Source organism: Mytilus californianus, unplaced genomic scaffold (assembly GCF_021869535.1).
Source record: "Mytilus californianus isolate M0D057914Y unplaced genomic scaffold, xbMytCali1.0.p SCAF_1, whole genome shotgun sequence".
Classification (NCBI taxonomy): Eukaryota; Metazoa; Mollusca; class Bivalvia; order Mytilida; family Mytilidae; genus Mytilus; species Mytilus californianus.
Genome location: NW_026262581.1, coordinates 124,709,783 through 124,853,961, shown reverse-complemented (window position 1 = coordinate 124,853,961; position 144,179 = coordinate 124,709,783). Strand labels below are relative to the sequence as shown.

The window sequence follows — 144,179 nt, the reverse complement described above, 5'->3', positions numbered from 1 at the left end:
GTTGTATTTTATACGGAGATACAATATGATATTTGAGTGCCTCGGATAGCGCGTGCGGTCATAGCTGTTGTATTTTATACGGAGATACAATATGATATTGGAGTGCCTCACGATTGTTGTCAGCAAATCATAATTACGGTTTCTAATGAAACATACATGTAATGTAATTATATGAGCATATATCATGACACGCAAGAAATATTCAATTCTAATAGGAAAATTCTAAACTTTTTTTGTTCGAAGCGGACCTATAATACACGTTCGCAAAGCATTCATTTTGATTTAACGAAGCAAAATAAGTTCTGGAAAAAAAAACTATTTATAATAAAGGAGTGTACAAATACGAACAGATTTTATTTAAATTTTTAAAGAGCCAATTAAGGACTGTACAAATACAAACAGACTTTATGTAAATTCGTAAAGAGCCACTCCGGTATAAACACACCCTATCAGTACGGTAGATGAAATAGGTTCTGTGACCCCGATTGCTATATTAAAACAATTGTTTTGGCTATTGTGTACAGCAAATTTTTGTCTGCGTTCCGATTGCCATTGCAATACAATGGATTTTGCCTATCTAAAAATACTTATTTTTATTTCAAAAATATAATGTTTTTTTTCGGTGTTCATTTGCCTTTGTAACTATTTTTTTAATTTTAATTCAATAAATTTTTATTATCATATAAATTAAATTCAAATATAACCGTTCTGCGTTTTATTTACGCTAACAAACCCACATTCATTACATTCCATTGCGTAATTCAAGTTTATCTAATTTTGGTTTTCGTTTTGAGCTTTTCTGTGGTAATTGAATTTCCTCGAAAGATAACATATTTCTTCTAAAATAATTATATTTCAAATATTTTTTTAACTCGCATAGTTACGAAAATGTAAATTCAGTCAATCCTACTCTTATGATTTATGCAAATCTTTACAACATTTTGTTATATTAGTTATAGATGCACAGTATAAAATAATGAGACCCCTACAAACGAGTCCAAATGAAGATGATTTAGGCAACCATAAGACACCGTACAGCCTACAACAATTTGAAAACCCCTTACAGTATAGTCAGCTGTAAAAGGCCCCGAAATTACAAAATGTTAAACAATTCAAACGAGAGAAGAAAAAAAAAACACACACACACTACGGCCTGATTTACGACAACACAATGAACGAAAAACAAATATGACAGCCAATAACCAACGACAACCATTGAACTAAATTCTCCTGACTTGGGACAGGCACATATTTAATGTGGCGAGGTTAAACATGTTTGTGAGCGTTCAACCCTCGCCTGACTTTGGGCAGTAATATGTCAGCACAACATAAGAACAAACTGTAACAAATAAGTTGGAAATGGCTGAACTCATAAGAAATTTGAGAAAATTCTGGAAAGAACAGTTTATTTTGTTTATGATTTCGAAACGTCTTATGAAAAATTACTGGAAAAATCAAAATTTCTGTCACTCGAAACATTATAAATAGTAACTATTACTTTCATTTAAAATAAGCAAAGCCAAGTACTTTTATAAGTTTTAATTGTCTTATAAAATAATTCATATACTTTTAGATACTTTGAATATGCCGATACACTAAGGGAAAGAACTACACAGTATTGTAAGAACTTGTTAATATATGACGTTGAAACTCAATGCCAAATATAGGGCCAGCAATATGGCTTTATTTGACGAGTTTAAAAGTTACATAGCTAGTTGGTGTGATGGACAAGAATGTAATCAAAGTGCATGTAAATACCAAATAGTGATGTCTCATGTATATTCCTGCTTTTTTATTTGCTATCCTATTTAATTTTTTGCTACCTGCTTATTAGATATGTTACGTATACTAGTGCTTTCTGCTTACACTATGACTGTTTAATTTGTTGTTACCTCAATGTTTGTTTCAAATCATCATTTCTAGTCTAATATGACATTTTAAAATTAGTTTGATCCATGCACTTTTTATTTGATACTTGTTTTTGCCTAATTCATTCGAAATTATTTGTTTGATGGTTATGTCAGCTAAATTTTTTTTATTGGTTATGTCTGCTTATTTGAATTAGTTGAATCTTTGCTTATTGTTTTGTATTTATGTTGCAGTCTGTTGTAATAGCTTTCTTAAACTCATGCTTATTGTCAATTGTACATTTGAGCCGACTCTAAAAATTTACGTGCTTACTTATATAACTAGTTTCAGATTTCAGTGTATTTATATGCATATAAATTTTGTTTTTTCTCATGTTTTTCATAATTGCCAACAAGGTGAGTTATGTTCCTCTCGTTTTAACAGATTGCCTTTTGTTTTTGCGGTTACACCCTTAAGCGAATTAAGTGGGTGGGTGGGGGCGTTAGCGCACGAAAAAAGTTGAACACATAAACTCAATATGCCTGTCTGAAGGCATCACGATGTCAAATGGTTGCATTTGCATTTGTGTTATATAATTCTTTTGTAATTAACTGTAAAATTTATTTTAGAATTTTCAAATTTGGTATTCCGTGGACTTTTTATAGCTTAGCACAAAATGGTAGAAGTTATCTAGCAGTAAATAACAAAAATGTAAAGCTACAATCATCATCAGTAACGTTATTTATGAATGAATAAGACGATCATTACCCGAAATAAAATGTAATGCAGCGTGCAGACTGAATGATTATTAAGAATTATAGACAACTCGCTAAACACTTTTAAATAATAAATAGATTCAGCAATGGTATACGACTAATTCCAAAAAATTTAACAGTGTCTAGACAATATAACTGATCTACTCCACAAATAGAACTACGAAAGCCCAAATGGGTTATCTGAGATCGCAAAATCAAAATTCGACGTTAACTGTCTAAAGATAAAAAAATGTGACTGAGATACTTAGCTTATAGATAATTATTTATAAATGTTGATATATCTAGTAGATTAATTTTAACAATTAAAATATTTCTGAAAAAGAATTGATGAACTTTGTAGTTGTATTCTGGTGGGATCTTTTGGAATACACTTCAGCATATTATCTCGGAAAATTTGGAGAGTAGATTACGTATACCCGGAGAAAATCAATAAAATTTGTATCAATTTAATAGAATAAACTAATTATATGAAATTCTAATTTTTTCTTCATTTTTGTTTTCTTAAACATCTCATATAGTCGAATTCCACGTTTTCGTCCAAAATATTTTTAATCGTATAAATGAACGACATAAATAAGACCAAACGCTCATTTTACTAGGTTTAGCAACCATAAATTAATTTCTTCCAAAAAAAAAAGAACAACATGCCGGATCCATCACCGTCTTGGATATATTCTTTGAGTTACGCAATGCTCAGTGAGTCATCGACTTAAATATTGGGTACCATTTCTTATAAGTTAATTTTTATTTAGATAATTTCCGCACAACTAAAAAAAAAAAGTAAAAATAAAAACAAAAAATTGGACACGTTTGAGCGAAGTAAATAATCGGCCACGTTTGGGGGAAAGAAATTGGACATGTTTTACGCGAAATGGACAGTTATAGTATGTTCTTATGTTGTTCTGTTACACCACTGTCCCAGGTTAGGGGGAGGATTGGGATCCCGCTAACATGTTTAACCCCGCCACATTCTGTATGTATGTGCCTGTCTCAAGTCAGGAGCCTGTAATTCAGTGGTTGTCGTTTGTTTATGTGTTACATATTTGTTATTCGTTCATTTTTTGTACACAAATTAGGCCGTTAGTTTTCTCGTTTGAATTGTTTTACATTGTCATTTCGGGGCCTTTTATAGCTGACTGTGCGGTATGGGTTTTGCTCATTGTTGAAGGCCGTACGGTGACCTATAGTTGTTAATTTCTGTGTCATTTGGTCTCTTGTGGAGAGTTGTCTCATTGGCAATCATACCACATCTTCTTTTTTATTTTTACGTTTGGGGGATTGGACACGTGTGTGGGGATGGACAAGTTTGAGACTGTTATCTATATATTGAAAGCATTTCATTGGCCCCAGCAATTTGCAACTTAATACTTTTCCTCTAACTTTAAATTTTTGATTTACGAATCTCGAATTGACTATATTGAATTTAAAATATCATATTTTGAATTTTGAAATAAAAATTATCCCTAAATACCTTCTTATACTTGCTCTTGATACGTTGTCTAGCAATGCAAACGTTAATATTTATTCTAATAATCTGGACAGTCAAAACAAAATTTTGCTATTTAGTGAAGAAATTGTTGATTTACTTCAAATAATATGTATTTCTACTTATTCATAAGATTACTAAATATACATATTTTTAAAAGTTTTTTTTTCTATATTCTTGTATTTAAAAGTCACGCAAGTACTTGTTCTTTCAAAAAACGAAATGGTATAGATGTATATATATTTTGATAGCTATTTTCTTTTTCTATTCCTTTAAATGAAAAATGTTCATATATCCCAAAGGCCACCTAGTGTCAACTATACATTCAAATGACCTACTCTGTATTTTGCTTGCTGTGACACGGAAGGACTGTTAACATGCTAAACCTTCTAGGCTAGACACTTTCATATATTTGAATATCGTTTATCTAATTATACATATATGTTTTTATTTTCATATGTAATTTTAAAAATCGTTTTGCATTTGCGCCAATCTGCACTTCATTTGCGCCAAATTTAAAAAATATATCAGCCACACTGGCATTGTGTATTATACAATATTGAGCTATTTAGATATTTACTTAAGGGCTTAAAAAATATCACTTGTTTTTATTGAATTTTATTTCAATGCTATAATCTCGAACTAGTGATGTTATTGTCATGTCAAATGTTTATAGATATAGGAAGATGTGGTATGAGTGCCAATAAGACAACTTATGCCTTTGTATGTCCCTTATTGGAAAATAAAACCTTCTTCTTCTTGCATTCTAGTTTCACATGCATAGTACCATAATACGTTATTCGCAAATCATATCATAAAATTCAAATAATGTTATTTGAGATGTTATACTGTCAAAATTAATTTGTACCAAAACAAGGAAAAACAAATATAAAGGACATGGACTTTCTCAACTTCCCATTGCATACATTCTGCTGTCATAACATACCGTATCTGACATTTTGAAAATACTCTTTTGTTTTCCTTGATTTTCATACATATCTTGGTATTAAATCGTTTTTAAATCTCTGTAAGCACTTAACCTGAAAGGTTGACAAGGAAAATTGAAATATTGAAACTCTATGGGACAATACAAGACCGGACAATGAAAAAAAAAAAGATTATGTGCATTGAAGCTATGAAATTTACTGGTAATACTTTGACAACTAATAATCATTTCACCAGAATTAATATCATCGTTGGAATTTTATATACCAGCAATAAAAAGATGTCAGCATAAAAAGGGGATTATCAAAATCCTTAGTCGACAATGAGCAGACGACACAAGAGGAATGTTGACAATCACATTTTTAAAATATATATGGATAACTTCTGAAGGCTTAGATAGCCTTAACAGATTCATTAGTTTATTTAAAAAGTCTCACCACATACAAAAAACATTTAAAACAAGAAACATCGATTATTAGCAATCATATGTAAAAGAAGTAAAACATATGTATGTGCCATTCTCAAAAGAAATATGGGAGACTATATAAACACATCTCTCTTATTCTTAACCGATGTATCCTCTTCCGTACCTGTTGATCTTCATATAATCTGGGACATAATATGTTGACTATAGTCCCAGATATAATTGACATTTTAAAATTACATGTTTTTCATCTTCTAAAATATTACAATTAAATGAAACTCTGTCACGTAAATCTTTCCTTTCAAAGCGGTCAGTTATATTTTTAATGGTGCTACACCACATTTAAACCTTACAAAAAACAAGACTGTGACGTAATGACATATTCTGTTACAAATATTGCTCATTGTTATAGATATATTAAAAAGTATGTATGTTCTCAATATATTACAGGAAATTCCTGTACCAAGTCAGGAATATGACAGTTGTTTTCGGGTCCGACGACTTACAGAAAAGAGCGACGACTTACAGAAAAGAACAGAAGAAGACCGAAAAGGACCAAAAAGAACCGAAAAGGAAATCGATTTGGCCGTTTTTTGTAATCGAAGGAGACTAGCAAATTGCAAATCATTAAAGACTATAAATGAAAAGATAGTTTCCACAAAAGTTTCTTATTAGGTTTTGAAACCTTATACTGGACAGGACTAACTTACATGCGAAAAATTACAGGTAGGGACGGATGCTTATCTTATATACTACAGGTAGGCTATTCAAATGAATTTTGAAAAAGCTCATACATTAATTTATGTGTTGTATTTATTTAAATATTTATCAATATCGACTGCATCTTTCATCCTCTTTCTCTCCCCTTTCCCAATCTGGTAGATTTAATCAATTTTCAATCTCCGTGTGCATTTCCTCACTTTTTCATTCTCCTAAGATCTCTTGTTTATTTCTATTTCTACTTCATGCGTCTTACTATCTGACACCCTTTCTCATTCAACTTATCAATATATAGACGAACTATTTACATATATATACATATAATTACATTGAATTACGCACATTTGTTTTTAGTTAATAATGAACTTCAGAAGAAATTTTAATGACGACATTATATTGCAAAAAAACTAAGTTCTCCTAAGGTCCTTGTAAAACAATATCATTTAGGATACAGTCAAATCTAAATGAAGTACTTACTTATAAATTCTTATTTTGATAAAAGTTTATATGACCTCGTTGATTTCTTTAACAATAAAGTTAGTTAACAGTATGTATTCGCAATATACAAGTATTCTTTGTTGTTGTTTTACTTTTCGCGTTGCCGTTTTACAGTATTTGTCCTATCAGACAGCTTCCTTTTCCTCTGACCTTTCTTCTTTCCTCTGGTCCTAGCTTCGTTGACCACTCGTCTACCATCTGTTGACTGAACCAATTTGGTCTTACTGCGGTATCGGCGGAACCTTGCAAAATATTTGTATCGTTCCATTAAAGTCTTGTTTGCCCATACATGTCTGGCAATCTTAAAATGTTCGTGTGTCCTCGCAAGCATATAATGTCCTCTTCCTATTATTGCTCTCCGCAGATCTTTATAGTTAGCCTCAACCAATTCTGTCATCTTCATTACGAAGTCAACTAATGACTGAGGCTTCCAATCGACAGTTATCTTAGGAACATGGTTGTAAGATTCACTATTGTTGTTAGTCCACTCTCTTTCAGTTCTTCCCGCATTTTGCGGCTCATATATTTTTCCTCTGAATACTGGCTTCAAAACCGTTGAAAAGTAGCCTTTCAATGATGGAAATTTCTCTTTACAGAATTCCTCAACTTCTTCACACTTTTCTACAAAAACGGCACTATTGTCGGCATTAGATATGCCATTTCTTCCAAATATGCGTTGCTCGATGTCTATACGGTCCTTCCTCTGCACCCCAACTCCATTTTTCATCTTTTCGGAAAGGTTTAATTTTAAGTGCCAGGAACATAATACGTGAGTTGCCTCTGGATTTTTTTTTTACAATGGGTTTTACCAAAGATCCTTCTTGATCGGAACCTTTGACTAAGTCCGAGGTGTCTACATCCGCGAGTTTGGTCTTAAGGTGCGAGAAAAAATACTATATGTATCAAAATGGGAACAGTCATGTAAAACATGGGTCCGACAAACAAAGGTTCTCCTGTTTCAACCTTCGTGACAGAAAGTTGTTTGAATACAGATGGTGTCACATGAATGTCACAAATGTTAAATGTTTTGTCGAAACCCAAAAGAGTTTGTCCACTACAGCACAAGTTCACGACATCAGTCAACATTTCTTCAGTATACAGGATAACGCACGGTGTTTTACCAGGAGAATGAGCCACATGCTAAATTAAACTGTGTCCTTTCTGCATCATATTTTCGATTGTTTGGATGTTATCTGCTGTTTCCCCGGTTTCCCGTTACACCACTTATAGTCCGAATTTCTTTCTTATATTTTTTTGTCACGTATCTGCCTTGGTGCCGAAGGCCCGGTTGCTTCGTCTGTACAGTTTATTAGCAGTTTATTGTATGCATTTTTTTAACGCATGGTCTTTACAAGTTCTCCCATTTGTTCTAATAATAGTGCTGGTGTGCGAACGAATTCGTTTCCGTTCTTAGAATTGCCGTGGTGTTTGCCTTTGTATTCCACCACAGCTGCATTGAAGTTGATCTCAAATGAAGGAGGTGCTTTTCCGACCCGTTTTACTCTCTTCTTTTATGACAAATGTTGCTTAAGAGTGGAGTAGCTACGACTGATTTCTATGATTTGTTCGTCGGTGGGCCGAGGCTCCACTGGAATGAATTCTTTCTTCTTGTTTATTTGTTTTTCGATACAAAATTTACCCTGTCTACATACAACAGCTTTTAGCTTACCGTCATCTTGAACATCATAATATGTCTTTGGTGTTGAGCCAGAGGAACTAATCAAGACCCCACAGTCATCGGAAAATTCACTACGTAAGTTATTTAGTCGTCTTTCAATATTTCTAGATTTGTCAATCGTAAAACATACGTTGTCTTTCCTTCCTTCAGGGATATAATGTCTAACATCTTTTGATGATTTAAGTTTATGTAAAAGTTCCTCTAAATTTAAAAACTCTCCGTATCTTAATTGTTCTTCGGGTTGAAAAATACCAGAGTTTGACATTTCTTCGACAGAATCGTCGTTTTCGACGTCATCTGAACTGTCATTGTCCCCATTCTCAAAGCTGTCGTTTGCATCATCTGACCCATTGCTTCTTTGGTTATGAATGAAGCTTACATTGTCTGACGAAACTGATTCATCAAATGAACTGTTATCTGACCCATTATGTGTATAGCTACCGCTTTCATCTGGATCACTTTCACCAAATATATCGGCAAGGTTTTTCTTCAGATTCATCAGTTTGGTCTGTAGTCTTAGGTTTTATGCTGTAGAGATTACATGTCTTAATAAGAGAATTATGAACCAATATTACAAAGTGCCATAAAAATGTGGACACGATCAAGGCTTTTACGAGCATATAAAATTACAAAAATGCAAATAATTATTATAACTACAATTTATAATACAACCATGAAATTACGAGTTATAAGAAATTTTTCGTTTGTTTTACTTTGCATTGTTGTGACGTTGTCATGAGAAGCAAAAATGTGCTGTCATGAATGTTGAATTTTATTGAGAATTTCAATTTGATATTGGAATGCCAGTTATCATATTGAGTAAGTATTATATATCATACTAACTGCGCCCCTTTAATAGCAGATTTATTCCTGTATTGATATGAATCTCAGTTTATGACCATCATGAGACACATCATTGTTACATTTGGTTGATACATACAACAATACCTACCGTTATCTGGATGATATTTTTTCGTTAAATAATCCAGAGTTCTCTAAATATAATACCGAAATTAACCCAAAAGAACTTACTTTAACTAAATCTAACATAAACAGCAGCAGTTGTCCTTTTCTAGATTTAGACATTTCAATTTCTAAAGGGAAACTCCATACTAAAATTTTCGACAAAAGAGACGATTTTTCATTCCCTATTGTTAATTTTCCTTTTTTAGACGGCGATGTGCCTTTGGCTCCATCATACGGTGTTTATATATCCAAACTCGTTCGGTATGTCCGTGTGTGTAGCGATGTCATAGATTTTAACGAACGTAATCAATGCATCACTGGTAAATTATAAAGTCAGGGATTTCGTTACCATAAATTACTTAGAACTTTTACTAAACTGTTTCATAGATACAAAGATTTGATTAGTAAATTTGGCTGTACCTGTAGAAAACTTATTAAAAATGGTATTTCACATCCTAAATTTTATGGTAATATTGTACTTAAAGCGCGGAAATCATTATGTGATCCGAGTAAACTCATCGAACCTTTAAACAAACTTATAAGTAAGGGTTATCGTACCAATGTTGTAATTAGATCTCTGAATATAGTTTACATTGGCAGTAATATCGATTTTGTCATTAGTAAATTAAAACATAACTAAATTTGTATATTCTTTTCAAACGGGATGTATAGAGACACACACACTTTCATTTTTATCTATAAAGAAGTCACTCCTAACTATCCTACTACCTTTATACATTTATTTTTGGCATTGCTCAAGTCATGTCTTCTTAGACTGTTCATGACGTTAAAATACAAAATCCCTGGGATGTGTTTTAGTTGATTTTAGTCTCTGATGCATGTTTTTTTATTATTAATTGTTTTGGCTTTTAACTAGCTGTCAGTAACTGCGAGTACTCTCAAATCGTACTTTCTTTTTAATTTGACCTGTTGATACTATTTGTAATACTTTTTTGTTATTTAATGTTAACATGGATCTTGTCTATATACCAGCTTTGGTTATCTGATATTACTACAAATTTTCACTTCTGCGTACTATAAACATCAAAATTATTTCATTTTTCCTTAGATGCTGTTCTTGGACCTGTACAGGAAGTTTTATCTAGCACTAATTGTATAGTTTTATTGTTGATATTAACCCCATATGTACCAAGTGTTAGATTAGTTTTATTGATATTAAAGAAATTTCTTGGTATTCCTAAACGGAAGATTTTATACACACAGAAGAAGAAGTATACTTAACAACAAAATTATTTTCATTTACCTGTGTATAATATGACGCAGGTTTGTTCAAAAGTGATGATTTTCTAAAATTTAATTGACATTTCACAGTGATATCATACTTTAACTTTGTTTAAACCTGTTTATTTACTTTTGACTTTAATTATTTATCCCTTGTAATTTTTATTAACTGTGTATTTGCATTCAGATGTCACAGGTCAAATTTATTCGTTCATTGTGTGTTAATTTACGTTTTTTGATTGAGTTAAGCCTTCCAATTGATATTTCATAGTGTGTTTTTCTATGTTGTGATGTTATACTATTGTTTCGGAAAAGGGAGAAGGTTTGGTACCATTTAAACGTTTAATCCCGCTGCAAATGTTTGCACCTGTCCTAAGTCAGGAATTTGACTACAGTAGTTGTCGACTGTTTATGTAGTTCATACGTGTTTCTCGTTTCTCGTTTTTATATAGATTAGACCGTTGGTTTTTCCTATTGAATGGTTTTACACTAGTAATTTTTTGGGGCCCTTTATAGCTTGCTGTTCGGTGTGAGCCAATGCTCCGTGTTGAAGGCCGTACCTTGACCTATAATGGTTTACTTTTATAAATTGTAACTTGGATGGAGAGTTGTCTCATTGGCACTCATACCACATCTTCCTATATCTACTTTCATTGTTGTATGTAGCATCATTGCTGTCAACATTATCATTGTTTTTGTTGTGCTGTTGGATGTGGAATTTTCTCGCTGTGTTGAAGACCCATTGATGGCCTTCATCTGTTTTCTGCTCTTTGGTCTCTTTGACACATTCCCCATTTCCATTCTCCATTTTATGCATAAATCAACACATTCTGGTCACAACATCTATTTCAGCTTCCTCAGCACCACATAGTTCAAGAAGATAATACAACAATATGGTCGTCCACAGGGTTTCATTACATTTTTCATGAACCTTTAAAACTTGTGACTATTCCAGTTTCTAACAACTATTAGAATGAATTTCATAACAGCGTGGACATGGACACATAGTAATTAAATGTTATCGTGTGTATCACTGGCTGACGACAACAAAGACTTCACGCAATTACAGTATGCCAGGGGCCTCTCAATGGGGATATACATAATTACTATCTTTACACATGTCCATTTATAAAATAGAAGTTTTTGCATGAAAGTTTATAGGAATTTGATTTGAATATATTTATATACTCACAACTTCTTATTACCAACAAAAATAATATAAGTATGAAAGTTGATCGTAGATTACTCTACATCAACTCGTACGAATGAATGTTTTTCTTATTTTTTTTAAGGAGTCACAGAACGTTTGTGCAAGAAAAAACATTACGTTTTTTTTCTCTCTCGATTACTTGGTGATATCACCTCTGAATATTCTCATTCTTTCTAAAGAAACATTTTGCTGTCAGTATATAAATATATTCAAAACAAATTCCTATAAACTTTCATGCCAAAAAAAACATTTTATGAATGGACATCTGTAAAATAGTAATTATGTTTATCCCCATTGAGAGGCACCTGACATATTGTAATTGCGTGAAGTCTTTGTTTTCGACAGCCAGTGACTGAGACGATATCATTGAAATATCAGGTGTCCATGTCCACACTGTTATGAAATTCGTTCTATCAATTCATTCTGGAAAAAAAGCATTTATCATATATTACAGACATTTAGTGAAGTATTATGCAGTCACCTACGACTAGAATTAGGCGTTGAACCCTGGTATTAAACAACCGTAGACATGAAACATGATTTTGTTATGCATTTTAAGAACTCTACAAATCACTTATAGAAAAGTAAATGTTTTGGAAATATACCTGAATTAAGTTCATAAAACAGAAATTAATTAGATTCACATCAAGAAAGTCCACACTGAAATGTCCATCGTCTTTAATAGTTTTAAACATGTTCATCCAAAACTGAACACTTTTTTCTCGTAAAATATTCCACCAACTTTCAATTACATTTGATTACATTTACTTGTACAATAAAGAAATGCGTTAGGTTCCTGTCCATCACAGTCTCGTAAAGCAACCTGCAGTTCCAAAACGATTCCATATTCAGTTCCAAAGTCTGCTCTGATCCATCGAGGGCAACCACCTACCTCACGTACGGTATCAATATGATACCCTGCAATTACACGAGGGTTTTTGTTCGTTTTGTAAGCTTCTAACCACACGATGTTACGTGACAATCCATCAATGCATCCATGAACGCACATTCCATAGTTTTTAAGCTGGTCATACCCGTCCTTGTGCCATATGTAGTTAGTATAAATAAATAAGAAGATGTGATGAGTGCCAATGAGACAGCTCTCCATCCAAGTCATTATGTATAAAAAGTTAACAATTATAGGTCAAAGTACGGCCTTCAACACGGAGCCTGGGACAAAATGGCGTTAAATAAAACAACGTACAAAGGTTAATTTAGATATAATAATTTTGTTGTTAGGAGTACGGAATTTTTTTTTACAAAATTAATAAATGTGTTGTTCAGAGTACGAGTACGGAAGTGAAAACTTATCGTCATACTAAATAGTTATCAAAGGTGGAACATATTAAACATAGTGAGACGAGATATAACACAAAATAAGTAAACAATGAATTACAGAAATGCATTACAAATTGTGTCAACAGGTCAACTTAACACGAAAGTACGATTTGAGCGTACTCGCAGTTACTGAAAGCTAGTTAAAAGCCAAAAACAATTAACAATAAAAAAATCATGCATCAGAGACTAAAATCAATTAAAACACATCCCAGGTATTTAGTTTGTAGGACCGTTATTTATATATTTTCGTCTAGTCAATTTTCTTGCATTTCGACATTTCACACCATGTGGGTCAAGACATTTGATTATGAGTCTGACAGATTCTTTGTCTATATCAAGGCCTCTCTCTAAACATTTAGTGTGCATCCATCGGTACCCATGCAATTGTCCAGATTCCTTTAGCTTTTTAGATATAAATATAGCAACATCAAATAAGTTACTTGGAGATTTTCGTCTGTATAATCCTAGTAATGCAGCAATTCGTTTCAACGTCTTGTAGAAAAAAATTCCTTATGTTTTTTTTTATCAAAATAAAGTTGATTTCGTCGAAAGTAAGGCGTAGAGTATAGAACATTCAATCAAATTGTTCCTGCGTTCTATTTCTTCCAATACAATAACTAATCCACTTGCTTTCTTCGAGTCTATCGCAAAAATGCACTTGAGAAGACTATTGTTAGAGAAGTTCACATTTTGTTACATCAAATTAGTTATTTGTAATATCAAATTAGCAATTTGTAATATCAAATTCATGAATTCTTATATCAAATTGTCATAATTTGTTATATCAAATTGATAATTTGTAAAATCAAATTATCAAATTGATAATTTGTAAAATCGAGTTATCAAATTGATAATTTGTTATATCAAATTATTAATCTGTTATATCAAATTATTATTTAGTTATATCAAATTGGAAAAGTAAATTAGCATGACCCTAAAAGGCTTCCGTACAATCTAAGTTTGAATTATGCGTTCATTTATTACGAGGAATTGTTAACAATTTCAAAATTTCGTGTATATATACATTGTATATAAAATAAATATATGTATGCTCTTTTCGGTTCTTTTCTGTTCTTTTTTGTCCTTTTCTGTTCTTTTCTGTAAATCGTCGCTCTTTTCTGTAAATCGTTGGACCGGTTGTTTTCCATTCGTTTGATGTTATGAGCTTTTGATTTTGTCATTTGATAAGGGACTTTCCGTTTTGAATTTTCCTTGGAGTTCTGTATTTTTGTTATTTTACTTGGAGTTCGGTATTTTTGTTATTTTACTTTTTACCATTACTATATGATACAATTCTTGTCTCACCAATCATTTTTATATTTGATAAACATTTTCTTTTCTAAATGAGATATAATACAACTAGCAAGTAAATTATCACATAAATTACAATTTCTTTCAAAATCAGAAGCACAAGGTGCTAAAGTAAGGATCTCTGGGATCTATAGTTGAACATCGGCTATCGGAGTAAAAATACCTTTAACTCACATATTTGGAATTTTACCAAATTTAAAACAAACATTAAACAACTTTGGTAAGGTAAAATTTACCATATGATTTGTGACATCATCTTGCAACACCTCATTTTAAATTTGTCAAAACATGCCATGCTGCCATTTAGTTTTAAAGTTAATCTTAATCATACACCATTACTTATCCACCGTTGTATAGTCTTCTACGTTTTTCTGTTAATGATGATATAAAAATGTTCCTTATATAGAACTGGGGTAATTGATAAGTAGGTCCCCCAACACCTTGCGTTCTCGTGTACTTTCTCCTCGTTGTATAAAACACCTATTTAAAGTTCAATAATCTCAACAGTACAACTAATTCAAGGACAATATAAAGATGTTTACCATTTTTTTTTTTTAATTTTTCTTTGAAGTTTGTATTGGAATTATGCTGTAAACCATTTGTGTAGTTTCTTGATTATGTAGGTTCAAATATAGTTCAGGACATTTCCTGTAATTTCTTGGACTACAATTTTGTGAACTTAAATCAATAGCATCAGCATAAAAAAAGTAAGCAATAAGTATATTACTTTGATATTTTTTGGCAGTTACTGAAAGCAACTTTTAAAAACTTATCTTAAACCATGCCTACCCACATTTATCATGAATACTCTTATCATAAGCTGTATTTTTTTTTTTTTTGGCAAAGTCGAGTCAGAGTAGGTCATTTTCCTACTTGTCAAATTTAAAGGAGATGTGTGGGTATGCACAATGAGACAGCAACCAAGCGACAATACTAACGAGGTACATTTAGAGGGTAACACACAGTCTAAGCAACAGGCACCTATGTGTGTATACCATGTGCCAAGAGGAAAATCGTCCAGAGTCTATACAGGTTGTGATCAGGTACCAACAACATAATCCTCTCCAAATTACTAGAAACGTTAAGACATGTATAAGACAACCACATACAAAGATGATATTGGACAGACCAATACATATGCTGCTGGGTTAGACTAGGTTGTCGAGATGTCAAGTGGTCAACCCTCATATTCTTTAATCTCGACTAACAAAACGTTAAAAAATAAACATATATTTTTCGAGATGTAATCTGGGGCCATTTTCACAAAGCTGTTTTTGATGGTCGTAGGATAGTCATAAGTTAAGACATCGTTATGATGTCCTAACATGAGTTGTAAACAAATATAGCTGCTGTAGTTTAAATGCACCTCAGACGACGACAACAAAATATACGCAGAAATAGCTCTGATTCGGTGAAATTGGGACTCCTTTTCCTGCTCATAACTAAATCTTTATAGGTTGACGGATTATCAAAATGATTTATCGACAATGAACATTCGATGTATTTATAGCAAGAATGCACGGTTTTATTTTTTAATTGGATTCAACTCACTTATACAAAAAAAATTGTCATCATTAATTTTTTTTCTCTATTTTGTATTTGAATTTTCATATGTATTTTGGTGTATTATTTTATTAATATATTATTTATATAAATTACACTTATTTTTATATTAATTTTGCAAATTATCTAATTATAGAATATTAATCAATACGTTTAGTAATCTATGAGAAACACATGCTACATTTACATGAATTTTTCCATAAATCCAGGTTAATATTTAAAAAAATTTAAGAACTTGCGACAGGTTTATGATATCTTTGCTAAGATCATAATAAGACAGCTACGAGGCGAGGTCTGAGATATGTCCTAAGATAGTCATAAGAGGACCATAAGACATGTTATAAGATATATCTCATGATAGGTCTTAGGATAGCTTCGTGAAACCGACCCCTAATATTTCTTTTATTCCATTTTTGGTTCCGTAATAAGGCAGTTTAAACACACTTTCTATCTGTGAAAAAAATAACCAACATATAGTTAAAGGGCAGCAAACAGTCTCAACAACAGACACTTTGGTGTCTATACAATATGTATTAAAGGGCAGCATACAGTCTCACAACAACAGACAGCTTGGTGTCTATACAATATGTATTAAAGGGCAGCATACAGTCTCACAACAACAGACAGCTTGGTGTCTATACAATATGTATTCAAGGCCGGGCATACAGTCTCAACAACAGACAGCTTGGTGTCTATACAATATGTATTAAAGGGCAGCATACAGTCTCAACAACAGACAGCTTGGTGTCTATACAATATGTAAAGCTCTAAATCGTTATGAGTTTATGATAAGGGATAGATTAAACAGAATAAATCAAGTATGTTGCTAGGTTAAACTAGTTTGTTGAGATGTCAAGCAGTAAACCATCCTCTTTTTTCATCTCAACTAACAAAACGTACATAATAGAACATGCATTTCTTTCGAGATGTAATCTGATTTGTCTTTTATTTAATTTCTTGTTCCGTAATAAGGCATTTTAAAGATACTTTCTATTTGCCAAAAAAAAAAACAGACACATTTTAGACGTTCAAGTCAGATTTGAAATAAATTACACATTAAGATGATATACTTAATCCCGAAAGTAGTGAAATTATTGAGATTTATAAGTAGCAGAGAGTTTTTCAATTCTTAAAACTGTAACAAGATTTTATTAATGAAAATAGAGATCATATCTTACTCCAGCTCTCGTTAATAAAACAACATAAAAATAAGTGGTATGATTGCCGATAAGACAACTATCCATCAGAGTTCAAATGACGAAGATAAAATCAATTATAGATCACCGTATGATACGGCCTTCAACAATGAGAAAAACCCATACCGTATAGTCAGCTATAAAAGGCCCAAAAATGTAAAATGTGAAGCAAAAGCTTGTTGTTCATAATTCAGTAAACCTTTAACTGCATACATAATATATTATCAATTAGGAGTGTTTACCTTCTACATCTGTCACAAATAGATATAGGAAGATGTGGAATGAGTGCCAATGAGACAACTCTCCATCCAAGTTACAATTTATAAAAGTAAACCATTATAGGTCAAGGTACGGCCTTCAACACGGAGCATTTGCTCACACCGAACAGCAAGCTATAAAGGGCCCCAAAAAATTACTAGTGTAAAACCATTCAAACGGAAAAACCAACGGTCTAATCTATATAAAAACGAGAAACGAGAAACACGTATGAACTACATAAACAGACGACAACTACTGTAATCAGATTCCTGACTTAGACAGGTGCAAACATTGGCAGCGGGATTAAACGTTTTAATGGTACCAAACCTTCTCCCTTTTCTGAAACAATAGTATAACATCACAACATAGAAAAACATACTATAAAATATCAATTGGAAGGCTTAACTCAATCAAAAAACGTAAATTAACACACAATGAACGAATAAATTTGACCTGTGACACCTGAATGCAAATACACAGTTAATAAAAATTACAAGGGATAAATAATTAAAGTCAAAAGTAAATAAACAGGTTTAAACAAAGTTAAAGTATAATATCACTGTGAAATTTCAAACAATTTATACAAAATCATCACTTTTGAAGAAACCTGCGTCATATTATACACAGGTAAATGAAAATAATTTTGTTGTTAAGTATACTTCTTCTTCTGTGTGTATAAAATCTTCCGTTTAGGAATAGCATCTTTTTGCCAGTATCTCTTCTGGACTTTACGTATTCTAATTATCTATTGATAAACGTTACCTAAAGGCTATTGAAGCAGGAAGTACATTACGTAAACAATGTTTTGATTCCTTTATACGGTTAGTTGATTTTATCATGGTATTTCAAAAACCAAAATTAAAAGTTTGTTTAGAGGAGCTTTTGTATAAGTTGGTAAGCTATAAAAGGTCCCTGTATGAAAAATGTAAATCAATTCAAAATGGAAAACCAACGGTCTGATTTATGCCAAAAACGATAGATGAAAAGCAAATGAAAAGAATTGAACCAGAACTACTGCATCATAGGCTCCTCACTTGGGACTGGAACGTAAGGGGAGGCAGTAAACCGGGTTATAAGCTGTCAATCCTCCCCTTACTTGGGGCAGTCATGAAACAGCACTGCATAATAACAAAATGTTATAGGATTATATAGGGGAAAAAATACATGTGAATGGAAAGAACACTGAAAAGCAGTATTTTGAAATAAAATACAATTTAAAAAAAGATAACTTGAAATGAAAGCATCCCAAAAGTAAACGATTCTAATAAACAAAATCTTCGTGTTTTTTCCCTACTAAATGTAACAGTTAACAAAGAGTACAATCAATCAAAAAGCTAAAATATCTGAATTATCTCCCCTCATTTTATTTTCAGATATTTGCACATTTTAAATAAGATTTATGCGAATACTTATTAAGTCTCGTTCATTTTATTAAAAATCTGTTTTCGTCATATGCGATCTAACTATATACAACGTATAGCTGCTTTCAGCGAGCAAAGTATAATTCATGATGGATCATGATGCAGTTAATTCGTATTTTTTTTAATCAAAGTAATATTATCATAAGCATGATTACTTTATAGAAAGGAAGAACGGGGTCAAATGGGTAACTAAATTTTGGAATGGTGACAAGGGGACAATTGAATTTTTATTCACGCACACATAGATAGGGAATATGATTTGTCCCTTTTTCAATTAAAATTTCACCAAATCAGTAATGCAGTTTAAATTCCAAGAGTCTCGCATCTCTCTTCTGCTGCCAATGATTTTTGTCCTTCTTATTAATTTCTAAGCTTTGCTTCAAAGAAAAAAAATCCACTTCATTTTGGAGCGCCCATGCAATTTGCATACTTAAATAGTAATTGGTATATTCCCTTAAATATGATACATTAGAAAACAGTTTAACAAATGCGTTTCTTTAAAAAAAAAAGAAATGGATGTTATAAGAACCGAAACAGTTGAAGAGCTTTACGACCAAAAAGGAACTAAAATAGCCAAATCCATCTAAGGTCAACTTTGCCTGAGGGAGTTGAAACCTTAGTTTCTGAATAATTTCAAAATTTATAAACAGACAATTTAAAAAAGGTTTGTTATATATCATGTCAGCACCGAGGTACGGACTACTGTGCTGATGATGAGGAGAAAAAGATTTAACTACGTCATATTATGTCCGGACTATGTACGGAGACAAACTTTTTTTATATAGTGGAGCTTAATAACGTGATAAAATACTTTACTTTTTTCCTGCGTGACGAATAGAAAAAGTTTGACCTAAATGAATATGTATAAACTGTATTTTTAATGGCTTATATTTAGTTCATCGTGCAATAAATCCTTGCCTACGTACCATTACAAGTCCCAAGCCAGACAAAACGAGTTAACATTATCATAAAAGGAAAGAAAAGTGAAATGTAAATTGAATGAATACCACATTATCCTACAATTTCTTTTCAAATACATCATGATGATGTAATTTAGTTTGTAATTTTTCTGTTTAGATCAGCAGACATTCCAATAAGGTCCACCATAATTCAAACATTGACGTTCTCTGTGTAGGTTTTCAGTGTGCATGTTAAAGGTGTCTATAAACAGATCGATTTTCCGTCTTAGATCATTTCTAGAAAAGTAATGATAACCTAGGACAACGTCCATGGAACCGATTCAATAACGAATTTTCCCCTTCACTACTTTATTTTGATTATAACAAAGTTCTTATTCTACGTCTATCAATATAGTTTTATTACTGTCTAAGAAGAAACAACGTCCAATAAAAGAATATCCATCAACTAACATGGCAAGTGGTTTCCATGGAAACAAAATTTGATCAGCAATCACTGAGTTCTATCATTACTCAAAATAAACGTCTAAAGATAATTGAATTTTTGCCGGAATTTTGGTGTCAGACCGTGAAGATTTTAGGAAAGTGTTGGTTATCCGATCGATACAGCTACCAAATAATGTGTTAAAAATTGAGCATTGTAATTATCGACAAATCCTTTCAGTAAAAATGGTTCCAGCACTCCAGAAAACTTTGAAACTTGCATCAGAATTTAAATATCTTTTATTGAAAATTAGAACTAGTTTTATATGAGGCTGTATTGATCACATCATTAATGTTGGAATTGCAGTGATATGTCACTTGTAAAACACTTAAAACTTCAATTTATTTCAGTAATAAAGTTCCGCTTAATGTTAAGTTTTTCTTCGTGCTCATTTAAAGGTCGCGTTTGATGTAAAAAGCAACGGATACAGTCATGATAAAACTCTTGTCAAATAGGATGTTATTCAAATACACTGTCATGTTGTCTATCTGAATAGACATTCAAATACACTATCATGTTGTCTATCTGAATAGACATTCAAATACAATCTAAACATATGAGCTTCAAAACGATTGATAACTCTGGCGTTTGGACGCTTCTTTGTACTTTCTGTTCTGATAATACTTACGTCAAGCAAAAAATGTTTTTTGCCTACTTATCTTTAACGGTGTGCATCATTACGACAACATCTGAGGATTCGGAAAAGGTCTTTAAAACAAAAAGTAAAATACAACGTTGTCACATCCTTGTAATAAAGCGAAGCGTACACACAGGATTTGTATGTTAATCAGATTGGGAAAATTACTTCATCTAGTTATTTTCTCAGTTTCGCCTTCAAACGTTTTTTAATCATGGTAGTTCAGCTAAGGTGATTATGTTGTGTCTTAAAATTTTTGCTCATTAGGATATACAAGGATCAAATGTATTTAAAGTACGAAGAACTAATAATTTCTTACGGTTCTTTTGTATTTGTCCTAGGATGAAACCAGCTTCACACCAATAACTATCACTATGTTAACTAAAAGAACTGTTTTTTAACTTGTCGATCGAATTGAAACAATCATTTGACTATTAAAAACATCTATTTCTTTCTTCTCGTAATTTTTTTTGAACCGTTTTGCCTTTGAAAAAATAAACTTTTACCTTAATTAAAACAAAAACTAAATATCTTCTTAAATCTCGGTGGTGTCGTACTCGCCTTGAGTGTGGGAGACCAAACTAAAGACTTGAATATTGACATTTAGGAGTAAGAACAAAAACTGGTAGTCCCGGAGTCAGAATACTGTGTATTTGTATGGTGACATGTCTTCCTAAGGTTTTAATCATCAACATCGTTATCGTCATCATCGTAGTCGTCGTCGTCGTCCTCATCTTCATCCTCCTCATCATAACCATCTTTAGAATGTTACATATGTATAAATACAAGTAGGAATCAAGTATTGAGATGTCTAAAGTTTGAATACTTTAGTAGAAAGCGAGGTAACTATATAAACTCTGATACCAAATCACATGTTTTTTCATCCACATCCGATTCAAATCACTTCTCGCATTAATTGTCTCGCAATGGTTTTTGATTTTTTTTCTATAACTTGTTTTTTTTTGAAGTTTGAAAGAGGCTGGGAGGAATATTTGGCAGAAACTGCCATGAAAAAACCTCTATTTTTCATACTTCAATTTTCTGTACAAAGAACTAAATAACTATATATTGAGATAGGATACTTCTTCAGATAGTGTTTTCTGTACTAATAACTAAATAACTATATATTGAGATAGGATACTTCTTCAGATAGTTTTTTCTGTACTAATAACTAAATAACTATATATTGCGATAGGATACTTCTTCAGATAGTGTTTTCTGTACTTATAACTTAATAACTATATATTGAGATAGGATACTTCTTCAGATAGTGTTTTCTGTACTAATAACTAAATAACTATATAATGAGATAGGATACTTCTTCAGATAGTGTTTTCTGTACTAATAACTAAATAACTATATATTGAGATAGGATACTTCTTCAGATAGTGTTTTCTGTACCAATAACTAAATAACTATATATTGAGATAGGATACTTCTTCAGATAGTGTTTCTGTACTAAGAACTAAATAACTATATATTGAGATAGGATACTTCTTCAGATATTGTTTTCTGTACTAAGAACTAAATAACTACATGTATATATTGAGATAGGATACTTCTATACATTGAGATAGGATACTTCTATATATTGAGATAGGATACTTCTATATATTGAGATAGGATACTTCTATATATTGAGATAGGATACTATTGAGATAGGATAGTTCTTCAGATAGTGTTTTGTGTACTAAGAACTAAATAACTATCTATTGAGATAGGATACTTCTTCAGATGATCTAAAATAGTGGAGGTTGACATGATTATTTTTCTAGGATACAAATGTTCAAATACATGTGAAAGAGGCCATGAACATGAATACACACTTTATCAAAATGGCTTTAGTATAAAAACATCATTTACAGTCTGTGAAAAATCAAGTTCCTTGTAAGAATGTCATATTTTATAAAACGACGGGAAATATAGATAGATAATAAAGAACAACGATACAGAGAAACTTTGGGAGTCTCCTCAACAATTCATTGTTGCCTACTTTGCATATTAGCGTAATGGTTTTATGGAATTTGATGTTTATCGAACACCATTAGTTATCTCTTTTAAATTTATTCACAACTCCTCATATCTTATATATTATATTTTACATCTCATTTTGCTTATACATGGACTGCTCATACAGAGTTATCAGGAAGAACGACTGAAACTGACACTACATTAGTTTTATACAGAGTTATAAAGAAGAACGACTGAACCTGACACTACATTAGTTTTATACAGAGTTATCAGGAAGAACGACTGAACTTGACACTACATTAGTTTTATACAGTTATCAGGAAGAACGACTGAAATTGACACTACATTAGTTTTATAAAGAGTTATCAGGAAGAACGACTGAAATTGACACTACATTAGTTTTATAAAGAGTTATCAGGAAGAACAACTGAAATTGACACTACATTAGTTTTATACAGTTATCAGGAAGAACGACTAAACTTGACACTACATTAGTTTTATACAGAGTTATCAGGAAGAACGACTGAACTTGACACTACATTAGTTTTATACAGTTATCAGGAAGAACTTGACACTACATTAGTCACCATAACGAATCGGTTGACCGATACAATGTGTCGGTGTCTCAACTCACTAGCTACATGTTTTTGCGATCTTAGATATTATATAGATACCTGTATAGTAGTCTGATCTGTAATTTTAACGATTGTGTCCTATTCCCGATTGCGCCGTTTTGACTGAGTGTGAATTCGCATGGCGGGTGATACATACATGGCAGGAGACGCTTATCCTGTCGACGCACGTCTCGCTTCTTTTGGAATTCATGCGATTCCCTCGATTTTTGTTTGCTACCTTGATTTCTCTCTTCCTACTCGATTTACGAGATTTGAACAATGCTAAAGGGAAACCATGCCTTACAAATGTACAACGGTAGTAAATTGTAAATAATCCAAAAATCGTTTTATACACTACATTTTCATTCATACCCCTTGAAATTTTATGTTTAAAATTTTTGTGTCTGTAATTTATCAGGCTAAAGTAAAGGCATTATAAGTACTCTTAAGCTCGGCACGAGTACACCATGTCATGTACCTGACAGTTAACGTTTTTGTCCTGATAATTTATATCTCCCTTTTGGTGCAAGATGACATAATAGAGAATATCTATCATTAAATACAGATTTACTTCCTTTGTTGAACCACAAGAGATTTTGTCTTGAAAAATAACTTGACAATAATGTCAGTAAGGACGTACGTGTGATTAATAATGTTCATGACATAAGCTTATATCTGCACTTTCTGAAAGGTCAACAAACCACAAGCCTAGTGCATGTATACCAATCACAAGAACACGGAAGAAAAAAGAATTTCTCAGCATGGTCAATTTACAAATAAGTTGGTATAAGCTGCAGGTGTCATATTTACCTCCGCCTTTATTATTATTATTTAAATACGTTTCTACAGAAGATGAGACGAAGAGCACCTGACTTTTATTTGATTTTCTTTTGTGATGCTTACAAGAACAAGACGTCGCTAAAAGGAATTCCAAGATTATGGTGCCAATGTGACATTCCACACTTTCATTTTCAAATAAAAGTAAAGGCATGGACACGCCCATAAAAGTAAAGGCATGGACACGCACATAAAAGTAAAGGCATGGACACGCACATAAAAGTAAAGGCATGGACACGCACATAAAAGTAAAGGCATGGACACGTACATAAAAGTAAAGGCATGGACACGTACATAAAAGTAAAGGCATGGACACACACATAAAAGTAAAGGCATGGACACGTACATAAAAGTAAAGGCATGGACACGTACATAAAAGTAAAGGCATGGACACGCACATAAAAGTAAAGGCATGGACACGCACATAAAAGTAAAGGCATGGACACGCACATAAAAGTAAAGGCATGGACACGCACATAAAAGTAAAGGCATGGACACGTACATAAAAGTAAAGGCATGGACACGCACATAAAAGTAAAGGCATGGACACGCACATAAAAGTAAAGGCATGGACACGCACATAAAAGTAAAGGCATGGACACGCACATAAAAGTAAAGGCATGGACACGCACATAAAAGTAAAGGCATGGACACGCACATAAAAGTAAAGGCATGGACACGCACATAAAAGTAAAGGCATGGACACGCACATAAAAGTAAAGGCACGGACACGCACATAAAAGTAAAGGCACGGACACGCACATAAAAGTAAAGGCACGGACACGCACATAAAAGTAAAGGTATGGACACGGCATGGACACGCACATAAAAGTAAAGGCATGGACACGCACATAAAAGTAAAGGCATGGACACGCACATAAAAGTAAAGGCATGGACACGCACATAAAAGTAAAGGCATGGACACGCACATAAAAGTAAAGGCATGGACACGTACATAAAAAGATATAATATTGTACAACTCTTGGATATAGATAATATTGAACACATGTGTACAAGCATGGCATAGTCAATATCTGTTTAGTTATTTTAAAGAAAGACAGAAAAGGAGGATGGGTAAAGATTATTAGGGTCAGTATTATTGTTTTCTTACTAGTATCTGATTATTGCTATCATATTGAATTCCAGATACCCTACTACTCATGACATATCGGCTTGGAATCGTGAACATTCGGGTTGTTCCGACACATCTAGTTAAGCAGGTTTACAGGTTTGCATATGAAGCTGAATATATATGTGATATAATAATGAGATTTTTCCTATTTCAACAACTCAAAAGAGTAAAACTAACTTAAAGAATAAAGTCTTCATGTGTACTGATTATTTATAATAATTCATTATTTATATTTTTGTTTGCTTTAATGAAACATATTCATTTGCAGAGATTTGTGACTGGGTTTATATGTATTAAGAGTGTATTGGTGAGTAAGTATCATATGCACATTCACGGTACTACAATCTGTCGTTACCTATATTTCGGCATTGCTCAAGGTCATGTTTTTACTCTGACTGTTAATGACGTCTTTACACTAAATCCTTTGGATGTTGGATGTGTACTGATTGGTATTTTAATTTTAGTCTTAGATACATGATTTTTATTATTAGTTGTTATTGACTTTGAATTAGCTGTCAGTGACTGCGAGTACTCTCAGATCTTTAATTAGTGTCTTTTTTGTTGTGAGATGTATAGATACGCTGCCACGTCCGGTCTGTGTTTTCGTTTGATGTTTTCTGCTTTGTATCGATCTGATGAGCTTCAACTGATTTTTATAGTTTGTTCTTATGTTGTACTGTTACACCACTGTCTCAGATTAGGGGGAGGGTTTGGTTCCAGAAAACTAGTTTAACCCCGCCACATTCTGTATGTGCTTGTACCAAGTCAGAAGCCTGTAGTTCAGTGGTTGTCGTTGGTTCATTCTGTCATATTTGTTTTGCTATATATTAGGCCGTTAGTTTTCTCAATTGAATTGTTTCAAATTTTTCATGTCGAGGCCTTTTAAAGCCGACTATACGGTATGGTTTATTTTTCATTATTGAAGTTCGTACAGTTAACAGGCTATTATTTGAACTTGGAATTATTTTTAATTATGGAATTTGCATAATTTCATGTGTTTGAAATTTTTGATAAATTCCGTGTTTATTAAGTATTATTATGTTTTGAGCAGTGCATAACACTTTCCACACAATGTATTTTGTATAGATAGTGTTGTGCGCGGCACAGTACATTCTATTGAAAATATGCTATCTTCTTTGTGATAGAAAGTGTTGTGCGCAGCACAGAACCTTATAATACAGAATAAACATGGAATTCATTAAAAATTTCAAGCACAAGAAATAATGCAAATTCCATAATTAAAAATAATTCCAAGTTCAAACAATAGCCTGTTCGTTGCTTATAATTGCTAACATCCACAATTTCTTTTTTTTTATTAGTGAAGAACGATTTTTCGTTCCCTATTGTTAATTTTCCTATTTTGGACGGTGATGTTCCTTTGGGCACATCTTACAGTGTTTATACATCACAACTCGTTCGATATCCCCGTGTCTAGTTTTCGATTGCAATGAACGTATTCTATGTATTACTGGTAAATTATTTAGTCAATGATTCAGTTACCACAAATTACTTAAAACCTTTACTACTTTCATAGATACAGAAATTTGTTTTGGAAGTGTGGCTGTACCCGAAAACTTATTACAATTGGGATAGCATGTATCTATTTTTTATGGGGATGTTGTTTATTGAGCCCGCCAATATAGAAACGATACGAATCATACCACATTCTTTTATTTTTATAGGATTAAGCAGGAATCACTATAGAAGTTCATGTTTTGGTAAAAAGAAACCGGTAAATCACTTAGAATCAAAATTAAACAGCAGGTGCACCTCATGAAAACATCTTTGAAATAATGAAACTACCGATTAGAATTTGAAAGCAAAACCCAATTGGCTAAATTATGTTTAAAAAAAAAAAGTGGAAGTTTAAAGACCACACAACAAAGTCTTGGGCATGTATTTTTAGTCAATACTCCTAAGTGCGGATTTAAATTGAATCCATCTTCTGCTAATATCTAAATGCTACGTAATATTGTATTTACTTGGTGTTTCATTAATCATACTGAATTTGTTGCACATAAAGAGTTATTGACTAACCTTAATCAGGAACGTTCAGAGCTAAATGTTTGAAAAAAACAAAAATGCACAATGCTCAAATGGCACTAATATGAATGACAATGATGCAAATATCAAGAAAGACCAACAGGGCAAAGAAGTCAACAAGTACAGGTCATCGTATGTCAATCAGCAATGAGCAAAACGCATAAAGTATAGTGAGCTTCAAAAGGCCCCTGCATGATGAAATGTGAAACAATGCATACGAGAAAACCAAACAACAGATTTATTCTACAATAACAAACTAAAAACATATATGACAAACAGCAACCAACGACAACCTTTGGATTACAGGTTCCTGACTTGGAAAATGCAAACAAAGAGGGTGCGGGGATTCACATGTTTGTCAGCGCTCAACCAATCCCTTAACCTAGGACAGTGGTAAAACAAAACAACACACCAAAAAAGAAATTTTAAAATTCAGTTGGAAAGGGATCAACTCGTCAGATCGGTATTGAGCACATAAACAAATAGAGCTAAAAGAACCGACGAAAGGGTACTCGCCTTTATTAAAAGCTGGTTCAAAACCAAATATCAACTAATAAATAAGCCATGTTCTCCAAAACTGAAATGCAAATCAGTACTTCTCCGACCGATTGAGTGTAAAGGCATTATAAACAGTTGACATGTTGCAGGATCCAAGTTAGCAAATACATATTTAGTATATGTATTTTTAAAACTATTAAAAATAAAGTCAATGTTGGTACCAACAAAGACAAACATTCACAGATCTTACTACAATACTAAATTGATAACCTTTTCAAAGGAACAATATTCATACCAGATCTCATTATTCTAAGATAAGTTCATATCAATCGAGTCTTAATTTTACCAGCTCTGTAAAAAATAAGATATGATATCCCATTTGCTATAAAATTTCTATATCTTCTTATTTAAACTTCAAAACGAAACCTTATATCCCTGCAAGAATTTAGTAAAAGTTTTAAGTAATGTATGGTAACGAAATCGCTGGTTTAATAATGTATCAGTTATTATACACAGCCTACAAATATTTCAGTTACTTTGTGGAGTAAGTTTTTGCATCCTTGATCAGTTTTTTTCCCTTCATGTCTTGAGAATGGCGAATTCATGATCAGTAAGGCTCATGTCAGAATTTATAGATTCAAATCTATCGTTGTGTCTATCCAATCGTTTAACAATTTATCATTTTTTGGTGACACTTAGAGCTTAGGACCGCTTGATAAATGTTGAAGAACATATGGAAATTTTGTAAAAAACCTCTTTATGTTTCTCTCTCGCTGAGTTTACTATTGGTTCTTGGTTCTTTGACCTTTATTCCATATCTTGTATATTCTGACAGACTTTCTGCGAAGAATTCTTGGCTTTTCTCCAATTTTATATGCGTGGCATGAAAATATCAGAGGATTTCCTCAATGCTTAAGTAAGGTGACAGTTATTGAAATACCTGTCATTTAAGATAGATATGCTTATTTTGTAGTGACGCGAGGGATTTTGTCCTAAAACATGTTGTCTGTATTGAAAAAAGTATAGAAAATAATTAGAAAAAATATTCATGACATCTGTGTGTTTTTGATCTAAGAAAACTTGACAATAGTATCGTTTATGTAAATATCGTCTACAATAATAATAATCAGTTGCGAAATCAGGATTTTGAAGAATACTAAACTTTTTTTTATATTCGGTAAAAGTGTAATACGGTATTTATATTCGTATGCTTTTGCCAAGTTTTTTGTTTCTTTTTTGTTTGCAGGAGTTTGTAAATGCTCATCGTCTTCATAAGGTGAAACCGATGTTATATAGCCATTTTTCCCCAGGGGGAAAAACTCGCATGATCTCATACCCCCCCCCCCCCTCCCTTGCGGGGGAAAATTTGGATCATTGCAATTCTTCCACTGCGGCAAGTTGACAATGCGTGTACATATAGCCACTTTTCCCGCATGTCCATATAACACCCACTATATATGTGTATACATCAAAATTGCATGGTCATTTATTGCATATATTTTCTATATTTTCTTAAGAAATGATTTATCTCTTGAATTCTAAAATAATCTGCTTTTCTGCTTGGGCTGCATAGAAGAAATGTTTGATACAAATTGTGTTCGTTTTTGGCGACATGCATCTCACTTAAAAGGTCAGGGAGTTGGAGTGGACCACCTATATTTTGTTACAGGGGGTCGTTTACATTCGAAAAAATACTCCTATTGATATATTGATATAAGAAGATGTGGTATGAGTGCCAATGAGACAACTCTCCATCCAAGTCACAATTTGTAAAAGTAAACCATTATAGGTCAAAGTACGGCCTTCAACACGGGGCCTTGGCTCACACCGAACAGCAAGCTATAAAGGGCCCCCACAATGACTAGTGTAAAACCATTCAAACAGGAAAACCAACGGTCTGATCTATATAAAAAACGAGAAACGAGAAACACTTATAAACCACTTCAAAAAACGACAACCACTGAACATCAGGTTCCTTACTTAGGACGTTGACTTTGTCTAAAAATCCGACCTATTCGTATGGCTGACATGAAAATGTGTTCCTAGTCATATTTACTGTGGATGATTAAATGCTACTGTATAAAGAGTAGATTCACCGCAGGAATATATGTATTCAATATTCATCAATATATGTTGACCCATTGAAATATCGTTTAATAAAATTGCCACCCAATTGACATATGGTAGGCTGAAATTTTCATCCATTCATATATTTAACATCCTGATAAACGGACATCGGTATATAACTTATTTATAGGAAGTGACACCCGTGGTTGCGAAAAAAAAAATCATTACGCGGGATACGTATTGTAGTTGTTGAACATTTAGTTACACGTTTATGTAAGGCATGCCAAACGAAATCCTATTTGATGAAATTAAATTTCAAATTTGATTTTTCAAAACTAAGAGGTATTTTTGCACTTATAACTCATGGCGTCATTCAGTCATGTTACGCTGATTTGCAATTCCATTTTCTTGTGGGTCAAATGTGAAATGGAACGGATATCATCGAGGGCCATGGTCATCTTCGGGCGGTCCCAAAAATATAAAAATGAATCGTATGCATAACGACCTACTACAGAGAGTCAAGTAACTTATACCAAGCGTTCGCAGAGGATAATGGATGTGATCATTACAGCAGACTATACTTCATATATATGTATAATAAATCATATGATATTGAATGTATAATGAAGCGATGATGGTATGGTAACATTAAAATACTTAAGGAAGGTTTCTATCCTTTAGTAGATAAATAATTTCCAACTGACGTTGACTACGTTACTACAAGAGGGGACAAATAACTTCTCGTGCTACAACAGGGAGAAAATAGGCCCTGATCCTGCCCCCCCCCCCCCCTCACCAAATCACGCTGAGGGGAAAAAGTGGAATCGTTCCAATTTTTCCGGGAGGATCCAGTTTCCCCACACGGAAAAATTTGCATGGGTAAAAATTGCTATTTAAGGATATTTATATATTTATTCTATAGGACACTGGTTCCCATCCATTCTAAATCTGTCATGTATGGCATCTCTTTGTCTTATATCAGGTGAATATATATATCTTTATCTTACCTCCTATACATTTCTAGGAATATGATTGGTTAAAAGCGTCCGCGTGGAGACCGTGTATATTACATATTAGGTTAGCGGGGCTTATTTCATACACGGTTAGTAGTGGTGTTACGTCCCTTTATAAAAAAAAAACGGTACTGAGAAAAATCTCAAAGGTTTCAACAGACGAAGAAATTGATGATAAAGACTGAAATAAATTCATAAAACACATTTAAACCTAAAAAGTTGTTATTGTTGGCATCTGTTTTTGTATGATCATTGGAAGTAGTTTCTTAATGCTAACGGTATTGAAGACTTGCTCATTTTGATAGGTCACTAGTCTAAATTTCACACGTTAAGATAGTCGGTAAGATAAATTCGTTACATAGTGTTCTAGTGTCGTAATACGGTATATATGGGGTCAGTAAATTCCATATGTGGATTTGAGCTTCGCTCTCACCCCATATGGAATTTACTGACCCCATATGTACCGTATTAGGTCACTAGCACACTATGTAACTAATAATGTACGTTGAAACACTTAGGGCATTTAATAGCCTCATTTTGAGATTCTTGTTTTACGAGTTTTACGTTTGACAAGTTTTACGAGTACGTAATTTCCATGATCGTTCGATACCTATCATTCGTCATTTATTTATTCATTAGGGCTTCAAACTTTTTTTAACGCTAAACAGAAAAAAACTGCCAAAATAGCCTCGTTTTGAGATCTTGTCTTTAATATTTAGATATGAGCAACAGATTTACTCAAAAAGATATTATGCTACAAAATGTAAATGCGTGTATAATATCTTTTTAGACAGGTTGGTATTCAACTTAAGTATCAATGCTTTTATTTCTAATTTATTTTATTTAGTCTTGACACACTGGAACATCTAACATATTAAGCCAAGTCAGGCTGTGTCTAAAGGATGGGTACATACTCAACTTCAGTTTTCTTTAATTTTAAGAGAATTAGTTTTGTCTTGTGTTGATGTTTTTATATAAAAGTAAGGAGTATGGTATAGATTGCCAATGAGACAACTATCCCCCAGAGACCAAATACTTTACATTTTTGTGAATTTATACAATTAAGACTGTAATTCATCATTAACAATATTATGTGAAATCATTAAATATCTACACAATATTCTGTATATTTTATTCAAGAAAACGGCAGATAAATAGTAATCCACTAATGTATGGTATAATAAAAGAACCAGTTATTGGTTTAATTGATGATATATAATGTTTCCCGTTAGACACTATAATTCATAAAACGTGTTATAATATCAAAATGCAGAGATTTCATTCATTCTACTTGATTCTTATTCATAGCCCATTTCTATAATAAAAGAAATATGATTTTTTTTAGTAAAAAAAAAATAAAAATCGATTTTGCCATTACATTTTTAAAACAGAATCCATTAAGATTTCGTATTACATAATTTTATCCTTATATATTATTTTGGTATCAACATTGCTCATTCGAATTTTTCTATATTTTACATTTGAAAACTTAAGACATGTCTTATCCGATTACTATGCTTAAACTGGATTAAAAATAATACAAACACACGAATAAAAAGGTATCGCTTTGTGGGTTATGAAGTTCACGGGTATAAACAGTAAGTTCACGGATAAACAGTAAGATCTCTTAGGAGTGTTATTGCAATAAAGTTATCTATGTGTGTTGAAAAAACTTCAATCTCATTTCAATTAGAAACTTTGAGCAGAGCTTGCAAATTCATGTCATACGATCCAAAAGCAAACATCCCTGTGAACGGATACAAAACGTACCATTAATGTCAAAATGCAGATATGGTTTAGTCCATATTATATGTAATAAGATACCTCAAACATATATCACATCAAAACATAAAATAGGAGGTGTACTACGCTATTGGAAATCCCCAAATATCAATTTGACAAAGGAACAAAATTGAGAACAGGGTAAGACAACACTTGGATAAAAAAGAAAAGATAACCAGTCGAAGAAATTTTACAGAGGGAGGCAAAATAAACTGAGTTACAGCTTCAATGATTTAAGTTTAAAATGTCCATAATTGTTTCAGAACATGTCCAACAGAGAGAACTTCACGAAACTGATACGGTTTTAAAATGTACTTTTTGATTATAACTAATGTCTGTAAATGTTATCAAATTATGAACTTTACATCCAATATCTTTATTTCAAGAATACATTTACTAAACTCATAAGGGTATACAATTGTAAGTAAACCTGTTTAGAAGCGTAGGAAGTTGTATTATACACCGAGACTCCCTAAAGAAATCAGTAAATTCTCATCAATCTTACAGCTTTATATTTTCTGAATTATTCATCTGTCGTTTAAATTTCTTTGGTAAAAATGATTATGACATGCAGTACTATATTAGGTTCATGTCATAAAACCAGATTTCCATTTTTGTAAATGTCGCAGATGCCTCTCTGAATATTGTATAAAGTATGAACTAGGTTATATTAAATATAATAACCAATAGAGAACACAAACATAAATTCAACTAACAAAAAAAAAAAAAGTATTTCATTAACTATAAAAAGATTTGTTTTACAGTAGTCAATGTATTACCATGAAGTACTTATCATTGTATTACCATGAAGTACTTATCAATGTATTACCATTAAGTACTTATCATTGTATTACCATGAAGTACTTATCATTGTATTACCATGAAGTACTTAATTATCATTGTATTACCATGAAGTACTTGTCATTGTATTACCATGAAGTACTTATCATTGTATTACCATGAAGTACTTATCAATGTATTACTATTTTGCAAAGAAAAGAATAAACAAATCTGTGTTCTCCGAATTACATAGTCACCTTTATACACTATTAATTTGATGGATGTCACCTTAACAGCAGAATATGCTAAATGGTTGTTATGTATTTTATCGAAACTTCAGCTTTTAATAATATTTTCAAATAATTGATATGTCTTCCATTTTTGAATTGATGGTTTCTTCAGTAAATTGTTCCATGCATGCATGTATAATTTTCATCATCAAAATCACTTTAGTCACGTCGGATTATTAGGTTATCTACAACACATTAGGTGTATAGTTTAGAGACGCATAACTGTTTTAAAAGCAAATAGTTTTAATGCCAACAGACCGTTCCAAGAACAGTCTCCATTATTAGTTATATTTTCTGGTTATATAACGGCTCATTTCTCTGAACATTCAGTCCCATAAATCCATCACGTACGACATTTTAATTGGAATCGCGATGGAATGTTTGTTTCACTTTCTTGCCAAACAAAGAAGCATTTTCTGCCAAATGAACAAATAACATGCAATAATTCAATACTGATCATGGCGGGGAAACCAATTTTCTAGACAGATCTTCATTACTTATTCAAAGAAGTCTACTGCTTACAGAAGCGGGCAAAAATCCAGCAAATTACAGTAATAATATCTTCCGCCTGGAGAATGACATACCTAGTACTCGGGAGATTCGTGTTAGAGACAGTAATTCTCATTAAAATCAACACTGAGAAACACTAATTCAAATGTATGGGTTGAATATATTATGAAAATGTTTGTAACGCTGCCATTGCTGTTTGATTTTTACTTATCATCTGCGAATTCTGCGAGTCCAGTTTAATATCAGATGCGGGATCAAAATAGGTATTAATGAAGCAACTTCAGCTACTTGCATTTTAATTTATGTTGTTGCCTTCATCTCGAACAATAAGGTTACTCATACACATTTTAGAAAAAAAATGTAGTCATATGCAAGTTCTACTTCTTTAGTGCAAGATTTATTCATGATTTGAATTCAGAAATTGTACAATCTGCTTAAATAGGGGTTTGAACATCGTAGTTTGAAACGGGTGTCAAAACCTTTTCACTTATCATTTTTGGCAACCACTTTAATATTTCAGAAGCTGCAAATTACTCTGCTATTCAAAAGTCCTCAATTGTTAATAATTTTAAAAATAGACGTTAGCAACTAACAATATTCCTGCAATTTAGTCATCTGTAATGTCCTGTTTATTTATATCATACTCTCCGACTGTTCGAGAACAGGAGAGCCAAAGGCAAAGAAGAAAATATCTAGCAGTTAGTAAAATTTCCTAGTCTAAGAGACACAACTCTAGATAATCTTGGTTTGAGATGGTAGACATTATTGGAAATACGGCTCTGGTATTAAATTGGTGATACATAATAAAAGAACCAAACCAGCTCCTCTTTCCAGCCATTTTCATTTAATTGTTTTTAAAACGAAGTATCATTATTACCTCATTGGTGGCTTAGTTATTCCACTTACATGTAACTGTACTTCAATTTTTAGCAAAGGCTTACAACATCAAACAACATAAAAAATTCTGTATTGCCAATTTGGGCGCCCCTATATAGGGGCAGTGTGGTACAAAGGTCGAACACATAAATATAAACAAGTACACAACGATAATCTTATATTCAATATACAACAATGATCTTATATTCAATATATACATTGATAAAATGGTGAATGAAGAGCTCTGTTTATTATTTCAATATGGTTAGGGCAAATGTTTATGTACAATAACTATATTTTATGGATTTTATATAACTAATTTAAGTAAATAAAATTTGATTATATGATATATCTGTGCACTATCATGTTTGCATGATTCAAGTTGCTCAGTAGGGTATGGAGTTGTTGATAAACAAATGGATTCAGCAGATATTTGTCGAATAATTTTGATTTACTATATAGGAGGCTTACATTTGGACTTTTATTTACAATTTTGTTTTGAATGTGGCATCTACTTTACTTGTTTCGAAACTTTCTAAAATTTACATTTGAAAAAAAATACAAATATTTGTCTATATAAATATTCGATTTGAATATGTCAACACCTCTATTTTCCCTATTTTCAAATGCAAAAAATAACTCTACTATTTTACAGCCGATTTTGAGCTTAGATGAATGATGACCCCATTTTTTTTCTCTCACCAAATTTAAGCCCCTTACTTTAATATTTAATTTATGACAAACATATTTTTATTCTTTTATCATAAAGTTCCCCACGAGTATATAAACCTATATAAAGAAATGATTAAACGTAATATATTTGAAAGATTTTAAAAGCTGCAATCCATATATTTCTTTATCGAATAATCTTCGTTAGTACGTGATATGGTGTTATGATTAAGTATAAATTTCAGGAATAAACACGCTACCCAACGAGAGACATTTCGACTTCTTTCTTGCCACCTCTTTAAATAGGCATGATATGTTTGTCAAATTACAGTGTTATTCATTAAAGATCAGTTTTCAATGTATTGATATTCACAAATGATAGTTCGTGACACCCTGTCCTCTCTATATCTCCTTCAAGAGATGTAAATCTACAAAATAAATTTTTCTTGGTCCAAAATATTTTAAATCCTTCATCAAACAAATCTATCAATATGTTTAGTCCCCGAATATATCTTTGTTTATCAGGTTCTGGTCGCATTGTAATATGAAATTCTAGCAGAAGCTGCTTGACTGACTTCAGGTTACCAGCTGATATCATGTTCGGCAAAGCAAACATTTCCCATTCTTCTACGTCAAGTTTCACAGCTGTCAATGGTCTCTGAAACAAAAACAAGATGGGATTGCGACTTGTTATTAAATGTTACTTCCTTGATACCCTTTTTTACAAAATCAATTCATCTACTATTGAATATATGCACCTGCTTTCCTCAATACTTTCAACTGCGACTTATGATACTATAGCGTAGCTTGTTATTTCATGAAGTACTATATTCAAAGCAATAAAAAATCATTAGAAAATTAATTATTGTTGGTACGACTGAACAATATTATGATTGTCCGGATTCGATAGATCTCTATTTATAAAACTCATACACACATTAATTTTATTCTTTAGATTAATTCTAGTTCATTTTGCCCATAGATATTTGAGCTATTGCCATAACTTGGTGCATGTCCGCCGTCAATCCTATACTCCCTTGAAATTACTGGGTCGATAAGAGTCAAACTTGACAAAGACAAAGAATGCAAAGTCCTTTGTAAAATTCCTCATTTTGCTTCAATCGTGTGTCGAGGTAACCAAAGGCCATTCTTTATTCTGATTTGACAACTTTCAATTTTCCTCGTAAAAACCGCAAGAACAAGTAGTTTCTTCATACTTATGAATAAGATTGATGACTAGGAGACAATCAGTAATGATTTGTTACTTTGTGCTGATTGGGTGGAACTCATGACGGTAATTATGTCACATACTACAAGCTCCCAAATGTACGTTACGAAACACCAGCAAGTATAAATTGAACTCGGTATATTTATCAATTGATAGTAATCTTAAACAATTCTTATATTTTCAAGTGAAAAATTGATCCTAGGAAGAGTGTTCGATTTTCAAAAACATTATTCATACAAGTTCTTCTCGATTGTTATTACTAGCATAACATGAAAATAGCAAAAAGATGCTCTTCACGGTCATATTCCCCGTTCTGTCCTGATGGGATGAATATAAAGCCGTTTTTCGTTCTATATAATTATGACCCATCGAACAGTATATGAGATTACATGTTCATTCTCTTCTGTGACCAAAATATAGCAGATAAAGATGGAAGGTATTTTTGAAATTCCTTTTTATCGTGTCTAGTTGGATGAAAAAACCTGTGCGGTAGACTCCCATCTTTCTGTGTGTTAACTATTTTGTATACATGGTTGCAATGATACAACTCTAAATATTTTCTGAAACTTCTTTGCCAATCTCAACTTGATATCACTAAGGAATGATATTTCTTATTAAAATTCCTCATATCATTTCTTTTATACAAAACACAATGCCTGCAAGAAATAATTCTTAACTCTGACTGCTCAATTTTAAACTACTTCTTGTCTAATAGAATTATGTTACTGAACGTCAAGTCAACGGATAGTTTCAAACGAAAAAACTTCATTGTCTATATATATATATATACCCGTTTAAAACTATCACAAAAAGATTTCAAATGTCTGATAATAAGAAAATCTTCTACAAGATTACTTGCTTTACATTCAGATGATGGCATCGCATGAAAGCATTACCACACAGTTTCATGTAGGAGGATATATTTGTCGTCTTTTTCTCTCTCTCTGAAAATACTTGGGTAATTTGACCTAACGATGCTAAAAATATGGAACTAACACTAAAACTTTTATATACAACCATTGAAGATTTAATGCTTTAACCCTTACAGTAATGTTGACTGCGATACACCCTTTACTGAACGCCGTTTAACTGAAAAGGTTTTAACATTGCCTTTTCGTTTAAAACTATCAGATAAACACTGATATATCTGAAAGAAAAAAATCTTCTACACGAGATTATTCAGTGCTCTACATTCAGCTAATAGTATAGGATGGAAGTAATGCCACACAGTTCGTTGAAGGAGGATATATTTCTCATTTTTTTATTTGAAACTATTGTGGTGATTTTAACTAACGATACTAAAATATGAAAAAACACTTGCATATACTCTAGTTGAAGATGGATTGTTTTAGCCCTTACATGAATGTTGACTACGAGACCCTTTATGATAATGAATATAAACAGTTGGGAAGAGTTCTAGCCTCTCCTCAAAAACTGTCAGAATAATCTGTCGTTGAGCTGCTCTAGAAAAAAGGCAATGGAGTCTTCTAGTCTGACAGGATCAGTTCTAGCGTAGAACTGTGTAAATAAAAAGCAGCTCTTTGATCATAATTCAGAACAGTTCTGGTTGTTAAGGATGTCAGTGACGTTAACTATATTTCCCGTGTAAGTATAAAAATAAGAAGATTTTAACAACTATAGGTCACCGTACGGCCTTCAACAATGAGCAAAGCCCATACCGCATAGTCAGCTATAAAAGGCCCCGAAATGACAAATGTAAAACAATTCAAACGAGAAAACTAACGGCCTAATTTATGTACAAAATAATGAACGAAAAACAAATATGTTACACAGCAACAAACGAATTACACTATGGCTCCTGACTTGGGACAGGCACCTACAGAATGTGACGGGGTTAAACTCGTTTGAAGGCGCCAACCCTTCCCTAACCTGGGACAGTGGTGTAACAGTACAACATAAGAACAAACTATAACAAGAGTGCACACGCTGAAATGTCTCGCCTTCTTTACTAACCATTGATATTATGTTGATAGTCCTAAATATAAAGCTTTACTACAACTACCAACCTTACAATCATTCAATACACTAAATATAGTTGACCTATTGCTTATGGTTTCTAAGAAACAGACTTAACCAAGAAAACTAAACATTGACCGATGAACCATGAAAATGAGGTCAAGGTTAGATGAACCATGCCAGGCAGACATGTACACCTTAAAATCAACCTATGCATTAACTATAGTTGACCTATTGCTTATAGTATCTAAGAAACAAACTTAACCATGAAAACTTAACATTGACCAATGAACCAACAAAATGAGGTCAAGTAGATGATACCTGCCAAACAGACATATACAGCTTACAATCCTTCTATACAGTTGACCTATTGCTTATAGTTTACGAAAAACAGACCAAAACACAAAAACTTAACACTGAGCAATGAACCGTGAAAATGAGTTCAAGGTCAAATAAAGCCTGCGAGACTGACATGTGCATCATAAAATATTTCCATACACCAAACATAGTTGACATATTGCATATAGTATTAGAAAAAAAGACCAAAACTCAAAAACTTAACTTTGACCACTTGAGGCCAAGGTCAAATGACACCTGCCAGTTGGACATGTACACCTTATAATCCTTCCATACACCAAATATACTAGACCTATTGCTTATAGTATCTGAGATGTGGACTTGACCACGAAAACTTAACCTTGTTCACTGATCCATGAAATGAGGTCGAGGTCAAGTGAAAACTGCCTGACGGGCATGAGGACCTTACAAGGTACGCACATACCAAATATAGTTATCCTATTACTCATAATAAGAGAGAAATTAACATTACAAAAAATCTTAACTTTTTTCAAGTAGTCACTGAACCATAAAGATGAGGTCAATGACAATGGACATGTGACAGACGAAAACTTCGTAACATAAGGCATCTATATGTAAAGTATGAAGCATCCAGGTCTTCCACCTTCTAAAATATAAAGCTTTTTTAAAAGAAGTTATTTAACGCCGCCGCCGCCGGATCACTATCCCTTTGTCGAGCTTTCTGCGACAAAAGTCGCAGGCTCGACAAAAATCAGTTGTTAAAGGATTAACTCATCAGATGGATACAAATAGAAAAACATCTAACAAAAACACAGAGTGGACGTGGACGGGTACTTATACATCCCCACAACAAAAAGACACTAAGTACAGATCTGAGATTACTCGCAGTTACTGACAGCTAGTTCAAAGCCAACTAATAAAAAAATCATGCATCTACGACGAAAACTAAAATATTACACATCAAACATCCAATGGATTTAGTGTAAAGATGTCATAAACAGGTATATTTTGGATAAGTAGGTTATATATATGTTACTTCTTTGATTTTTCAATTTTCATAGTTAACTTTTTATCAAAAATAATTCTATTGGTTTCAAGTAAGCAGTTGAGGAAACACATTTCTTCCAAGTATTATCAAAAATAATATATTTACTATTGAGACAATAAAACAGTTTGAAAAGCACTTTCGGGTGTTTATAATATTACAAGTAAAATATTTTTGAATTACACAGTGACCGTAGGTAATTTTAAATACGCAAATTTATCTAATTCAACATTATCATGACATTATGAAAATATGTGGTTCAGTGTGGTGTCCATTTCGCCGAATTAGTATACATTATTGTTTAGGTGCCAGCTGAAGTGTTTCCGATTGCAGGATTTTTTCCTAGCGTTGAAGACCCATTGGTGGCCTTGGTTTGTTTTCTGCTCTTTGGTCGGGTTGTTGTCTCTTTGACACATTCCCCATTTCCATTCTCATGTGTGTTTAACAACAAAATTAAGATTCTGAATGTAAGAATTGTACCTCCTCAAAGAAAACAAACTGCATCAATTACAAGTAATGCGTTGCTCACTTGAAATCATGACATCATGTGCATATATTGTACATATTAGATATAAGAAGATTTGGTATAAGTGCCAATGAGACAACTATCCATCAAAGTCACAATTTTTAAAGTAAACCATTATTGGTCAATGTACGGCCTTCAACACGGAGCCTTAGCTCACACCGAACAGCAAGATATAAAGGGCCCCAAAATGACTAGTGCAAAACCATTCAAACAGGAAAACCAACGGTCTAATCTATACAAGAGTGCACACGCTGAAATGTCTCGCCTTCTTTACTCATCATTGATATTATGTTGATAGTCCTAAATATAAAGCTTTATTACAACTGTCACATAAACTTAACATTAACCAAGTAAACTAAACATTGACCAATGAACCATGAAAATGAGGTCAAGGTCAGATGAACCATGCTAGGCAGGCATGTACAGCTAACAATTCTTCCATACAACAAATATAGTTGACCTATTGCTTATAGTTTAAGAAAAACAGACCAAAACACAAAAACTTAACACTGAGCAATGAACCTTGAAAATGAGGTCAAGGTCAAATAAAACCTGCGTGACTGCCAAATAGATCATAAAATATTTCCATACACCAAATATAGCTGAACTATTGTATATAGTATTAGAAAAAAAGACCAAAACTCAAAAACTTAACTTTGACCACTGAACCATGAAAAATGAGGTCAAGGTCAGATGACACCTGCCCGCTAGACATGTACACCTTACAATCATTCCATACACCAAATATAGTAGACCTATGGCATACAGTATAAGAAAAACAGACCAAAACACAAAAACTTAACTATAACCACTGAACCATGAAAATGAGGTCAAGGTCAGATGACACCTGCCAGTTGGACATGTACACCTTACAGTCCTTCCATTCACCGAATATACTAGACCTATTGCTTATAGTATCTGAGATATGGACTTGACCACCAAAACTTAACCTTGTTCACTGATCCATGAAATGAGGTCGAGGTCAAGTGAAAACTGTCTGACGGGCATGAGGACCTTGCAAGGTACGCACATACCAAATATAGTTATCCTATTACTTATAATAAGAGAGAATCTAACATTACAAAAAATCTTAACTTTTTTTTCAAGTAGTCACTGAACCTTGAAAATGAGGTCAAGGACATTGGACATGTGACTGACGGAAACTTCGTAACATGAGGCATCCATATACAAAGTATGAAGCATCCAGACCTTCCACCTTCTAAAATATAAAGCTTTTAAGAAGTTAGCTAACGCCGCCGCCGCCGGATCACTATCCCTATGTCGAGCTTTCTGCGACAAAAGTCGCAGGCTCGACAATAAAAAACGAGAAACGAGAAACACTTATGAACCATATGAACCACATCAACAAACAAAAACCATTGAACATCAGGTTCCTGACTTAGGACTGGTGCAAACAAATGCAGCGGGTTTAAACGTTTTAATAGGTACTAACCTTCACCCTACCTGAAACAATAGTGTAACATCACAACATAGAAAGACACACTAGAAAATATCAATTGAAATGGCTTAACTCAATCAAAAGACATATTAACAAAAACAAGTGAACATACGCTGAACGAATAAATTTGATCTATGACACAATATAGTCCATTCACGTTGCTATTAGTAAAGATATTATGTTATAGCATTGTCCACGTTTTTTATAATCATACATAAACATACTACTAGTATGCCTAACTATAACAATTGACAGGGAGTATGCTTAATGATCATCTAAGCCTTAACCGCTTGCCTGGCTTGTTACTGCATAAATCATAAATACTATAAAAAGGTGAGGATTAAATGAAAAATTTTACAAAGTTTTAAGTATCGAGCCTTTCACATGAAGACTTGGGCTCTTTTCTGCTCTTTGGTCAGGTTGTTTTCTCTTTGACAAATGCACCGTTTCCATTCTCTATTTTAGTCCACAAATAAATGTTATATCGTTCTTCCAGTATAGTCGGTTTTAGTTCTTACCTCTTTTATAATATACAAGCACTGTCAGTAGTGTTCTAGAACAGTCGTTAAACAGCTCTCCTGACGCCTTTTTAGAACAGTTTGTGACAGAAACTGTTCTACGGCAGTTCTTTCCAGAGCAAATGCGGACTGTTCTACACTAGAGCAGCATTTATCAGTTCTACCCTAGAACAGTTTTGGAAAATTTTACCATAGAATAGGTCCTGACAGTTCTTTATCTTTATTATTTCAGACTAAATTTTGGAGGATACAATTGTTATTTTTTATGATTATTTAGTACTGTGGATTTTTTTTTAAGTGTTAAATTTAATTTAATTTTTTCGATTAATGGCAGATTTATAAACAAAATTTACTAAATAATACTAGACACACTTACATTTTGATGGTTCAGTTTGATCTTTAAATCTTTTAGGGTAAACATTGGCCAATGACTACCACGTTGTATCTGTGTATTTGGTCCTATAGCATACGGATGGAACCAGACATTTTTTGTCCTAAGTCCCTCTTTTACTTTCATACTACAAAAATATAAAGGCTTTCATTTTAACTTACCTACCGGGAAAAATCTAAACTTGAAAGTTGAAAACAAGTGCATTATGATATTACCTCTTAATAATTACATTTAACGTTAATTAAAGCAATTTATTTTATATATGCTTTTTTGTATAATGCCAGATTTTATTTTATTAGGAGATATGGCAGACACTATCCATGATACCCAATGGTGTCTGAAACTATTATCCATCATATCCAATAATTTCTGAAACTTCTAATGGAAATATATGACTAGTAACTATAAGAATGTAAGGTGATTATTCTCTATGAAAATTTCAATTTGGAATAGTATACCTTGGATCAAACGAGTGCACCTCACATCCATACTTCTTGGCGATGGCATCGTCAAAGCTAAAATCATAATCTATTCTGAAATTTTAAATCAAAAATACGACAAAGATGTAGCCTGACCAAAAGATGATCTACTGTATGAAGAAGTAGTAAATCGCATTCTATACTACATTTATTATGCTGTGTAGAAACTGTGTTATAATAATACATACCATACTAGAATGTAACAAGGACGTGCATACAAGATATTTGTTATTTTCAAAACAAATTAAACCAAAGACGCTATTGAGTAACAACTTGCATTACCATGCATTTAATTAAATAGATGTCAAAGTCAGATAGTCAAGGTCCTTCCACACCTTAGTATCTTAAATTTGAATATATTAGTATCTTAAATTTGAATATAAATTTATCTAAATAAAGACCATCAGTAAATAAAAAAAATTAAAGATGAAATCCAGATCAGTCAAACATGTTTTGTATCAATATTTGGTTGCCTCGCTAATATTTTATTCTCTCGAAATATTTATTTCAGAAGTAATATTTGTTCCTCTTAAAACGATATTTAGAACCAATGCAAAATACTAGTATTTCAGAAAATGAAGGTCATACTCCCAGTTTTAAATCTTATTCCCTTTGAATGAAATTTAAATTCTTCACAGAACTTTGAATTTTTGATCAAATGAATAAATGCTTATTCTTTCGTTTTCTAGTAATCTTTTTTTGTTCCCCGATTGCAATATTTACCTTAGTTTTTATTTCCTAAATTCGACAGGATATGGCTGTGTAGCTACACATTCCGAACAGCCAACGATCACACATCAGCAATGATCTCACTGTTGGGTGGGAAAGTCAATAAAGCCCACTTCTTTAATGTAAATTAATTGTTTATTTGCATTGCTACACAAGCGACGTTGTTAAAACATAAAACTGAACTTATTCAAAGGTATATACAAGGCACTGAGCGCTTTTCTGTATGGCATATCATCACAGATCATCCAAACTGACATCCCAATGGAAACATGAACTTTACCCAAAGGAAAACACAAGGCACTGAGCGCCTTTTCTGTATGGCATATCATCACAGATCATCCAAACTGACATCCCAATGGAAACATGAACTTTACCCAAAGGAAAACACAAGGCACTGAGCGCCTTTTCTGTATGGCATATCATCACAGATATCCAAATCGACATCCAAAAGGTAAACACAAGATCACCTGGTCTGTATTGCATATCATCACAGATTTCAAAACCGACATCCCAAAGGAAAACTGAACGACTACACAAGGTATATACAAAACACTGAGCACCTGGTCTGTATGAAGTTTCAACACAGATTTCCAAATCGGCATCCCAAAAGAAACCTGAACTTAAGCCTAGTCAGTATGTCACAACACCACCAATTTCCAAACCAACATCACAAAGGAAAAACTAAACTTACCCAAAGGATTGCACAAGTCACTGATTACTTAGTCTGTATGGAGGATCATCACAGATTTCCAAACCGACATCCCAAAGGAAAACTAAACTTACCCAAAGGAATACACAAGGCACTGGGCGCCTGGTCTGTATGGGGTATCATCACAGATATCCCAACCGCCATCGGCTTCCTCTCCTAGTCGTATGATACTGTCACATCCGAACTGTAAGCTTGAAATGTATCTACAGATAACAAGTTCAAGTATTAATTTTTTGAGCACGAACAAAAGTCCACGAAATTTGTTTACAGTCTTAAATAACTATTAAATTCACAGCGTTCAAGAAGCTAATACTAATTAACTATCACCAGGAATACTCTTTATTGATGAATCTTCAGTAGACGAAATGTGCGTTAAGCATACAAAATAATAAGCCTGACATCTTCGGTTAGTTTTTATTTACTCTAATGATGTAGATAAACATCATATATATTTGAAACAAGATTAGTGCGGGCCCTCTGAGGTCAATTTTCAAAAGTTGTTTTGATTTACTGAATGTTTATCGAAATGAATGTCATAAATCGTGGTCATCGTTAAAGCACTGGCTTCTGTGCGAATGGAACTGTCAGTCCAAAACCAATAGATTTCATCAGTTAGAGGTAAATCAAAGAACTTGTTTATCAAAAAAATGGAATTTCGAACTCGGCAAATTCGGTATGTTTCATATCTGCAAATGCAAGGTAAAGAAAAATTAATATTCATAACAAATTAAGACGACAGTAGTTTAACGATGGTCAAAACTCATTGATCGAGAAGGAAGAGACAAATCAAGGTAACAAACAAAATCTGAGGGATTCACAACAATCTGATCAAAACTCAGATCTATCGTAACTTGCATCGAAGCTCAAATGAGCATAACGAAATCAGAGATCTATATTTTAATTAGATTGGAATCACATAAACTATAAAAGGAGCGAGACCGGGTGTGTCAACAGAGTAAAATGAGTCAAACAAAAATATTCCAGAATTTATTGTGAAGGTTAATCCAACAAAGCGTTTCGGATGAACGAAATCTATAAATTGTTATTTTCATTTACTAGGACTAGGTCAATACCACTGTTGTTGGACTATCAGTGTCCCGAGGGTATCATCAACCCGTTGCTTCTATACTGACATGATTTGTTACTAAACTATTCTAGAATTCCCCGTTGACGAATTGAGAAATTATTAAGAAACTAAGGTTCCAATTCCCTAAGGCAAAGTTGACCATAGGAGATTTAGGCTATTCTTTTTTATTATCTTTTGGTCATATAGCTCTTTTCGTTGCTAAATATTCATACATTCTTTTATATAGACAGATCCTGATGAAGGTAAATCCAGAAGCTCTTAGGACGCACGAAATTTATAAAGTTTTATTTCATTTACTAGCACTGGGTCAATACCACTACTGGTGGATTTTAAGTCCCAGATGGTACCATCAGCTCAGTGGACAGTGCTTCGTTAGTGACATGTTAAATCTATTCTAGAAATTCCCGCTGATAAATTAAGAAATTATTAAGAAACTCAGGTTCCAACTCCATTAGGAAAAGTTGACCATAGAGGAATTTGACTATTTTCTCTATGCATCTTTTGGTAACGTTGAAACGTTTGTTTACGTCCTTGGCTTTCAATTGTTTTTAAAGTTTGATCGTTTCAAATGAAGGTAACTCCAGAAAAGCGCTTCGGAAGCACGAAATTTATGAATTGTTATTTTCATCATCTTTTATATTCATGTTGAGTGAGAGAACAAACTTTTGACCCTAAAATAATGGACAACCGATCAAAGTGAAAAATAGTTTCAAAAATAATATTATCCCTCAGATAAGAGATACTTTAAAAACGGAAAAAATGGAATTTATTTTATGTTTTTTTTTTTTTCACTTAAATTTACATTTATAGTATGTGCAATATATTTGCTAATAAACAATTTTCCTATTTCAAATTTTGAAAAACAAATTAAGCAATTCGAAAAAAAAATAAAATTTAGAAATGTTTTAAGAGGTTGTAACTTCTGTTTATATCAGTGTAATCAACTTCATAGATACACGAAGTGAAAAAATACCAGTGTGCAAGTTCACATTAAACGAAAATCAGTTATGACAGGCGGCAATCACAGACAACCACTGGACTACATGCTCAATGTTTATGAAAGGTACATAAACAAATAGGCGTTGTGTGTGAGTGTACGAGTGCTCGACTGACCCTCTAACCTGTAACAGAGGTGTAACATCAGAACATTAGAACAATAAAAATAAATTGGAAAGGGTTCATCTACAAAAAAAAAGGTACGATCTAAGAGAATTCGAAGTTATTGAATGCTAGTTCAAAGTCCAATTGTATTTAATAAATAAAATATGTTATCTCGAGCTGAAAAAACAATCAGTACATCACCAATGGATTTATTGTAGCCTGAGGAAAGCATGACCTTGTGTAATGCTAAAATATGAGTATCAAAGGTTGAAGAGACATACGTTTTCATAAATGGAAAGCAACGTATGTTAAGTATGTGTATTCAATTATTTCTACAGGTACAGCCAAACTTCCAAATCTACATTTCTGATTTTTTTATATCTATCACTGATCATCGCTCCCTAGCACGTAAACTACCATTTCTATTTTATTTATTCGTGAAGGGAAGTTTTTAATAGACTACATTATTTGCGAATGCGTCATGAGCTTTATAAAGTTTGATTTTTGTTAATGTTCCCAAATTTATGACTGAAAAGACTGAAAATGAAATTATTTAGAAATAAGTGTTTGATGTAAATTTCATCATTTTTTATTTGGTCTACATGTGTCTTTACATATCTCGATTGTTTAAATTGTTTCAAGCGACGTCTGTGCTCTGTGAATGTTAAAATCATGAGCTTATATTTCGCACAAGTCATTGCAATGAAATATGTACACATAATTCTTTTTCAGCCAGATATCAAGATGATTAAAATTGAGATCAATAATGGTTTTAAGTGAAAAAATAAATTATCATCGGTGAAGTAAGAGTTTCAAATATGACCTGAAACACGCTCAAGTACTTTTGAAATGTTTGATCCTAATTAAAAATGAAAATGATAATGCATTACTTTTTGATCAAGTTTAAGTTTTAATAGTATAATTCAAACAATAAACAGTATGTCTAATAATTTGCTATTTAAGAAAGGTTAAAACCAAAGACCATTTCTTCTATTGTGTCTATTTTCCTTAGAATCTGGGGGAAATACAAGGTAATTAGTCTTGCGATATCTGCACTTTCGTCTCATTTCTTTTTTTTTTTTTTGGAAGTGGAGGGGAGGGGTGGTTCCTGTAAATAATGGTCATATTAGCTGTTGAAACACCGTTTGAAACAATTTCGTTTAAGGGTAACAAAGTTCGAACAAGTATGTAATACGTTTGTGACATAAAGTACGCTTCGAATTTTGGCTACAATGTTCTATATTTCTGATATTACTGTCTTATATTCAAATTAATGCAAGTTTTAATAAAATTAACACAAGTGGTAAATTTGTAGGGTGTCTGAAAAAAATCGCGCTACGATTTATAAAGCCAATAACTATGTTGCACCCTCCGCCCATATCTTTCTTAATCGAATTCAAGCAAGTTGTTACATCTTAATTTAATACTTACTCGTGGTATAATGATGCCAGTTTGGAGTGAGGCAGGTTTGGTAATTCTACTTTAGATGGTAGCAAACATTTTTCCTTCCAGATTTGATTTTCTGTCTGCACATGTAAACTTTCCTTATAAATCATAAAAATAAAGATTTTTATTTATTCGGGCTATCTATGGAACAAAATTGTAATAACTATTAAGATAATAATTACTCATGCTGTTAATTAAAAACTAGAAAGGAAGTTTTATCTATACAGTATACTATTCCCAGGTTTATCTAAAACATAACTGTAATCTTCTTCTTGTCGGCAAAAGCTGGAAACAAGAGAGTCTGGATCATTGCTGCTACTTTTCAAAAGACAGCAATATATCTTAAAAGCTGTATGTCGATCATAAGTCTTTCCATTACAGTTTGCATCTTGCTTCGAAATCCTGTTATCACCAGCCCAGGAGTCAGCACTTCGTTGGTGACCTGAATTATCATTGATCTGGTCATAACTATAAATTAACTGTTTACAAAAGAATTTTTCGAAATACTACGGATTTTCTACCCCAGGAATAGATTATCTTGGCTTTATTTGGGAAAACCTTTCGGAATTTTGACCTTCAACTTCGTACAATTTTGGCCTTTTTAACTTTTTTGATTCGAGCGTCTCTGATGAGTCTTTTGTAGACTGAACGCGCGTCTGGCGTACAAAATTTTAATTCTGATCTATGATGAGTTTTTACAGTTTAACAGCGAGTCTTAAAAATTATACTTTCGCGCCGTTTTAACTTAAATAGCGATTTCCGCATGTAAATTTTACAAATAACCGTACATCTTAAACCCCCTGAATTTACTTCATGAAAAGGGTCATGTTTAATTGAAATTCATTCATTATTTTAAAAACAATCTGAATTATGAATATAAAAGAGAAATCAAATGAGAAATATTGATTTTAGCACACTATATTAAAAACAATGAGTTACCTCCCTTTTTGGTCTTCGTAGATAAATAAACACACAACAAAATAACAATAGCAGAAGAACAATATAACAAACTATATTCCTTCTTATTCTACAGACGTGCATGGTAAATTACACGAAAATCTGTAGCTTTGAAATGTGTGACACATTTTCACATCACAGGAGCAATTAATGGTCTCACTAAAATATTAATCATAAACCCGGTCAACTCCGTCCTACTGTACTGAAATCCTTGCGTCAATTAAAACATTTAAATAGAAAATATGTTTCTATTTTAAACCAGCCTTCACGTTCTTTATCGTATGAACAATTGAATACTTATGTAAAAGAGAGGCAAAAGATACCAAAGGGATAAGTCAAAAACGAACTGTAAAATGTAATGGCAAAAAAAAAAAAAAAATTGAAAAACGACCAAACGACAAACAACAGGTATACAAAACACAACATAGAAAACTAAAGCCTGAGCTACACGAACCCCACCAATACCGGGGGCGATCACGTAATCATGTAAGGAATGTTTAGTTATGTTGGTTGTATTTGTGCTTTGTACTAAACAGTTGTGCTAAGGCTATTTTCAACTGATTTTTACATTTTGTTCTTATGTTGTGTTGCTAAACCGCTGTACGAGGTATGGGGACTTTGGTCGCTCACAAACATATTTGATCCTGTCTCATTCTTTGTGTCTGTTCCAAGTCGGGAGCTTGTAATTCATTGGTTGTTGTTCGTTCATGTCTGTCTAATTGCTTTTCGTTAATTGTTTTGTTATAAATCTGGCCGTTAGTTTTCTCGTTTGAATTGTTTTACATTTTGTCATGTCGGGGCCTTTTAAAGCTGATGGTTTTGCTTACTACTGAAGTCCGTACGGCCCCTTATATATAGTTGCTTACATCCACTTCATTTTGAATCTGATGGATAGTAATTCCATTAGCAATCGTACCAAATCTCTTATGTTTTATATCATATTAGTTGAGACTGAGTAGTACTTGTAGTCTCAGGTTTTTGCAAATCTTTTTTGTTTTTAAATATTTTTTACACTGCAGTGACTAACATTGTACATAGCAACACGAGTGGAGCGAGCGTATATTTTCTAATGTGTTTTAATTTATGCTAAATAAAGTAAAATTTTAGTGGGGCGTGCTCTGCCTACAGTGCCAGGGTCAAACGTTTTTTGTGAGTGCTCAACCCTCCCATAATCTAGAACAGCTGTGTAGCAGCACAACATAACAACAACTAAGGTGTATTCATTAACACATAACCTGCACTGCACTGGTTAAACTTGTCAAAATCTTTTCTGAATGAGGTTCTAAAGGTGTGTATTTTTTTCGGCACAAATGAAAATGAATGCAAAACATTTATTTACATATAAATTTCATGTTCATCTCATATCTGCTTTTCAACGATACCGGTATTAATGAATATATCCGATCAGACGGGTAAAGAGGGTATAGCGAACCACTGTCTTGATTTGTCTAAACAAGATTAATTGCATTTTTGGGACTCTGTTCGAAAGCAATTTAATGTGAACAATAGAAGATATTGGGTACAAGTCAATGAGACAGCAACCTAACTACAAAAAGACATCTAGAGAGCAACAAACAGTCTTCAACAATAGAAAGGTTTTATACTATATGCCCAGCGCTTCACTGGTCTAAAAAAAGGTATGAATAAATTGAAAAGAAACTATCAAAGATCTGCCATCAACATCAAGTCAGTCTTTAAATTTCAGAAACTTGGTGTGACATAAGACAACATCTGACGAGCTTACGACTTGGATATCATCGGTGTTGTGGTTAAAAATTATTTTTAGATCTCAACTCTAAACTTTTTTTTTACCCAACCAGAAGGCTCACTAGAGAAATTGAAATTACCAGAGGATCATAGCTTGCAAAAATACGCCATGTTACTTTTCACTTTAGTTGCAATAAGCTGTTTCATTATTTTTAGATCTTTATATCTAGCTGATCATTTTTTGTTTATTATTGTCTAATGAGTAAATATTGCCCTTTTAATTTTTTTTAATCAACCTCTAAAAGGACCAAATTGACAATTTCGTTAATTTTCATATATTTGTAGATCTTGCAGATAATTTTTGCTGTTTTATACCTTTTTCTCTCGGTCTATTACATTTTTCACGATAATTGCAAAATGTACAAAATTGTGGAAACATTTAATGTTTAAGAGAAATTACTCTTTGAAGGAGTGGATCGACAATTTCTTTAATATTTGTTGACTTATTTGCTGATCGTTTTGCCATTCAGTTTTTCTTTATACTCTATAAAAGTTTCCGACAAAAATGCAAAATAATGCTTTACAGTAGCAATAACATACACAAGGAGTCGATTGACAGTTTCAGTCATGGTGACTTATTGGTTGATCGTATCATGCATTTTTACTGTAGCAGTTTCTTTGTATTAAAGTTCACAAACACAAAAACGGGTAAACATCTACTTTCAAAGGAAATTACTCATAAAAGGCCTAGGGGTTTATGAATAATTTCGGTTATGTTGCCATATTTGTAGATCTTACTTTGTTGAACTTTTTTGCTATTTACATTTTCTCTTTTTTAGTATGGTAGACTTGTTTGTATATCTTATCCTGTTGTTTATAGTTTCTCTCTCTTGTGAATTGGCATTCAAAATTCAAGTAAAGTACAAAACAGAGTAGTAACTTCATATCACAATTACAAGGTGTAGTTCTAATTTTGCATGACTATTTACTGCTAAAATGCTAGATGTTAAGCAATCTTCAAATTGATCAATACATATTTGATCTTTGTAGTCCATTGGCTAAATTTTAAATTGACCTTTATAAAGACGAATAAAATGGATCAAATATTCAAATGGTTGCAGGGATTTGGATTGAAAGTTGTAAGAGTCAATAACACAAAATGGATACACTCTAATCCCTTCCTGTCCGCATCATATACTGTAAGCCAGTTTTGGACTTTGTCCAACTTGTCCAAAAACGATATTTGTTTTTTTTTTTTACCAAAAACAAACACAGAATTTTTTTTAGGAGGGGGAGGTGTATTTCATCATCTCTGGGATCAAATTTATCTACAATGACCCCCCTTCGAAGTACTCTACTATAGTGATTCCTATTCCATAATTCCAGGTATAAAGTATGTTCCTTAATTAAGATTTAAAAACGTTATATATAATGCAAATGTTTTATGCATTTCACCTTTCACTGTTCAGAAATTTGTCAGTCACAACAATAATCCCTTTCGACCTCAAAATCAAACTAGACACAAATTTTGGTATCATTTTAACAGCCTATTCTGAACAAGAAGATGATCATGACAAATGCTCAATCTGAAGAACCAGGTGAGATTATAAATACACATAAATTTACTAGCTTAACGTTTAACATTTATTGGCTTTGTCTAAAACAACATGCCCTTGTTTGGTTTATTTGCTACTATTTTAATTCTTAAAAACTTTCCTCGACTGTTAAAAAAATGTCCTGAGTGTGTGTAGAGCATATGAAGCAATGAAGTGTTGAAAACAATGGGACCAACAGCACTGAGTAAAACAAAACAAATTTTATTAATAATAAGATGATGTTAATGTGCTGATCCAGAGTACAGTATATTTTTCTGAAATGGTATCAAAGTCTGTGTCTGTCTGACATTTTCTGCATGCTGAACCTACAAGTAAAAAGTTGAAAATAATCTCAAGCTATCAGTGATGATTAAATTTTATTGTTAGTTGCTAAATGTTCTGTTCATTTTTTTCTAATAAAATAAATGGAGAATGTGTCCATAGGACACAAATAATGCCCCCGCTTCCATATCATATAAAGTTATAAAGGGACATAACTGAAGAACGGTAAAAGTGACACTACCCAAAATGTGTACTTGATCTGTGTTTTGTGGTAATAAGCATTGTGTATAAGTTTCATAACATTTGGTTGAGGCAAACTAAAGTTAGAGAACGGAAACGAAAAATTCAGCAATTTTTCCATTTGTAAAGGGGCATAACTCTAGAACGGTTGAAGTGACGCCATCAAAATTCAAACTTTTCTGTATTTTGTGGTAATAAGCATTTTGTATAAGTTTCATAACATTTGGTTGAGGCAAACTAAAGTTAGAGAACGGAAACCAACTTTGGGACGTATGGATGTATCCGCTTTGGCGGGGGCATAAAAAAAGATTGTTGGTTGTTTACTAAATGACCAGTTTCAAATACTTCATGCATATTCATGATTAAAATAATTCATCGACATATCAAATTTGTAGGATCTGACAAAAAAAGGTATAGACTGGGAGAAATGTCAAGTAATTTTGATGTTCTCCTAAGAATCATTGCCAATCAGATAGGAATAGACCTTATTGACCTTTACAAGGAAATAATTTCATTATCCAACAAGAGAGCACATGCTGAAATGTCTCACCTGCTGTACTGACCATTGATTTTATGTTGATAGTCCTAAACCTAAATGTTTACTACAAGTATCACAAAAACTTAACATGATCCTAGAAAATGAGGTCAAGGTCAGATGAACCCTGCCAGACAGACATGTACACCTTACAATCATTCCATGCATCAAATATAGTTGACCTATTACATATAGTATCTAAGAAACAAACTTAACCAGGAAAACTTAATATAGACCAATGAGCCATGAAAATGAGGTCAAAGTCAGATGATACCTGCAAGACAGACATACACACTCTACAATCATTCCATACACCAAATACTGTTGAGATATTGCTTATAGTAAGAAAAACAAACCAAAACAAAAAAGACTTGACATTGAGCAATGAACTATGAAAATGAGGTCAAGGTCAAATAAAACCTACCAGACTGACATGTACATGGTAAAATATAGTTGACATATTGCATAACATATTAGAAAAACAGAGCAAAACATAAAAAAATAACTTTAACGACTGAACAATGAAAATGAAGTCAAGGTCAGAAAAAACCTGCCAGTTGCCAGAAAACTTACAATCATTCCATACACAAAATATAGTAGACCTATTGCTTATAGTATCTGAGATATGGATTTTACCACAAAAACTTAATCTTGTTCACTGATCAATGAAATGAGGTCAAGGTAAAGGGAAAACTGTCTGACGGGCATGAGGACCTTTCAAGGTACGCACACTAAATATAGTTATCCTATTACTCATAATAAGAGAGAAATTAACATTACAAAAAATCATCTTTTTTTTTCAAATAGTCACTGACCCATAAAAATGAGGTCAAGGACAATGGACATATGACAAACGGTCTTCTACCCTCTGAAATAGTAAGCTTATAATTAGTTATTTAACGCCGCTGCTGCCCGATCACTATCTCTGTGTCTTGCTTTCTGTGATAGAAGTGGCTAGCTCGACAAAAACTGAATCACAGTAAAGCTTATGTTTTTTAACAATATTAAAATTTAAAGTGTTGTCTGTTGTTATAAATATGATACATATTTTTATTTGTTCACAACAGATACAGTTTGTATAATATAGAAGACAAAATTAGATGTGAAAGTTCTGTATTCCTTGTATGATTCTTATCTATTGACAATTGTTTAAATCTGAAAGAAGGTTTACTTACATTGTCAAACCATCTTGATAAATGCATGTATTTCTGTTTTTCATAAAAGGTTAAATCTCTCTGAAATGATACAAATGATACACATATTTACATAGTTTAATTACTTATGAATGTTTGCAACTTTGTGATTCATTTGCACCAAATACATAAAATATATGTATGCTCTTTTCATCATTTTTAATAAAAAGACCGATGGAAACCTGAAGGAAAACTCAGGTTCAAACAGTAACTTTGTATTCTAGACTTCAATCTAATGTGTACATGTATGTGAAGAGCTTCATTTGAATTACATGTAATTACAGTAGTACTAACAAAACTGGTGAGTTACACTTCAGTTAAAAGTTACTAGTATATATATATATTCATTCATATTGGACAGTTTTGTTTTCTTGATTATACTTCAAGTATCAAATTGTATAGATTTTAAATAAATTACATACATATAAAAGTACTTACAAATAAGTTGTGTAGGCCATAATAAAGTAGAAAATCTGCTAGTGACAAGTGATGACCAACAAAATACACTTTATCTTCTAAGTATGTGTTGATATCCTGTAAAAAATTAAACAAAACATGTCTGATGATAAGTCTCCAAATAAAAAAATCTATCATAATTTGTATTTTAAACAGTTATTAAAGTTATAGTTTCAAAAAGAGGCGGAAGATACCTTCTAATTCAGTGATGTCACAATCAAAGAAAATAGGATGGAACATATCTGTGGACATCTGTAACACAGATACATGTATTCCAGAACAGTCAACCAACTCATGATGGCGTCCATAAAATTACCGCTTGATTCAGTAGCTTCCTTTTAAGCAGCAACCATCTACCAAGGAGTCAATAGACGACTTTCACATTGTTCATTTTCCCATACATTTCAGATGTCACAATGCTTAAGTTTTTATGTCACAGTAAGAGTTGACTGTTCTATGAAGTCATTTACGCAGATTGACACCTGGTCAATCGGCCTTATACATTCATAAAAAAAACACTTGACATTGGTCAATTGGTGGCATCCATCATATTGGCATTTTTGTATATCATGTTCTGCTTATCAATTTTTCGGTTGAAGAGTTTCTGTTAATCTTTAAAAGTGTTCAAAATGATTGGCAAAATCATTAAAATTGGCCAAAACTCATCATTCAAGAGCAATAACTCCTATAAAGAGTCTTGTACTGCTGATAAATTTTTTTTTGTCACAGGAATGCTAGGAAATTTCAGATCTTTAAAAGAGGCAATACAATAATTTTGAAATACATGTATACAAACATATTTTTTTGGTTTTCTTGTTTAAATGTTTAATAATGCAATACTATGAACAGATTTTTGATTATCTACATCACTTTAGGCATGTTAGGTGTTGTTGTGGTGTATTATGCCTTTATTTTTGATTATCTACATCACTTGTGTTGTTGTGGTGTACTGTGTCTTTATTTTTGATTATCTACATCACTTTAGGCATGTCAGGTGTTGTTGTGGTGTACTGTACCTTTATTTTTGATTATCTACATCACTTTAGACATGTTAGGTGTTGTCGTGGTGTACTGTGCCTTTATTTTTGATTATCTACATCACTTTAGACATGTTAGGTGTTGTTGTGGTGTACTGTACCTTTATTTTTGATTATCTACATCACTTTAGACATGTTAGGTGTTGTTGTGGTGTATTATGCCTTTATTTTTGATTATCTACATCACTTGTGTTGTTGTGGTGTACTGTGTCTTTATTTTTGATTATCTACATCACTTTAGGCATGTCAGGTGTTGTTGTGGTGTACTGTACCTTTATTTTTGATTATCTACATCACTTTAGACATGTTAGGTGTTGTCGTGGTGTACTGTGCCTTTATTTTTGATTATCTACATCACTTTAGACATGTTAGGTGTTGTTGTGGTGTACTGTACCTTTATTTTTGATTATCTACATCACTTTAGACATGTTAGGTGTTGTTGTGGTGTACTGTACCTTTATTTTTGATTATCTACATCACTTTAGACATGTTAGGTGTTGTCGTGGTGTACTGTGCCTTTATTTTTGATTATCTACATCACTTTAGACATGTTAGGTGTTGTTGTGGTGTACTGTACCTTTATTTTTGATTATCTACATCACTTTAGACATGTTAGGTGTTGTTGTGGTGTACTGTACCTTTATTTTTGATTATCTACATCACTTTAGACATGTTAGGTGTTGTTGTGGTGTACTGTACCTTTATTTTTGATTATCTACATCACTTTAGACATGTTAAGTGTTGTTGTGGTGTATTATGCCTTTATTTTTGATTATCTACATCACTTGTGTTGTTGTGGTGTACTGTACCTTTATTTTTGATTATCTACATCACTTTAGACATGTTAGGTGTTGTTGTGGTGTACTGTGTCTTTATTTTTGATTATCTACAGCACTTTAGACATGTTAGGTGTTGTTGTGGTGTACTGTGTCTTTATTTTTGATTATCTACATCACTTTAGACATGTCAGGTGTTGTTGTGGTGTACTGTACCTTTATTTTTGATTATCTACAGCACTTTAGACATGTTAGGTGTTGTTGTGGTGTACTGTGTCTTTATTTTTGATTATCTACAGCACTTTAGACATGTTAGGTGTTGTTGTGGTGTACTGTGTCTTTATTTTTGATTATCTACATCACTTTAGACATGTTAGGTGTTGTTGTGGTGAACTGTACCTTTATTTTTGATTATCTACATCACTTTAGACATGTTAGGTGTTGTTGTGGTGTACTGTGCCTTTATTTTTGATTATCTACAGCACTTTAGACATGTTAGGTGTTGTTGTGGTGTACTGTGTCTTTATTTTTGATTATCTACATCACTTTAGACATGTCAGGTGTTGTTGTGGTGTACTGTACCTTTATTTTTGATTATCTACATCACTTTAGACATGTTAGGTGTTGTTGTGGTGTACTGTACCTTTATTTTTGATTATCTACATCACTTTAGACATGTTAGGTGTTGTTGTGGTGTACTGTACCTTTATTTTTGATTATCTACATCACTTTAGACATGTTAGGTGTTGTTGTGGTGTAATGTGCCTTTATTTTTGATTATCTACATCACTTTAGACATGTTAGGTGTTGTTGTGGTGTACTGTACCTTTATTTTTGATTATCTACATCACTTTAGACATGTTAAGTGTTGTTGTGGTGTACTGTACCTTTATTTTTGATTATCTACATCACTTTAGACATGTTAGGTGTTGTTGTGGTGTACTGTACCTTTATTTTTGATTATCTACATCACTTTAGACATGTTAGGTGTTGTTGTGGTGTACTCTGCCTTTATTTTTGATTATCTACATCACTTTAGACATGTTAGGTGTTGTTGTGGTGTACTGTACCTTTATTTTTGATTATCTACATCACTTTAGACATGTTAGGTGTTGTTGTGGTGTACTGTACCGTTGTTGTGGTGTACTGTACCTTTATTTTTGATTATCTACATCACTTTATACATGTCAGGTGTTGTTGTGGTGTACTGTGCCGTTGTTGTGGTGTACTGTACCGTTGTTGTGGTGTACTGTACCTTTATTTTTTGTTATTCCTGTTATCCATTTTTATGCAATATAGAATCTTTGGTGATTAGAGAGATGAACAAATTCTAATCCTGGTAGTTTTTTTTTTCGTTACAGTTTTTTTTTTTTCTGTTTTATTATCTTTCTGCATGTTTTGTTCATTATTGCAGCAATCTGATTTTTTAGGGAGGAGGGGGCAATAGCTTTCCCCCCAACACCTCTATAGATTGAGAAATTACCTTTATAAATGTGTTAGTATCTTTTTCATGTTGAGCTCTGTCAATGTTGTTCAATCTGTATTCCAACCATTGGTCAATTGCTGCTCTTTCTTCAATAGTTTCTCCTATTAAAAAAATATGACAATGAGATGATGACACAAGATGATAAAAGTGGGTCCTCTAGAGGCAACGACAAGGATACAATCATAATTCAGTAATATCAACATAAACAGTACACAAACACAATGTATATTAACATAGCAACCATAGGTTTGAAGATTTAACTGTGATTTATATGTTATCAACAGATGAACAACTAGACCTACAACATATCCATAAATATTCAGTTGCATGTCTGCATACCTGTAAACTTTTTATGGTGTGATGAATTTCTAGACAAATATTTTGCTATAGAAATGAGGCCTCTAAGTGTCCTCCCATCTTTTTCTTTCCACACTAAAATCTGTAATTAAAAAAAAATTGTTGTAAAAAAAAACATGTTGCAAAGAAGTTTTTTATAAATTGAGCAACATACTGCATAAAGGCAGAGATAATATTAATAATTGTGCAAGTTTATCAAGCTGCTGGATAACTCAGACTCAAACAAAATCGGCCTATCACAAACTCGGACTAAAACAAACTTGGACTATAACAAACTCGCCCTACCATTATTAATTGAACAAACTCGGACTATGATTAGTAGATTGTGTTGTTAACTGTTTTTTCCTACTTTTTTAAAATTTACTTAATTTATAAAAAAAATGCTGTCCAACCACTCTAAATCTTGTGAATCACAATTAATTGACTTCATTCAAGAACTATCATCTAGTAATAATAGTAACATTCAAATTGACCTTATCATTATGGACTTTGCTAAAGCGTTTGATAAAGTTCCTCACCAACGATTACTTTACAAACTTCAATACTATGGTATAAGGAAAAATACACTTAAATGGATCCAAGCTTTTTTATCCGTTAGAACACAAACAGTTGTAATAAATGGTATTTCTTCTACATCAGTGCCAGTTACATCTGGAGTCCCACAGGGTACTCATTTACATTAATGACTTCTCTGAATATTTAACACATAGCAAATTAAGACTCTTTGCTGATGACAGCATCATATATAGAGAAATCAAATCTCAATCAGACTGTGATAAATTACAAGAAGATCTAAACGCTGCAGCAAAGTGGGAAGCAGATTGGTTTATGGCTTTCCACCCTGATAAATGCACTAAACTTTCAATTTCACATAAAAAGAAACCATATTTACATGATTACATCCTTCATAGTCACATTCTTGAATCCGTTACATCTGCTAAATATCTGGGCGTTACTCTACAATCAAATCTTAAATGGAACCTACATTATGACAACATTATCTCAAACGGCAATAAATCTTTAGGATTCCTTAAAAGAAATATAAAAATATCAAACACAGACATTAAATCAAGAGCATATCAAGCAATAGTCAGACCTAAATTAGAATACAGCTGCAGTTTATGGGACCCTCACACAAAAGATGCTACCCAAAAAATAGAAATGGTTCAAAGAAGAGCAACTAGGTACATTTGTAACAACTACCATAACACCAGTAGCGTTACAAATATGATGAATAATTTAAAACTACCGACATTAGCTGAACGCCGCCTTAAAACACGTCTTATTATATTTTACAAAGTAATTCACGGCCTCATTGCCATACCATCTGAAATTTTAATACCAACAGACAGTAGAACAAGACAAAACCATCCAAATACTTATAGACATATACGAACCACAAAGGAAACATATAAGTGGTCATTTTCCCCACACACCATCATACAATGGAACATGCTACCTATAGCCACAGTACAGTCAACCACAGTTGACAGTTTCAGAGCACACCTTACACAAGGTGTTCTCTGCCAACTGATTTAAATCAATAAATTTTTGTATATAATTTTTATTTTAATCACTAGTTTTTGTAATATACATGCACAAATTGTCAAATTTGTATGAATTTTTTCTTTGGCATTTACAAGAAAATTAAATTTTAACATGCATGCGCAACAACAAGTAATCTTCAGTATCCTGAAGTTTTGTTGTATAACTGAAGAAGAAGAAATGCTCTTTCCCATCTATATTTCATGGTGTGTTATTTGGCTTATATATTTGTGTTAGTGTTATTTTGGATAAAAAAATATGTTTTATTTTAAGAAAGAAAATTTAATGTTTGTATTTTGTAAAAATTTTGAATTAATTTTTGTTTAATAAATTTTACCTATCTTGTGGAAATTCACAGCATAGCTAGAATGTAGGTTGGCAAAATTCATTCAAAATTATCTAAAACTTAAATTTTCAAAATTGAGACAACAGCAGGAGAGACAATGAGAGGAAGAGAGAACCAGTAACAGCAGAGACAAGTTGCAGATTCAACAACACACAACTAAAAGATAAGTACATCTTGCTTATTATATTACGCTTTAACATTTTAAGTGAAGAGTACAGATGTATGTTGATTCTTGGTGTGAATCTGTAATTTTATAATATTTGTCAACTTTACAGAAGTTAACGTTCAGTTCAGGAGAAACTTTATTTGTGCAATTAATTTTATATGATTGGGAAATTTGACTCATAGTAGAGAGAATATAACATAAACAAGATATTGACAAAAATTCCTTTTAGTTTCTGTTTGGTAATGGGAATAGAAAAATCATGGGAAGAAAGAGAATTTCAAAAGGATGGTGCTGCAAAAAAGACAGATGTGCCAGGCTATCCAGTGTTATACCAGGAACAGCAAGTTTCCAGTTCACAACAACCATGGAGAGGAACTTTGTTGAAATTGGACTAGAGAACCTTCAAGTGAGATGTTTAGTAGACAGTGGAGCTTCTTTTAACTGTATCAGCCAACATCAGTTGTATCGTCTAAACACCACTACAGCGATACAGAAATCAACAATCAGTAGTGCAATAGGTGTCTGTGGAGAAGTGCATGCAATAATCAGAGAAATAGTGCTTCAACTTTCTTTTGGACATCTTAGCAGAAATTCATAATTTTTTAACATAACTTGCTAGAGCTTATTTATTGGATTAAACTTTTTGTGAAACAACAAAGCAAAAACAGACTAAAAGAACAGAACTTTGACATTACCAACTCAGATCATTTAGACATTAGTGAATATCATGATGGTGCTTATCATGTTACCATAGCAACCTTCCAAGACTGTAGTACATAGAAAACAATCAGTTTCTATCTTTTTTTTGTAGTTCTAGGAATTAGTAGGAGTGCACGCCTGTTGATTCTTTTTACTACATCAATTTGAATTTTGGATTACAGGGATATTATATTATAATTCATCTGTTAAATTCCCTTACAAGGAATACAGGTTGCTGGAAGCTAGCACGTTGAAATAAATTGTTGGTATATTTATTTTTTGGCACCAGGTTATAGTTTGTACAGAGTGTATTCAGATTTTTATAGGTGTTACTAATGTGAATGTTTATTGTTTGGGGACAAACATATAAGAGTAAGGGGGAATATGTCATGGTGTATTATTTGGCTTATATTTGTGTTAGTGTTATTTTTGATAAAAAAATATGTTTTATTTTAAGAAAGAAAATTTAATGTTTGTATTTTGTAAAAATTTTGAATTAATTTTTGTTTAATAAATTTTACCTATCTTGTGGCAAGTACTCGACATGTCACAGTTTGCTCAAAGTAATTTGGTTTGAAATATTAATTGTAATTAGCATGTCACTAGGATATTTTAAGTTTTTATCAAAACATGAAGGGATTATGCTTTGTTTAATTATATTCTATTTTGCTAATGAGAGTACTATTTACATATTGTGTCATGTTGATTAGTTTTTGGTTTTAGTATAAATAGCGTTGTGAAATTTAGGAAAAGCAGTCATCTTTTCGGAACCTAAACTTGCACTGCTAAAGTCTATTATACTGGATCTGTAAGACTGTCGATCAGTCGACCAGTTGACTTTGTAGTGTTGAGACAAAATTTATCTCTGACTCATAATTTAACTTTGGAAAATACTTTTGAGAATCTTTTATTTTTGAGACTTTTACATTTTGATTTTGAGATTAAGTTCATTTTATGATTTAGTAGTTTTGGCCTTTATTTTACATTTTACATTGTAAGGAGAAATAGTTTTACTTTGGAGTTGATATTTAGATTTGATACTTTGTACTTTAATTATTATTATTATTTGGCATTGTTTACTAATCGATTGTTATCATCATTCGTCTAAATTGTTATCGTTTATTAAATTATGAAAACCTTCCTTGCGTTTTAGCTATGCCTATCAGAACATTAAGTCTAGCGATAGACTGACCCCCTGTCCCTTGGTTCCAGCACATACGAGTTAGCTCCCCCTTATCTAACAGTGCTCTGTGGGACCTTGGTGACATATATATAAGGAATTGGGAAATTAACAACAGCACAAACACATTAAATGAATTAAGATAAGATGAAATAACACAGAAAAAGAAGGTCGATGTCAGGTGTGCCTGTGATCTAATGACAATCTTTGTATTCAAAATACTTTTAATAGGGCCAAAGCTAGAGTTTATCAATTTTTTAATATCTTGCACACATGCCGTCAGTACTCCAGTGCTATGGTTATAATCAATATAGAGTTATCTACCTTTTGTATAATTAAGGCCATCATATTATACAAAGGGGGGACATGCATACATGAAACAAACTTGTAAACAACTGATATTACCCCTCCCCCTTTTTGTTGTTCTTCGGTTGGACACATCTATGAGTGATTTAGTGCGTAGTTTTTACATCTGAATCAATTCTTTCATTAATTGTTACCTTCTCTTTTTGATCTACAGATAATTTTGCGACTGGGACATTTAAATATGTAGCTAAAGACTTTAAGTCATTCATTTCGGCGTGAGAATCTAATGCAAGGTAAAACCTAGGTGTGTTCCGAAAGATTCTATAGGAACGTGTTGATTTTAACACTAACTTCACTACATTTAATTTCCTTCATTAAAAAACGAATAGATGTGACTAAATCGATAGAAAATGAATAACCGTGAAGAAATAAGAAATACATTCAACGAAAGAAGGTCTTCGCGTAAATTTTTGAATAAAAAAAAAAGCTGTGGAGCGTTTATACAAATCAGAAAACATTACACCTTATCGCTAATCCCGCTTGACCCGAGAATCTGTCCCGCTCGAACTTTTGACGTCATACAACAATCACTTTTCCATTGTGTCGTCATGCTTCAGTGATTCCCTAGATAATCAACCAAATTTTTCCCACGAAAGGGGGGCCCGGGCCACCCAGGGCCCCCCTGGATCCGCCTATGAAAAAGTTGTAGACTAGTCTTTTAAGACAATGATGTCAGTTTTACTGTCATATTGGCATATCACCCAAGTTAATTCACTGACTAATCTTTATAGGACCTTCAGTTTTTAATTTTCATATACAAACAATTTAAAATTACCTCAGTGTCACTCCAGATAATGTTTCCATGTAGATTTCAGAATACTCAATCAAGAACCGTGATTTTTACTTTCGAGATTTCTAGAATACCGCATTACATGACTGTTTTCATCAATTGATTGATCGATTAATTGTTGTTTCCCCACAATTCAGTGGCTATTATTTGGCGAAAATTCATGATGAGAAAAATATAATCAACATTTTTTTTCATAAAATTTTAATATAAGACTGCTAGAAATCTGAAATTTTGATTGTTGCTTGGCTTTATTCAGTTGTATGTCTTATATGTGCATGATGATTTGTTTTACTTGTTTTGTGTACGATTGGTTGGTGATTGCTTTACGCTGCATCAGCACAAAAAGGCTATTATATCGCGGAGAGATTGTTTTGTATACGTTTTTATATTCGGTAAAAAGCTCATCACTCAGAGCTTATGTTTGTATGTTTTATGATATGCCGCGGAATCAAAATAAAGTTTCGTATTCTATTTTATTCTATAACATTTTTTGAACAAATAGTTTATACAAATTGGGTTGCCAAAGATGTAGGGCAATGGATGCACTGCCACTTATTCATACATCCGATAGATCTAACTAAGTTGACCCGGAACTCCTTCAGTCAACATACAGGATTGGGTTACAGAGTGGTAGTCCTGGATTTCGATAGCCCAGTCATCATTTGGGTATATCTTTATCGGAAACAATAAATTCATGCCGGGTTATTTCCTGCTTTTAGTGCACATGAAGCAAAAGACTTGCACTCAAATTGGCGTTATATATGGACCGTCTTGAACTTACAATGAGTTGATAGTTTTTGCTACGTGTTGAAGGCCTCACTCTGACATAAAGATGAAGAACAGCAATGCTAGTATTGTTCTTATCGTTTGAATTATTTATTGCTTAAAGGGATTTAGTGTCATGCCATATTCCATCTTGTCTATTTCATCCCATAACTTGGGGCTTAATGAACGGAGTTTTAAGATTTATACGGCCCGAAACACCGTTAAATCGATTAAACTGGGCCTCCTGATGAGCTAAAGAATCGTGGGTACTATTTAGAAATCATGTTAAACCTATCACTGGTGGTGGTTTTTGTTTATGTGTGTCACCGTTGTGTGTTTTTTTTGGGGTGGGGTGGGTGAGGATGAGGCTAGTTTTGTATTTGGCTTAGGTATCGAGTGTACTTGGTGAATGTTGTTAGTTTGGAAACTCGTGCAGTGCATAAGGACATCCGTATCTTTTCGAAATCCGCTATATTTTCCTCTTGATTTTATTGAAATATTGTACGTCAATACGCTTTCATGAAGTTCAGACAGCTTTTATTTTTCATCTGTGACCTCTAAATTTATTTGAAATGGGTTACAACAATCTTTATAAAAAGACATGCAACCCTTTAGTTTATTTAATATATATTTACCAATAATGGATATTAAGATATTTGGGACTATTATACTGTCAATATAAATTATTATGTCCCAGAAGATACATAGCAAAATTTCACATATTGACTGATTTCTCCTCATTTTGTTGAAAATGATAACGACATCATTTTCATTATTCATGTGCATGACTTTTAATTCCGAAAACCCTTATAAAAGTATATACCAATACTAGATTTCTCATTAAAAATATTTGGTTGTACCTTAAATCCGCACATTACTACAGTAATATTCCGTTCGTAATGAAGAAAAAATCAGATGTGTCCCGATGTCTGTATTTAAAGCTGACAGCCCAACATTGATATGAAATTAAAGTCACAAGAATTCGGACAATATGTATACGTTTGATTATCTAGATATCAGGCCATTACACAAAGAAGATATACGTGTTGCTTTTGTTCTGGAAAAAGAAGGTATTGTATTTTTCATTTGTAATTAAAATTCATGTATATATTTAGCCTGGGACTATTATACTAACATATAATAGTCCCAGATTTAGCTGATAATTTAGAAACTATTTCAGAAAAGCGCTTCGAATCTAAATTGCTAATGTATACATTTGATAAATATATCGTGGAAGATGATTTTTTTTTAAATTGGCAGCAGTGATAAGGAACGAATCTTTGAAATAAAGATAGGAAAATTGGTTTGAGATGGTTGCACTGTCTAAATTTAGATTAAATTTTTTTTTATTATCAATTTTTTTGATAGGAGAACTCGCATTGTATGCCTCTGTTTTATCAGTCGGAAAATCTACACTTGGTTTTACGCCTTCGGATAAGACTTGCCAAGTTAATATTAAAAGAGAATCTTTTTAATTGAGTTAAACGTTGTCTGGATAAAGTATCATTTAATTGTTAGTATTTTGTGTCATTTACACATTCTCATATTTCCAATATCACTATATGAAATTGATCTGTCCTTTGTATACCAATTATCACTTTGTCAACACTTGATTGCACACACAATAATTAATTATCTGTTACATATTAAGTCCAAGTTTAAATTTCATTAAATTTCTTTTTGCACAGAGTAGCATATCTATATTTGATTTCAAACGAATAAATGCAAGTAAACAGTAAAGTCTTGACGAAATAAATTTAGTAACTTTTTGTAACCTTGAGCAGATTCTGAAATCAAATTTAGAAAATATGTTTATAATGGTATGAGTGTGTACGAATAAAGAATTTAAAAACATCTACATCATAAGGCAAGGGATATAAATAAGTTGTCAAATAAAACTATATTTATATATGTCTTGATAACTATGTTAAAGGTGTTTTTGTTTGCACTAAATAAATATGCCTGTAACATCAGATAAATACTATACTTCAAACTGATAGCATTGGACATGAAATATGAATGAGATTATCATTAACAATCTACATGGAGATATTTTAAGGTCCCATTGAGTTATTGAGATCGGGATTAGTGTGTTTATACACACTGCTGGATACTGTGAGAATATTTCTCAGTCCGTTTTACAGAGATTGATTTGAATGACAAATACGGAATTGTGAAGTGTAGTCCTCCAATTGTTTTGTCTCTCATGGCCAAAAGGGCTAGTATGAGCTATTGCCACCGTGAAACTAATGGACCAACTGATTCAGAAGGGAAAATTGAACACAGTCATCCTTCAAGAATCTAGTATCGAATTAATAATCCCGCCTATCTACCAACATATCCGTTTTACTTAAAATAGGGCATAGAATTAAACAAGTAATATATTAGCTTTCTTTATAGATATACAACGATTTTTTTTAGTTTTAGTTCTGTAATTAATATTCACAGGCAACAGTAAATGCCGTCTTAGATTTCCAATTTTTTTACAATATGACCTACTGTAGCCATTGGACATATCATTTTTAAAAAAGAATTTTTTCCCCAAAATGTTGTTTCCATTTTTGGGATATATTTTTTGTTTCTTTGTTTCTGGGCCTCCTGAAGAGCTAATGCATCGTGGGTACCATTTAGAAAACCATTTAATCATGTTAAACCTGTCACGGAACAAGAACGCAATAGGAAGGTTGGTGGTGGTTTTTGTTTATGTGTGTCACCGAAATGTGTTTATTTGGGTGGGGTGGGTGAGGATGGGGGCTAGTTTTGTATTTGGCTTCCCAAACATTAGGTATCAAGTGTATTTGGTGAAGGTTATCAGTTTGGAAACTCGTGCAGTGCATAAGGAAATCCGTATCTTTTCGAAATCCGCAATATTTTCCTCTTGATTTTATTGATATATTGTACGTCAATACGCTTTCATGAAGTTGAACGGCACAAACGTTAAGACAGCTTTTATTTTTTCATCTGTGACCTCTAAATGTATTTGAAATAGGTTACAACAGCCTTTCAATAACAAGACATGCAACCCTTTACTTTATTAAATATATATATATGTTTTACCAATAATGGATATTAAGATATATGGGACTATTATACTGTCAATATAAATTATTATGTCCCAGAAGATACATAGCAAAATTTCACATATTCCTGATTTCTCCTCATTTTGTTGAAAATGATAATGACATCATTTTCATTATTCATGTGCATGCCTTTTAATTCTGAAAACCCTTATAAAAGTATATACCAATACTAGATTTCTCATTAAAAATATTTGGTTGTACCTTAAATCCGCACATTACTACAGTAATATTCCGTTCGTAATGAAGAAAAAATCAGATGTGTCCCGATGTCTGTATTTAAAGCTGACAGCCCAACATTGATATGAAATTAAAGTCACAAGAATTCGGACAATATGTATACGTTTGATTATCTAGATATCAGGCCATTACACAAAGAAGATATACATGATGCTTTTGTTCTGGAAAAAGAAGGTATTGTATTTTTCATTTGTAATTAAAATCCATGTATATATTTAGCCTGGGACTACTATACTAACATATATATATATATAATAGTCCCAGATTTAACTGATTATTTAAAAACTATTTCAGAAAAGCGCTTCGAATCTAAATTGTTAATGTATACATTTGATGAATATATTGTGAATGATGATTTTTTTTTTAAAATTGGCAGCAAATTCAGAGACGAGGAACGAATCTTTGAAATAAAGATAGGAAAATTGGTTTGATATGGTTGCACTGTCTTTAGATCATTAAATTTTTGTTTATTATCAATTTTTTGGTAGGAGTACTCGCATTGTATGCCTCTGTTTTATCAGTCGGAAAATCTACACTTGGTTTTACGCCTTCGGATAAGACTTTGCCAAGTTAATATTAAAAGAGAATCTTTTTAATTGAGTTAAACGTTGACGGGATAAAGTATCATTTAATTGTTAGTATTTTGTGTCATTTACACATTCTCATATTTCCAATATCACTATATGAAATTGATCTGTCCTTTGTATACCAATTATCACTTTGTCAACACTTGATTGCACAAACAATAATTAATTATCTGTAACATATTAAGTCCAAGTTTAAATTTCATAAAATTTCTTTTTTGCACAGAGTAGCATATCTATATTTGATTTCAAACGAATAAATGCAAGTAAACAGTAAAGTCTTGACGAAATAAATTTAGTAACTTTTTGTAACCTTGAGCAGATTCTGAAATCAAATTTAGAAAATATGTTTATAATGGTATGAGTGTGTACGAATAAAGAATTTAAAAACAGCTACATCATAAGACGAGGGATATAAATAAGTTGTCAAATAAAACTATATTTATATATGTCTTGATAACTATGTTAAAGGTGTTTTTGTTTGCACTAAATAAATATGCCTGTAACATCAGATAAATACTATACTTCAAACTGATAGCATTGAACATGAAATATGAATGAGATTATCATTAACAATCTACATGGAGATATTTTAAGGTCCCATTGAGATCGGGATTAGTGTGTTTATACACACTGCTGGATACTGTGAGAACATTTCTCAGTCTCAGTGTTTTACAGAGATTGATTTGAATGACAAATACGGAATTGTGAAGTGTAGTCCCCAATTGTTTGATCTCTCATGTCCAAAAGGGCTAATATGAGCTATTGCCACCGTGAAACTAATGGTCGGACCAACTGATTCAGAAGGGCAAATTGAACACACTCATCCTTTAAGAATCTAGTATCGAATTAATAATCCCGCCTATCTACCAACATAGCCGTTTTACTAAAACTAGGGCATAGGATAAAACAAGTAATATATTAGCTTTCTTTATAGATATACAACGATTTTTTTAGTTTTAGTTCTGTAATAAATATTTACAGGCAACATTAAATGCCGTCTTAGATTTCCGATTTTTTTATTACAATATCACCCACTGTAGGCATTGGACATATAATTTTTAAAAACGATTTTTTTCCCCAAAATGTTGTTTCCATTTTTGAGATATATTTGTTTCTTTGTTCTCATGTTGTGAAATAGGAAAATTCAACGACTTCCTGGAATAAAGATCTATTACTCTTTATCAAAAACGATGTATGTTATTTTATACGAAAACTGTTCAAAATCCCGAAACTACAGAATGTTAACATTTTACATGCGAAAATACCATAAATAAATTCATTTATTGTTCAATTTAATTTCACTCTTTATCAACCCCATTAATCTAAAAATATCAAATAAACACGTTGGTGTTAAATATCGGAGTTATCTGATAACAGGTATAAATATCCATATAACAATACAAATCGGTTAAATTGTTTCTATTGTTGCACAAAAATTAAAAACAAACATTGCGAATTGAGAACATATGTAAACAAATTATACGAAATTCAGGATTAATTCATTTTTGGTTCATGCTTACACACAAATTTATAAAGCAAATATCATCACATGGAACCTTTAAATACTAAAACCAGACCCAAAAATTCCACCTGTCTCAGAAAGATGACATGTAAACAGATCCAAAGTTATTGTAGATGTATAACTAATCTTAACTGTCATACTCACCTGGTTCCTTCAATTGCAATTCAGGTTTTGAACAATCTAAATAACACAAAATCAGTGATTTTGCTTTGCTTATAACTTCGACAAGTAAGCGAGTGATGAGAGCTCTACATGTTTACCAGCTTGTGTTTTGAAAAAAAATTGTTGAAATGGTATTCTGCGTGTCAGATATATTATAAGGGCTAGTTTTTCCCTGATAAAATAGGATTTTAATTGAGAAAAAAACTTTTGGACAGTATAAAATCTGCAATTTCGCAATTGCCGTGAAGAAAGCTTTGTTTTACCGTCCTATACGACCCCTTCTTCTTAAAATTATCTATATGAAAAACACATCTTATGTTCGTCTTATGTGTAATATTACTCTGTTTTATACACAATTACTTTTCGTCAAAGGGTATCCAGAGGACGAAGCAGCCACTCATGCCAAACTTACATATAGACACACAGAAGCACCAGAGTTAAACAGAGGTTGCTTCCATGGAGATGAACTTATAGGAGTAAGGATATTTCTTATATTTTACAGCCGAAAAAGCGTTTAATCGTCATACTAATATGTTTAAAGAATTCACAACTGACGACTTGAACGACAAAAGGATATATATTTTCAACTTAGTTTTCAAATTTTATGTTATTCATTGTCGTTATCGCTTAAATGGTCGGTATTTCACAGCGAAAGAAAATTAAGTTCGACTACACATTAGGTATTTTCAGATTTGAAACCCGAATGAAATATGTTTTGATTCGTTTTTATAATTTGTGTAAACTTCAGAAAATCATTTTGTTTTATACATAGATTTAAAAATAACAATAGCGGTACCAATTTTTTACTGCATCAGGCGCGCATTTCGCCAGTAAATGTCTTTTCAGTGATGCTCGAGGCCAAAATATTTGAAAAACCAAAACTTAAACAAACGTTGCAGAACCAGTCAAACCAAAAAGGATCAAACGTATAGCCAAATGCGGAAAGGAATGAGGAACATAAATAAAAAACTTTGTATATTTTTATAATTTTGTGCACGGTGTTAACATAGATCAGCCACAGGAGCCTCGGTGGTCGAGTAATCTAAGTATTCGAACTACTATATTACTAGCCTGTCAACACTGAGGTTGTGAGTTAGAATCCCTCACATGGCAGGTGCGCTCGACTCCAATCTTCTTAATTGACTAAAATTATCAGTTTTCCTACCGAGGGTCGGTTTACTCTCCGGCTTCCTCCAGCAATAAAAACTGACCGCCACGAAATATCGCAATAGTGCTGAAAGTGGCGATAAACACCAATCAATAAATCAATTAATCAATCAATAGATCAGCCACGCATTACAGAAAAGAAACGAATACTTTATGCATACTGAAAATATGTTATCAAACTTTCAGCTCTCAAAACCATACTTTTCAAATACCCGCCATAAACAGAAATTGTTCATATAACATTGAAGTTGAAGGATTTGTAACGGATAAATGTGCAAATGTCAAAACCATCTCAAAGTTTATGTCACAATGTTACAACAATATATGGTTGCTAGGCATTTAAAAAAAACATTTTAGAACAATAAAAGTTCATAAAAGACACATGCCAAGCATATAATTTTGGATTCAAGGGACATTAACTCACCAGTTGCTTCGGAAAATGTTGTACCAAGTCGCGAATATGACAATTGTTTTTCATTGGTTCCGTTGGTTGATATAGTCGATCGTTTGATTTTGTCAGATCTTATGGGCTTTTTCTTTTTTTGAATATACCTTGGAATTCGGTATTTTTGTTAATACTTTTTTTTGCGTTTTATAATATCCAATTGTTAAACATAAAAGTTTTTGTTAAGATGTTTCCAAAAATATGTCGATTCTATGTACCTTTATTAAAGTTTTTGTCCGTTATCTTTCATGAAATTTGTTAAAATTCGAATCACAAATGACACAAAAATTACCAACTATGGGTCACCATACGGCTATTTAAACAGATCCATACAAATTTGGTCATGGTTTCTTTAGTTAACAAGACAGGTGTCACATGTGGAGCAGGATCTGCTTACCCTTCCGGAGCACCTGAGATCACCCCCAGTTTTTGGTGGGGTTCGTGTTGCTCAGTCTTTGGTTTTCTATGTTGTATTTTGTGTACTATTGTTTATCTGTTTGTCCTTTTCTTTATTAGCCATGGCGTTGTTAGTTTATTTTCGACTTATGAGTTTAAATGTCCCATTGGTATCCTTCGCATTTTTTTTTAATCCTATCATTTTTTGTCCCCCAACAAAACTTAAAATATCCCAATCTGGAAGTTTGAAAAGTTATGCACTAGTAGGACCACATTGTTTTCTGATAATAAACACCAGAAAACTCCAGGAGTATAACATATGTAGCATACTATTTTGTTCTGGATCACTTTACTTAGATCAGTTTGAATTTGACAAATTTTGTTTTTCATATCCATAATAATGCCCCTTGATAAGAATGATAATAGCAAATTATTTGGTTCCCATACAACTTTAATAGTAATCCTCAACAGAATCCTTCAATATTTTGTTAGGAACTTTTTAACACAGATCCAGTTCAAATTTGACAGATTTAAAGATTAGCGTATAACAAATTCAAAAAATAATCGACAAAATAGACCTAATTTTTTTAAACCGATATTTTACGAAATAAATTGAAAATCAATCATTACTTCCAAAGGAATCTTAGTAGCAAATATTGTAACAAGATGTTCTGTAACAGGGAGGCTTTGCATCAGTCTTTGAAAGGTATAATTTCAGATAAGTAAGGAGTTTTCAAATGCTCAAAACAATCATACAACAAAGTGAAAAAAAGCAAAAAACTCAATATGATGATAAAAATAAAACGTAATAAAAATCAAATAAAGAAAAAGAAATCTTTTGGAAAATGAGAATTGTAGCAATGTGGCAAACAGATATAATTGTTTTATATTATGTTGATATCATTAATTTCATTACATCATAATAGATATATTCTCTACATATCATTTTTTTTTCGAATTTGAGAAGGGGGTAACTGGGGAAAACTATGTATCCTCTGCTTCAATTTGTAAGACTTTCGAATATAAGGAAGATGGTCAATAGGCCTTCATTTTAATTTTGTAATTTAGTAATATTTGACAGACTCCAAGGATATTTAACGGTTTGAAGTATTTAAATGAACCCGACATTTTGACTCAGAATTAATTTTGGCGATAAGGTACATTTCAACAATGGATGTATACTCATGTCGATTACACCGTTCAAAAATACCGATGTTAAAAACACTGAAAAACGGTTGTAGTTTTTTTAGGAGAATCCAACAAGAACATAGAAATATTCTTCCGATATATATGTACTGATATTATTGGAACACTAAGTAAAAAAGGGATGGTGCTTTGAAACAACCAAAATATATGTTTGTGACTCAGAATTTTTTTCTGCAATAAAATGCAGGGTTAATTTCCTACAACTATCAAATTCATGGGACTATTTTTATGCCCCACCTACGATAGTAGTAGGGGCATTATGTTTTCTGATCTGTGCGTCCGTTCGTTCTCCGTCCATCCGTCTGTCCCGCTTCAGGTTTAAGTTTGTGGTCAAGGTAGTTTTTGATGAAGTTGAAGTCCAATCAACTTGAAACTTAGTACACATGTTCCCTATGATATGATTTTTTTAATTTTAATGCCAAATTACAGTTTTGACCCCAATTTCACGGTCCACTGAACATAGAAAATGATAGTGCGAGTGGGGCATCCGTGTACTATGGACACATGCTTGTTTCTACCCTTTTTTAATATGAAACCGGATGTGAGGTACTATGTTTCGGTGGTATTACACCTAAATAAGATACACGTCTTTGCTTTATCTACAATAATTTGATTAATGCCATTTTGTCCCAGTTCTTAGTAATTTAAAAGGTTTACATTCCTTATAGTCTTACACAGATTATTCTATTTTGAAGTTTGTGTCAGCAACACGGTACCATGAAGATACACTGAAAGATGAAGCCATGAATATGCATATTCCTAATGGTGGTAAGTACAGAAATTCAACACATTTCGATGTCACTGCTGGTGGACGTTTCGTTCCCTTGGGTTTCACCAGCCCAGTAGTTAGCACTTTTGTGTTGACGTGAAATATCATTTATAGGTTCATTTTCTGTAAATTTGCGGCATTTAAAAAGTTGAGTTATTCCAAACACTACTACCACAAGGTATAGATTTCCTTAGTCGTATTTGGAACAACATTTCGGAATTTTCGGTTTTTAAAAGCTCTGCAATTTCGTATTTGATTTGACCTTTCAAATGTATACATTCGAGCGCATCTGATGAGTCGTATGTAGACGAAATCTTGCTTTCAAATTATAAGCCTGTTATCTTCGATAAGCTTTTATAATTACTGACCGAGTCTTATGTAAACGAAACGTCTTTCTGGCGTACATAATTATTAGCCTGGCATCTTTGAAGATTCTTTTTCTTTAAATATACAAAATGTACTTGTATAAGCACAAAATAAAATAACGAACCTTATATTTTTTTCTTTTAATAACACACACGCATTACTTAATCCGGAGATACCTTTAAACTTTAATTCATTTGAAGAAGGAGAAAAGATGTATAGCTTATCAGACATGCGAATCTCCATATTTGAACGAGGAGAAGGTTCATTTAAAGATAAAAATTAATAAATCTGCTATTTTTTATTTTTGACTTTAGATGCAGAAAGTGGCTTTTGTCAAATTCCAAAAATGAAGATATCTTTTTTTCGTTTCCCGATTTAAACTCGATATAGCTGTTTCTCAACGCTAGATTTTGTTCTTCTTAACACTTGACGAAATGACGTTTTATGTTTGACATATAAATCAATTTGAGCAGACATGTTTTTAACATTAGTTTTTAAACTTAAATATTGATCGAACAATCGCAGAAGTACAACTAATTTACTTTCACATACGGATTTTATAACCCATGTCAATTATTGTGATCAGCTTCAAACAAAAATTGATATAATTATGTACCATGAAACAGAATAGTTCAATATTTGCAGTAATTAACTTTAACCAGCATATTAAATAACATCAAGTCTACAATAAGATCAATAGCTGCATAACGACCAGGTGTTCATTTTATATTTTATTCATAAACGTGTTGCTTACAATTTGAAACAAGAGTACAAATATAGAACTCGTTCAGTTACAAATGAAATCAAATACATTTTGATTTGAAGTAAGTTAAATATTTGCTGGCGATCACACACCAAAAGTATTCTATAATGGACCTTTCACAACCTTGAATGAGAGAGTATTGCGGTTAAGTAACTAGAATATAACGAATAAACAGATTTTTGAATAATCAGTCTCTAAAATATAAATACAGCTAAGTTTAATGTTCAAATCACCGTAGTTATTTATTTTTTGGAAGAAACGATACTTATTGATCCTGAAGACATTACTTTTTCTTACCCTATTTAAACTCGAAAATAGCTTTTTCACCTTGCCAGATCGTGTTTTTTTTGTTCGTTTTACAGAATAACAAATACTAGGAAATTATGTTAGCTTTTGAACAAAAAAAAAAGATCGCCTCATATAATTTTTGAGCTTTTTCGTTTGTTGCCATGGCGTTGTCAGTTTATTTTCGATTTATGAGTTTGAATGTCCCTTTGGTGTCTTTCGCCTCTCTCCTTCATAATGTTATGTGTTGATGTTTCAGAAAGTGTGTGCATTCATTCAGTATGTGTCAAAGAATCACGTCGGCGGCAGGTAAGTTCACTATAATTACGACATCAGTTTGGAATATATAAATTAATAAAGTTTCACAAACATTCAGAATATTTGATTTACATTGGAGAGGGAGATAATATAATTGATAAATTAAAATACATTCACCATTGACGTTTAAAATTCATAACCTCTTTTGACTCCCCCCCCCCCCTCTTTTGCTAGAGAAATAATTGATTAAAAAAAATTATAATACATAACAAATACTGCAAATATTTAGGAGGAATATCGAATTACTAGAAGTAACATAAGCGATAATAGTTATTATCAGAATCAGACAAACATGACACAAAAAGTACTATAATAAAAAAAGAGGTGGAATAAAATTAACGGTACCAATTTTACTTTACCAGATGCACATTTCAACAATTAATGCCTCTTCAGTGATGCTCGAGGCCAAAATATTTGAAATTCCAAAAACTTATTCAAACATGAAGAGAAATTAAAAGATACCAAGGGAGTTTCAAAACTCATAAGTAGAGAGAAACTTACAACATCCATAGCAAACAACGACAGACGATGAAAATACAAACAAGTTCACAAACCACTACATACAAAACTAAACAGCAAACAGCCAACACAAAAAAAAAACATATAACTTAGGTAATACGCCCTAAAATATATAGAAGTGATATTAGGTGCTTCAGAAGATTTACCATTTCTTAGTTAGCATGCGATGTATTAATGAAAAGTATTCTGTGCTAGAATTTAGAATATCTATTTATAATGGGTTTTTTTTGGTAAAAATACTCACATGAAAATGATCTTTTGAGGTGGTGTGATGGCTTTCAAGGCTAATTATACTAAAAGCAAGGTAGTTTTTGAAGGTCATAGATGCTCCATCTCATCAAGGTCACCATATACAAAATGCCTTTATTAGGTGATAAAAAGGGACGGAAGATTATGGAACGCCACAGCTGTCTTATGTGGAACTCTGATATTACTTTATGTTGTTTTATTATTACTTGATGATATTTTGTCTTTACTTAATATGGTTTTGACATTACGTAATGATGTTTTGATATAACTCAATATGGAATAGTCATTACTTAATGATATTTCGATATTACACGATATGGTTTCGTATTGACTTGATATAGTTTTGTCATTACTCAATATGGTTTTGTCATTACTCGATGTGGTTTCACCATTATTTAATGTGGTTGTGTCATTAGTCAATGTGGTTTTAACATTACTTGATGTGAATGTGACTTAACGTTATGTAGTTGTTTCATTACATGATGTGGTTTTGTTATTTCGTAATGATGATTTGCCTATTCTTTATATGGTTTTAACATTACGCAATGATGTTTCAAAATTTGACGATTTTACACTACATGATGTGTTTGTTTCATTATTTGATGTGGTACTGTCATTCTTTGATGTGGTTATCCCATTACTTGATGAGGTAAAACCACGTGACCAATTCGGAAAAAAATATGTTCTATTTTTAAACAGATTTCAATATATCGTTTGTTTAAGGTGCTTTGGATGGGTATCGCTAATCCATTGAGTTAAAGTTCAAATTAAAGTTCGAGTGGTTGTTCAGAGTTATTTGGTATGAAAAAGGGGAACGGCAGACAATAATAAGAAAAAAAGTATTAAAAAGTTTACAGTATTTCGGACATAATTGGGATATCCCCAAACCACTTGGTCCTGTTGTTTTTATCCTAAGTTCTCAAACGGAAGCAGTATTTTTGTAATAAATTTGTAAAATATTCCACGGAACCATGTGTCTCGCCTGATATTGCTGCTGTAAGTGTAAAAGCGTCATGTTGATCGACTGTACATTTATCTATACATTTATCGGTAAAAAAAAATAAAAAAAAAATTTTTTTTCTGTAGATGCTTTTTCTTGAAATTGAGGAATAACTCCTATACAAGTTTTAAAACACTTCATTGAGGTTTACAAATTTATCATGTCAAAACAGTTTAATTCGGTTTTTATTAACTAAAACAAAACTGTATGGTTTTCAACAATGAGCAAAACCCATACCCTATAGTAAGCTATAAAAGGTCCCGAAATGAAAAATGTAAAAAACTAGAAACCTAACGATCTATAGATACATAGATACTTTATTCTCTAAAAACTAAATACAAGTTTACAGAGAAACATACAATGTAAATACAGATACAATAGTCGAGGTAAAGAAATACAGTATGATATTCTAAAAGTACAAAATTATGATGGCATACATGTTTAGTAATATGTATAATGAAAGGTTAAACTCAATAGAAATAAAAAAAAAATGGAGATGGAGACGCCGACGCCACTATCGACGACGAAATATAGGTTTGTTGTGTCTCACTGCCGCTACATTGATGTCGCAGGCTCGACACAAATCAAAAGACTTGAACTTTATTGTTAACAAATGAAACACTTCAAATCAACTCACACTAAAGTTACAGGGAAACGGGGGGAGAAGGGCTCGGACTTAGCGACAAAGCATCAATACTATAAAATAAGAATTCTCCGAATTTTTTTTTAGCGTAAATGATCATTTGAACTTATACGAATATCAATCTTTTATTTGTAATCAATTGAATTCCCTGATCTACCTCGCACTAATTGAAAAATAAACTTTTTGGAATATCTGTTTCACATGTGACGACGGACATGTTCCAGTGGTCGTAACCATAATACCGTCATCTTTTCCTTGAATGTAAACTTCCAAATAAACCCAAATCACTGGGTTTGTACTTTCTCGAATAACACGACGGGTGCCTTTCTGGAGCATCCGAGATCACCCCGATGGATTTATATTACCCATTCATACCGATCTATTGAATCAGCCAAATGAAACTGTTTTGTATGCTACCGCAACTGAAAGCTGGGGGGGCATATTGTTTTACCCCTGTCCGTCCGTCCGTCCGTCCGTCCGTCTGTCCGTCCCATTATGGGTATATAGTTATTCCGCATAACTCCTCCTACAGTTTAAATCCTAGGAAGTTTTCTCTTTACTGTCTGTTTGTACATATATTGAAGGTGTGCATGTGGTCAGGGTTTAATGTTTATTAATATTTGCTTTTTTGGGAGATAGTTGAACTTTGTAATTTTTTGGGAAATTTCCTTGCATAAGAAGAGCGTTTCCAGATAACTCCTCCTACAGTTTGAATGCTAGGAAGTTTTCACTCTGCTGGCTGTTTGTACATATATTGTAGGTGTGCATGTGGTCAGGGTTTTTATTTTTATTATCTTTTGCTCTTTTTGGGAGACAATTGAACTTGTTTTTGTCATTTTTGGGGTATAAGCGGTTAAATGAGTTGAGTGCGGGGGCATCACTTTGTCTAGTTTACATTTTTTTCTCGTGTTGTGCTGTTACACAACTGTAACAGTCCGATGTAAGGTTAGGATTTAGCGCTCACATACATGTTAAACTCCGCCACGTGCACTTTCTTTATGTACCTGCCCCAAGTCAGGAGCATGAAGTTCAATTGTTGTCGTTGTATAAATGTGTGTCATTTTTTTTTTGTAGATTGATTATTTATAAATAAGACCGTTTATTTTTTCGTTTGAATTTTTTCACATGGTGCATGGTGGCCTTTTGTAGCTGACTAAACGGTGTGTTGAAGGCTGTACGGTTGCCTATATATGATTTCTTACATCCACTGCATTTAAACTCTGGTGGATAGTTGTCTCATTGTCAATCACACCACATCTAGCTTTATTTCAACTTCTATGTTGCGTTTTGTATACTGTAACATTGTTTATCTTTTGTACGCATAACTCGGAGCCCTCTTTTCGGAAGCCCGAGCAAAAGTCCTTGTTCCGCGATAGAAAATTTAATTACGAACCCATATAAGATAGCTCGAATTTCAACTCATAATCTGAATTAATCTAATTGAGACTTAAATTCGAATCTTACTCAAACTCTACCTCAAAAAGTGACTCAAATTTAATGTTGTAACTAGAACTCTACCCTTAAATGTGACTCAAACTCGAAGTCCAACTCGAAACTCAATGCTAACTAAAATTTTAATTCTAATAATGACTTGAATTCGAAATCGAAGACTAACTCAAAGTTTAACTCAAACAGTAACCCGAACTCAAATTCGATGGATGGCAACACTCATCCCAGGCACATACAACCTGAAATCTATCTAAAAATAGAACAGGTTTTTCCGAATCGGTCACGTGATTTTACCTCATCAAGTAATGGGATAACCACATCAAAGAATGACAGGACCACATCAAATAATGAAACAAACACATCATGTAGTGTAAAATCGTCAAATTTTGAAACATCATTACGTAATGTTAAAACCATATAAAGAATAGGCAAATCATCATTACAAAATAACAAAACCACATCATGTAATGAAACAACTACATAACGTTAAGTCACATTCACATCAAGTAATGTTAAAACCACATTGACTAATGACACAACCACATTAAATAATGTTAAAACCACATTGACTAATGACACAACCACATTAAATAATGGTGAAACCACATCGAGTAATGACAAAACCATATTGAGTAATGACAAAACTATATCAAGTCAATACGAAACCATATCGTGTAATATCGAAATATCATTAAGTAATGACTATTCCATATTGAGTTATATCAAAACATCATTACGTAATGTCAAAACCATATTAAGTAAAGACAAAATATCATCAAGTAATAATAAAACAACATAAAGTAATATCAGAGTTCCACATAAGACAGCTGTGGCGTTCCATAGAAGATACCAAGGGGACATTCAAAGTCAAAAAGTCAAAGATAAACTTCTAATGCAATGGCAGAAACGACAGGACGAATATACACACAATATAAATAAGGAGATGTGGTATGATTGCCAGTGAGACAGCAAACAACCAAAGACCAAAATGACGTAAATGTGATCAAGTCCGAAAACACTACTTATAAAAAACTAATCAAAGATACTATTCTTATAATTTGTACGCGAAGCGCTTTTCGTCTACATTAAACTCATCAGTGGCGCTCGAATTAAAAAGCAATTGGTAGGCCAAATTAAAATACGAAGTTGAAGATCTTTAAATACCAAAAAACAATGAAAAGTTGTGCCAAATACGGCTAACACAATCTATACGTAGGGGTAGAAAAACCTTAGTGTTTCGAATAATTCAACATTTTATATACATTAAATGTAAAGAAAATTGACATATCAATGACATTTTATGTCAATACACAAAAGTGCTGACCACTGGGCTAGTGATACCCTCAGGGACGAAACGTCCACCAGCAATGGCATCGACCCAGCTGTTGTAAAAGCTAATCAAAGATATCAGGCCTATAATTTTGCACGCCAGACGCGCGATTCGTCTACATCAGACTTATCAGTGGAGCTCGATTAAAAAAAGTTGGAAGGCCCAATCAAACTGCAGACAACTGCAGCCTTAGCAACTCGAACCCCACCAATGATTATGGGTTATGCCAAGTGTAACCGAAGGGTACGTAGATCCTGCTCCATTAGTTGCACCTGTAATGTTAGTCAGGGTAATTACAAATTCTGGTAAGTCTCATTCGGTAATGACAAAACGAGGAAAAGAGGACCAACTCGTAATTTCACCCGTAAAACTTTTGAAGGATGACTTCAACTTTACCGCTTGAAACCTCTATCAAGTGAATCATGATAGGAAACGTGAGCTCTGTAATATTACATATCAACAGGGAGGTATATCATCATATGCTGGTGCTGCTGGAATGTTGCTCTTTTCTGGATTAATCTCTATTAAAGAAGACTTTTTTGTTAAATAAACTGAATGTGACTTTTTTCCTTTGTAATACTGGTTATTTCAAGCATTCCTGTCAAGTTTTGTTATAATCAGTTCAATAGTTTAAGAAAAATCTAGTATAATGTAAGACAACATCTACAGCGATTCGAGCAAAATTTCTTCGAAAAATCCAAACCAAGCCGCATCATGATAGAATATAGTGTGGACCAATAAATGATCAAATATTTATCTCATCTGCCTACAAACAGTTGAATATGATACAAAAGATGACTTTAGGATGATAAATACTACTAATGGACCTCTTTGTCTTCCTTATAAGGTCTCTTTTGGTCCATTTATACCTCTCATTTCCTCAAAATTTCTACTTTTTAGGCTAATAAATAAAAGTTTTGGGGTAACTTTCACTCATTTATGATAGAAATGTTATAATAAATGATTAATTGAAGTATTCAAGCTGAATGAACTATCCGTATAAAAGTTTACTGTCTCCAAGGAGGTTTCAATAAGCCCTTACGTAAAACTTAAATTTACGCCGCGTTCCAGAGATGGACATAAAAAGCTTCTCTTATGGTGAATAATTTGTTGTTACTGCTTTTAAAAATAATTTCATTTACTTAAAATTATATATTTATTAAAGTATTTCTTAGGAAAAATTTTCTAGTATAGCAGAATATAAAAAATAAGGAGAAAAAGCTACCCAAAACTCTAAGTATGGCTTGTTCTGTCAACTAATATTCATGGTAAAGTCCTATTTCAAGGAAATTTTCTCATAAAATGTGTTTTGGAGACTCAATCCACTCAGAATATTTCATTATTTGTAATATTTCACTTAAATAGCAAGAAATTTTAACACATGAGAGTACTCACAAGGTCAAAGGTGCATGTACAGCTTCCCATATTAGGTGTAATACCACCATTGATTTTCCCCTATTAGTCTTTGTTAAATTTGCACTTTTCAAAGAAATGTGCAGAATTTATCTTTGTTTTGAATAAAGAAATAATTGGCATGAGTAAAGTTTTATCCTGTCCAGTACTATAGAAAAAATTTCACATAACATTTCATTGCATATAAGAAAATAACCATCACTGGAAGTTAACCAATCAAATTTTCCCCCTTTTTTAACCTGTGTACAAGCTTTAGTAACCATGTAACCTCAAGTTTCCAAAATATTCTATAGAAACCCCAAATAAAAAAATAATGGTGCTTTGAAATACCCAAGATATATGTTTATGACCCAGAAATGTTTTACTGCAATGAAATGTAGGATCAATTACCTACAACTGTCAAATTCAAGGGAATATTTTTTTTCGACCTATTTTAGTTTATGCAACCGGATGTGACGTACTATATAATTTGGTGGTATTACACCTAAATTAGGTATAATGATGTCGCCATATTTTTATTCCAATGTCAGGGATCTTTTCAGTTGTCGTTCATGTCTTTTCATTATTTTTCTGTCAAATTGTTCGGTTAGGCTAGATAAAGGTTTGCTGTCATCTTCGTTGTCCGTTATTAGATGCCAGGTTTCAATGGAAAACGTTTGATAAAGTTGACTGATCCTACATAATATTAAAAAACTGTTAAAAATGTCGGGGACATATATTATAATGACTTTTTTGCATTATTTATCAAAAGCGCCATCAGTATATGAATGAATGAAAATCAAGAGTATACGTCAATGATATCAACTGAACGGCGTATTTATGTCAATATAGAGCCACAACAATGGAGTATATTGGGTTGTATGGAATGCGCTTATAAAACAGATTTGATGTAGCATTTCTGCTTTGCAAGATATAAGCATATGAAGTTTCCAGCTTGCGTTTTGTAATCGAACCTAACTTAGCTCCTACGACTTCCGAAATAATATGAGTAAAAGGGGCTTAGTTGGACCGAAGTCCAAAATATCAACTTTATTTCTTTAAGTCAAGTTTAAACAGTTTTTCAATTGAATTCTTCAGAAAAAAGTGCTATGTATTTTTGCAATAGTTTTGTCGTAGCTCTTACCTTTTCTGAAATTTAAGGAGCTATCTTCGCCATATTCCTGTGTGTGACCCTTTACCCTGTCAAATAATACCGAATTCAGACTCGTTTATGTTCTAAGTCTATTCAATTTTCTCTAGTCGACATGCTGTGGCAGTATCATTTTGTGCCAAACACAGTTGTCTCTATTCAGACTTGTGTACATTCCAAATATTTGTAAGTATTCTGTCGCATTGACAATTTCCCCTCATAGTCTCTTATTATCAATATTTTTTTTGTCAATCGAAATCAAAATTCCATCAATGCTTTTTACGAAGTACATTTCTTTGTAAATCAAATACTGTACTTAGATCTCTTTTGATTAAGAGGATTTGAGGTGCAATAGATTTACACAACCAGCGCTTTAAGCTGTAATGAACTTTTTTGAATTAGTATTTAAGGTTTACTGTATGTTGTTTAAGTTTTACATTTTGATGTCCATATTTGTGCTTATATTGTGAAAATATTGATATCAAAACGTATCTTAGTTGCTATACTTTCGTTTTCACGATATTTATAATTTTAATTTATGGACCCTTACCAGAGATATGAATTCTATAGAATGCATTATAAAACTTATTTTGAGGGAGATAACTCCAATGATATCCCATAGAATCTATTGTAAAATGATGCCATTTGTCTGTCCTGGAAAGGCATTTATTCATTTCATTTACACCCATATTGCACTTGATTGACAAAAATAAACATTTGTAGCCTTTTATGAAAGGGATTTTTCATGATTCTTATTTAAAATATCTAAAAAACTAAGGTTTCAACTCCCTCAGGCAAAATTGACCTTAGATGGATTTGGCTGTTATATTTATGTCCGTTTTTGTCATTTAGCTCCTCAACTCTTTCCTCTCCTGCACATCCTTGGCTTTCATACTTTCGGCTTTGAGCGTTCATGATGAAGGTAAATCACGAAAAGCGGTTCGGAAGCATACAATTTATAAAGTGTTGTTTTAATTTTTTTATATTGACTACAGTACCTACTTAAGTGGAAATAGTATTTGGTTGACGCACCATAATATTCATTTTAACCAAGAGCTAAAAATAATATGTAAAGGCTTAAATATGATCTTCCAAATGGGGGAAAATATTGACTAAGATGTATGACCAACATGCCAGTGTTATATGAAGGTTTATAAATGCGTTGATGTGTTTTATCGGGTCAAAAATGCTCAAAGCTGAACTTCTGATATGGGGTTATCTTTATTATTGATAAAATTCAAACAAGAGGCTTTTCAAGGCCAACTCTTCAAACAATAGGTCATTGTAAAGTATGTGAAGAACTCATTGTTTTTAAATATCGTGACAGTTAGCAGAAATAATGTATTTTTGGGAACAACATTATTTTTAAATTTAAATTCAAAATTTGGCAAAGTTAATATTTTCAAAAAATAACATGTGCATCTGTAGACATATTAATTGTATGATATTTCTTTTTTTGTTTTATACATTTATACCCATACAGTCTTTGATTTGAACATTCATATGTGACATTTTTGAGATATTTGCAATTTGTTTTTAATATAGGGCGTAGCAACACATATGCTAAAAGAATTTATAAACTATGTCAAAAACGAGGAGAAAGATGCTCATAGGATTCTGTTGATCTGCAAATCTAAACTGATACCATTGTATACTAGAGCAGGATTCATCTTCAAATGTAAATCAGACGTTGTTCATGGTATGTAAAATGAGATTCGTATTAGAAGCTCCATATAGAGTACTGGCTTTACACAAATAAAGGAACAACGAAAAGAAAATATGCATACAAAACCAATTTTATTTCCCATCATAAACGCATAAAATAAGTGAAAAATACTATGCAATTCATAAAATGTGTATTCTATAAAATAAAAAAAAAAATTGTGTTTCACCACACCAGAATGTTGTATAAGAACGACACGATTTAAAATGCGCAGTAATGTAGAGAAGGGGTGTTAATACAGTTCTAATGTCTGTATTGATCAAATATGCGGTTTCAGAAACACCAACTGTTACGCACAAAAATAAGTTGTTGAAAGATATCATTATCTATTATTGATATATATGATAGTAATTATAGTGAGAGTACCAATTTATCAAACAGATAACAATGTATGTTATTGATCTATATGATAGTAATTATAGTGAGCGTACCAATTTATCAAACAGTCAGTAAAAATTCATAAGAATTTGTTTTTCATCCTTTCGTGACCCCATAATCCAAACTCTTCAAAGATCCTTACAATTCATTGCAGTACAAGGTGCGGTTTGTCTCAAACGTTTTAGTTTAACTGCTTTCAATCAGCACATTTAAAGAGAGACCAACATGCCACAAACTATACTGTTGATAAAGATTTTAAACGCACCACTGTTCTCCCATATACAGACATGTCTTTTTTTTTTACTCATTTCATGGATTTGATTCGCAAAACATGACTGCTGTTGCTACACTTGAACATAGTGTTCAGCATATTTTTTAGGGTTTATATTTCGGAAACTTTAAACGATAGAGAGAAACTCGTCACCTCCAAACGAATGTTTCTATGTCTGGAATTTCAAATTGACACATATTGGTGTTACTGCCAATGTATTGACAATTTTACCACTTTTTGCGTTTTGTTTTTGGTATTTTCTTGAAAACTTTGATAGAGGAAAACTTTTCAACATAACAAAAACATGGTCAGCAAGATAGAATCTACAAATAGTTGAATATTATTGATTTTATGGATCGACTTTTTTAAAAGTATTATGCCACAAAATGATAATTTTCGCGTTTTATGCAGTTATCATGAAAACTATATTAGATAGAAAAAAAGTACACAGCAAAACATGATATATATGAAAATAAAATGATGGAAATCGTCCATTGTCTTCTTATTGGAGTTATTGTCCTTAAATGACTTGGACAATTGGAGTTATTGTACTTAAATGACGTGAACATTCTTTTAAATTTTCTTAAAGTACGCGTGTGAAAGATGGCTGCCACCGTTGCTTATGATTTTAATGTTGCATTTATTTTCAAGGTGAGCGATTCAGGCTCCTTGGAGCCTCAACTTTTCGTTTAGTATATGTATCATTAAACGCAAGTTGTTCCAGTACAATCATAAACTTGTTTATCGGTCATCCTTCTATACGAACAAGACAATAGACTCAGTGGCGGATCCAGGGGGTGGGGGGAGTTCCGGGGGTTGGAACTCCCATTTTTTGACGATCAATGCATTTGAATGGGGACATATAGTTGGACCCCCCCCTTAATCCTGGGTTAGGAACCCCCCCATTTATAAATGGCTGGATCCGCCCCTGAGACTACATGTATGTTACATTTATACTTCGTTTACAGTGCAATACAACATCTATTTGAACAATAAGAAAAACCCTGGATTATTTTACATTGTAAATGTGTTCGTAAATGAATCATTTGATATTAAGTTAAGGTTTCGACATATGTGGATATGTAATAGAAAGGCTGTTACTTTTATCATAGCTCGCCTATATTAAAACCAAACCATGAAAACGATTTCAATTATCAAAATTGAATTACGTATATTTATTATTAATTTTAGGAAAAGAAACATGGTATGAGTTAGAAGTGCAATTGATGTCTAGAGAAAACTGTAAGGAACTAACATCTAATGGATATTAAAGCTTTAAAATGCTCATACTTGCATGACATGAAATTAGTAAAAATTTGTTGCAATTTAATTTAATTTGTGCAATCTGTTATTGAAACCCTGTGATATAAAGCAATAAAAAAAGTCTACATGTTATTATGTTTTACCAGCCCTGTAATCAACACATCTTTGTTGACATGAATTATCATTGATATTGTCAAATGTATAAATTAACTGTTTACAAATCTTTAAATAAAGGCAATAGTAGTATACCGCTGTTCAATATTCATAAATCGATTTATCTGAAACAAACCCGGGTCACAAACCAAAACCGAAGGAAACATATCAACTATAAGAGGAAAACAACGGAACAACAGAAACACTGAACTGCTACAAAAGCAAACGCCAACATACATAGAAACAAATATTTGATAACAATTGCCATATCCTGACTTGGTAGAGGACATTTTAAGAAAAAATGGTGGGTTGAACCTGGTTTTATGGCTAGCCAAACCTCCCGCTTATATGGCAATGTTAAAAATACCGCTAAAATGACAATATTACGTGACAGTACAAATAAACGCAAGAACACTCAGGACAGAGAAATACATGAATAAATAATATAATAGTACATTACAACACGTAAACCACAGAATAACAACGAACACCTCCAATTAATTTACGACAGCGCAATAGTATTATGAACTGTGCGTCACACGAATGTATCAGCGCCACAAAAAGTGACGTCACAGGTAAATTTCTAAAAATAGAATATAAAATTGGGATAAAGTTTGTTATGGTGTTATTTTATGTATTTTCTAACCATTACAAGAATATTAATATAGAATTGTGTTAGTAATGGTGTAATTATTTGTATTTTCTAATCATGTCGGTTTTTTTCTAAATCAAACTGTGAAAAAAGAAATAATTCCTGTGCATATAGTTGCTTTAACTAAAAATCATATAAATGAACTAGCTGATTAATTATCTTTACTTTTGCATACAAATAGAAAATAAAAATAGAATTCAAACCACAAACGATAAGACATAACACAATATCCAACCAGAATTACAAACGAAACATCATAACTAAATACATGAATGTTGGATGTATAAATACCGAGACACGTCTTATATCAATGCGAATTCACACTCGGCAAAACAGTCATATTCGGGAATAGGTCACGTTCGGAACTTAGCAGACCAGACGACGTAGATAGTAAACCACAATCAAGATGTCGTAAGTTAGTTTAGACACAGACACATCGTATAGATCAACCAATCCGTGATGGTGTCCATACAATTTACGGAGTGTCATTTTTAATCTTTCCTCCTCACAATTTTGTTGGAGCAGTTTCTGCGTAAGGAGCACGCTCCTGTATATGAAAATATTCAATTGATAAGGATTTTCTACCACAGGAATAGATTACCTCAGCTGTATTTTGCAAAAAAATATAAGAATTCGTATACCTCAATGCTCTTCCACTTCACACTTTGTTTGGCTTTTTAACTTTTTTGATTTGAGTGTCACTGATGAGTCTGACGATACGCGCGTCTGGCGTACAAAAGTAGAAGGAAGTGTGACGTAAATGTCAATATAAATTTACCCAAACATAACAGTTACAGGCCAGTTTAAGCTGCAATGGTTCAGTGATAACGCGCCCTATCTGAACGTCGCGAGTTTGGACAAGCAGTCAATGTATCCAATAGAGTTATTTCTCTGAACTATTAGTATAGACTTGATTATGTTATCTTTTTATGATTTTGCAATGTAACCATTTCTTTATTATTATTATTTTTAAACCAAGTCAATTGCTGCATGAGAAAAAAAAGTATTCTATCAACAATTGAGGGGGCAAAGGTAACCAGTGTCAGTTAAAGCTTTTCACGTGATAGTCCTGTGTATAGAATAAATTAAAAGTTAAGAGAACATTACAATCTTAGGCATATACAATTTGATATTTCAAATAAGTTTCTGTTTCTTCTTTTGGTCTTAAGATCTGAGCAAATGTTTACATGTGAAAATCATCTATGTTGAATACTTTGTACATATTTATGAAACTTAAAAATCATAATATTTAACAAATAATGGATATAATATTGTTTACCGAGCAGTTATATCCCTAAAATGTTTGGATCGAATTGACCAGAAGTGTCAGTTTAAATCAAAAGATATCCAAGTGAGATTTCAGGGCCTAAAAGACTGATAGAGAGGAAACATAGATAATAAAACTAGAAATAAGCGGTTCAATAATATTTTTCCCTTGCCCTTCTTGCGGACTTTTAAAGTTTATTCGCCTTGTCTGGATTATATGAACTTAGAGCAAATGATGACCTTTGAGCACCTTTTTTAACACGGGTATGATGATGAATTACTCATCAGCGGGTTTGTATTTCGTTCTGGTTGGCCAAATAAGGTTAATCAATATTTTATTTTGCAAAAGTGCACAAATGACAAATATATAACACAAATATGGGGATTGGGAATCAAGAAGAACTTACATAATCCGTCTCCCTAGTTGTCCGATTTGTAAGGGAAGTATCACTATTCTTCACATCTTATATTCTTGGACAAGGTCGAATGTAGTTTTCTTTTCATTTATACATGTATATAAACTTCTTTTAGGTACCATGATTAAAATGTTGCACGCAAAACGCGCGTTTTGTCTACAAAAGACTAATCAGTGATGCTTGAATAAAAAAAGTTAAAAGCATTGTGGACCAAAATGTTCTGCCAAATACAGCTAAGGTAATCTATCTTAGAACAGAGAATCCTTAGTTTTTCGAATATTTCAAAGTGTATATGTGTATCTCATTTACCATCTTACTTTGGCACAGTTATTAATGAAAACTGTTTCCCCTTTTTGTCTTGTTAAGCAGAAGTGTTTTAAAGTCATTCATGAAAAATATGGAACCTTTAGTAGTAACTACTTAGACATCAGAGGCATATGAGATCATCACAAAATGTGATGGTGACCGTAAAAATTTCTATCTTAGTCGTCCTTCCTCGTAACTCTGTTGGAGCAGTTTTTGTATAAGTAGCACACCCTTGTTAAGGAGTCTGGATAGTGATTTTATATTCCATCTATTCTCTTTCACTGTTTGTAACGATTCTGCTTAACATGAACTGTAAACTGTAGAACATACTTATTTTCTTCCCTATACGGAATGATTTATAGAATAGGTAACAAGACAACCTTCCGTCGCTGTAAACCAATTAGTTCAAAGCTATTACATGATGAAAATTCATGTACACGCAATATCCAGTGATTGGATCGACGCTGTCAACAAAAGCATGTTTTGTACTGTTGCATCAAAATCAGAGCATTCAATAACTTAATGAGGGTTTTTTGGAAGAAGAGCTCCTCGAAACATCCTGATTTTGAATGTTTTTAACCTTTCTAATAAATTCCTTGATACCCTCAAAACATGGAAATTCATACAAAGCAGCTATGAGTTATCTCTCTTAGATTACTTCAAATTTGTAGAAATTATGACTGATATATTTTTTAAGACTGTATGTATGTGAATATATCCAGCCTCCATTAAAAAATCTGTAATCTTTTTGAATGAGTTACTGTCTTTCCCTTAAGGCATCTGTCTCGGATATTCTCAGGTTAAAAACAGACTTCACTAAGAGCACCGTTTTACTTAGCTTTATGAATGTCATAGTTAGCTTTGAATTCTGCTATAGCGAAAAAAAAAAAAAAAAAAAAAAAACACAAATCACCCAAACATGTCGGTTAATTAAACATGATCAATTTATTCTTATTCGTGAATTCATTATATCTGTCATATCAAATAAGCCGACATATTTGGGTCAATTGTTTTTCACATTGCATATTAAAGAAATGTAAACGCTTTAGATTGCAATCATTCTAAGTTCGATGGTTTACCACAATACACCTTATTGCTATTTGTCAGCCATTACTAGATATCACAAAGGTTCCCGTAAAAAATTGACGCCACAATAGAAAATATCTGACGCCACAATGGAAAAGTGATTGTTGAATGACGTCAAAAGTTCAAGCGGCGCAAATTTCCAAATAGCGATAAGGTGTATTACAGTTGTGCGAAGATAGAGTACACATAAAATCATCAGGATTAAAATCTCGCATGCTCTGTCGACGGCAAGCCTTCTAAATAGTAAATGGCGTGCATTATAAAGGTAAAATTGCAATGATTTTTTTAAATGTAACATTGATTTTCAAGGGTTGAACAAAAAGGTTACACTCGGAAGACAAATATCGAAATGACTTAACATAAAACAAACAATAATGAATGCTTTTGATATTAGTTGTCATATAATTTTGATTTTAGTAAAAATATAAAAGTGTATACATGTGTCAAATAGAAACAAAGCTGAATTCTTCTTTGATTGCAAGTGATTGTTTTCTTTCTTTGAGTTTCTTCTTTTCTACACTAAGAAAAAGTCTTTTTTGTAAAACGTCTTGGAGATCTGGAACTTTAGTAAACTTTGAAAGACACTGGAAATACTCTGCCATCACCATTTCAACAAACTGACAAAGGCACATGTTTTGATTTGTATGTCGTTCTTGTGTTGAACTTGGTAACTGTTTCAATATCATACAGTGTAAAAATGCAGCAGCAATCATGACCAGTAATTGTTCTCCCAATGTTTTCTAAGAATAAAAAGTCACATTTTTTTATGATACCAATAAATTAACAGAAAGACATCAACAGTCATGTTCAAAATCAAACAGCTAATTTGATCATGAAACAATATTTTGCAGGAAAGGTTGCAACAATAAGCATTGATACGTTGCACCAAACACACCAACAAATCAAATAACCCCAATACCGATTGTTAAGAGTCAATCATAATACAAAATAAAAAGTTTCTTTAAAATAAATTTTCTGAACAAGATTTTGCATAGTCACATTTACTTAAACGGTTTGCAGTGTTAACAAGTAAAGGTCATTTGATGTAATTGTGAACAAAGTAACCTGATTATGACTGAAGATATTAACCAGACTTTAAAAATCAGTAATATCAGTTTCGGCGAAACAGTTGGATCTTGTATACGCAGTAGCAGAACTTTATTTTGAATATTAACACATATGTCCAGATTGATATTAAAACGCACTTACTTCAGATAAAAAGTCTCCACATTTCGTATATAATTCAATAAGTGAGTTAAATTTCTCAGCATCCTCTTCGTTGTATGTGTTTAAGAGTAATTCAAGATCAATCTGTGAACAAAAATTGGAATAGATAAAAGAGGATGATTGGTCTCGACTCCGTACGCATTACAGAGTTGTATAATTAAAGATAAAGTAGTAAATATACAACTTTCTTGCATTTAGATTTTTTTTTAAATTCACGTTTGATATTTGTTATGTAAAGTGTATATCGTTCAAGTTTGTTTGGTTTTTGTTGTTATTTTTTAATATCAACACAAATTCACTTAAAATAATCCTTTACTCGTATAATACGATAAGATGTAAGATATCAAATAAAAAGATGTACTAGTATTTTGGATGTAATGATTTTTTTTGGGGTTTATTCTAAGTGTCATATACATGTATTTACCAAATATAAAGTTCAGAATGTTCTCTACTGTAACTGAATACTTACCGTACAATCATCAATACAATAATAAACAAACTGTATCTGGAAGGAAGTAAAGGAAATCATAAAGGCTAACACTGTACTGTAATTAAAGATTTAGACCCCTTTTTAAAAAGTATCTAAATTGAAGATTTTGAACTTATCAAAAATATCAAAAAAGTGTAGAAAATATCAAGCTGGTGAAACAAAGATAACACCATGAACAAAACTAAAAGACGAACAATCAAACAATACTCTGAAACACACAGAAATATAAAAATCTAGCATTTAGAGTTCCTGTTCCACTAGTGGAACCCGTGAAAACTAAAGACTGAGCAACACTAACCCCACCAAAAACCGGGTGTTATCTCAGATGCTCCGAAAGGATAAGCAGATCCTGCTTAACATGTATCACCCGTCGTATTGCTCTTATAAGTACAAACTCGGTGATAAGTCTAATTCGATAGGTCATTCGAGAGAAAAAGAATGGGATTTTGGTTACGACAATTGGAACATATCCGTCGTAATATGTGAAACAGATATTCCATAACGGTCAACCAACTCGTAATGGCAGCTGAAAATTTTCGAATGGATGATTTCAACTTCGCCACTTGGAACTCTTGTTTTATTGCCGTTCTTGTGGTCAGCAACCCTCTATTAAGGAAATCACACGAAATGCAACCTCTGGAATATCGTATCAACTGGGAGATATATGATATCCTTTGTGATAGGAATGCAGGTAATAGATTTAAACCATGAAAAAAGATTCGAATTTGAACGCGTTATTAGTATATGGTACTGAAATTTGATTTCAAAGATAATGAATCCGAAAACAGAGAATCAAACTCAAATCTAAATTGTGTTAGTCATAACATTAATTCTACACTTCGTCTTAACCTCGCGGTTACAAATGTAGAGAATATAAAGCACAAAAAAGGCTCAAATCGTTAAATAAATTAACTTTACCGGTCTTTATTATTCTAGATAAATTAATATGCCTGTACCAAGTCAGGAATATGACAATTGTTATCCATTCGTTTGATGTGTTTGAGCTTTTGATTTTGTCATTTGCTTAGGGACTTTCCGTTTTGAATTTTCCTCGGAGTTCGGTATTTTTGTTATTTTACTTTTTTCTATAAACCAATTTTTTGGCTAGTGAAATGATCGGAAAAGAAACTCATCAAAGATACCAAGCTTATAGTTTTGTATAAGATACCAAGCTTATAGTTTTGTATAAGATACTATGCTTGTAATATTGTACGCCAGACGCGCGTGTCGTCTACAAATGACTCATCAGTGACGATCGAATCAAAAAAGTAAAAGGCAAAATAAAAGGAAGTTGAAACGAATGTAATTTATTGTACGACTTAAACAACTCCATTTTCTTCGATATAAAAAAGTAATCTTTTGATATCACCCACTATACGAATATCAATTTTCATAAAATCTACATCTACCTCGGTACTGACATGATTTATAACAAACCGTTCCAAAATTGTCCGTTAAACTTTTTTGAAATTATGGTTTCAACTCCCTCAGTCAAAGTTGACCTTAGATAAATTTGGCTATTTGCTATGTCCATTTTGGTCATAAAGCTCTTCAACTATTTAGGTTATTATACATTCTAGGCTTTCAAATATTCGGCTTTGAGTGTTCTTGATGAAGGTAATTCACGAAAAGCGCTACAGACGCATGCAATTTATAACGTGTTGTTTTTTTATTTTTACAGCACTGGGTCGATACATCTGCTGGTGGACTATCAGTCCCCGAGGGTAATCAGCTCAGTAGTCAGTACTTCGGTACTGACATGATTTATAACAAACCTTTCTAAAATTGTCCGTTAATAAATTTTGAAATTATAAGAAACTAAGGTTTCAACTCCTTAGACCAAGTGCTATCAAAACAGGAAAATAACACACTATAAATTTGATACGTCCGAAGTGCTTTTAGGTTTAATTATCGTAGACCTTCCGATTTAATAACAATTTTAGTTTGGAAAGAACAGATTATGACTTGTTATAACGAATACGCTTGCATTCATAAACTCTTTTTTTACGGATATTATGTCTTTGTATTATATATTTATCTGAAAAAATAAAATGAGCGATTAAGATACAGATTATTTTAAAATAATTCAAAAGTACTAGAAGGTACAAAAATAAAGACAAATAGAAATTTGAATGTCATGATGTAAAAAGTAAGACGAAAATATCTTTTGGTTAAAAAGTAAGATTGAATAAGCAGGTATACTATAATGACGTAACCCCCTATTTGGTACCATTAAAATGTGATTTTTAGTAACCGTGTGTTTGAAGTTAACCTTAGATCGCCATACTAACATGTACCATAGCATAAAAGAAACAGGTAAAAATAACAAAAATATCAAAAATACCGAACTCCGAAGAAAATTCAAAACGGAAAGTCCCTTATCAAATGGCAAACTCAAAAGCTCAAACACATCAAACGAATGGAAAACAACTTACATATTCCAGACTTGGTACAGGCATTTCCTTGTGTAGAAATGGTGACTTAAACCTGGTTTTGTAGCTAGCTAACCCTCTCACTTGTATGACAGTCGCATACAATTACATTATATTGACAAAAATATGTGAGCAAAACAAACTTTGACCTATAATTGTTTACCTTTTACACATTGTGACTTGGATAGAGAGTTATCTCATTGGCGTTCATACCACATCTTCTTATTCATATATAATAGGTAAAAATATCAAAAATTGGGGAACACAAGTCAACATTGTGTTATAATCTTAATCACTTTAACAACAAACAACTATGCCAACAAAGAAAAACAAATTGGCATAGAAACTCTTTAGACAAAGCACATAAGCAAAAATGAAAGACAAGAATACAAATGGCGGGATGTATAAAGACCGAGCCACGCCAAAAGGGATATTACAAATAAACTGTTGACACAGAGATATGTCTCGCCTATCGGCATAAAATTCAGAAAAAGACAATCTGATGGACAGCAAAATTGCTTATTAATTCAGTCATTAGACCATGACCTAGTGGACAGGGCCTGAAAATGGTCGACAAACTGAGATGTACAGACAGTAATGTAACTTTATAGAAAATAGTGTTGTTTATTGTAAGGAGTTCCTATCAAAACAACTTTAGCATAAAAACTTAACATTGAAAATTGCAAATTAATTCAAAGTCAAAGTCGTTAAAACGATATGTACTGATAGTAAAGTAACTCTATAAAAAATATCATTTTGATCTATCACAAGTAGTTCTTATTAAACTGACTTAAGCAGAAAAAACATAAAATCGAAAATTGCTAATTAATTCAAAGTCACTGGACCATGGCCTAGGGGACAGGGCCTCAAGATAGTAATCAAACTGATATGAATTGATAGTAATGCGACTTCATAAAAAACATCATTGATCTATCACAAGTACATCCTATCAAACTAATTTAAGCAGAAAACTTAACATTGAAAATTGCTAATTAATTCAAAGTCACTTGACCATGTCCTAGGAGGCAGGGCCTCAAAATAGTCGTCAAACTGATATGTACTGATAGTAATGCAACTTCATACAAAATATCATCGATCTATCACAAGTAGATCCTATCAAACTGACTTCAGCAGAAAACTTAACAATTGTTGACGCCGTCGCCGTCGCCGGAAAAGCAATCCCTATGTTTTGCTTTCCGAGACTTTCGTCGCAGGCGAGACAATATGGAATAAACAGTAAAAGATAATAATATACAAAGACAAATAAAAAGAACACTATAACACGTTTTTAAGATGATAAACAACGTCAGTACCTAGAATCTATGCTTCTAGACCATCATGTATTACTTGTGACGTTGATACGGAATATTTATCAACAAGGTCCAGGTATGAACTTTTTTTTAGAACAAGGACGTTTTTGTGAAGTTTTTTTGAGGTAGTTGTGTTTTCATATTAGATTCTATTATATTAATCAACAAGGCGGTTAACTCTTTAGTTACAACATTCCAATTGTGCATGTGATGGTTAATAGTAGCCAATGAACAAAAAATTGGTAATTACAAATTGAAAATGTTTTGGTGAAGGATTTTAAGGATTAAACACATTTTTCTAGAGATAATTAATGTGTAAACTCGGTCGATGACTCACAAACTTTATATGCCGATCTTTTATTTAGTTTGTGAGTTAATGGCCCCAGTTTACACATCAATACACTTCTAGAAAAAAAAATGTTTTTAATCCTACAATATCATGGTTTCATTATTTTTTTTCAATTTGAAATCCTAGTATATGTATAACATATATATGAAACCTGAGAGATAAATCATGAAGACAATTTCTGAAAATAAAAAAAGAAAACTTTTGGTGAGGATTAATTTGTTTTTAAATTTCCAGTTAAAAAATTATAAAATTGTATTAAAACTAAGCAAATCTCACCTTTGACGATTCTTGCTGTACTTTTCATTTGGTCTCAGATAAAAAGGAGACGACATCAAGGGAACAATAAATTTGCTTTAGTATTATCATAGATAACATGATTAAAATTTAGTACGCCAGACGAGCATTTTGTCTACAAACTAATCAGTGAAGCTCGAATAAAAAAGGCCAAATAAAGTAAGAAGTTGAAGAGCATTGAGGACCCAAAATTTTTAAAGGTTTTGCCAAGTACAGCTAAGGTAATCTATTTCTGGGTTAGAAAATCATCCTTAGTATTTCGAAGAAAAGAGACACCACGCACAACGACCAAACGAAATTGGACGGAAAAAAACTAATGTGCATTAATACTTTACGTTTAACAGGCTTTTAGTCTTGAATGTGGCTGATGAAGGTTATTCCATGGAGATTGGTATCATTCTCTTTTTAAATAAGTACAATTAACAAAAGAAGACATTGTGATGACTTAAGCATGAACTAGATAAAATAAATAGAAACACATCTAATGGAAGCTAAACTAGGAACATGTCAATATAAATAATGAATTCAAAATTCCTTATGGCATCAACAGAAAAACAAGGACACTCACTGCATAGTAAATGTATATTGATTAGATACAATAACATGTCTAAAAATTTATGAAGAAAAATGTATTCAACGCAACAAACTTCGTTAAGCGTTATAACGTTGGTGTCATTGACTCTGTATGCAATTTCTATGTCCTATTAAGACAACAACTTTGTAAAAGATATCGACCGGGTCGACAAATTAAAGTATTTATTTTAATAAAATTCTTGCTAAAGGATTTATTAAATATCCTAAAAGTGCAATGAAAAGCAATCACAAGCACGATTTCTTTCAAAACAATCTGCTTGGCGTAAAATCAATTTCATGGAAATTGAGATTTAGCCATTCTACATTTTGTGTGCATATCAAACTGACAAGTGACATTAATTTTCTGCTTTCACTACTCATTTGATCTGCAGACACTTGCAGGCTTGGTTACTTAATAGAATAAAAAATGACTTTTGAATGTACTTAATGATTTCCATTGATAAACAAGTTTGTGAAATAGATTTCATAAAAGATACATTCCATAGACTGTCTTTCAAGAAATATGAACGATGTTATCATTGTCCTTTACCCTCAAGATCCGCTATATATATATATGATGTTTTATTCACTCAATCGAATAAGTTTTGAAGGCAGTTAAAATCGCATCTGGGGGGAATTAGGTTTTTCTTTTTTTCATCATCGGCGCTTGTCATCAGTTCAAAGTTCAAGCCTACTATGTTCTACGTAGATAAAAAAAATTGAGTTCCTTGTAATCCAAACGCACTTGAAAAATGAGTCCCGCTACTGCCCAATATGAACGTGGGTTTTGAAATGTAGTGAAGCTTGATTTAAATGCACGTACACGATAATGGGCTGTATCCACTTCATTTCAACTCTGGTGGATAGTTGTCTCATTAACAATGATACAACATATATATCGGACCTATAAACAAGCCCTGTGATTTTAATTTCCCCATTCAGTATCTTACTAGTTTTTAAACAATCAGCTTAACTTATTGTGGGTTGAATATAAATAATTCACATAAAAATAGCCGATTTATATACCTTACATATCTTTCACTTTAATATATATACTTCCAAATACCGTTTCGATCCCTAACATCACTGAAGAAACATTTATTGTCGAAATCCGGATATGGTGTACAAATTTTTGCACCTCATGTTTGTGGTATTTCATCTTTTCCGCAAGTTTATTGTTTTCTGTTTGGTATTAAATTAATATAAAGATCCATTTTCTTACATCTGGTGATACATTTATTTGGCAATCGCCAATGGCAGTCAACAGGGTTTAAGAACATCCGTTGTTCTACCTGTTAGTCAAATGCGTTTTGTTAAAATATACTTTTTCACTTTTTGGTCTTTTGGAAAATGTTGTTTGTGCTGTATTTATACCCCTCTACCAAGAAATTTGTTTTACATACACACGTATAAAAATTGCGGTTTTTATCCAACGCAATCATAGGTTTGATTGTTGTTATCAATTTAGACTTGTATGAACGTTGTTTTCAATTTAGACTTGTATATAAATTAAAAAAAAAAAAGTTGTCCCAACTTCCTAAAAAACTTGAATATTTATTCTTCTGTAAGAATAAAAAACAAACAATTCGGGAGAAGGATTTTAAAGTATATGGGTAAAAATGACAAATGAGACATCTCCAAAAAGGATACATTAAAAGATCCATCTTTACAAACTACAATGGTCAGTAAAACTGGTTTTTCAGCTCGATAAAACTTCCCATTCAGATCTATACAGCATCTCATCATTCGACGACATATCTAAAAAAAACATTGATGGAAAATATTTAGGAAATACAAGTCTGTACAATGTTTAGCAAAGTAGTATTAAAAATCCGTTTGAAATAAGAACGCTTATAATGAATAAGTTGCCTGATTTATTGCCCTGAGGAATTACGCATACTTCATATTGCCAGTAAATCTATCACGTAAAAATTACACAATAGCTGAATGGGGATTTATTTCATTAGGACTGCAACAACGTAAATTGAAATTGATAACGCTTTAAGGAATATCAGCTTCTGTGGAGAATGTTTCCTATAGAAATCAGAGGCGTTAAGATTCCTAAGAAGCTTAAAACCACTTGGGTATGAAATGTTACAAGAAGTGAAATGATTTTGATAAGCGTTAATGTCTTAACAATAAAGGATGAAAACTAGACTCCAAAGAACACGATTAGTCAAATTACTCTGTAGGATATAATAGACTATTAGTGTCAACAGCTATCTCACGAATAATGAAAAACGCAGTCGATGGAATGCCAAGTTATGTCGTAAATCTACACAATCAATAATAACCAATAATTGCCAAAGATTATACGGCATTACTTAGAAACATAACATTTAACAGTTAGAACAATTCGCATAGATTTTCTAAACAATTTTGTATAGAGCCAGATAAATGCCTTTATATCGTGTTTTTGCTATCTTTAATGAGTGTTTAAGTGCAGCACTTGAGATCATCTTACAAAATATATTTTATTAAATATTACAATCACTGGTAGTGAGTATCCCAACCTCTCACAAATTTAATAAGTTATGAGAAAAAAATAGTTTAACATGCAAATAGTATAAACAATGACGTCAATTACTGATGTCTAAAATCATTTGTTAATGCCTAATAGGGTTTTAAACGTATTTTTAGTCAAATGTAAACCTCATAAGACGATGACGCAAACAAAAGTTATTTTTTTACAACATCTGTCAACATCGTATCAATATTTACTCCTACGGAATGTGTATGAAGCATCTTTGACAATTCAATGAAACTTAAACAAAAAGAAAAAAAGAGGTTGTTCGTTACAGATAAGCTATCTGCTGACTATATCAAAATCGTATTTAATTTTTTTGTTGTGGCCTATTGCACTGTCCAGTATTCTATGTATTTCCTGTTATATTTTTATTAATGATATCGATGAATAAAATTCAAACTACCTATACCTTACAGGTTACTCAATACTATGAACCTGCATGACATGATTTCGTGGTAACCCAAATCAATTACAAAAATTCAAATTTGAAGAGTATTGAAAAGAAAGTAAAACATACAAAATAAAAAACCGCACCAGAGATATTTCATGTCAGCACCTAAATGCTGACTACTGGACTGGTAATACCCACTGTGACAAACGCGTTTGGCATTCTAAATAAAATTCAAATTACAAAATCTTAATTTTTTTACTTCTTCTTGCCTAAATTAGTATTTTAATAAAAAAAAAATACTTACATAGTTGATATCGGGTTTAATTAAAATGTATATTTTCTTATTTATCCTCGTATAACACCCTGATATGCATTTCTACGCATCTTTATTATGGTTATTTTGTATGTCTTCGCATATACATAAACATGTCAATATTTGATTTTTAATCGATTATGAACATGTTTTTCCTGATAACAGACACATGAACGACCTTTTCAAATAAAAAAAAACATACTTAAAGTAGCATTAGCTGACAAATTCAAGTCCGACGTTTTGACTGGAAATTTATTTGTAAAATATTAAGGCGTTTGTCAAAATGACAAAAGTCCCAAAGAAAACAACGTAAAAAAAGAATCAACATTTCGGAACTGAACGCCAACTTATGAACCAACGACGTTCCCTCCCGAAGATTGTAGACATTTAACACATATATAAACAGATAAATATAAATAGCACGTGTAATGACGATTTTTCTGTTAAATTTCATATCATGGATAAAAACAAAATGCACATTTTACATCATTCGTTTCACCTGTAACCAATATAAGAATGATTCGAATCAGTCAACAAAATTGGTCTTCCTGACATTTTGTTATAACTGAACTAAGCATACGCGCACTAATCTCCAACTGCTATCAAATCACAGGCCGCATTCTGATGGGTCTAAATAAGGTTGAATTATCGTCTCGCTAGTCAATTATGTAATAGTGAAGTCTCTAGGGTTGAACAAGACTGACTGCCTATAACGGAGAACTAATCTACATTCCGTTTTTGTAGAAGTTTAAAACACTGTGAAATACTTTTATGAACTTCTACTGTCGAAATCTTAGCTAATGCTCCTTTAAACTGTGAAAAACATTTAAAGACAAAACAATAACAAAAACATATACTTTGAAATAAGATAAAGCATACAATACAACCATACTTTTTTCTGAAAGCCGTAACGGATAATTTAGAAACATGCTTCAAAACATTATTTCAATGCACGCTCTCTTCATACGAAAATGAGGCGAACTTTACATGACTTAAACGTACTGGCTGCTAATCTAGAATCTACAATTGATCTATTTATACCTTTTTATGCAATAGCTGGCGTTTCCATCTGAGACCATAACCGTACAAAACAAACAACAATGGGATGGTAAAAACTATCAATCTGATTCCTAAGGCACCTGAAATATAAGTAGAAACTACCAACATAATACTGAAACTGAAAAAGAAGAAAGTATCTACCTGATGCTTTAAGCATGTGAAATGTAAGTAAAATCTATCAACCTGAAACTCAAAGCATTTGAAATGTAGGTACAAACTATCAATACACCTGAAATACAGATGAAAACTGAGAATATAATACGTACTGTGTAAGAAAAACTAAAACCATAAAACTTGTGCAAAAGGTACATGTAAACCTGATGCTTGTTTCACATCAAATATGTCTTATGTCCCATCTGAACTGGAGAACGCTAGTCATAAGGTCCAGTTGCGAGTGCTTCAAATCATACAATTTTATCTAAAACTCTTAATTCATAACTATGCAAATTTACTTAAACGAAGAATATTAAGAGGATCAAAGATTATTGGTAACCCCTTGTAGTTCATTTTGGTTTTGATGCTTCGAGACATTAAAAGTATTTTTTATGTTGCCTTTATTTTTATGTTATCTTATATCAACAGGGTCGAGATCGAGCAGAGAATAGCGGAAACCAAGAAAGGTAAGCTTTTCCTGATGAGTTGAAACCTTGAAAAAGTACAATAACATTATTTTATCAGAAATATACAGTCAAATATGTGAATGAAATCATGTTAATACTGGAGTACTAACTACTGATTTAATTACATTATTTTATCTGAAAATATACTGTCAAATAAATCAATGAAATCATGTTAATACAGGAGTACTAACTACTGATTTAGTAACATTATTTTATCTGAAAAAATACAGTCAAATATATCATTAAAATCATGTTAATACTGAAGTACTAACTACTGTTTAATTACATTAGTCTATCTGAAAATATATCGTCAAATATATCAATGAAATCATGTTAATTTTGAAGTCCTAACTACTGATTTAATTACATTATTTGATCTGAAAATATACAGTCAAATATATCACTGGAATCATTTTAATACTGGAGTATTACCTAATGAGTTTATTTAGATGGGTAAAAGATATTTTAACAGACAGTCGGTATTCGTATGGGTACTAATTGTGCACACCTACTGACCGACTTGTATTTGTACTCATATGGAGCTGGATTCATATAGAACCTTCTCGAAGTCAAAAAGAAAATGATTCTTGCAAATTTCTTTAATTTCATTTTAGACATACTGACGATGTCCTGTCACTCAATAACCTTCATTTCAGTGAGTGCTTGCATCTCATATATCCCAGTGAACTTACTCTTAAGGATAGTACCGAAACTAGATGATCAGTTTCATAGTTTATTCTTTTCTTTAGTATTAGGACAGATGGACGACTTCGAACTAGAATCTATGACAAACGAGATCATTTCAACTTTCGAATTATAAACTCCCTATTTATCAGTAGTGGCATAAAAAGTAAAATCACAAAAATACTGAACTCCGAGGAAAATTCTAAAAGGAAAGTCCCTTATCAAATGGCAAAATCAAAAGCTCAAACACATCAAACGAATGGATAACAACTGTCATATTCCTGACTTGGTACAGGCATTTTCTTATGTAGAAAATGGTGGATTGTACCTGGTTTTATAGCTAGCTAAACCTTTCACTTGTATGACAGTCGCATCAAATTCCATTATATTGACAACGATGCGTGAACAAAACAAACAGACACAATAGGTAAAAATGTCAAAAATAGGGGTACAGCAGTCAACATTATGTTATCATCTTAATCACTATAAAAACAAACAAAAAAAAAGCATACCCTCTGTTCCGTCATATGTCGTTTACATATCTCAATTAAAACGTTATACTCGTGCATGTCCACACAACATGGACTTCATTACCAGGGCTGTTATTTTACTTTTTTCTCCTGATACAAAAACTGCTCACAGAGTAATGAGAAATTAGAACGGCTCAAATCTACACTACATACGTTTACGGTCAACACCATGAATGATTGATCAAGACGATTTTTCTGTGTCTCAACATTAGCGGCACGTTTACGCAGAATTAGATATTTAGATATAAGAATAATTTATGTCAAATTCCTGAATATGACATTTTGATTGAATGTTGATTCGCAAGGTGGGTGATGCAAGCAATACACCGTTACCATGTCTTTTGCTCCTTTTGAAGTTCGTGCAACTCCCTCAGCTTTTGTTTTTATTTTGATTTGTATCTTCCTAATGAATTTATAATATTTAAACGTCAGTAAATTATATAGTAAACTTTATTATCCTAATATCTCTCATAAAGGCAGAAAACGTAAGAAATATAATCGATAAACAAAAGGTGCCACATCTGGAGTTGCCTACTCTTGGCTTAAAAAGCACCTAAGATCCCCCCCCGGTTTTTAGTTGGGTTCGTGTTGTGCAGTTTCTAGTTTTCTTTGTTGTGTTTTGTAGACTGTTGTGTCTTTTCCTTTTTTTTTTGCCAAAGTGTTGTGTGTTTGTCTTCGACATACGACTTTTAATATCCCTTTTGTATCTCCATGTTCTTTTTTAAGTTAAGAGGTTATATGCTTAAATCTAATGACCAGATTAGCCATCACCAGTAATGCTCAAGGCTGAAAGTTGAGAGACCTCTAGGTATATTTAAATCGTCACAAAAGAATGAAAGGAAACCATATACATTGCACGAGGGACATGCATCGGTACTTTTTTGTGAAATAAGCGTAAAGTAACAGCTGAAACTTTATAAAAATACACGAAAACATTTGCGGCCAACGCTAAAACTATAAACAATTGTTTAAGACAGATCTACATTCACACAAATATATTTATGTTTCGTTGAAAAATAACTGTCCATCACTGAACACCAAACTATAACGAATCACGATAGAATCATTGATATAAATCAAAATAAGTGTTCTCTTCAAACCAACTTAACAACAGAATATCAACTAGTTAAAATACAATGATCATGAGATATCTGGTAATTGGTGTGCTATGATTTAACCTTATAAAAACAGTTTTAATGCAATTTATCGGAAATTAAACAGTCTGAAAGTGATAAATAAGACCATAAATATTTGATCCGACCTGGGAATAATATTCACCGAACACAATTACTGACAGTAAAGGATTTCAAACAGTAATGTCTACAAAATGTTGTTTTGTTGTTGTTTTTCTGACATTTCATTGACACCATGTTATTTTTTAAAGACATCGATAATTATCAATTTTGTTATGCCTTTAACATTTTAATTGTTCTAAAAAAAAAATGAAAACCACACTTTATAAATTTTATGCATCCGAAGCGTTTTTCTGGATTTACCTTCATCAGGAACGCTCGATGCCGAATATGTGAAAGCCAAGAATCATATCTTATTATTGTTTGTAAATGTATAGTGGCAAGCCAAAATTAAAAGTTTTCGACTGATTTACCTGCAGGGATCTATTGACCGTTGGTTTAATATTTTACAGGACATTAACGTCACGTTAATGACGATTTAACTTCAATACTTAAGAAATAGACATGTTCTCGAACAATAGCATTTCCTTTGTTTTAGAATCAGTTAAACGTTATTAATACTTCTCATCTTTTTTCGTTAGAATTTAATTGAAAACACTTACTTTTTTTTACCGTGTTTAAAAAAATTGTAAAGCATTTAAATATGGACATAAATTAAACCAATAGAAATCAGTAGTACTATTTCTCTTTGATAGTACGTCTATCCATATACAAAGCAGTTCAAGTACATCTTATCAAATCAGACTGGTCGAGTGATTCATGAAAAGACATGATATGTGGTATATGAAAATGTAAACTTGAAGTCAATTTGAATTATCATATATCAAATATGATGTTCGCTGACAACTTACAACGACATTATGTTAGTCTCATTGACTAGTTCCTGTTCCCAAATGTTCTACTTAACTTGTGAACCACTTAAATCCCAAACTTTTGATCTCGCGAGTTCATGACAAAAGTTACTCCAAAACACTTTCCATGTACACAGATGGTCACAAATGAAAGAAATCAAACATTATTTTCAGGTAATTCTTAATTTTTTTAAGCAAATACAACTTCATGGTAAAGGTAACAAAAACCAAATTAAAAAACAAAGACAACTCAAGGTAACAAAAACCAAATTAAAAAAACAGAGACAACTCAAGGTAACAAAAAGAAGATAAAGGTAAGTCTTAATATTGTTTTTTATTAAATAAATTGAAACGAATATTTTTTGAGTTTTTGCCATAAACCGTGTTTCGTAAAAATACAGGAACAAATCTGCTATTAAAGGTCGCAATTGTTGCACATAACAAAATGCATCGTACATGATACAAATGCTCAAACGAAAAAGGATTTTTTTTTATTGAAAAGTCCATTCATGCAGCGATACTTAAGTATGTGTTTAACAAACAACAAGTATCAGGGATTTTGTTTTCAATCTGTTTTGCTAACAAAGCTAAATATCCATCATGTATTGCAAGTTTTTGGGGAGTGTTTACAAGATTGAGGGATAAAACATATAGTTTAGTTATACTTACTCTGTCGCGGTTCATCCCGAATATACACCATAACGAATAAAAACAGTACCAACCAAATGACACCTGCAAACACAAGGATTATGATTGGTTTCAGTGAAAACATGAATTCAAATAACAGATCTCTGTCTATGACTTGACATAATGTCTGTATCACTTCCATGTATTCACCATATCTTACCTGAAAAAAAGCATAAATTGTTACTTAACAGTAGTTAGATTTCTGGTAAAAAAACGTGAAACCAATATCATTTTAAAAGCTCTGAGCTAAATTACGTTATTCATTCAAAGCAAAATTGAGCAAACTTAAATGTTGTTTGATGTCGTGGAATATTCTTATGCAATCATATATAGAATTTGAGATGTATATGCGACTTTTATGCTATGTTAAATTGTCATCAGTAAAGTGATCTTTAAAACTATAAAGCCCTGAAGTGATTTGGTGTTCTTTTTTTTAAGGTTTTTAGCTTTTGGAAATTATGTTGCAAATTAACTTAGCAGCTTCTTTTATTTTACAGATTTTTAGCTTTTGCAAATTATGTTGCAACTTAACTTAGCAGCTTCCATGAGCAAAACAAGTGTTTTTATAATAACTCTCATCAGATGCACTCGAGACATACATTTTGGAAAGCGAGGATTATAAACCGCTCTGGAAAAAAGGGCTTAAATTAAGGCGACAGTAGTTTACTGATGTTCAAACCTCGTAAATCGATTAGGAAGAGACAAATCAAGATATCAAACAAACACTGGTGGAATCGCATGAACTCAAAAAGGAGCGAGACGGCTTGTGTTGACAGGGTAAGCATCTCATGTTATGCATGAATCACCCGCCATTCGCACTCAGTCAAAATATCACAATTGGGAATAAGACACAATCGGTAAAGCTCAGATGAGACGATTATACTGGTATCTAAAGAGCTAAAATCTCGAAAACATGTCGCTAGTGAGTTGAGACACCGACACATCATATTCGTCAACCAATTCGTGATGATGACCGTAAGACTAATGTAGTGTCGTCTGAAGTCGTTCTTCCTCAAAACTCTGTTTGTAATTTTTTTTTTATGTAAGAAGCACACTCCTTTTAATGAAGACAGGACACAGAGAATCGTGTAAGGTCTCATCTGTCTGATATAGCAAAATAACAAATAATAAATAAAACGCGTCATGAAATTTACATTTAAACCTTGTATTACCGTTTGATCAAAATTATCGTTTAAAGAAAAATGTGACGGAGTATTTATTTCAAAGAAATTTATCTAATCAATGTGAGATCCTTTCTCGTTCGTATCTCAAATGTTCTTAAGGGCATACGATACGGTAGAGATCCTCGTTGATTTTTTCTTTTAATTTTGGTAGAATGTCAATTTCGATGTGTACTTTTGAAATATGCAAAGAAAAATATACCTTCATGACTTACTTTTTGCGATAATTTGGTTCGAAATTTGCATATTTGAAGGAAAAACCCTGAAATTTCATAAATAAGGACTTTTAAGGAAAGTACCAATACTTTTGAACGAAAAGTCATAATTTAACCTGTTTTTTGTAAAATGTTCCCTTGATCCATGCCATCAGCATGCTGTAACAAGTTAACGGTTGAAATAAATAATTATATCCTAAATTCTTTTAATACAAGTGAAATAAAGAAGCTGAAAATATTTTTACGTCTACACAGAAGTGCAGAAAAAATTCTATCGTTGAATTTTTCTTAAAATTTTGGCGGAGCGTTCTTGAAACAGAATTTGATCGATTGCAAAAGAAAAAACTGGGGGTCCATGCGCTTGTTTTTTCAATAAAAGCAATAAACCTTAATTTTTATTGGCAAACGGGGCGTTATATAAAAATAAGGACATTTGGTATGATTGCAAAAGAAACAACTATCAACATAGTTAAAATGACGAAGATAAACGCTATTAAAGGTCACCCTACGGCATTCAACACAAAAAAAAAAAGAAAAAGCCACACCGTATAGTCAGCTTTAAAAAGCCCCGACATGAAAATGTGAAATAATTCAAACAAGAAAACTAACGACCTACTCTATAGGCATTACATGAACACAAAATCATACCCACATTAAATCGGGTCAGCTTAGTCCATTACAGTGTAGTATAACATTTCATACAGCAGTCGATATTAGAGCATGAAATTTAATGATTCTGTATCAATAGATAAGTTACCCAAGCTTGTCTTCAGGCTATTTTTTTTCATTACGGTACATATAATCATTGAATTACTTGTCTGTATTATACCTTCAATCTAGGAGTGAGTGCAACCACATTGTTTGTCCGGTCCAACAAATATTTTGTTTCTTATCTGAGAAACTACTTTACAAAAAGACTTCGTATTTGGTCAGTAACTTAACATCAATGAGTTGCAACTCTATTCTGTCAAATACCTAATTCCTGTGTGCCGATTTTTCTCTTTCAATATGTACAAAGAAAAGGAAAACCTTCTCTCCCTTTTTTTAATCAACAACTGTAGATTTTTTTCTAGAAATTAAAAAAAAAAAGTTAAACTGAAAAAATATTGAAATATAAATATGTACTTTTCTATTGCCGATAAAAAAATTCCCACCAAATTGAATGTCTAGAATCATTGAATAAAAAAAAAACTAGAACAATTCTCATATAGTTATGGTTAATTGCCTTGACACTCGTTTTCTTAAATTGAAATGGTTTATTATTTTTCGGCATGTTCAATACAATCGTCTTACATATGTACGAGGATTTTTCCAATTATAAAAGTACGAAGAAACTTCTAATTTGACCCTTTCTTCGTATTTTAATAATTGAAAAAATTTCTCATGCATATGTTAGACGATTTTAGTGAACATGCAGAAAAATGTAAGTATGGTAAAGATATTACATGAACTACGTAAATAAGTGACAATATTTCAATATTTAATTGTATATTGATATTGATCATTTAAAAACTTTGATCAGCTATATGGTATTATTATGTTTCACTATATTTTTGACAATTTTTGATACACTTGCAAAGTCGGCTTCATATAATAGTTTTTTGTTCTTATTTCATCATTAATACATTATCAATGAGGTTAATTTTGTATGTTTACAGGGTTCTTGCTTATTCGTGTTTTCTAAAAGCTTACCAAAAAAAAATCTAAACTGTTTTATTTTATAATGTTATAATAATATAACAGGTAAAAATCAGATAAATTATAGATGTGATTTATGTTTTGTTTTAGCTTGGTTTAGCCGTTGCGATTTCAGGGGGAATAAATATAAATTACAAACCGTTCGTGCTTCGGTTACTTGCATCGGTTGATTGAAAGCATAATCGAGTACACATAATATTTTTTTAATATATCCACGTGAAATTGAATCAAAATTGCAGTTAAAAATCCTCCAAATACTTCTGATAATGATTCATAAGACACGTTGACATTCAGTGAATACATCAATTATTTTCAAAAGATTAATGACGGCTCCCAGTTCATACTAAAGTGGGTACGGTAGCAAATCGGGAAACCTCTCATCAGAGATAGTCTTGATAAAAATGTCCCATTTTTTATTAAATTATCAATATATGTTATTGTACATTATTACAAATATTATTCTTCATGTTACATATGTTTTGTTTTAATATTATTTTTGTATGCTATCACAGCCATACTAGCCTTTTGAGAAATGAAAAAGATTTCCACTAATTTCAAATGACAAAAAAATATTTTATGGATACCACATTTAATCCATTTTCAAACTGTCGTGTGTATTTTTTTAATATGACTGTTTTGATAACAAATGTTCTAGACTCGGGGCGATTTAGTAAGAGCTCAACATATTGTATAGACATTTGTCTATTGTTGTAAAACGTATATTGACCTTTCGTGATGTGTGTTGTTGGATTGACGTATACCAACATCTTGTATTCAATCATCATCAACCTTAGAAATGAAGTTTGTTGAATATCCATTACAACAGATATATTCAAGGACGTAATAGAAACATTTGGTCGGTTTGTTTTCAAGTTGGAAATACTGATGTTTAATTATAGATATCATAAATGACATGCCTGCTTTGGAAAATAACGTTGCAAAAACAAACATGCATCTTAATTTGAAATAAATCAATTAAAACCACCATCTTATCCAACAAATTACCGTTAAACATCTTAAAAGGTTATTCTTTCTCAACACGATGATTCATCTTCTTAAATTTCCTGAAGCACTAAATTATACAAAGAGCCAGGAGTCTTTGGAAAGCAATTTGTAGAGGAAATGGAAGAAATTTCTAATACTAAACAGTTATACATAAACGTACACGTCGGAAATGGACCGGAATTAATAAATGACCGCATTATCAAGTTCAAATGTTCAGTAATCTTAAACTTCAGATGTATAACTGTCAGTGCATAGCGTGATGAGGGTAGTGGCAAATAATTTCAACACGGCAACAATTCTCTTTGTAATCCTTGTATAAACGATTATCATTATCAACAAAAGATGATCTTAAAAATACTCATTTATCTTAAGTTATTCGTCAATTTCTTAGACCTAACATTCTTAATCTCAGTTTTTAAAGGAAAGGAAATGTAGGTAAAATGTATATAAGAGAACTATGCTTGGCTTTGAACTAAATGTCAGTAACTGCAGGTACTCATATGTCGGTCTTTTTTGCTAGCTGTTTTTGAGTTCAGTATCGACCTGAAGAGTAAAGCTCGTTTCTGTTGTTTTTAAGACTTGCATGTATGCTCTTTTCAAGAGCAAAATACACAGGTACTAAAAAAAGGACGATGCTTATATGTGTTTCAAGAATAACTCTAATCAGATGTGTACACTAATGCAGCTCTCTGACTACACAAATTTGGTTATGAGTCTTGTTATTAACTATTTGTACGATAACAGAGATTACCTTGATTATACATTTCAACACCTGATTAAGGAGTATATATTTCTCAGCTCATAAAATATGCTAAAGCAAATAAAATAAGGAGATGAGATATGATTGCCAATTAGATAACGATCCAACAACAACAAAAGGACAAGAATGCAGAAAAGAACAGGTCATTGGGCGGATTTCAATAATGAGAAAAAAAAACCCATACCGTATAGAAAGCTATATCAAAATGAAAAAGAAAATAAAAGAATGCTAACGGCCTGGTTTAAGCTAATTGCATCAAAGGAACAATTATGACAGAAGGAAACCAACGACAACCACTGGATTATAGACTTATCGAACCTTTAAACAAACTTATTAGTAAAGGCTATCTTATTAATGTTGTAATAAGATCTTTGAATATTGTTTTCATTGGCACTAACATCGATTTTGTCATCAACTAATTAAAACATAACTAAATTTGTATTCTTTTCGAATGTTTTTTTGGGATGTATATATACACATCCACGTTTATTTTCTATTTAGAAATTGTTTTATCTATACATAACATCATACATATTTATTATAAGGTTAAACCCTAACTATCCTACTGCCTGTCGTTACTTTTATTTTGGCATTGCACAAGTCATGTCTTCTTTGACTGTCTTTCAGTAACTGCGAATACTCTCAAATCGTACTCTCATGTTAATTTGACCTGTTGAAACAATTTGTAATGCATTTCTGTTATCCAATGTTTACAAATTTTGTGGTATATCTCGTCTTACTATTTTTAATATGTAACACCTTTGATAAGTATTTAGTATGACAAAAGAATTTTCACTTCTGTACTCGTACTATGAATAACAAATTTATTTTGTAAAAAATGTTTCTGCACTCATAACAACAAAATAATTATATTTAAACTTACCTGTGTACGTTACACCATTTTGTCCTAGGTTAAAGTTGTCTTTTTGACATTGAAACATCTTTTTTATTTATATTGTGTCATAGATCAAACTTATTCGTTCAGTGTATATTTACTTGTTTTTGTGTATTGTCTTTTTGATCGAGTTAAACCATTTCAATTGATATTTTATTGTGTGTCTGTTTATGTTGTAATGTTATACCACTGTTTCAGGTTAAGGTGAAGGTTGGTGCCTGTTAAAACGATTAAACCCGCTGCATTTTTATGCAACTGTCCTAAGTCAGGAGCCTGTTGTTCAGTGGTTGTGGTTTGTTGGTGTGGTTCATAAGTGTTTCTCGTTTTTTATATAGATTAGACCGTTGGTTTTCCTGTTTGAATTGTTTTACACTAGTTTTTTTGGGGCCCTTTATAGCTTGCTGTTCGGTGTGACTCAAGGCTCCGTGCTGAAGGCCGTACTTTGACCTATAATTGTTTACTTTGTACACATTGTGACTTGGATGGATAGTTGTCTCATTGGCACTCATACCACATCTTTTTATTTATATTGAACCTTTGACAGTGGTGTTACAACACAACCTAGGAATAAAGCGTATAAATCAGTTGAAAAAGTTTTTTTACTTGTTATTGGCTTTGAACTAGCTTTCGGTAATTACGAGTACTCTCAGATCAGTACTTGGTGTCTTTTGTGTTTTTGCTAGTTGTTTTGTTTTTCTTTGTATCGATCTGATGAGTTAAGCCCTTTTCAACTGATTTTTATAGTTTGTTCTTGTGTTGTGTTGTTACACAATTGTCCAAGGTTAAGGGGAGAAGGATTGGGTGCCTGCAAACATGTTTAACCCCGTCACATTCTTATGTGCCCGTCCAAGGTCAAGAGCCTGTAATTCAGTAGTTGTCGTTTATTGCTGTATATCATATTTGTTTTTCGTTTATTGTTTTGTACATAATCAGGTCGTAATTTTCTCGTTTGAATTGTTTTACATTTGTCATTTCGAGGACTTTTATAGCTTGCTATGCGGTGTGGTTTTTGCTCATTGTTGAAGGCCGTACGGTGACCAATAGTGGCTAACTTATACCTCATTTGGTCTGGTGGAGAGGTGTTTCATTGGCAATCATACCACATTTTTTTATTTCTATATTTACTCACCAGATAGGCCTACTAAGCAGAAAACAGCTAACAAAATGAAAAAAAAAAAAGATTCAAGAGTACTCGAAGTAACTGAAAGCTAGTTTGAAGCCCAATTTCAACTGTACTTTTAGATTAAAAAAGTTATCCATACACCTCAATCGGAGTAGATGTTAACAAACTATGAAGTCTTGAAAAACCTTTATCCAAAACAATGGCAAAATAAAAGTATCGACAGGGTACTGGACCATAAGATTTGAATAGCTAAATAACAATTTATGTTTTTCAAAACTATTGAAAATTTATACACGTAGTATCAATAACTGTGAGATGTTCAATGATCCTACTATAGTGTTGCATGAGTCTCGCTTTCTATGCTTTTACTTTAGATTGTCCAATCAGTTTCTTTTAAAGTTTACTTGCATAACTCAGCATATTTCCCAGCATTGTGTGTAGCTTAAATCGGTATATGTTATGGTTTTAGATTTTGCTGGGTTGTTGTCTCATTGACGTGTATCTCATGTCTACTTGTAGGGGTAATACAACCATTGCTTTCCCCCATCAGTCTTTGCTAAATTGTCATTTTTGAAAAAATATGTGCAGAATTTACTTTTGTTTTAAATAAAAGAATACTTGGCATGAAGAAAGTTTATTCTTGTCCAGAATTACAGTGAAAATTTTACTGAACCTTTTATAGCACAAAAAAAAAAAAAAAAAAAAAATTGCACCGGAAGTAAACAAAGCAAATTTTCATCCCTTTTTCATGTCTACTCACTTTAGTAAAAAAAGGTCATCTCAAATTTCTAAATATTTTTTTATAAATACCCAGTAAAAAGTATGGTGCTTTGAAACTACTGTCAAATTCAGGAGAACTTAGTTTGTTCTTTCTGTTTTAAAACTTTTATTCATGTTATCATATTTAGATTTATAACTATCCGTTTAATTTTAAATCGGTTAGAAATTTTTTCTCGTTGTTTCCTGAAATGAAATGATTATGATAACTTTGATCAGACGGTTATGCAGGTGTTAAGTATGTATTTGTTTTATAATTTGATTTGAGTGTAGTAATTGGTGTTGGTTAACAAGATGAATGTCAGACGTGTTATCAAAGTACACTTCAATGCCTGCAGTAAATATCGTCATCATTCACATTTACTTTCCGTGGAAATAAAGTTTCAGACAATATGGAATTGCTTGAGGTATTCCTTTACATCTTGTACTATCTCAATTAGCGTGGAGCTAATAATATATAATAAAAATAAAAGGTTTCAGCATTTGGTGGTCAATTATCTAATTTGTACAATGTTGCTTTACTCAAGAAAGACTTTTAAAGGCATTTACACAATTTTGTTTGGTTTATCTAAGTGTTTAGGAAACGAAAGCTCTTTTTGTACAAGCAATTGTGGATTTAATGATCTTGATGAGATACAAAGAAACAGAATTGACGAAAAATGGCAAACTTAATATCAATAACAAGATATTTTGCAAAAAATCAATATTTTTGTCAAAATATTTTCAAAAAAGGACTACTTACAGACTCTTAAATGTCTTTAGATTTTGTTTGTATTGGTTCCTGTCTCACTTACGTTTACACCACATCTATTAGTTATTATTACACATATGGGCAATATTTCCTTCCATTTATACGGAAATCAGCAGTGAAAATGGACCAACAGAAGAGGCGATAAGCATATACATGTCCTAGTAATTAGCTGAGAAGATCAAACAAAACCTTATTTAAAATGATATTTTAGAAACTTACATTGACGCCATGACAACACAGTGGCGTCGGTATATTGTCCTCTTCGTTACAGATAATTTTTCCTTTCCAGTGACCACGAATATGCAGTCCTACAGTTGTCAATATTTGACCATTCACATAATCTATCAATAACACAGATGGGGTTATTTCATTAAGAATTGGGAGAGACATATCATACAAGTGGTCTGACGTCATAATATGCAGAATATGACAAAAAAGTGCACGTGACAGTTAGTATTAGATCAACATAAATGTCGTGATGATGCCATTAGTATTTCATGCGTTTTAGTATACACTTGTGTCATAGATGTTTCCATCTCCCGAGAATTTAGTGGTTCGATCACCGGTCAATTCAAAATTAAGACTCAAAATCTCTTGTTTTCTGCTTTTCAAACAAGCATGCAACATTTAAGAGTAAATCCAAAGTACTGATTACAACCCCTATTTCATATCCAGCTAACAAAACTTCGACTATATTCATCAGTTTAGTAAAAAGCAAGACATCATATGTTTATATGACCTTATCATACAGTGGCGATGAATATGGATGTTCCATCCCTAGTACAAGACAACAACACATGACGGAAAACCATGTCTCTCAATATTGGGCCTCCTTAACAGTTATATAAAAGGCTGCACCTTCAGTTTCAAATTCATGTTATCCTTTTTAATAACATTTGCCGATGAAAAAGAGAGGAATATTGCTCCTTTCGACACTATCCCGAGGACCTTATTAATATATAGTTATAGATTTCCTGATTGCAAATGGGCCAAACACTTTTCGAGTCGTGGTTTATGTTAATAACAAGAAACTGATTGTTTGATTGATTGGTTGTTGTTTGCTTAACGTCCAGTGTGAAATATTTCATGCATATTCATGACAAAAACAAATTAACAGTTAACAGCCAAAGTGGACGCCCCACTGAAGGCAAGGGTTCTAGAGCTGGATGGAAGAAGTCCAAGGAATTGCAATGTTTCTAATTACGTTTATGAATGTGTGTTGTTTTTGTCCTTTATTTGTTCATAAATTGTATAAATTATCACGCCCATTGCTTATTGGTGGTATTCTGTTCCGAAATCGACCGCAGCCGTTCGACTGGCTCATTCAGCAACACACACAATTTTACTTAGTCAAAAACAGTTTTAAGAAAAAACAAAAAAAAACAAAATGATAACACAAAACATGTATAAAATTGTTTAAGATTGCATTATAAAGACAACAAAAGTGTAGTCTTGGCAGAGCCTCGCATTTTCCCCGTTTCTTAGCCTTAGCTTTAAATCATATCGTTATTATGACAAGTCAATACACTATAATGGTCTATATATACGATCTTTTTCATACCGGCCCGGTATTTTACTAAATTTTTTTTTATTAGAAATTTTCATATGAGTAAATTGACGCAGCAGTGCAAGTGTTTTGATAACAATGCCGAAAGCACTTAATGGATACCAGACCTTCCATTCCAAGAGTTTCAGAGTGCAAATTGAAAATAAATCCTGGCTAATTGTCAATATGGAAGTTAAACGCCTATTACATAAAAGCATTAAAATTAATGAAGATATTTAGACAGATACATTGTTTCTGGTTTTCTTTTGAAGCGAAAGATTTTGTATGTTACATTTTAGACGTTTTCTCGGGATTTGATACCATATTGATTCTGAAAACCATACAGAAATTCACTTACGTTAACCTTTCCTTTATTGGTAATTACGCTTTGATATATATAGCTTTGCAGTCTGCTTAAGGCATACATAAAAAAGATAGTTTTTTTTTAATTTCATTCATGTAATGACTTACTTGAAGGCGAATACAAAATGCATGTCATTTCACTTGCAAACGAATCACTGCTACGGGGAAGACGATCTGAAAATTATAAGAGTTAATCTGTATTTATACTTTAAGTTTGAGGTATCTTGCTGCTATTTTGTAACCATTGTTGTGAACATCATTTTAAACAACCAAGATTCAGTTTTCGACGTCTTGTTTTATTGGTTATATCCCTATTATCACAATTATGAAGTTTAGTAGTGCGATCTTCATACATTAATTTCTTAATATCTTTGTTGCGATCTTCATACAATGATACCTTAATATCTTGGTTGTTCCAAATTACTGTTAAGGTGTTTATAATTGTTAAAGAATCAATTATCATTTTGTTCGTATAATGAATGGCAATCAAAACTAATTATCAGAAATATTTTGAAAATCCTATTCGTGTATGTCAAAATCGATCAAGGTAGATTGAAAGATGGGGAATTTTCTGTCAAGTAATTAAAACTGACAAAGCAAAATTTACCAGAGCAGTAAATCATTTCGTTTTTTTTCAAAATTTTCAAAACCAAGACAAAAATCTGATATATCTATTTCCAAAAAAAAAGAGGGAGGAGTGAATAAAGGTATCAAAATGTAGATATGGTGTATCTCTGGTCAAGTGACCAATTATTAATACTTTAAGTTGGTCTAAAACTACAATTTTGATTGATTTTGGTATATTTTTGAGTTGTTGTCGCTTAACTGCTTTAGGAGGACTTTCTTAACTAAAACCAAAAATCTGACCAAAGAAAAGCTATGTACTTTACGTTACATGTAATTGATTACATCTTTGTTCTTAGGTCTATGGGTAGTTATCTCAATGACAATCTTTCCACGTCTCCTTAATTTTATATTGCATTTTAAATACAAATTAAATTATGTTGGTCAATAATGTCCTACGATGGAAAACCTCACAAAACGTGCCAAAAATTAACAATATATTGTCTTTGTCATCAATAAATATAATTATTATTTTGTGGATGTATGTAAAATAGTTTAAAAATCTCCTTAAGATTATTATTTAAACTCTTGTATATTTAAAGTCTAGTAGGTTTCATCAACTGTATGGTTTTGTTCCGTTGAGTGAGACATTATAGTAAGCATTGACTCTTTACAGCATGTGTATTAAAGAAGAACAAAAAAGTTGTATATTGACTTACCACTGCCTACATATCTGACAAAACAAGGAAAGAAATCACTTTCTCTGGCATCTAAAAAACCCAGTTGTTGCAACGGTTCTGGAATCATACAATCTTTTAATAAAACTACCAACATTCTTTGTCGATATAGACTTTTTTCTGTCAAGTTTTGTAAAATTTCTCTGAACTCTTTCCAAGCGGTTTTTACATAATTTGGTGTTAATACAACAACTACTCGTTCACTGAGCATAGCGGAACATAAAGCACTTTGAAAGAAGCTTAGTTTGTTTGCATTTTGAAAATCTCCATAAGAGCACTTGTAATTATATGGTTCTGACTCAAGTTTGTTCATAATACTGCACACCCATGACTTATCTTCGTTACAGTGGGAAAAAAATACATGATATCGGTAAAGTTCGTGCAGATCCGGAGCCGACAAAGAGATGTCAAAGTCCAAACTTTCACTATATGTAATTGTGTCGTAAAACTTGGTGCCGAATCTGTAGGAATGTTCCGTGAGGGATTCGTCAAAGGAACCTTTTCTCCTTAGTTCTATATCATACTGACTATCTCTCATTAAGGAGACTTGATCTGAAAATATAAAATGCATAAAAATAACAATAAATTGTGGATATAATTATATTACCAACAGACGTTATGATGCGGAGAGAAAACATAAAAACAATCTATCCATTTTTTTTTATACATTTTTATAATGGGAATCTGATTGCTATACATATTGTTTAATTTTTTTCATATATTCTAATGTTGTTCTGTAGTTCTTAATGAATAGTCGGTAAAAAAAATGAGAAAAAATATATGAATTTTTATTATAATTATTATTATTATTAGTATTATTCAATCACGATGATGTTTCTCCTAAATATATATCTGCAAATTAATAATATTATCTTAAAAGTGTTTAAAAAATCGTAGTCTTACATCTGTTATCCTAATGCTAGCAACTTAAATGTTTGGTTGGCTTGCTTGTTTTGTTTGTATTAAAGTTTGCTCAAGCATTGTAATTAAGATTGACATCTGCAAATGATATAAGTAGGCGGAGTTAAACCTGTATATAGGTAAATTTGATTATTTGATGATGTTTAATTTAAATATAATGCATACAAGTTTAACTCCGCCTTTTTATATTGTTTTCATATGTCAATCTTAATTAAGCTTGAGCAAACATTAATACAAACAAAGCAAGCAAGCAAATAAAACCTTTAACTTGCTAGCATTAGGATAACAGCTGTAAAATAATTATATGATAATTCATAATAGTCCAAGTTGCTTAATGCAAAAGTAAGTAGGAGATACTTCCATGGCTCGATGAGAAATCAAACATGCATTGATTTAGGTTTGTTTCCCCTTCATTTAAATAAATGAATGAATCTGTCAAATTTGCTAAGGGACTTTGCAACCCGTTTCTAATCATAAGTGATGCTTCACGAGATTGAGGATACTAAAAATTTACATTTCTGAAACTGATAACAACGTCCTTTGGTCTCTGATAGTTAGTTGTCTCACTGGCAACCATGCCACATCTTATCATTATATTGACGTGTTTCCAGGTCATTGTTAGCGCATCAAATTGAACCTTTGACCATGTACTTTACATAACAGATCATCATAAGTGACAAAAGCGCCGCTGAAATCAAAGTCTGATTAAGACTATCTGCAACAGAGACAACAAACAGAGAACACGCATCTGTCGATAATTGTACCTAGAGACAACATCAGTATACAGCAATATTATTGAACAAAAACGTCGTCTCTTTTCATATATCGTTACTGATTACATCTTTTCTCGGTGGAAATGTTTGTATTTCATCACTTGAATCGTCTGACTAGAAAAATATTTATATTAATCTTCATAAGAATCCACATTAATTTTCTTGAAGGTTTCCTATATTATTGTCTTCATCGTTTTCTCCTATTGATCTCTTGTGAGAAATTAAAATTATCTCAGATTTCCCTAGCGATGAGTATTACTTCGGTTTTTATATTTCATGGTTACCAAAACAGTTGATACGCAAAACTTCAATTTAATAGGAAGGTACCAACGTAACTAGTTACATCAGATTGAAGGTTTTTAAAAACTCTTGAGAAAATAAATGTTCTTGAGAAAATAGAAACAAAACTTTTTATTGAAGTGGACATCAAAAGATCAATAAGAAAGTGAATAGCTTTAAAAACTACTTTCAGACAGATTTAATTTAGCAGTCCCTCAAAATTCCAACAACAAAAAAAATACACCGGTGTTCAATATCTCTTTGAATAGTAACTATAAGATTATGATTGGCTAATGGGAATGTAGAATTATGCACCAGCGTATCGCTATCTAGCCATCAACCGCTTCTGTCTCGCTTTCCAAGATTTTAGACAAAGGCAATTACATTGACGACATAAAAAGATTTTTTTTGTCTACCAATTTTTTTACGGAATTCCCATTCCACTCATTATTTACATTCAATGAAAAGATATCCTTCAAACCTCTTTATTTTGATTTCGAGCTATTTTAAAGAGTATTATGGTTTACACTGAAGTAAAAAATAATAACTACAGAATACGAAGTGACACTTTTTACACACAGAAAAAAATTCGTGAAAGTCATGAACATTTAGTATAACTTACGATCAATCTTAGTCATAAGATGTTTTCATTTTACCTGAGATGGTAATTTTTATCAATTTATGCTACTATGACAGTCATGGTATTTAGTGAAACTGACTTTCTTTCACTGCATAAATATTATTCAAGTAAATTCAATGCAGACAAAAGGACGCCATTTTAGTTGACTAAATCGATGACAATAGATCACGATAAAGCATTGTCATTAGCAAAAACCATGACTGTATATATGACAATTAAAGCCAAACAATAACATATTATCACAAATAAAAATAATTGCATAAGCGAGTATAAGCCTCGGCCATTATTCCATCTCTTAAACAAACAAACTTATGAAAGGTTTTAAGAGAATTCAGATTAGCATGTAAATATTATACTAAAAAAGGGAAAATTCAATATATGAGAGACAAGCACTTTTTAATAAGTCTATATAAATTCTAAGATTAACATTATATGAGCGACAAGTACTATATAAATTCTACGAAAAACATTATATGAGCGACAAGTACTATATGAATTTTACGATTAACAACACATTAGACCAAACAGTGAAAGGATTGTGATCGATTCGTGATCAGCAAAAGCCTGTATACCATAATTAAAATATTTTAACTGCGGTCGTTTATTGCATTGTCTTTTAGTTTTCCTGCTTAACAACCGTTTATGTTGAAATTATGGAAATGTTCATGTTGCTAGTGACGTTTCTAGGAAAAGCATTCTTATTTGTAGAAAATAACTGTGATAAATGACATCAAACTTACTCGGACGAAAATTACAAGTTTTCGGATAGTAATTTACTTTCTTGTTTGAAATAAAATATTTGTTGGTTTAATTAAAACCAAGGCTACTTCACACACTTATATCCATTAATCTTCAACACACATTTTTATCTTCTCAACCAGTTTTTGAACTTCTTAAACGATTTAAAATGAAATTGTCTATATCAATAAATTTCATTGATTGTTGGTGGCTTAAAGTTCAGTGGCAAATGTTTCATATGCATTCTTATATATCTCTAACAGGGTCTTAATTTCTCTATTTTCTAAACATTTTGAGTTGTGAACGAAGGTCGTAAAGTCAGTGGCTTCCTTTCTACAAACTTCATCCCAATGATTGCAGAAGAAAGTTGATTCAAAATAATTGAAGCCCTTCATCATAATATGCACGTTTCTGTTGGCATCGTATTAAACATTTCGAAAGTATTTTTATACAACAGAATTCTATTCAAAACAATAAACAGAGAATCAGATATTGTCAGAAAGCGTTTTGTGTTTGTACCAGCTGACAACGCAGCCAAAAAATGCTGTCGTTCTATTGACGCAAGTTCTATATATATATGTCGTGTACATGTTATTATTTTGTACAAATTATTACTTGTACAAATACAATTGTACAAGTAATTACTTGTACAATTTTTATTGAGAAAAAGATAATTATTTGTACAAATCATTATTCTACCTTGGCCTATTTGATGTTCACAACAAATCTTTTCCCTTCAGACAAATAATTAAAAACTAGTTTAGTGCAGTTTAGTAGGCATAACTGAAGTGTAAAGATGGAAAACAGTATATAAAAGAAATTTCATGATGAAATAATTAAATTGTGGGATGACAATAAATCTGTAGCAGCCGACAGGAATTGAAAAACTCATTCGCACAGGAGACGAAATTATCTATTATTGTACAGCTGATGAGTTGTATTGTTGTGCTGTGGTCATTTTTTGTATTCTTGTGTATCCTTTTTACGTATGTGCTTTGTCTATACGCCATTTTGTTTTTCTTTGTTGACATATTTATTTGTTTTATAGTGATAAAGATTATAACAGTGTTGACTGATGTACCCCTTTTTTTGACATTCACACATTGTTGTCAATATAATGGAATTTTATGCGACTGTCATACAAGTGAGAGGTTTAGCTAGCTTTAAAACAAGGTTTAATCCACCATTGTCTACATAAGGAAATGCCTGTACCAAGTCAAGAATATGACAGTTGTTTTCCATTCGTTTGATGTGGTTGAGCTTTTGATTTTTCAATCGTTAAGGGACTTTCCGTTTTGAATTTTCCTTGGTGTTCAGAATTTTCATTGTTTTACTTTATACCCTCTGATTAGAACAGCACATTCTGGAGTTGGTCATGGAGGCATACACAAAACTTATAAGGAGTTAAAAAAAAACAATTTGCCAATATCAGCAGAGAAATTATCAGGATTTTCATTCAGATGTGTGGAAAGTGTATTTCGAAAAAAAAGTCGCTCTGAAACCACCAAATTAGTCGTTCGTCCTATCACTTCTACAGACTTTAATATAAGTGGATCATGCACTACCAGGATCACTTTACCAAATTCAGTGTACTGCGCCCGTTAAAGACAAAACGAGCAGCTGAAGTGGTTTACCAACTCACTTACATTTTTTTACTTTTGGGAGCTCCACATATCCTGCAAAGTGATAATGGAAGGGAATTTACGGCTAATGTAATAACAGAACTTAAACTTCTGTGGCCACAGCTCAAGTTGGCGCATGGTAGACCACGTCACCCACAAAGTCAGGGGTCCGTTGAAAAAGTGAACGCTGACATAAAGAGTATGATGATTTCATGGACACACGAGAACAACAACTCACACTGGTCGGAAGGATTAAGATTTGTGCAATTCCATAAAAACAGGTATAATAATAATCATAATAATAATAAAAACCCAACTGTTAGAGAACAATTGAATCTTTCCCTCAATTGAAAATATAATAAATCAATTATTTTATATTTGGAAGAATAATTTAAAAAAAACACTTTCAAAATATGATAAAAAAAAAATTTAAATTACAAACAAAAAAAATGTCTAAAAAAACCATTTTCAAAAATAATAAAGAATATTTCAAAAAAATTAAAAATATACGAGAACAAATTGTCAGTTATTTGTCGTAGGTCGGCGGTTTCCTCCTGGTGCTTCAGTTTTTTTCTTCCAATAAAAATGACTGCCATGAAATAACTCATAATCTTGCATAATGCCGTGTATAGCAATAACATCAATATTGTCCAGTATTCCGACAATATGTCTCTGTTCTTATCGCTTGATTGGAGGTGTTGTTGCTGTTTGATGTTTGATATCGAACAATTGCCATTCCCTGTTTATCTCCTTTCAAATTATTCCATGTTTTTAATTCTTTTCCCCCAGGTCACACCATAGAACGATTGATCAGTCGCCGTATAAAGCTTTATTCGGAAGTGACCCTAAAGTTGGCTTGTCATCGTCAGCCCTTCCAAAAGAGTTACTTGGCACTATAGAAACAGAAGAAGATTTAATGTCATTGACAACAGCTAATAGTGACGACAATGTCAGAACAAACATTGAGACCGAAACCGACGATGAAACTGGCACAATCGCTGAAACGGAAACGGATCTGGACACGAACACTGAAACCGAAACCAATGTGGAGACAAACACTGAAACTGAAACCGATGTGGAGACAAACACTGAAACCAAAACCAATCTGGACACAAACACTGAAACCAATGTTGCAACTGGTATGAGCACTGAAACTGCATCGATGGTGTTGACATGGTGTTGACACAGACAAAAACTTCAAAATAGTACGTGCAAAAAAACGGGCCCTGTCAGGCCAACAAATACAGGCCGATGAGATGTTGTCTTCTTCCAAAAGAAGATTGAAAGAGTTAGAAATTGAAGACAATGTTATAATACCAGTGCAAAGAGTAGACAGAGGTCCGATGGACTGTAGAAATATCAAAAGTGTTGTGCTGAATATTGCAGAAAATGGATACAAACCAGTAGTCCGTATTTAAGTGGCAACAAGCTTTTTAGCTCAATTTGCTCAGTGTCATGTTAGCTTAAGTTATTACTTCTCGTCCGTCGTCCGTCTGTAACCTTCTAACATTTCAAAATCAATACTGATAAACACTTGAACAAAAGAAAGAAAAAGAAACACAATATAAATTTCAAAAATACATACGCTGAATGATGTTTACTAAGCAAAAATAAACGAACAAATAAATAAGAAAAAATAGTAAAAGAAAAAAACAACCCGACAAATGACAAAAAAAAAACAAAATAACAAACCCGAGAAAGAAAGGAGTTTTTGAATAAAATATTTAAAAAAACAGAAGGAAGAAACAAAGATAGTGAGTTGTGCAAGTTATTATCTTTTCTCAACAAAAATTGTAAAAGTAATTACTTGTACAATTATATTTGTACAAGTGATAACTTGTATGATGGCATCATACAAGTAATTAATAACTTGTACAAAATAATAACATGTACTCGACATATATATATATGTAGGACTCTGAACCGCGATGGTACTCCGAACCGCGATGGTCACGCTGAGGTGCGATGGTTTGACGCTGAAGTGCGATGGTGGCATTATATACTCAAAGCTAATACCCCACATATTATAGTACGCTCATACCTACTACTTCTATGGAGGAAATAGCGTATATAAGAATGTTTCAACAACAATTAAACTAAAAAATCCCACTCAGCAGATTCTCACCATGTATTTACAAATTTCGTTTTATATCTACATCTAGCTTATTTCAACTACATATATATTTTTCTTTTTCTAACTAGTGCTATATCAAACGTTAAGGAACTCGATTTCAAAAGTTTTTCCCCTTTTATTACAAGCCATAAAATTACACGGACAAAACCGACACCTGAAATGATATTACTTTTGTCTCCTAAAGTCAGCCACGCTTCTATAATTGGTAACAGTATGATTGTAAAACGGCCATTAGACTTAGGAAAAATAATACAATGGAAGTGTGATTTGGTTATTGGAAGAAATAATACCAGTCTACGTGCATTCAGTAATTTGTTACACTCTAAAGGATAGTTTATTTAAAATAGCCAGTTATAATAGTTTGTTGTTCTATTTGCATGATAGTCGTATTTAATTAAAACACAGCGGTAGATGGTGGTAGAATATGAGATTGCAGTCAGAGGTTAATATGAATAAAACGACGGATGGATGGAATGATGTTTAATGTCCAGTGACAAGTTTTATATGCATATCAAGACAAATACATGTTGATGTGCTTTTCTAACAAAATAAAAATACGTGAGAAGATAAATATGCATCTTATTGATATCAATTCCGGTTTTGATGGAAGTTCGTAATGCAAACAAATACTGCATACCGATACTTTTAACGGTCACTCCTATGGTACGAAATCAAATACTGTTATCTTCTACGGAGTAAATGTGATAAACAGTAAAATGGTAAGTCCCATCATTCACCACAACGCTGCTTGGTCTAGGGAGGAGAGAATCCCTTAGGAAAGATTTTGGATACGAAAATCAAAAACGTTGGCACCAAATAGGATCAATGAACTGCTAATTTACTTTTGGATGCATATACACATACGAAGCTTCCATTGTAAATCACTAATGTACGTGAACTTTGAGATTTTATAATTAAACTAGTTGCATTCAAGTTTTTTTTTCTTTTTTTTCCCTTTTTTTTGGGGGGGCGGGTGGGGGGGGCGGGGGGGTGCAGCATGGATTGATAGGATTAACTTTTCATCATACTGATGAATGGAATCTGTTATCCAAAATAGACTTTCTTCATTATTTAGTTAGCAGATTAATGATTTATCTAAATAAATACTTTTGTATATGGTTGTAACAAAGTACATGATGTTTTGTAGCATATATATATGTTATACCTAGCTTGCAGTAAAGCTGTACATTGTTTGTTTGTTTGTTTGTTCGTCGTAAAGGATGATAATTTTACTCTTCATGCAGTCACACCAATATTATTTTTATCATGTACGTCTAACTATGTGAAAACTTATCTATAGTTTTGTGAAATTCTAATATGTGAAAAATAAAGACAGGATACGTGGGAGTGAATGCAGTCCAACAAACAAACCAAACTGTGAATAATATACACAAGAGTCTGACAACAATCTGATACAAACACTTAATACTCGTGACAAAAATAATGAAGAGACGACGTCAACATTTAGCCTGGTTTAGCGTAGTAAAACAAGTTTTGTGTACAGAATCCACCATGTATTGGGTCAATTAGTGGAATAACAATATGCACATAGACCAAGCAAAAATCAATCCAGAAAATGCACTTCACTCACAGCTATCCCTTTCACCGACGAAAAACACTACTACAAGAAAGAAAGAAAAACCGGCATAATTCCGTTTCAAAACATTTCACAGTCAAATCACAAAAGGTCAACGCCTTAGGAAGCTGCATCCTTAGATTATGAACAATTACATGATATATAAACCGAAAATTACCAATAATACATTTAGCACGTATAAGAACTATTCACAAGAAGCAAGATTTTAATATATTTAGTATCTCTTCCATTGGTATAACAACTTTTCTTGTTGTCGGTCGTGTTGCATTTTTAAAAGGCTCAACAGATCAATTTTATGGATAAAATCCAGCGAGGAGAAATAATTTTCACAGTTTTCTGATTCGAAGCATGTGTTTTTTAACCAAAAACATATATTGATTTGAAACTACTTTAATGTAAATTGAATAAAAACCAGAGGGAAACTGTGCATACTATATATTTTCTATATGTATAAAACTTCAAGACAAAATAAGGGCCAAATGCAAGAATCCATTTCTCTGAAGCTACATCCACGATTCATCTACAAATTGGCAGAAAAAAAAACTTAGTTTCCTATCTCTCTATACCAAGAATAGTTTAGGTATTTGATATACGTATAACTTTGATTATGTAACGGTTGGAAGCTTATCAGTAGAGCATTGATTACAATTTAATGATTAGGATGGTAAAGGCAATGATGTGTTCTGTAACGATGATAACAGTCTGAGAGTCGCTCCGTCAGAATGCAAATACTGTGAATGGTGTTTATACTGACATCTCTGACAGATAATGTAAATTGTCTAATGATTTTTACGATCAACGTGTTCCTTTCTAAGTTAATCAATGATTGGAGAAAACAGTTCGAAACTGTGCTGGCACTAAATTGGACAGCTCAGAACAACCATGGGACAGATGTTTCGTATACAAAGCAAACAGAAATAAAAGATGGCATTTATCAATTGTCGCTCAAAGGCACAAACAAAAATATATCATCGACTGATGATATTTGTTTTCCCCTATCCATAACAAGTACATTTGTATATGGTATATCTTTTGTCCTTCCGTGTTTCATATTATGATAAAAAGTGTCTGCCTTATTCGTTGCACGAATGCTTATTGTTTTTGCCTTTAAAGAGGGTGTATACTATTTACTTTGGTTTTCTTCTTGTGTTCGTCTTTAACTTAGGTTTAGAGGTATTTATAAAGGTAAGGTTCATGTATAACTTCCACCCTTAGGCTGTAAGGAGGTTCAACAGGGGAACAGATTGCATGTCGAATAAATGCAGTTATACTTTTCATTTTACTTAGAGACAAAGGAGCTGATGTTTCCCAATGGACAGTCCGACAATATGGATGATAGATTTTTCTATATATTTCTACGGCTTTCACCTTAAACAGAATGATATTTATGACGAACAAATTTTGCAATGAAACGAAAGAGGTGCTTTCTCTCACACAAACTCAAATATCTTGACCAACCCTTTGTTCCTGAAACAATGAATTTAAATAAGGATAGCTTACGGTGCTTCATAGAATGGATCTAGATCTGTTAGAAAACGAATTGCTCTAGTCTAATATTATTGTATTCAATTTTTTTCCGCAATGGTAAGTACAAATTGATTAAAAACAGTAACTTAGTACAACTATATTGAATACAATTTATTCATTTAATGGGAATACATGAAGGTTGGCTAGGAGTCTGAGATTTTTTTCATTTTTTCTAGCGTGAAATATTTTTTCAACTTAGAATTCACATGTATTTACCATAAAATAAGAGAAAAGTGGGACGTTACCACAGTTTGAAGCCTTTAAGGAAGGTTTTGCAAATATAGAATTAACCGTTCACCTTAAATAACTGAATACTGTTAATTTTGTGATTGGCAAAAGCCAAATTAATTGAAACTTTATTAAAAATGATAAAAAACATTTTGTTAAGGCACTGTCTTATAAAAAATAATACAACTGTGCATGGAAACATAGTTACTAAGGCAAATGAATCAATTGTGTTGTGATATATAATTAAGTTTATTATTGATCTTAAAATTGTCTTATGCTAAATATGCGTTAAGTGTTGAATTATTTATGTTGTTGAAACATCTGAAAAAAATCAGATTCAAATTCAAACAATGACAATTTCATGAAAAAGAGGGGAATGGTGGTAGACGTGTATGCGACATCAATGTCCTATGATACTAAACCTAACTTGTAATGAAATATATTTATATTGATAAGCAAATATTAATGGAACTGCTACATTTTCAAATCAAATACTTTAAGTGTCAAAATATTTAAAAAGACTGGATATTCAAATGTTACTATTTTACTTATAATTTTCTTTTCTTCTCAGATATTTTGTGAACGTGCATATGGATATGTTGTAATAATCATAATAATAAAATAACAATAATAAATGAATAATAAGTTTTATCTAAATGAATTGATTAATTCGGTTATAAGTTATATTCAAACATTTGATCGGGGAAAGGTATTTCTTCCCAAATATGTGAATGGATTTTTTTGGGGCTGAAAAAATACTTAATATACTATAGTACCACCGATATATAAAAAATACACATACCTTCTGCCATAATTAGTTGATTTTGTGTATCCAGATGTGTCTATTGATTCTATTACATTTCTTTAAAATTCCGTCTACGGTATTGTAGTATTGACAAATCACAACTCTGCAACTACCCATCATTCCGAATCTTGGGCATTAATTATTGACGAAGATATATGCCAAATTGTTATTAAAATCACAGAACTGGAAGCAAAATATGAAAACATGAAATTAGTCTTTTTTGCAATATGATGTATAAGTTTCCTGGGATTTCTAAAAAGCACTTCTGGTATTGGTTTACAGATATATGTTGTTAATCTAGTAATGTATACCAGAAGGTTTACGACGAATGTCAAATGTCATTGATTTTCCGTTTCTGATACCACTGGCTCATCATACAGGCTTTTGATAATTGTACACAAATTACATCAATTATAAACTTTTATTATGCTTAACGACCAAAAATTATAAACTTCATCTGAAGGGTCGCTTACTTTGACTCCAGTGGTACTCTGATAACAACCAAAACTTGTCATGAAGATAGATATGTTTGGTGTTACCATTAAATTAAACGAAAACCAAGCTTCTTAGTATTTCTGAAATGTTATCATAAGTTGTCTGACAAAAAAATGTGAAATGTGAAATTAAGAGGTTGAAATCAATCTCTTGAAGTTTGAAAATTTCAAATTTCGGACTTACGTACATAAATAGTATAACAAAAATTCCGAATTCCAAGGTAAATTAAAAAAGGGGGAGTCCATACAAACTGACAAAGTCAAACGTTATCAACCAACGGAACGAGTGGAAAACAGCTATCATATTCCTTACTTGGAATATTTTCTAATATTTTGGCTTCGAGCATCACTGAAGAGAAATTTATTTTCGAAATGCGCATCTGGTGCAGAAAATTGGTACCGTTAATGTTAGTCTAATTCAATAGATTATTAAGTGACAATAGTAATGTGCGTCACATATATGTTGATTTATAGTGTATCTTTTAAGGAAAATTACGTTTTTCAGTTTTATTTCAATTATTATAACAAAGGAAGTGTTTAATGACTTTCACGTATGTGGCGTAAATTTTGATTTCCGAAATACAAGTAACATTTTTTTAGTTGATCAAAAGTCCAAAGTCGAGTTATTGCCACTACTTTTGTTTCAAATATATAATTCTCTTGCGATCATGTGTAAACTTCCCGCTAAAGTAAATCAATGTCGCAGAATGCGAGACATAGGGAATACGATCCGCTGACGGCGTAAACTATTGGCATACAGCTTTATATTTCAAACGATAGAAGACCTGGATGCGTCATACCTTGTATGCAGATACCTTATTTTATGAAGTTTCCGTCTGTCATATATCCTTTGTCCGTGACCTTATTTGCATGGTTCAGTGACTGCTTGAAAAGTATTGTTTTTTTGTCATGTGAATACCTCACTAATTATTAGTAATATGATAACTATATTTGGTATATGAGATCCTTGCAAAGTCTACATGTTCATCCTCATTTCTTGATCAGTGATCAAGGTTAAGTTTACGTGGTCAAGTCCGTATATCAGATACTAAAAGCAATAAGTCAACTATATGTGGTCTATGGAATGATTGTAAAGTGTAAATGTCTAACTGGCAGGTTTCATTTGACCTTGACTTCATTTTCATGGTTCATTGAACAATGTTAAGTTTTCATGGTTTTGTCAGTTTATCAGATACTATTAGCAATATGTTAACGATAGTTGGTGTAAGGAATGATTGTAAGCTGTACATGTCTGTCTGGCAAGGTTCATATAACATTGACCACATGTTTTATGTTTCATTGATTAATATACCTCAGGGTCTCAACAATTTACGAATTCAAGTATAAACATTCCTATTGTATATGAGCATGTTCTCTTATCGTGTATAATGATGCTGGCAACATCACTTCTCTTCAAAATGTGTTAGCCAAAAAACTGTTTTTCTCACTCCAACCAGTATAGGGTTAAACATGAAAACAAAAGTCGGGGATATCAATCAAACAAAAATAGAATGAGCAGAACATAGCAATACTTAAGTAAAATATCTATCATTGGTTTTGTACTTTAATACTTTTTTTTTTTACCGATTTGAATAAATTCTTTATAAATGACTAAAATGTACATCTATTTTAAGAATATTCAGTGAAAAAGTATTTCATAAAAATAAGAGAAAGAAAAGCATTAATTCTAATTTCAGTTCAAGTTTAACATAATTATAAGATGTTTTGTTTGATTCGTTCTCGTCCTGAACATGCATGAAATATTTGCTATCAGACGAGGCAATAAAAATTAAACAATAACTAATACCTTGAAATTACGTATTTACATGCATTGAACTGATACATGTATCTTTCTTAATGGTTTTGACTCAACCTTTCAGACTCAGACACCATGTTGTTTCTAATATGATAAATAATGTTTTGTGACGTAAAATTAAACCAAAATAAAATGAGGTATATAAAGATTGGACTTGATGGAAGCATATTAGCACCACACAATTTGTTTTTATATTTCTTCCTATGTTATAACGAAATCCTTTGCGAAATAACGCAAACATTTTGATGACTGACAATTGAAAGGCCAATTCCTTGAAAATTTTGATTTACGGAAAGAAGAGAAGAAAAATATTTTCAGACGATTGTGAAACTACAGAGTCAAATAGACAAAATGATCTTTCGGCTTATTCAGAATAAAAAAAAAATGAATTTTGATGTAAGAAGTCGTTTATTTAAATCTCAGAATTTGATAGAGATTCTTTGATAAAAAAAATCACGGGGTTTTAAATTTCAGTCTAGTAAGGTAGCTATTTAAGATGCTTGGGTAGCAATTAAAATGTAGAGTACATGATTCTAATAATACAAAATCTTCATCTTATACATTTATTTCTATATGGTAGTTTGTTTGGATTTAACCAATCTTACACAATGCTCATACAAGCGCTTAGTTTGGAAGGATGTTTAATTTCGACTACATTAACAGGGTTCTTTTTTTTTTTTATTTCCTTCGGTATAACTTCAATTTTTTATATTTTCTTTGTAATATTCTCCTGCTCATCATAATGCCATGATACGATATAAAGACTCAAGCATTTTACTTTGTAATAAGTGCAAAGATTGATAAAATTTAATACATGCTGCCTCCTCCATTTTTAACAGCTGCTTCCCTTGAAACTTAAATAAGAAATAAGATAAAACAAATGCTTGCGTTATAATGTAAATATTTGCGTTATTTCTCAAAGGTTTGCGTTATTTTGCAAAGGTTTGCGTAATAACGCAAAGGTTTACGTTATAACGCGAAATAGGAAAAAATATAGAAAAAAAATGTGTGTGGCCCTTATACGCTTCCGTACTTGTGGAAGTCATTTGACAAACCCTTCTCAATTATAGGCTTAAAATGTAACCGCATTTGGAAACTGCAAACTTCAAGAAAAATGTCAGCTGGGACAATAAAACTTATCGAAATATCAATATTTGAGACATGTTTACTGAAACTATGCATTTGAATAAAAAGATATATGGGGTTTACGTCTATGAGACAACTCCACGACACCTTTCATATAAGTTTCTTCAACATTGTGCAATAAACAGATGAGCTGATTAAGATAAATGCATAACAAGGACCATGATTTGTTACAGCTGTTAATACCAATTGTTCCATGGTTTAAGAATCGAATGCTTCTTTTTGTGAATTTATTGGGGTGTAAAAGCGTTGACCGAAGTACATTTTGTATTTTCTATCAAGTTTTTCTTTTATTTACCTGTGCACTTTATTGTGGAAGCTCGTGTCATCATGAATGTTACATTTCATTATGAAATGAATGTTAATTTCGGTATGACGCGAGATTGTTGTTAGCCAATCAAAATAACGTATTATAATGAAACATACATGTAATGTAATTATAAGCAATTGAATAAAAATTTAAACGACAAACAGAACAGCACGATTAAAATCAAGGTCGAAATTTAATAAGATATAACAACAATCTTTGGCCTTATGTTCGCCTAATAGTTATTGATTTCACTTCTTGGAACAAAGCAACACGGAATAATCAAATTTATTTCTCATTACAAATCATGAACAAAGTTGTTGACGTTCTTCACAAAAAGCAATACAGAAAATACTAATATGCTTTGATTTTTAATTGGTTAAAATATTGAAATTGGGAAAAGACAGCATGAATCTGGTTTACAATATAAGGAATTGAAAATACAGGAATAGAATAGCAAGTTATGAAAGAACATGAACGTGCAGAAAATTTGTGAATCTGTGAAAACTTTAGACAATGAAAATCGTACAAATCTCAAAAATTTTAATAAACCTCTTCTTGTTGTTTATGACGTTATCTGTGTTTCCATGAATATAAAAATTTACAGAATGTGTAGTTATTCATTTCTGAAAAGGGAACAACATGTTGTTTATAATCATCTTGAATACGTTAAAAAAGTGTCTTTAAGATGCTTTTTCGTTCTGTTGTAAAAAATTAAGTAAACGGAAAACAAGAATGTGTCCATAGTACACGGATGCCCAACTCGCACTATCATTTTCTATGTACAGTGGACCGTGAAATTAGGGTCAAAACTCTAATTTGGCACTTAAATTAGAAAGATCATATCATAGGGAACATGTGTACTAAGTTTCAAGTTGATTGGACTTCAACTTCATCAAAAACTACCATGACCAAAAACTTTAACCTGAAGCGGGAGACAGACGGACGGACGAACGAACGAACGGACGGACGAACGAACGGACGCACAGACCGACAAAGCAGCCAGCAATGTGTAGTGGTATGACGAAAATTCTACACGGAAATTCTTAAGAATGAAATTATAATTTCTTTTAGATTCAATACCGCACGCTCCGCGATGAGTAAATTTTAAACAAAAGTATCAGTGTCACTGCCCACATCTCAGTATAAGGTATCCTCTGAATATTTTCAAGTGACATGTGTATTGGCCACCTAAACTAAACAGAAATGTCTAAGTTCGTTCCATCTCGGCGTTTAATAAATGTTTTTTTCTAGTACCAATTTTCTGTCTTTTCAACTAGTTCCCTGACTACTATCGAAGAACTTACAATCATATTGTTGAATATGTCATATGAAAATAATGGCATTCATTATTTTTGGAGCGGGAACAACACTTCGGATGTTTTAGATAACTTAAGTGCTTTTGATGGTCTTTTGATTTCACTTAACTTTTCGGATCTCTACACGTCAACAAAATCTTATAAAACAGAGTTTCTCAAATGGTCCATCGAAAAATCTTATGATGAATTGACAAAAGCTGTTAATTCTAGTGTTGATAAGATCTATGTACATTTCGGCAATAAAGTTTAGCAACAGGTTGTAGGTATTCATATGGGCACCATTTGTACTCCTTTAATAGCGGATCTTTACTGTATTGTTATGAATCAAAGTATATGACAAAATTCAGTAAAGATCCGTCTTGACTTCATTTTATAGACCTTGAAGATATTTTTGCTTAAATAATCATTATAATTATTATATTGTGTAGGACGGAAATGACTTGTGGAAATTCAAACAAGTCAACTGACTTGATAGAGTATCTGTCAATCATTTGTATGACCAAAAAAAAAAGGGGTCAGTAAGATTGTTTTTGTTTGATGAAGGATTACTTAAAAGAGATCTATTAAAATGTCAGCCGGCAGCTGATAAATTTTATGCTGATGTTTTACACTGGAGGGGCTTATTATACCATGCCACAAATACACTAGTAAATTGATTGATACTTGTTTGCTTAAATTTAGGGAATGTTCAGGACAATAATAAATGAACAATAAACATAAATGGTGGGCTCTGTAAAGTGGGTCGAGCGGAATGGACGGTGGAAATTTTTAACGCCCACTCGAAAATTAGGGTTCGTTGGATAGGGGCAAACTTTCGATTTGCAAAAGGTCACAGATGGAATACTCGAAGGTTTTGTAAGGGCTCTTATAAGTACACGGAGAGTGGCATTTTCCCTACACGAAACCTCGGATTTAACGTTCCCACGGACGTGGTTGAGTATTTGCACATCCCATATACAGCCAAATGGATGACCCTTTATGGGATAGTTCCTTTCAAATGGAGAAACTGGTATCCATTTTTGTCACTTTCTCGAAAAGCTACAAAAATATAGAGAACTAATTTCTGAAGCTATTGTTAAAACATTCATGCGAGAGGTATCAAAAGATTCTGGTATATAAATGATCGCTACAAACACTACCATAATATTTATAGCATAGAATGCAGACTATTGAAAGAGTAAGACGTTGCGCACGGTATTGGTGTCTCTTTGAAAAAATGCGACAGATAGCGGGTTATTCCAATTCAAGCTCTTTTTCTACACAATAAATATCCATGTTCTGCATATCATTCGAAAGGAAAGAAACCAAAAAAATCAATGAAATAGATCATTTTGTGCTTTGTATATTTTGTAAAGAAAATTTTGCTCATTTTGATGCCCATAACGTCATTTAAAGGTTGTCCCGCTGTTACAATTTTGTTTTTTGAGCGTCTTTGAAATCACGGTTCGGATTAATTAGTAGGTTAAATGTGATAAAACTTTACAACATGATTGTATACTATTGACGAAAAATGGTGTCATAGGCGTTTTTAACTGTGAGTGAAAGAAGATTGTCAGAAGCGCTGAGATAAGGAAGAGAAAAAATGTCCCATTTAGCTGCTCAGCTCCTATAAAAACTTTTTGCCTTCACTATTATAAGATATAACAGATGTAAGTGGCTTTTACTGATATCAGAAAATTTATACATGTCCTAAAGAACGTATTTGGAGTCATCAATATATAACTGTGGTCTTACTTTCAAAACATCGTCAGTTTTCCCGTGTCCAATAAAATGTCCCGATGGACAAAATGATACATAAAATAATTCGGAGGCTGTTTTTTAAACAAAATTTTACTTGATCTCCAATTGTTATCACCTTTTAACTGGTATGAATGGAAAATACATTTAATTTCCTCTAAAATGATATGATATATACTTTTGTTTGAGTTGCTGGTAGAAAATACGAAACCATCTTAGATGTCCAATGACATGTCCCCATCACTGTAATTTGACGTTCACGTCATGATAACGCTAAACTGTACATGACTTTTCTTGCATAATTGACATACAATTAATTACATGAAATAGTCTGATCTATATTAAATAAAGTTCTTGTTTAATATGCATCTAAGTAGATCTGCATTGTATAAATAATTAAAGATGGCGAAATATTTAACTCGGATACTCCGTAATAAAGAACAGGCCTTGCGGTCATAAAACTTTCTTATCGTACTCAGACTCAGAAATCAGGGCTCTCTGTCATAAAACTTAACTCGGAGTACACATTTTCTGCTCAAAACATCAGTATTTTGATTGGTTGATTTACTAGTCTAAGTGCGATAATCGTGCTCCAGGGCCATAAAAGTGAGACAAGTTTACATATGGTCAGTCTCGTAAGATTATCTGTGAAATGAGTCGCTTGTGTTTACTGTTTACTATGAAAAAAAAAGTTTATTACTTCTAGAAGTAATGTGTGGCAGAATGGAGTTTGTTGTCTCGAATCTCAAACAGAACGCCTGCTACATAGGCATGCGATTCGACGAGTTAAAAATTTTAATTGAAACTTTTCTTTTACATTAAATTGAGAGAGAGAAAAAGCAAATATGTGTTAGGGTAATAGTTGTCCGTCCGAAAAATATGATGGATTGCACACAAACATTTAGCAGGCTCCAGTGTATTAATTTACAGACACACCGAAGTACCTTTTAACCTAGATTTAGCTCCGTTTCGAAAAAAAAGTCACCATGCAATCTTCCACTCATCTTCCAAAATTCCTTTCAGTCTATATTTTTTGAAAGCGTATATTTTGCTGGAAGTTCAATATTCTTTGCATGTATAACCAATCGATAGAAAAAGTAAGAGAAAATATCAAATTCTCATAAATATACTATATTGAACACACTGTATGTATAATAAATTGACATCATATTTTCCTCTTTATTACCACTAAATCAACCACAAAATGTCTGCTGTGTGGGTTCGGTGGTTCTCTCCGAGCATTCCGGCTTCCTCCACCAATTAAAACTGAACAACATGAAATATCCAATAGTGCTAAATGTGGCGTTAACCACAAAAAAAAAAAAAAAACCAATCAACCAATCTGCTGAGCGGAAATGTTCAATTTAAATGTATAGTAGATCTTTCTTTTTATCTTCGCAGAACGTCACAAAACATGACTGAACTATTGATTTTTATACTTGATAAGACAAAATCAACAAGAATGTGTCCATAGTACACGGATGTCCCACTCGCACTACAGATTTTCTATGTTTAGTAGACCGTGAAATTGGGGTCAAAACTCTAATTTGGCATTAAAATCATAGGGAACATGTGTACTAAGTTTCAAGTTGATTGGACTTCAACTTCATCAAAAACTACCTTGACCAAAAACTTTAACCTGAAGCGGGACAGACGGACGGACGGACGGGCGGCCGAACGGACGGACGAACGGACGCACAGACCGAAAAACATAATGCCCCTTGGTAGGGCATAAAAACACTGAAACCGAAAACCCGAAAATAACCCGTTTGAAAACGGTCTAAAAATGTCAAAGGAAATTTAGTGTAAACCGATACCCTACTATTTGTTGAAATTGGCAGCTCGAAAACAAAAAGAATTTATAGTATAAAAGTACTTTCCTGGTCCATAGAACTTCCTTTAAGAAAAAATAATGATTCATGATGATGTATATATTTACAAAAGCAGTAACTTAAAAAGTATATATCTATTCGCAAAAAATAAGGATTTTTTTTAAAATCGGATTTCTGCCTGTTGTTAATCAAATAGTTGTTTGATGAATTTGGGTCTATATAAAAAGGGGTAGAGCTTTCCATACTTTGCCAAAATGCTATAATTTAAAAAAAACATAATAAAAAGTATGGATCACCAACCTGTTTTAAAGTTTAAGTTTGTGAAAATTATCAGATTTTGTAAGGATTATACTTGGAAAAGGTACATTAATGTGAAGAAAATATGAAGAAGAAAAAACTAAACGATAGAGTTTTAAATAATATATATATGAGAAGATAGCTCTTATAATGTGTTTTCCGAAAGCAAAAAACAAAACGGAACCCCCGTATTCGTTTTCTTACTTAATCACAAAATATGTAAATTACTTCTACATTTCTTTATAAAATAAATTTTCTGAATTATTTGTCTGATAAAACAATCATGATTTAAAAATTTTAATCAATGAAAACATTTTCTTTTTAAATGCAAAAAGATGTAACCATTTTTTTTATTGAAATGAAAAGCTCACAAATTAATATCATTTCTGCATCAAATTTGCTAATAATAATAGTAAAAATTTAGAACCGATCATCTGCAGCTATCTGCAAAAAAAATAAATTTAGACCCCAATCTACGTTAAAATATTGAAAGTTAACAATGGCAGCAAAGAATACGTATTTTTATTTCAAACTGTATCCATATTTAGTCCCCTGCCGACGAAGTCGAAGGGTACTTTAGGTTTGCACTCCGTCCGTCTGTCTGTCGGTCTGTCCATCCGTCAGTCCGGCAAATCAGTTTTCCGCACTCTTTTTCTTCGTGCTTGAAGATATTGATTTGATATTTGGGATATAGTTTCATCATGACTAGTTACAGTTCAAGTTTCAATTTTGTTGCGGTTTGATGATTTTGTGCGGAGTTATGCCCTTGGACTTAGAAAATTCACGCAAGTCATCAATTTTCCGCACTTTTTTTTGGTCATGCTTAAAGATATTGATTTGATTTTTGGTATATAGTTTTATCATGACTAGTTACAGATCAAAATCGAATTTTGTTCCGGTCTGATGATTTTGTGCGGAGTTATGGTCCTTGGACTTAGAAAATTCACGAAAGCAATCAGTTTTCTGCACTTTTTTTGTCATGCTTGAAGATATTGATTTGATATTTAGTATATAGTTTTACCATGTCAAGTTACAGATCAAGTTCAAATTTGGTTCAGTTCGGATGATTTTTTTTTTTGGCAGAGTTATGATCCTTGGATTTAGAAAATTCACTCAAATAATCAGTTTTCCACACTTATTTTGTTATGCTTGAACATGTTGAAGATATTGATTTGACATTTGTTATAAAGTTTACATCATGACAAGTTATAGATCGAGTTAGTATTTTGTTCAAGAACCATGGATTTTTAACCGGTAGGGGACTATGTATTGCCATGCCATTCTCTCAGAATGCTTGTTTATAAAGTTTTTCGTTAGGGATTTTTCAAAAAACATTGCCATTTTTTACAATTTCTTCAAAATCGTAGTTGATGTTAAGATCGTGAACTAATACATACTAGTATATGATGATGATTATTTGTTCGAGATAACCCCGATAAAATGTATGAAATATTAGTATACGCCACATTTTATGAAAAAAAATTAGTACAATGAACATCTTATTAATAAAGTGTTAAAATGTGATAGATGCGGATCCAGGATTTTGAAAAAGAGGGGGCCTGGGGGTCCCGAAACTAGAAACCTTAGGAGTGGAACAGGTAAAAAGTCTACATTAACCATAAATGTAGCTCCATAAGGGGTGGCACGGGCACACCCCCCCCCCCCCCCTAATCGTTTATGAACATCTTTCAAATAATCAAATTAAGAAATTTAGCGTAAATTGAAAAAAGAAAAATTGAGGGAGAGAAATTACCAAATAACAACGTGACAAAAAGAAAAGTATAATAGGGGGAAGAGTCAGAAACAAGAAACAAATATTAATAATTTCACAAGCAATATTGAAGAAGTTTTACGGCAAAGAGATCAGATTACTAAATTAAAAAAGAAGAAAAAGAAACTGATAATACACAAATAGTAAAAGAAAATGAAGAAAGTAAGACATCGAATGTTATAAACGAAGACCATGATTCATTTTGATATGTTAGAAGCACCCTCGTCCTTAGAGTAAAGAGATAGCAGTGTATGTTTTCCCTGCATTTTTTCACTCATAGTATCAAAATAAGTTTTAAAGTTTCAGATTGACACAAAATTGTGTGTTTAAATATTTGTTTAATTCTATGCCGGGAAATGGAAACAATTGCATTTATTAATGCAAACCCCAGCTTGGAAAAATGAAAAAATATATTGAATCAACTTCGAAAATCTTTGCAAACTGAATACTTAATAGAAGAATGTAAATTCTATGGTCATTTTAAGCGGAATTATCACATTAGTTAAAAGCTCGTACGCTTAAAACGTTCTTTGGAACAACGTCAACATCCCCGTTTGATTTTGGAACGTCGTGTAACGCTCAGTGGTACCAATACCGTGCGCAACGTCACAATCAAATGCGAAAAGGCGAGAACACGTGATAAATGATAACGTTTTCCAACACTCTTCAGATGTAAAATGGACGAGTTCCAAACAAAAAAACTTTCTAAAGCAAATATTAGGTTTTTTGTTTCACTAGGCACCAAAGTCAGCAAATCATGTTACCAGATAATTGACCCAAAATGACACGGACGAAATTTTTGAAAATATTATGATGGTATACTGGGCTCTGCTTACGAGGCTGTCAATGCCACAATTTATGGCACAAACATATAAACATTATCATCAATTTTATGTTCTCATACTCCAATACAAAAGAAAGGATATTGGGTATCCATCCATGACACAAAATCAGTACATGAACAGAAAAAAAAAACACAAAAAGCAAAGGAACAGAGCAATTATTGCTGTCACAGTGAGGCCTTCAACACGGAGCAAAAAAAAAATTATCATCTCACTGAAAGTTTAAGTCTAAGCATTGAAAAGGTGGCATAATAATGCATTTCTCAAGGAAGTTAGAAAATTCGTTAATGCAATCGCTCATTTAACCGATGAAGCTGTCCAAAATGCAATGGCTGGATGAGGTAGATGATGCCTGGAGGACAATACAATTTATTTTGTATTTCATTTAACAAACACTGTTTTACTCCTATTTTAAAATTGTACTACAAAGCTTAAATATTTTTGACTTAACACACCATTTAGACCATTGTACACCAAACTTTGTATGCAATTTTTAGTCATTTAGTTTAAAATAGAGTTATACTTCTTTTCATGAAAAGTGGATATGTATTATACATTCAGTCGTCTTTTTTTATCTACATTTGTGTGTAAATGGACATAATGAAGAATTATGCCAGAAAAGAAATTCACATTTTCCACTTCACTTGATTTGATCTTTCTGTTAATATAAGGAAATATAATACGCCTAACGGAATTGACGATCCAAGTAATTTGAGAACAAATTTCTTGGAATTTAGGAAATTATCCTTCAAAGGAATACACTTTAAGCAATCAAAAGGTCAGAGTTGGTTTTATCTTTTCAAAACGTTTGCCGTAACGGTTCAGTGTATTCTTTTTTTTTAAATCAAAATTTTGGCGAATGACAAACTTAAACCGATGGAATGATAAACAGTAAAACAGGAAAGACTTGTGCGATTTCCTCCTTTCAAGTCACTCATAAGCGAATGGAGTTTTGAGGGATCTGTTCCTTCCAAAAATTAAGAATGAAACTTAGAAATTATAAGATCGTTCTTTACAAATATGCATTCTTTCGTTTTTTGGGGACAGGAGAAGGGGTAGTGTGGCAATTTCTTGATCTGTACCTTATTTTCCCCAAAATATCATGCGGCATGTATTTCAAATATAGTCCATAGGAGATTATGACTCGAAAGTTTTAAAAAGGTGTGCAACTTTAAAATCTAAAAAAAAAATTGAAAAACTGTTTGATTTTAAGAAACAGCTTTCCTCAACTCAGAAATGATGAACCCAATCCATGTTCCCACTCACACCAAAAATAGACAAGAAGCATTAAATATAAATTCAAAAGTCACGCACATATTTAATTGGGAGACAGCACTGATAATTTAAGTATTAGAAATATGAACCCCCATAAAACAGAAGTGGTACCAGAGACTTTTGAATGGTATGTGTATCCTGCTCACTATACAACTCCCATAAAAGTTTTTATATTTTGTTTTTACATTTGAATACGACTTTCTACTTTAGTGCCTAGAAAAATAAACAGAAGAAACAAAAGGAACAATTAAAAACCAATTGTTCAGAGAACAATTGAAGGTCTTTCCACTTCTTAGGATTTATTTTGAAATGAAAATAATATGAAAATATGAAAATTCGGTTTAAAATGTCATTTCCAATGTCAAATGATAGCTAATTATTTGCTGATTCGAAAAATATATGGTTTCTTTACAATTTTCTTTGAAAAAAGGGCGGTAATTTGTTACTTCCTGTCTGAAAAATGTCACTTCCGGTATTATTTGATAGTTTATTTGACACTGCTTTCAAAAAAACATTGTTCTATATACTTTTACATAAAAGAAGTAAAAAGATAGCCACTTCCGGTTTGCTTTTTCAAAGTCATATGGCTTGTAACCTAACTCACAAAGTAATATGGTTTTATGATGTATAAATATGAATTTAAAGCAAAGGTCAAAATCTAGAACGTCAAATTAACCTATAACCTTGACCTCAATTTCAAGGTCATAAATCAAGGACCTCAAACCAAAAGACCCTAGGTCTTTAATATGTATGGTTAATGAGTTATATCACTTTATGCATAATTCTACGTACCCTTTCAACCAAAATTTATGAGTTACGACATGTCGAGAATGACAATTTAATAAAAACATGTTGTCGATATCTTGTACGGTTTATGAAAAGAAGCGAGAATAAGCC

The 144,179-nt window shown here is 32.3% G+C and overlaps 4 protein-coding genes across 5 annotated transcripts; 1 reads left to right on the top strand and 3 right to left on the bottom strand.

The window, feature by feature from the left end:
- Window positions 1–35,405: 35,405 nt before the first annotated feature.
- LOC127732870 (probable methyltransferase-like protein 24) lies at window positions 35,406–50,178 on the bottom strand. The gene is made up of 6 exons (XM_052242056.1): window positions 49,953–50,178; window positions 48,999–49,111; window positions 45,454–45,582; window positions 43,921–43,995; window positions 43,448–43,589; window positions 35,406–36,658 (listed from the first exon to the last, which is right to left on the bottom strand). The coding sequence occupies exons 1-6, from the start codon at window positions 50,052–50,054 to the stop codon at window positions 36,341–36,343; spliced, it is 879 nt and encodes a 292-aa protein (XP_052098016.1). The 5' UTR covers window positions 50,055–50,178; the 3' UTR covers window positions 35,406–36,340.
- A 3,300-nt stretch (window positions 50,179–53,478) lies between these two features.
- Window positions 53,479–64,190, bottom strand: LOC127732895 (eukaryotic translation elongation factor 1 epsilon-1-like). The gene is made up of 6 exons (XM_052242075.1): window positions 64,071–64,190; window positions 59,617–59,716; window positions 59,275–59,378; window positions 55,961–56,056; window positions 55,505–55,564; window positions 53,479–53,598 (listed from the first exon to the last, which is right to left on the bottom strand). Exons 1-6 carry the CDS (start codon window positions 64,143–64,145, stop codon window positions 53,515–53,517), a joined length of 519 nt encoding a protein of 172 aa, XP_052098035.1. The 5' UTR covers window positions 64,146–64,190; the 3' UTR covers window positions 53,479–53,514.
- A 2,170-nt stretch (window positions 64,191–66,360) lies between these two features.
- LOC127732878 (uncharacterized) lies at window positions 66,361–88,407 on the top strand. Of its 2 annotated transcripts, none has more exons than XM_052242065.1 (6): window positions 66,361–66,561; window positions 71,452–71,555; window positions 74,989–75,061; window positions 76,736–76,785; window positions 86,072–86,225; window positions 88,090–88,407. In XM_052242065.1, the coding sequence occupies exons 1-6, from the start codon at window positions 66,483–66,485 to the stop codon at window positions 88,167–88,169; spliced, it is 540 nt and encodes a 179-aa protein (XP_052098025.1). In that variant the 5' UTR covers window positions 66,361–66,482; the 3' UTR covers window positions 88,170–88,407. The 2 variants fall into 2 exon arrangements, with proteins under 2 accessions (XP_052098025.1, XP_052098026.1); XM_052242066.1 differs by lacking the exon at window positions 66,361–66,561 and adding an exon at window positions 68,787–68,982.
- Window positions 88,408–92,306: 3,899 nt separating this feature from the next.
- LOC127738944 (uncharacterized) lies at window positions 92,307–130,456 on the bottom strand. Its single transcript, XM_052250450.1, has 10 exons — window positions 130,447–130,456; window positions 119,168–119,737; window positions 117,993–118,058; window positions 116,195–116,316; window positions 107,553–107,730; window positions 102,988–103,085; window positions 100,366–100,473; window positions 93,737–93,772; window positions 93,250–93,351; window positions 92,307–92,780 (listed from the first exon to the last, which is right to left on the bottom strand). Exons 1-10 carry the CDS (start codon window positions 130,454–130,456, stop codon window positions 92,484–92,486), a joined length of 1,587 nt encoding a protein of 528 aa, XP_052106410.1. The 3' UTR covers window positions 92,307–92,483.
- Between the last annotated feature and the right edge of the window lie 13,723 nt (window positions 130,457–144,179).

Coding starts and splice junctions, on each gene's coding strand:
- LOC127732878 (XM_052242065.1), top strand. CDS start 66,483: ATGTATACGTTTGATTATCTAGATATCAGGCCATTACACAAAGAAGAT. Junction 66,562..71,451: donor TTTTGTTCTGGAAAAAGAAG/GTATTGTATTTT, acceptor TTTTCGTCAAAG/GGTATCCAGAGGACGAAGCA. Junction 75,062..76,735: donor TATGCATATTCCTAATGGTG/GTAAGTACAGAA, acceptor TTGATGTTTCAG/AAAGTGTGTGCATTCATTCA.
- LOC127732870 (XM_052242056.1), bottom strand. CDS start 50,054: ATGCACGTCTGTAGAATAAGAAGGAATATAGTTTGTTATATTGTTCTT. Junction 45,583..48,998: donor CTGGCATCATTATACCACGA/GTAAGTATTAAA, acceptor TGTTATCTGTAG/ATACATTTCAAGCTTACAGT. Junction 36,659..43,447: donor TCAAACTGAACCATCAAAAT/GTAAGTGTGTCT, acceptor TTTTTGTTTCAG/AGACCATTGACAGCTGTGAA.
- LOC127732895 (XM_052242075.1), bottom strand. CDS start 64,145: ATGAATGACTTAAAGTCTTTAGCTACATATTTAAATGTCCCAGTCGCA. Junction 59,717..64,070: donor CTGTAGATCAAAAAGAGAAG/GTAACAATTAAT, acceptor TTTTAATTACAG/ATTTTAGTGTGGAAAGAAAA. Junction 59,379..59,616: donor ACACCATAAAAAGTTTACAG/GTATGCAGACAT, acceptor TTTTTTTAATAG/GAGAAACTATTGAAGAAAGA.
- LOC127738944 (XM_052250450.1), bottom strand. Junction 107,731..116,194: donor TGTGTTGTCATGGCGTCAAT/GTAAGTTTCTAA, acceptor GCTTTTTTTCAG/GTAAGATATGGTGAATACAT. Junction 103,086..107,552: donor TCGGGATGAACCGCGACAGA/GTAAGTATAACT, acceptor CTTATATTTCAG/GTGCCTTAGGAATCAGATTG.